The following is a 144179-nucleotide window of genomic DNA, read 5'->3' on the forward strand; positions in this document are numbered from 1 at the left end:
ACGGGAGTTTCAGGGCCGAGGGGGAAACCACCGTGGAGGCGCTGAGCGAAAGCGCTCGGTCCGCCTCGCGGGCTGGCTCCTACCGGCGCCCTTCCCCGCCCCGCACGATGTGGGGTGGCGCCGGCCGCGGTACCGCTGGGACGCGCTGGGGTCCCCGGCCTGCGAGCCCGCCCCTAACACCGGCCGTCGGGCGCCTCGCGCTGGGGCAGTCACGCGCGGCTCCCGCTCGCGGTGACGTCACCGCTCCGCTCCCGCTTCGGGCGGCGGTGTCAGCCCCCGGGCTGTGCCGGTGCTGCTCCGCGCGGTGCGGGGCCACTTGGCACCGCCTCCTGCCCTCCCTCTCTGCCGGCCGGCCTCCTCCTCTCCCCTCCCCTCCCCTCCCTTCCCTTCCCTCCTGCCGTTCCCGCCTGCCTGCAGCGTTGCCCCATGTTCGCGCTGGAGAAGCCGGCGGGGCAGCCGGCGACGGGTAGAAGTGGTGGGTTTGCGAACATGGCGTCCGTGGGGGATTTTAACGTGCTCAGCTCCAGCATCCCGGCCACCAAGGTGGAGCTCTCCGTGTCCTGCAGGTACGGCGGCGGCTCAGGGGAGCGCTGCCCGCTCGCCCCGGGGCGTCGGAGGGAGAGCAGACAGGCGAGGGGCCGGGCCCGCCTGTGTCGGGTCTGGGGACCCCCGCCCGGGGGTTGTCGGTGGTGTGGGGCAGCGTCCAGGCGCGGGGTTGCCCTCCACAACCCGGCGCTGTCCGGGGCGCTCCACCCAGCCCCGGGGAGCGCTGCCCAGCGCGGGGAAGTTGTAAATACCCCGCCTCGGGAAGAGCCTGGGAGCAGTTTGGGGTCCGCTGCCCGCCCGCTACCTCGCACCGGCCGGGGTGCCGCCGGGGGAGGAGCGGCTGCGGTCTAGCCCCTGCTGCCGGCATGGGAGGAAGCTGGCAGAGGGCGCAGGAGCCGCCCTGCCGTGCGCCGAGCCTCATCCAGCGGGTATTTAACTTCTGGAGCTGTCCCAAGTGCCGCGGTGGGGACGGAGAAAACTCCCATCCGGAGCAATCGTTTCGCAGCGTGTTTAAGGCACTCTCTTGCAAAACTATTACGAAACCGGGCGTGTTACTCGTCACGTTTTATAGCAACTCTGCTGCCGATAAATTACAAAAATGCCAGCCCGTAACACCACATCTAGCGTATGCAGATTTGTTCCCGGACATTCTTTTGGCTGTGGTTTGTTTATCGGCATTCTCCCTTGAAGCACAGGGAGTTTCCTATCAGAGGTCTGAAAGTGGATTTATTTGTGGTCTTTTATATTCATGTTCTCGTTCACATTTCGCAGCTTCCTTCGATATTCCCTAGAAGTTGCAGAACAGTTCCATTCGCTGGCAGAGCTGGCAGCTTCTAGTGGATAATTTGAACTGTTAGTGTTGTTTCTTGTTGGGAAATGAGGCAAAGTTTGTGCTACAGTCCGTTGCTCTATTTTCTGATGGAGCTGCTAGGGAGCTGCTGCTGTTAACACCGCTTCTATGAGGAGAGAGCCAAAGTGCTCTGAACCTAGATTCAGACCACTTCCTCTTTTTCCTTAGTAAATAAAGTATGATTTGATGTTTTGTGAAGAGTGCATTTGAAAGAAGGCTGAGACAATGAGGAGTAAGATTGAATTTGAAATACTGAACTAGTCACCAGGCTGACATATGAATGCCCTGATGTATTTACTGTCTGTCTCTGCAAAGTTCACTGGCAACAACCTCAGAAAACCCTGATCCCCTGAAGAGTGAGCTGCTACATGTAAAAGCAGTCTTGGGCTTCTAGTATTACTGCTGGGTTCCTTAAGTAACCTGTCACAATTACAAATACCGGAACATTCATGCTGGATTTAACCCTGTTACCTTATAATGAGTTTCTTTTATTCCAGGTTTTGTTTATATATACCTGTAATGTTTTCTTTAAATCCTTGTTCTGTAGTGATTTAAGAATCCATCAGATAGTTACAAGGAAATGTAGGTATATGACATAGTCAGTGAATTCTGACCTTAGTTACCTTTCTGGTAACTAATTTCAGTATATAGCTTCAATATTTATTTCTTCGTAGGTATCTTTAAAAGCCATGTCTGTTTAGTTAAAACTGCTTTCTTTTTCCTTGTTTAAAAAAATGGGCTGCCTTCCCAACATGTCTTGGTGTCAAATATAGAGGATGGGGATTTCTATGGTGATTCCTTTCTTCTTAATGTGCTGGGATGGCAGCTTTGGATTACAAAATCATGCTTCAAAATCGAGTATAAAATGAGTGACATTGGGACAGAGATTAATGATTAACACATTTGCGATTCATCTATAAACATTCATTGGCTCAGGCTCTCAAAAAGTAGTGTTAAATGAAATTGTGAAATAGAGAGTAAGATGCAAAGTTCAGAGAATGCTGAAAATTTCTTTAATAATTAGCAGTTGTGTATTCCTTAACATCTGAAGAGAAATGCTTTTAAAATAGTTTGGGTCATTGTTGTGGTTTAAGCCCAGGCCGTAAATCAGAACCACGAAGTCCACTTGCCCCCCCCCACCTTTCTTCCCTCCGCTCCTGGAGGGACGGGGAGGAGAATCAAAAGAATGCAGCTCCCACGGGTTGAGATAAGAACAGTTTAATAACTAAGGTATAACACAAACCACTACTGCTACCACCAATAATAATAATGATAAAGGAAATAACAGGCAAGAGAATACAACCGTGCTCGCCAGCCGGTACCTCACCCCCACCCTGCCATGATCCAGCCCTTCCGGGTTCCCAGTTCTACATCCTGGGCATGACGTGCTGTGGTATGGAATACCTCTTTGGCTAGTTTGGGTCAGGTGTCCTGTCCCTGCTTCCTCCCAGCTTCTCCTCCTCCCTGGCAGAGCATGAGACTCACAAAGTCCTTGGTCAGTCTAAACATCGGTGTTACCAGCTCTGTTCCCAGGCTGAAAGTCAAAAACGCAGTGCTGCAACAGCTACTAAGAAGGAGAAAAAATGACTGCTACTGCTGAACCCAGGACAGTCATGATGTTAATTTTCTCTTGGTAGCTGGAGTTATACAACCAATTTGGTCACTTGTTTCCATCAACAGTTATCAGCTGATAACTGTTCTTTCTTCACAGATTTTCATTTTTTGCTTGTTTTCTTTATAGGAAGTCTAGGAATTTCTTCCATTTGTACTGGTGGTGTAACTTGCTGGACAGTGAAGCAGTGCAAGCTGTTTGTGTCACAAAATAAACTTGTTACTCTAGACAGTTTTCTTCTCTCTGGTTATTTATTTATTTTCCCTCTTTCTTTCCTTCTTATTAAGGAAACAGCTTCTGTTCACTTAAGCTTTTAATTCTGTATAGTTTATCTGTCAGCACTTCCCAAGTTAATTTGCCCTGCAAGCTGGTACTGTCAGTGTTACCAAGTTCACCAGGTTCCAGTACCATGCAGATGACATTGCACTACTTCTTATTCTGCAAGCCAGGCTGTTCTACCTTCAGGGGCACATGAGGTAACCTTCAGGAGGAATGCATCTTATGGGATGAGAAATTGTCTATGAAAATTATGAAATATTTTGGGTATCAGGTGGTGTTCTTTCTGGGGTATGACTAAAACCTTTTCATATGATTCCCATGGCTGATAAAATGCCAGCATTTGGCTGTAGTTTTACAAATGTTGGAAGAAGAAGAAATTAATTCTTTTTAGTTATTACTAGTCAATGCCTATCGAATAAAATGTTGACGATTCTTTGCTGACTCTTGGAAGATGTAGATTTCCAACCTTCTGAGTTGTTTGGTTGTTTTGTTTTGTTTTTTTTTAAATCAAGAATCTGTATTCTTTGGCTCAAGCCAGATGCAATGTGGCAGAACAACATAAATGTGTCGTCAGAGGGAATCCTCTGGTGTTGGTAATAATCTGCTATTGCCTGGATCAGTTGTTCTAGTAGCCATCTCCCTCTGCGCCCTGTAGCTCCTTTCATCACATGCCTGAAGGGCATCCATGGTCTGATGAAAATTTCACTGTCACCTGCTCTGTGATCTTTGGTTGTTGCCACCTGGCATAATTTTACACGATTGTCATGAGATGAAGAATCAAGACCTTGGCTCTCCAATTAGTGTGGAAGAGAGAATATAGGCTGCGCTTTATCTTTTACTCCACTACTGTTTTCCAGCCCAAAGATTCCCCTTCCTCTAAAGAGGTGTTTGCACTGCATGCTTTGTGTAGGCCTGTGCCTAGACTTGAATCTTGACTTTAGCTGTGTAAACTTGTGGTCTCATGTGAGCCTGAGGTAAGCTTTAGGCCATGCGTCTGTCACCCTTACCTCCCCCCTGTGGTGATGTTCTTCATCAATTCCAATCTAGTTAAATCTCAAAAAGCTTCATATTCTATTCTCATCTTCCCTACTATCAGTGCAGTTATGATGTAGTTGACTGAACTAGCATACTTAATGTTGGGAACATGGGTAGATGATGGTTGTAACATATCTTAAAGTTTGTGCTGTATGTGAACATACGCAGTTTTTCACTATTTATTGTGATGTATATCACAGTGATTTCTGCTCCTCATGGTAGCTCTGTGGACCCAGGGTTTTTCTTGTTGGCTTCTGATTGAGCCTCAGCCTTTATGAAACCTTATCTTACAAAAATGGCCAAGAGTTTCATTAAGCCTTGTGTTAATGTTTATTTACTTACTGAATTAGGAGTTATCCGAATTATCTTCTTGAGACTAATTTTTAATATCTATATGGAAGTGAACCTGTAGCTTGGTCATTTTATGACTTCTAGTAGTGTACTGAAAGTGTATGACTTCTAGTGGTTATCTGAAAGATAGTAAAAGGGTTATACTTTGTTATGGCAGTATTGCTCTGCAAGGCTATATACTAAGTCGAGCAGTCTGTCCTCAGTGTTCTGGGTTTATGCTGGATAGGCTCTACACTGGCTGTGTTCCCATACCAGGCATAGTGTGTGTAAAGGCCGCATAAACTCCTTATCATGATTAATTCAAGAGAAATGCAACTGGTTGCCCATGCCTGGTTTGCATCAGTTCTGTGCCACTTTACAATTTTTACAGAAATGTAATATTAATTAATAGGCTGAATGGAACTAAGCAACTCCTATTCTGAGTAATGAAGATAATTTAATTTCAAGTTTCTTGCACAGAGGAACAAAAATTACTATTTCACATATTTTGCCTTTTCTTTTGTTTGGCAGCCTGAATATCTTAACCAGCCACTTTCTAGTGGTTGCAGCACCCAAAAGTATGTTTAATTGTATGTTTGATTGTCCTAGGCATTGATTTCTGTTAAGATCACTTCTCTCCAGACGGTGTAGTTGCCTCCTCAATTTTGGAAATAGCAATCATTTGTTAGAAATTCCTGTCACAGAAAGATGCATTGCTAAAAGAGATATCCATAACAGATTATTTGGTGTTGTAGCTCTGTGTAATACAAAATACAGAATATAAAATTCATCCTGATTGTAAATCTGGTTTTCATTTTCCTGCTTTCTTTGTGTACGTGTGTCCAGGTTGGATTAAGTGTCTGTGGAGTGGCTATGTGTGACGAGCAACAGAAAGTTAATCTTGTGTGGTTTTGCTTTGAAATGAAACTGCCTGGACAACCAGCTGGCTCCAGCTGGGAAAAATTAGTGTATTGGGGAAAAAAAAATAAATGGGTGACAGTGTCCATCAACGTAGTAATGGAAATGCATTCCTGATAGCTTACATGGTTTGGCTTTCACCTGTGTGTCTGTGTTGTTTGAACTTTAAGCATGCAACTATGTGACTTCTAGAGTTTAAGGCAGATCTGTTGCCCTGTGAATTCAGTGTTGTGATTCCCAGGCCCCAGGTTTCACACTAACTCTGCAAGTCTCAAGACTTGCCCAGTTTTGTCTAAAATTGTCTTTGCCTATATGGAGCTTAGCTACAAACCCAAACCCAGTGTTTTTTCTAATGACCAGGTGGCTACTGCTTAGTTAGTTTCTCTTTGGCTTGTTTTTGTGTGGTATAAACATACTTCTTTCTACAGGTAGTAGTAATAAGTTGTTATTCTGTGTATATTGATGTATTTGTGACTCTCAAAGGACAGTGTAATGCAGAGGAGCGCTGGCATGGTGTGATAGCAGAGGTCTTGGAAGTGGGGACACAGGACACAGAGTAGTAGAGCAAAAGCTGAAAAGAGGGGGCTCAGGATACCACTGGGGACCCCAGTGGTGTAAAGAGGTCACCAGTGGTTGGTAAAAAGTGCAGGCTGGGAGCTGGGCAAACCTGTTTTTCGGAATAATGAGGTGCTGAAAGAGCAGGTCTCAAGCAGATGTAATACACACCATACACAGTAAATTTGGATGTAAAATGGAGTTGCAGACCAATGAAGCAAGAGCGAGGTGTAAGAGCATGTTGGAAAAGTAAGCCAGATAGGGATTCTCAGAGTGGGGAGGAGGGAGCCATCAATATCAAACTCCTCCTGAGACCACCTGCTCCACTCCTGCCACCACTAAACTTCATGCTTCTCCCCAGACAAGACGTGGGACAGTGATGGCTCACTGTAACACCTTCCCACAGCTGACGCCAACAATCTTAGCCCCAGAAGGGTGCTATAAAGGAAACCCTGCCAGCAGGAAAAGAGAGAAGTACTAAGAAGTGTGAAGCAACTTTAAATGTATTATTATGAACGCTTTCTGTAGTAGTATTATTTTCCTCATTCTCTTTCTTTGCTATGTGAGCAGTGCTTCACCCACTAACAAGAATATCTTGCCCACATTTTCATAATCCAGTACTTTCTGTCTGTTTCCACAGCATTCCTGGAAAATACTGCTATGTTTAAGTAAAGAAGCTTGGGACTTCCTTTGTTTTTTATTTTTTACCCCCAGGAGTAGTCAGCAGTTTTAATAGAGGTTTCAACCTGAAGCTTTGTGTACATCTAGGCAGAGAAGACTGTGGGTTGTCATAAACTCATGGAAGCACTGCTGGTCTAACCTTTCACGTTGCTTCTCCCTTTCTTTTTCCCTTAAGAGAATGGCTTCTGAACCAGTATCTGTTTAAATTGACAACAAAAGTTACTGGGAGGCTAAAAATTACTTCTTGGTCTCCTTGTGAACAAGCAGAGCCAATTACTTTTCCACAGGTTATGAAGAGGTATTGTAGATGTTTAAGCTTGCATATCAGAGGTATGTTTGCTTTCTCCCCAGGTCTTCTAGTGCCGCAAAGAGCAGAGGCAACGTAAAACCAGAAGGAAGAGGTCATCCTAATTGCCTGTTGATCAGGAGAGCCACTGTTTTCTCACCTGTGAGCCTTTCCCAAGAGAGCCAGTTATTTTGACAGGAAGATAAAATTCTGAGAAATTGTCTAATCTTCTTTTTGGTCCAGGGCATTTTGAATCTAGAGATCTGAAGGCTGATAGCTTGCTTTTTATTGTGTTCTGAGAGAATACAGAAAAAGAGAGTTAAATAGCTAGGGAAAGGTGGCTACTTAAGCTAGCACCACAACAGGAAAGTTGTTTGTGCAATTACTCTGCAAGAAGTCAAGTGGATTCTTCACTCAAGTAGGTTGTTTGGATCATACATCGTCTTACATAGGACTGCCCATTGCAAGTCCAGTAATATCAGTTGAGGCTGAGGGACAGTGTTTGCTAGGACGTCATACAGATATGTTAAAACCAGTAGTAGAATGGATACCATTCTGCACAGTAAAAAATGGTTTTTATTTTTTTTTCCCCTCTGGTTCTTCTTTGAAAAAGGCATGTGGGCCCAACATTAAGTGCGGGAAACAGAAATGCATTTGTTTAATGAACTGTTTGATGAATTAGGGGCAGTTGTTCTTCCCATGGAATGACACAAGTATACTGTGAGAAAAGTCATGTACGCTTATATGAGAATCTGATATCTGAAAATGTATATTTTCTAAAAATTAAGAATAATTGTGCATGGGTAACTAACTTCTGTGTTTGCAAACTGCCGAGGGCTTTATTTCACAACCAAGGAATCTTTGCCTGCACTTTAATGTAATCTAAAGATGAGAAACATAAACCCTTAACAGCTGGAGAGATTGTGACAAATTCATCTGAAGCAAACTGTATTTTTAGCATAAAGGATTTCAGAGCTGTTGAAAGCAATGTATAAATAAGTATTTTTCCAGTCATATGAACACAGTTGGGGATTTTTTTGTGTACTTCTGTTCTTTAGTGCCATAATTCTGTCATTTCTGAAGGGGGGATTGGATTTACTTCTGCTTAGCAGTTGGATTTAACAAAGGGTTAAATTTAAACCCTGCAGAGCAGGAAGTTCAAATACTGATCATTAAAATAAAGTCAAATTTGAAGCAAAGTATATGTGAACAAGGTGAGTAAGTGTTATTTTTTAACGTAGGCCAATCTTTGTCAATGTACGTATAGTCCATAGAGTATGTGGGACTGTACAAACCAACATAGTGTTTAAAAGACATTTGGGCAATGTTGTTAATTGCCCAAAATTAACAACAAATTGTTAATTTGTTAATTTTGTTAATTGTTAAAAAATTATAACATGCTTTAACACTTGCCCAGCCCTGAAGTAGTCAAGCAGGTGGACTAGATGTCAGTTGTAGGTTCCTTACAATACAAAAACTCTCCTTTATTCTCAAACAATTTTTCAAGCAAAGCACCACACCAAGTAAAGCACAGAAACTGTTATTTTGACAAACCTTCATGGACCTGATGAAACTGTGAACAAAGTGATTCTTCAAGGCATAGCTAAATAGATTTTAACTTTTCTTATGTACTGATTACTTTTATTTTTTTCCTGGAAAAATTTATCTCATGATACAGAAAAAAACCCCTTTATCCCAGCATTTGTAATCAGTCTTGTGCTTTCCAGTTTAGACAAGTAGGTGTTATTGCTGTGGTTCCTATTTATTTTTTCCCTTAATCATCTGTTCTATTGCAACCATTTTGGAAGGTCCACTCCAGAACGGGCAGGTTTGGAATGAATTCCTTCAGAATCTGTGCTGGTAGAATACTGCTTTCTGCACAGATGTTCCTAGACTTCTTTGCTGTACATATTGGACATGTGTGTGTTTCTCCAGGTGAAAGCATATTTCTCCTTTTTTTTTCCCTTCCTCATACTCAATAGCAATTCCTCCTCTTTTCTTTTTGCATTCTTTATTTGAAAGGCTGAATGTGCCTAGAAAAAATATACTCCCCATGTTCTTTGATTAGGAGGAGGAAATAGTTTTGGATATTTCTGATTTCTGAGTTTCTGAGCTTTCCTAGAACTGCTTCCCGAGATAAAATAGTGTACTACCAAAGAGAATGCTTTTCTCAGGTAAAGGGAAAGAAATGCACCTTGTATCACTCAATCTGTGCAGGAAGTGCCATTGACTATTAAGGGGATTAAAGGCAACATGAAGTTCCAGAAATGCATCCAGTCTTCTTTCTTCTTTTGCTTTTAGCATTTCTCTTGGTTGTATATTGGCATCTGCTTATATGCCATGCAGTTTTCATGTATTTAAAGGAGCACTTTGATTGTTTTCCCCCTAAAATCATAGAATCATAGAATAGTTAGGGTTGGAAAGGACCTTAAGATCATCCGGTTCCAATCCCCTGCCATGGGCAGGAACACCTCACACTAAACCATGTCACCCAAGGCTCTGTCCAACCTGGCCTTGAACACCGCCAGGGATGAAGCATTCACAGCTTCCTTGGGCAACCCATTCCAGTGCCTCAACCACCCTCACAGTAAAGAATTTCTTCCTTAGATCCAATCTAAACTTCCCCTGTTTCAGTTTGAACCCGTTACCCCTTGTCCTGTCACTACAGTCCCTGATGAAGAGTCCATCCCCAGCATCCTTGTAGGCCCCCTTCAGATACTGGAAGGCTGCTATGAGGTCTCCACGCAGCCTTCTCTTCTCCAGGCTGAACAGCCCCAGCTTTCTCAGCCTTTCTTCATACGGGAGGTGCTCCAGTCCCCTGATCATCCTCATGGCCCTCCTCTGGACTTGTTCCAGCAGTTCCATGTCCTTTTTATGTTGAGGACACCAGAACTGCACACAATACTCCCAAGTGAGGTCTCACGAGAGCAGAGTAGAGGGGCAGGATCACCTCCTTCGACCTGCTGGTCACGCTGCTTTTGATGCAGCCCAGGATACGGTTGGCTTTCTGGGCTGTGAGTGCACACTGAAGCCGGCTCATGTTCATTTTCTCATCGACCAACACCCCCGAGTCCTTCTCCACAGGGCTGCTCTCAATCTCTTCTCTGCCCAACCTGTAGCTGTGCCTGGGATTGCTCCAACCCAGGTGTAGGACCTTGCACTTGGCATGGTTAAACTTCATAAGGTTGGCATCAGCCCACCTCACAAGCGTGTCAAGGTCCCTCTGGATGGCATCCCTTCCCTCCAGCGTATCAACCAAACCACTCAGCTTGGTGTCATCGGCAAACTTGCTGAGGGTGCACTCAATCCCACTGTCCATGTCACCGACAAAGATGTTGAACAAGACCGGTCCCAACACCGATCCCTGAGGGACACCACTTGTTACCGGTCTGCAGCCGGACATCGAGCCATTGACCACAACTCTTTGCATGTGGCCATCCAGGCAGTTCTTTATCCACCGAGTGGTCCACCCATCAAATTGATGTCTCTCCAATTTAGAGACAAGGATGTCGTTTGGGACAGTGTCAAACGCTTTGCACAAGTCCAGGTAGATGACGTCAGCTGCTCTACCTGTCTCCATCAGTTCCGTAGCCCCATCATAGAAGCCCACCAAATTGGTCAGGCAGGATTTCCCCTTAGTGAAGCCATGCTGGCTGTCACCAAGCACCTTGTTGGTTTCCATGTGCCTTAGCATGCCTTCCAGGAGAATCTGCTCCAAGATTTTGCCAGGCACAGAGGTGAGTCTGACTGGTGAAATGAAAATGTACAGAGGAAATTGAGCAGCTGCTGGAGCTGTTAAGTGATCTAGTGGTCAAACCTGACTTCCCCGCCACGTGTTATCGCTGTTCTTTACATTCCTTCTGAAACTGGCTGCATTGCTTGAATAGCTTGTTAAATTCTTATGTTACCATTTTGGCTGGTTATTAATGATTTGAAAGATCAGGCATGTCTGCAAACCTTGCTGAAGATGTTTTTTATTTATGGTGAAATGTGTGAAGGGCCGAATGGAGGATATTGAAAGCTGTCTTAGTTCAAAACACTTGCTGACCTGAACTGCAATGTTAACCTTTGGTATTTCAGTCCTTCCAGGGATACTGACTGTGTAGAAATACTCTGAATTCAAGAAGTCCTTGAGCAGCTAATGATTGATGAGCAGGAACATCTCAGGAAGTGTTAGAGATAATAACTTTGCTCTCATTCTGTTCCCATAGTGCCTGCTTTTTGCAGCTGCTGGAATAAGAGCATCGGGATAGACTGAGCTGCTGGTATGGGCAGTCTTCATGGTGTTATGTATATGGGAAAATAGATGAAGAAAAAAAGAAACGGAGTAAGAGTAGGAAATATTAAAAATACCTCAAGGCACCCTAACTCAGTGTAAGAGTCATTAAAATGGTTTAATCTTAATCTGCAGTCACAAATGCTAACATACCAATTATAAGGTCATTGTAGAGTATTTATGGAGAGGAATTTAAATTGCTTGGAATCCTAATAGTGAGCATGGGAGGCCTATCCTGAAACCTAATGTGCTGTCTCTTTCTCATAACCCGTGTCTAGGCTTTTATTTTCCCCAGCTGAATTGCTATAAAACCAATTCTAGTTACCATAAATTAACGGCATATCTAGATATGTATAATTAAACAGGAATGGGAGGCAATTTTCATTTTGGATTGGTAGTTCTGATATTGTAGAACTTGCTGTACAGTCTTTTAAAGTAGGTTGTAGTGGTCGTTGTCAAGTACAGACTTGGAATCATTGGTTTTCCTGCGTTTGTTAATATTTCCATTTGTATATTTTTGGATAAGGTCGAATACATATATGAAATATAGAATCCATATATGAAAATCCCACTTCTGAATGGATTAGAGAAGTTCTGAAGAAGCAGCATGTGCAGATGTCAGGTTCATTCACAAATACTAATTTTAATCCTAGTGCCTTCTTAGACTAAATAAAACGGATGCACCCAACATTCTTTTAAAGCTATCTTTTATTCATATTGCTTGTTCTGAAATGTGGACTTGGCAGTATGTAAATTGGGAATACAATATTTTTTCCGTGTTGAAGCTTAAGTGGAACACTTAGAACACCTCTATCGAACAGTGTATTAATACACTTTTTCACCACTCTTCAGCAGCACAAAAATAATGTGATTTAGATCTGAGAATAATAAATGGTGATCTTTGAAGAAGCTATACTACTTCCTAAAAACAGTAAGCTGTAAGTGATGTAAACTAGTTATTTAATCCTTCCGCTTGCTCTAGGGTAGAATCAAAGAACTTATTAGTACTTGTAGCTACCTAACATATTCTTAAAGACTGTCAGTGGTGGAGATTTCATGTCATGTCTGGCCACCTCTAACAATGAAAGGTGGTAAAACAATGGAATCAAGTTCAACTTCTGCACTTGCAGAGCAGAAGATTCAGTTTGTGGTTAAACCTGTTCCTGCTTGCTCTGTCTGCATGGAGATCAGCTTCAATTTGCAGTAATGTTTTCTTCATAGATATATTCTATAGACTTCTTATTACTTCTGCTTCCGCTGGACTCTAGTGGCTCCATGTCTGTCTTTAGATTGCAAGAAATTGGTTTGCTCAAAATGTTATTGCTTGAATTGAGTGTTTGCTAGTATTATGAAGACCAGAAAAATTACTCTATAGCTTTTTTGTTTATGTATTCCAGTATGCCTTTTTCCCAAAAGCACAAGATTCCTGTCTTGCATTCAATTTTTGGTCTGCTGGTCTAGAACAATTTTTGATGTAACTGCTGTATATCTAGGTACATGCAGCTAAACTGCATTTTTGCTGTGGATTGAGTTTAATACCTAACTTCAACTACCTGAGTTGTCCCTGTTTGATGGCTTCCTGTTTTCAGACCATTTTTCCAGTTTGTCCAGATAATCTTTTTATTATTATTTATTTTTAATTTTCAATAATGAAATGTTGGTAACTATTCTAAGAACAGTTTTCTGGTCAGTCCTAGTTCTCTAGACTTAGTGTTAATTTGAGCCTCCTCCTCTGTGAATGATTCTCAGTTATCTAAAGTGTGCCTACAATATTGGGACCACTACACTGCATAACAAAGAAATCAATTTTACTGCTTATTCCTAGGTATTTTGTAGATATTTGGAAAATTCCTAGTTTTGGTGTGTTCTGTGTATGCTTTCATTTTCTTTACCTTACTCATCCATGTCAGATTCTTACAGATATTTCCTGATGGCTCTGAGATCTCATAGCCATTCTTTTAAGTAAAGTCTAAAGTTTTTGGGTTCAGCTAGCAAGTTCATCTCTGCTAGATGTTTGGGATTTTAAGGTATTTCTGTTCCTGATGTCTTACATACATTTCATATCCTTGTCATGTGTTGCTTCTCACTTCATGGTATTGGAGTGTATGAACCACAGTTTGCTCAAATCCAAAATGTATAATAAAATTAAATGTAAGACTACTCAAGTGTTAATGCTGACTGACTTCTAGTAAATCTTACATATTGGAAGGGTATAAAACTAAGCTGACTATCAAACTGTTAAAAACATATATGAATTGGTGTCTGATTTGTGTCTTCCACCATTTTTTATAAATAAGATTATTTTATCTCTTTTTTTTTTTTTAACAGAAATCTTTTGGACAGAGATACATTTTCTAAATCTGATCCAAGTAAGTATACAGCATTTTATTTCTTTTCATCACATCTTCCACATGTGCAAACACTGGATTAAAAGCTACGTAAGTGATTTCCTTCAGTCTCAGTTAGGTTTACATTGTCTTTGTGACAATTATTTAAAGTAATTAAGTTACACCTAAGTAAGATATGCTTATGGATTGTTATATGAATTCCAATTTCAAAAAGTCTGTATTCAGTGTTGCTTTCTTGAGCTACATGGTTCCTTATTTAGAAGTCAACCTACATTTTCCTAAAATTAATAAATGCAGAAAAGTATTTTTTTTTTAGTCTGTTGTTCTAGATCTCTTTCAAAGCTGGCAAGCAAACTCCTAAGCAAACTAGAAGCACTTGTTGCTGCTAATGCATATAGCGTCCACTAGTCCTAGAGTCAAATGCTGAAAAATAAAATTAAGTTAAATTGTTTCTGAGAAATATGACCTTACCTGATCAATAATCATATCATGGTTTATGACTTAATGTTTTCAGTTATGTCAGGTAGTGATACCCACTTTCCCTGTAAGTTTTGTTAATATATGACTGGATCCAACAAAAATTCTCATGACTATGAATTTATATATGGCAGGACTTCTGTTTTAAAATCCATTACTATCTTCCTGTAACAGAAACTTTATGGTACGTTCATCAAAGAACTGAGACCACAAAAAAATTCCTTTTTTTCTGATAGTGTTTAATCAAAGTACTGCTGTAGTGTTGAATGACTAGTCCTTAGATTATGGTGTCTTATCATAGCATAGAATGGTTTGGGTTGGAAGGGAGCTTAAAGATCATCCAGTTCCAACCCCCTGCCATGGGCAGGGACACCTTCTGCTAAACCAGGTTGCTCCAAACACTTTCCAGCCTGGCCTTGAACACTGCCAAGGATGGGTCATTTTATCACCCCATATCTATTTTAATGTGTAAGGGATTTTTGAAGCCTGGGATTTTCTTCTTTGGAATATGACGTATTGTGCTTACTGACATTGGCCATAACTTGAGATACATGTCCAGACACTTGACAGAAGTATATGTGTCCTGGTGAGATACTCTTGAGTCATGTGAATGTGTTTGTCCATTTTTAACCCAAGGTGGTTTTGAGAGAGATTCCACAATGATGGAAAAGCTTCTACTTTCTGGGGGAAAGCTGCATGAAGTTAGATGTACCTTTGACATTCCTAGCCTACAATACCTTTTATTTTTAAAAAAGAGACATTAGCAGTACCTTGCCCCTGGTGTAGGGAGATCATGCAGAAGCAGTTCTGAGTGTTTTGCATATTACTACATGTTCTTTAATTGGCTAATAAAAACTCACTTGTTCAGGTTAAGCAATTTTGAAGAGTGGTCAGTGACCTATTGCTGCTGATAGAATTCAGAGATCTCTTTATAGAATGAAGGCACCTTTACGAAAGTGATGAGATGTCTAGTTTTTAAGCTCAGATATTATTAGGGACAAGTGCTTCAAGTTTTTACGAGACAGATAGCTGTGTCAGGCATAAATTGCAGAGTTTGAGTAGCAGGGGACTGCAGTGTGACCTGTGTGGCAGGAGGCCATGAACCACCATGTGCTGTCACAGCAGGTTCCAGTCAGTTCTAAAAGCCATGTGAGTAAATTGCCTGCCAGAACTTCTGCCAGCCAGGGAAGCACACAGGGCCCCTGCTCAAACCTATTTGAGAAGAAAAGCAGCAGCTATGAGCTAGAGCTGAAGATACTACTGCAGCCATACTTCCAGAGATAACACTGCTGGCCATGCGTTCTTGAATGGAGACACTCCGTGTAAAAGTCAGTGCACCTCTGAAGGGTCTGTGACCTGCGGGCAGCCCAACACAGAGCAGGTGGCCAAAACAAGTGATTGTGGCTGGTTGCGTGACCTATGCTGGGGAAGGAATGCAGGAAAACCTAAAGAATTCCTAATATCTGTCTTTAAAATATTTCTGAGAAGCAAGCTGGTGGTGCTTTTTAATGGATTCAGAGTATATGGAAATATTTTTTAGAGTGTCATAACCTTGCCTGTCAGTTCAAAACACACTGCTTTCCTGTTTCCAGTAAATAGCTTACTTAAAGCACTTAAATTGCTGGGGTGCTTTAGAGATCTGGTCTCAAGTTGTGAGTAGCCACTTATGCTGCCAATCAGGCCTATCTGTACAGGTGAGCAGTAGAGAAACATGGAATACAGTGATACTATCCTTGGCAAAGAGAGAAGGAAGAAGCCTGTGCTCTGGAAGTGCTCATACTGTATTTGCGCTAGAGAAATTACTTGGCAAAACAGCTTTGGTTGTGGGAACACTCCAAACAGTGTACACTTAGTTTTAGTATTCTGTAGGGTTTTTTTATTAGCCAGTTTAGTTTGTTTGCTCCTAGTGTCCTTTGGTTGAGCACAGCAATAATGGATAAAGGCCATTCTTAGACTAGTCTGTATACGGTAACTTTATCCTGTTAGCTAAGACAGGTGTCAAAACCAGCATCATACCTTCACTGAACTTACAACCATTAGATCTTGTACAAGGTAGAATCACATAGCATCACTGTATGCTGAGGTCTCATTGGATTTGACTAGGCCAATTCTAATATGCTTTTCAAACTCCAATGCAGTTATCTAGAGAGAATATTGATAATGAAAATCTGATTTCATCCTCTTGGTCTTTTTCTCAGAGAGGGACACGCATATAGTTGACTCCCTTGTCAACATAAACAGTCTTCTGAAATTAAAAAGGAACTTGTGATTTTTCCAGTTTTCTTGGGAAGTTTGCTTAGCTGTGTTTTGATACTGTAATTGCTACTCAGTATTTATTCCAATTCTGACCACTTCCCTGCAATCTGGAATATACATGCCAAGAGAAAGCTGGCACTTTGCCTCCCTCGAGGCAAGTTACAGAAATAAGTAGAGATATTAGCTATAGATGGGACAGACTTGGATAGCCCTGTTCATGAAGTATTTTAAGCAGTACTGAAGTCTCTTACTTACAGTGCTTTCTCTTCAGTGGAGTCAAAGCAAGTCATACCGATTTACTGCAGCTCATATATATTGATTTACTGCAGCATTAAGGCCATTCTGTTCTTCCATTTTGGAGACCATTTCTTTTTCGAGGAATATTTTTGAGACAATTTTTTTTCCCCTCTTTGAGAGAATGAGCTAAAGCAGTGCTTTCCTCATGAGGCAGGGATAAGACCTGCAAAGGAGATACAGATTAGTGAATTTGGTATGTTTCTTTGTCTAATGAGAGCTGGGCAAAATTATTTTCTTTCCATGCACTGGCTGGGCAAACTGAACCACTGTGCAGCTGTGGTCAGGATAGAATGTCCTAATGTGGAGTCCTGTGACTCCTCATTATCTTAAGAGTCTGATACGAAATAATGGAGAGGTAAAAACTCTTCCCCTGGAGGCTGTCCCCATAGAAGATAGTTTCAATGAGGAGAATCTCATGACAGCTGGGACAAAGGGATCTTCAGGAAGCTCTGCCTAGAAAGTATAGAAGCTGAGGAGCGAAGAGTAATGGGAAGCCCCTGTTACAACTGGTTGTAGAATCATGGAAAAATTTAGGTAGCATGGAGAAAAGACCAACCTCGTTGTGGCTCATAATTCTTTGGAAGGGAGTAGATGTGTTGTTATGTTTGGGAAAACTCAAGTGGGCAGTTTGGGTGTTACAGTAGTTGCCAGACTAAGGAATAAGCATGTGTGCATTGAACAGGAAAATGCCAGAGTGCAGGATAAGGGCAGCTCAAACTATCTGGGAAAATAAGAAGGTGCAGACTATAATATTTTGGGAACTATCTACAACTGAGTGATAACTGTTGACACTTCCACCCTCTTCTTCATTGCAAGATTTCCTTAAATTTACCTTGAATTTGACACCATGGTATCAGGTATCAAGAATTAGAAAATGTTAAGATTTCTGACCATAGGTATGGCTGTAGAGACAGGACACCTGACCCTTGGAAGAGCTGATTCTGTGTTAGCAGGAAGGGTATTTCCAGAGAATCTTTTTTTGTGGGTTTTTTTTTGCCTTTTTTTAATCTGTAGGAATTTCCTTTAACATTTCCTTCTTCTCCCAGGGTTACTTTGACACAGATCTTACTAGATACAAAGGTCAGTCAGAAGTTCAGTAACCTTCAGACACTTCTGTAGCCCATTTCATGGCTTCCATTTCACTGTTTTCTTACATTTTCTCATTTACTTTCATTCTTCATGTAATATAGTTCAGCAGTCTGCTCCAGACTGTGCTGTAAAAATAGGCTTGTTGGTTTGGAATCATCCTACTTGTCCAAGACTTCATTTAGAGTAAAAGGAGAAGGACAAATGTCTATTTCAAAAGAATGATTTTGAATTTTTTTGTAAACTTTTTTTCTTGTACAGAAGTATCTTCTTTGAGAAAAAGTTGAATTGTGTTAACTTTTATGTAAGCTATTGAACTTGGTTTTTTTTCTACTTTGCTACTGCCTAATGGGATTTTTGTTGTTGTTGTTTGGGTGGGGTTTTTTGTTTGTATGTGGACCAAATACCTTTCAAATAAGAAGAAAATGTAATTTGAAGCTTGACTTCATTTCTGCTTTGCTTTTCATTTTTGCTTCTGCTTTCATTTCATGTCTGTTGATGATTCTGATTTTATTGAAGACAAAACCAGGCTTCTATCTTTAGTGTTCAAGGCTGCAACCCAAAACAATATTATTTTTAACCTCTTGTTGAAAAATAATGATGGGCACAGAAGAAGATTTTGTCAGGAAAAAAGTGTTCAAATATTTGTATTTCTGTTGCTTAGAGAAGGGCTGTAGTGGAGTTTCAGGTAAAAGTTGTTTTACAGTTGTCAGCTACAACTAGTCCAAGACTGTAGGAAAAAAAAAAAAAAGAGTTTATGATACAACTTCAGTGCAAATTACTTGTACTTATAATAGTATCTAAAAGACCTGCTTACAATCGCTATACCTCCATCACCAGTCCCTGTGTTGGATGCTGCAGATTAATGTGTAGTGGGTTCTGTAGTGGAAAACCAGATCTATAAGGAGAATGATGCCTGTGGGAGTATGCTGCTTGGTCCTTCAAAAAAAGCCTAGGTCAACAAACTTAATTCTGTGTTTTATTAGGTTTTAGTTGTGGTGGTTTTTTAGGTTTTTTGTTTTGTTTTTTAAAGATGCATATGCAAGATACTTATATATATGAATAATTTGAATCAGAATTAAGCAAGAAAACATGAGAACTTATTTTTTTCCTTCTTCCAGTTTTGTTTCCCCTTTCTCTTTTTCTGGTAGGGTCCTCGTTTGGTTTTATTTTAATTCTCCTATCTCTTGAAAGAAACATAATTTAGGGTAATTTTGCATTAGATTAACCAGGGTAGCCAGACCATCCACATTTAATGAAGAACTGCTTTTATCCAATTTTACTGCTAACGTTTGTCAAGTGATTTGCTGGAGGTAAGGCATAAGTTTTGCTTCCCATTTCAGAACCACCCTCTTTATTAGGTCAGTGCTGCAACAATAGACAATACTGAAGACTGAGGGAAAACAAATTACTATTGTATTGTTCTAGTTAATAATTTCAACAACACAAGACACTACAACATTGGTTCAATTAAAATATGTCAAATGCTGAGAATGACCCAACTTTTTTTTTTTATTATTTTTCTTTTCACAGTCTGTGTTTTGTACACACAAGCCATTGGAAACAAAGAATGGAGAGAGGTAAGATGTGTAAACCTTTCGAGTATCCTTAAGGCTGGTTGTTTGCCTTAGCAACAGAGGGCATGTCATAGCCTCTTTAATAAAGAGTCTTTAAAACCTAATCACATTAATCTCAAGTTCCATATCTGTATCACGTATTTCCATCAAAAGGGAAAACAAAATTAGGGAAAATACGTGATTTTTGTTATTCTTGTTTTATAGTCTCCTTGAGATAAGTGAAATCAAATTTAGCTATCAGTGTGGACAAGGTCTGTGGATATCAAGAGAGGAAAACACTCAATCAATACAAATCCTATGGAAGGATTCAGCTGTGGTGATGATTGGTGTCAGCAAAACTAGCTTCTAGTTATGGTAGAGATCTACTTTTCCCATGTAGTGTTAGGGAGAAGTTAAGTGCTGCTGAGTAGTGTATACATCAGGCAACAAGGGAGGGAGGGGATTATGCGTAGGTTGGACTACGTCGTCTTAACCTTTAAACACTGGACAGATGTTTTAAGAAACAAAATCAAGTACCTCTAAATTAATTATATACACGAGTTCAATATTTGTAGCCTGGAACTGTCTCCCTGTACTTAGTCATCTAATTTTTTTCCATTAATATTATTCTTTGAAAGAGTTGACAGTGTTGGGGGAAGGGTGCTCATCTGTCTACTGATAAAATCTGCTATTTAGCTGCCTTACAGAGAGAATTGATGGAACTGTTCTTCACTATAAGTGGTCCACTGTGTGGTCATTTGTTGTAAGAATAGAGCCAGGAGAGGAATGAACTATCTTCCTATTTTTCCCTGTAAAAGAGAGGAGAACTGATGTTTGTGGTTTTAGAATTGATACATTATTACTACTATTTAAACATTCCAGTGGAGGGGCTGGGGGCACAGAAACTAGACCTCTTCCCTCATATTAGGTAGTTGCCTGGAGAAACTTATTTTCCGCTTTGCTGGAAAATGGTGGATGCAGATTTCAGTCTTTATGAGATGAGAGAATTGAATTGGTCTCCTGCTTGGAGAAAAACTCGTGTAGCTGAGCAGTACATGAAACATTGTACCTATTAAATTTGCTGGGTTTAGTGAAATTGCTGCTCTCTGTTCTGAACTGTGTACTAGACATCCTCTTAGTGTACCTACTGGATCACATTCCTCTGTTAAAGAAATGTCAGTTTGAGGACCCTAAGTTGGAATTCATTAATCAATTACATTGGCAGAAGTTGTGAACATACAGAGAGTTCTAAATGTTCTGGATAGATAATTCTAAAAACTTGGAGTCTTCAGGCATGAAGACCATTGGTGTGGTTTGGCAGTCAAGCCTTGATCGTTACTAAAGCATTCATGTCCTCTTTTGGCCTAGGGTCAAGAGGATTCTGTCAGAAATTCTGGCTTTTATTGTTGTCTAAGGTTCATCTGTAGTTTTGTGGAATTTTCATGCTTCTCTGTCGTAACTGTTAAAAGAAGTATTAACCATTTTTAATATACTTGTCCTGATGGAAAAATTGTAATATTATCACCCTAGAAACTGTTCCGTGTGCTCATTTTGAGGTGATTTAGGAAATTGTCAGTGGAAAGGTTCCATCTGCTCATGATTTTAACAAGTCCAAGTTTGTAACAGTTGCAGTGTGTCACCTCTTTAGCTTTAGCTTTGCATTGTCTTTTGCCGTTTCATTTCCTTGACCAGAACAAAACCACCTGAATAGGGCAGTGTGCAACATTATTGCTTGGATTCCATCTTGACGCTGTTTAGAGTTTCTTGGCTGCACGATGCACTTGGGCATGTGGTTATAGCATTATTATATGATAGTTTAGGAACCACAGGGTTTAAGTCAGACTTTTGACATGGCAGTTGCTAGAAAATCTGAGGCTTGGTGGGTTTTTTTTCTGTTTGCTTTTGTTTTCTCTTTTAAGACATGATTATCTCTATATTGTCTATCAGGAGGAGGTCTAGGTACAGGTATTTACTGCTCAGTTGACTGTTTGAACTATTTATAGTTAAGGGAAAAAGATGACATCCTGAGGGCAGTTAATCAGACCTAATTTAGATGTCTGCTTTATATCAGATGAATCATTCTTTAGAAATGCCTCCAAGTAATGATCAAAAGCGTACACTTTGAACTATATCAGACGTAAAGTTCGTTGAGTAGAATCCGATTCCTACTAGCTGTTATGACAGCTAAAATTCAGAGATTGGCATGATGGAGGGACTGAGTCAGGATTGCATTTTACATGTTGTGGTGTATTATATTTTTACCAGTGGTAAAAAATAAGGTGGTAGGTAGAAGATTAATTGATATATACATTATATGGGTAATCTTGTATAAAATATCTTTATTTTAATGCTTTTTTGCCTGCAATGGTGAATGCACTAATACTGTGTTTTTTCAATAAAAATCTGTATATGTGTCCATTTTGTTGCATTTAAGCACTTATCTAATATTTTACTAGCTTATATAGGTGGATTTGACCTGGATCTGTTTGTAGAAGACAAAACTGAGACAAATAACAAGCCCCTGATAGTGTATGTAGATGTTAATGATGTTCAGTCATAGCAACACACTTTATGTTGTTCATCCTTTTTTGCATATTTCTCTTCCTTCTTTTGCCTAATTATTTTCTTTTGAACACTGCAGAAAATACCTGGGGATCATAAACACAGTAAATCATTTCATAATCTCCATAGTTTTCCTAACACTCCATTGTAGCATTGTGCTTTTTTTTCTTCCCTTCAGCTAAGCTATTCAGATGGATAGCTATTCAGATGGATTCAATACAATAGTTAAATCTTTCATTTAATGAAGGGTGGATGGTTTCTGGGCACTGGCTGTTTACCTATGGTACAGATTCTAGTGGTTTTACCCAATGTTATTCTTGAGCACCAAATCCTAAACAAAGAATTAAAATATTTTGTTCTCAGTTTAAATAGGGTGTTGTTTTTCAAAACAGTTGGCCTGGTGCACTTATAGTGTGATCATCAGGTATTTCACTTAATATAGTTGGCAACAAATGCATTATCAGAATCGGAGCTTTGGTTTTAAAATATTTAGTTCTCCTTACTTTGTGAGGACACATTTGAAATATGGCTCAGTGTAACTTGGTGTTATCTACAGAAGCCTTAAATGATATATGGAAAGTCTGAATTTCTTCATTTCAAAGAGGATGTTCATTCTGAAACCAAAAGCAAGCATTTCAAAGGTGAATGTTAAATAAGTAGTTGGCATTGGAAAATAACCAACTGCAGTTTTATTGGCAGTACGCAGCAATGGGTAACTGTTAAGGAACTGCCTATGAAGCGAGGCTCTGAGCCTCTAGTCCATCTACTGTAGCAGTGCATTGGTTGCAAATTACATTTGTGTACCTATCTGGAATTCAGACATGACTTCATGAGCTGCCAAATGTAATTTTATGTCCTCAGTAAACTTCCATTGCGTCTTCTAAAATAATTGTTCGTGGCTTCCCATTCTTCAAGCGTTCCTGTTCATTGATTCTGTTAACTTTTTTTTTAATCTGGAATAGATATGCTGAAGACCAAAAAGAAGCATCTTTTTGATTGTGTCATTAAACTGAGAGAGAAGGCAGGTAGGGAAATTGCACTGGGATCCCAAGATAGTGGAAGTGACCAGTTTATAAGAAAATCAGAAAATACTATCATGAACTAAACCTAGTCCCTGTGCAGTTTATCAACAGAAAGACTTCTGCCTTTACGGGCTCACACTGCTTATTCAGCCATCCTAACTGATCACAGAATCACAGAATCCCAAGGGTTGGAAGGGACCTCTAAAGATCATCTAGTCCAACCCCCCTGCAAGAGCAGGGTAACCTAGAGTACATCACACAGGAACTTGTCCAGCCGGGCCTTGAATATCTCCAACGTAGGAGACTCCACAACCCCCCTGGGCACTGATGTATTAAGTTAGCTGCTACATTTTTTCCTCATATGCATATAAGTGTTTCGTTCATCCACATGGAATTTCATCTGCCATTTTATTGTCTGATCACTCAGTATGACTAATGCTGCTCTGCCAAGTCTTCATAGTTGCCTTTTATATATTTATCCTGTTTAATTCTGTAAAAATCTATTTGTTTTGTAGCTTTTTATTTTATTTTTTTTTTAGGGAAGTAATACTAATAACTGTACTTGGCACTGGTGAGGCTGCATCTTGAATCCTGTGGTCAGTTCTGGGCTCCTCACTACAAGAGATGCTGAGCTGCTGGAGCGAGTCCGGAAAAGGATTGATTCTGTTACTCTCCTAACTGATGTCTCTAAAGTTATTTGCTTGTTGGCCATATTAAGATTTTAGCTTCACACAACTGTTAGTGGGGAAACTAGGCCATGTGGAGAACTATTTAATTAGCAGCTGAGTTATTAGTTATAAGTGACTGGATTATAGAAATAACCTATTCTACTTAAAAAGGCTGTAGGTAATTGGGAAAACAGATTTTAAAAGGTGATGCTTCATTTAGCTGAAAAGTGTAGACTGGTGGTTTTTAGAGGCCAGCATTTTAATGTCATCTGTAAGATAAATTCTAATAGTGATTTTTTCAGTTAAATAATTAGTTATATTTAATGCAAAGGAATGATTTGTCTAGCCATTGGAAAAAAGTAAAGAGACCAAAAACCAAGCCTCAATTAAAAGTAATTTAAAATAATATAAGGAAAAGTTAGCAGTGCCACTGAATCTCCTGAGTTTTGTAACAGTTTCAGTCTAACTGATGACCGATAAAGGTAGCAATGTAACAGGCATTCTGTTAGGCCTTCTATGGCCTCAGTGGAATTAAATCATCACCATATTGCACATTTATCTTCTTTTACTGATACAATTCTGCCATGCATTTTAAATCAAATCTGAAAGATTTCCCAAGTGTAGCATGGTTATTGTGTAAAGTGAAATACTGTTTACTGAAAAAAATGCAGATTTGATGGGAGGAAAAGTACTTACACATTTATGATACTTTACTGTTTTAAAAAATGAAAACTGACATTTAGCTGCCATTTTATAACTTTTTTTCCTTCTGAATTAACTTTTTTTTTCTAATTCATGCATCCTTCTAATTCATATAGTTCTGTTTTCTAATGGAACTATAAACCCCCAAGACAATGTAATCATGGAATAATTTAGATGAAAGGAATCTTTCCAGCCTCCTGGACAACATTTATCTGCTGTGTCTAGTTCATCAACTGATCCATGCAAAGCCATCTTCAAAGTTAGGCCAGATTGTTCGGGGCCTTTCCCAGCTAAGATTTGACATTCTCTGAAAGCAGAGACTGCACAGCTCTCTGGGTGACCCATTCCAGTGCTTAATCCCTAATTCTGGAAGAGTGTTTCCCTACGTTCCTTCATCATTTCCTTTGCTGCAACTTTTGACTATTGCATCTTGTCCTTTTGTTGTGATTTCTGTGAACAGTCTGGCTATGTCTTCTATCATGCTGTTTAGGTTGTAGAGAATGATAATGGAAACAGATCTTTCCTAAACCTTCTCTTCTCCAAGCTGAATACGCTGGGCTCCATTGTCTTTTCCTCAAGTTGTGTGCTCCAGCCTGCTGATATTTTATATATATATATATACATGTATATATATATATATATATTTTAAGTGTCTGTTTAACTGAACTGCTTCCAGTCTGTTGATTCATTTGCATTTAGAGCCCCAAACTGTACCCAGTTTTCCAGGTGGGGCCCCACAGATGTTGAATAGAGGGGGAATAATTGATCTGCAGGCTGTGCTGACCCTAATACAACTCAACATGTTGTTAAACATGCACCAGGACCTTTTTTTGCATGTCTCATACCCCACCATTCAGTCCCCAGTACCAGCACAGGACTTTGAATTTGTCTTTGTTGAACTTCATGAGAGAGTCTACAAGGCTGTATAAATAAGCTGGGGTTTTTGTCTGAGGGGAGTGTCTGTGTCCCCCTCCAGTCACAGTCATTTTACCATATGTAGTAACAAAAGGAAACAGAGCTTTCCTTTACCTTGCTATGTGCCTGCATCTTTTTCATGTGCTTGTAGAAATTGTCATGCTCCCAGTCCCTTAGTACCTTCCATGTGAGAGAAATGGAGAGTGTTTCTGAGTGTGCAAGCCAGCATCTGTGCTGCATTAGGGTCAGCATTGCTAGCAGATCAAGGAGAGGGTGATCCTTGCCTTCAGCAGCAGGGAGACCATAGCTGGAGTGCTGTGTCCAGTGCTGAGCTCCCCTCTATGAAAAAGATACAACCACTAGGACATTAAAGAAATGGGAACGTCTCTCATATGAGGAGGGGCAGAGAGAGCTGGGATTGTGCAGGCTGGAGAAGAGGAGGCTTGTATGTTATCCATGTTTATAAATACCGGATATGAGGCAGTAAAGAAGGCAGAGACAGACTATTCTCAGCTATATCCAGCGGAAGGACAGGAGTCAACGGGTACAAATTGAAATACAGAAAATTCTATTTAAACATTAGAAAAAACCTTTTCACTCTGAAGGTGATCTTGCACTGGAACAGGTTGCCCAGAGACATTGTGGAGTCTTTGCCCTTGGACATACTCAAAACCTGACTGGACAACCAGTTTTAGCTAATCCTGCTTTGAGCAGGAAGGTGCAACTGGAGAATCTCCCAAGATCCCTTCCAGCCTCAAGTATTCTCTGATTCTTGTCTGTTTTCCTTAGCCATTAACTTTATTTTCCTCTGACTGTCTTTTCCAAAGTCAGCTATATCCTCCTGTTGTGCAAATTGCCTTTACTGTTTCAAGAAGGATCATACTGTCACAAAATGATCTGTTTATGAATCTGTCAAGCCAGAGGTTTGTCAAGAGGTGCTAGTGGCCCTAAATGGACTTTTTTGGCAAGTTATCCTCTGAGCTCACTCAGTTATTTGGGGTTTGTGCATTTCAATTTAGGTAATGGCTTTGGCAGCAGAAAGTAAACTTTCTTAAGCTACAGCTCCCTGTGTTCTTTGTCTCCCTCTGTTTTCCATGTATGTAGAACTGTCTCACAAGATTGAAGATTCTCTTCTTCTCCTTCAAGCTTGTCCTAATTTGAGGATTTTAAGAACTTTAGTAACCTTTCTTTTTCCTGCCTGGTGACTCTCCGAGGGCAATTTGCTACTTGAATCTGCACAAGGCTGGGAGATATTTAAATTAAAAAAATCTGTATATATGTGTCTGATTCTGTTGGACATAGCATGAAAGACTAGAACTTGGTATGCGTTCTTCACTTACTTGCTGTGCTTCTGGTAGCTTTGCCAATTGCAATGCAGTCATCCTTGGATCTTCTTTGTTGAAGGCTTGGAGTCTTTTGCTTCTAGAGTAGGTCAGGATTTACTGGATTTCGGTACTAAGAATAAATCTTGTCTTTATGCAGCTTTGAGAGAATTTTGACAGTTTGCTGTAAAAGTGCAAATTGAAGAAACGGGACCCTTGAGGGAAAAAAATACAGGAGATATATTCCTGTTCAGAACTGCAAAATGGATGGTCCTTATGACCCCACTGTTTTCACTTCTCATCCCTGGTGTGATGAAATGCCGTTTACTGGCTTGTGTCAGAGAGCAGCTTCTTATTTTCAGTGCATACCTTCACACACTACTAAATGCTTAGATATTGCTGCATATTTCATTTTATCAGCCATTCCAGCTTTCATTTTTTCCTGGATTCAATGTTGATGAATGTTATAAAGCGTGCAGCTGACAGGGGAAGATTTTATTTATAAACACTGAGATTTATTTTACCTGGAAACTGATTTGAGATTTTGAATGTACATAAAATTTGAGCCCTACTATTCACAGAGGAAAGAAGGACCTTTTAGCCCAGGCAAATATTCCAGCCATACTTATTGTCTGAGAAATGCTTTCTACTACTACTATTGTTTCTCATTGATGAATATTTGGCCATTTTAGTCACCAATGTTGGTTCAAGAAAGTGTTTTTTACAGCAGTCTGCCTGTCAAATTTATCCCCGCGTTTCAGAGAATACCTTGAATCATTGCTCAAGAGACTGGCTTTTGTCATCTCAAACAAGCAGTGAGGATCACACTGTTCGTTCTGATCTGTTTCCAGGATCACATGCATCCTGTGCTACTCCTCCCTTAAGAGACTCCAGGATCTCATTTTGAATGTCTAGTATGTTCATCACTCTGGAGAGCTTCTGGAGATTTCTGCTGCCTGTGTCTGTATAATGCTTACCGCTTTCATAGTTACTGCTTTGGCTTAGGAGAGTTGAAGAAATAGAATCACAGAATAGTTAGGGTTGGAAAGGACCTTAAGATCATCTCGTTCCAATCCCCCTGCCATGGGCAGGGACACCTCACACTAAACCATGTCACCCAAGGCCTCATCCAACCTGGCCTTGAACACCGCCAGGGATGGAGCATTCACAACCTCCCTGGGCAACCCATTCCAGTGCCTCACCACCCTCACAGTAAAGAATTTCTTCCTTAGATCCAATCTAAACTTCCCCTGTTTCAGTTTGAACCCGTTACCCCTTGTCCTGTCACTACAGTCCCTAATGAAGAGCCCATCCCCAGCATCCTTGTAGGCCCCCTTCAGATACTGGAAGGCTGCTCTGAGGTCTCCACGCAGCCTTCTCTTCTCCAGGCTGAACAGCCCCAACTTTCTCAGCCTGTCTTCATACGGGAGGTGCTCCAGTCCCCTGATCATCCTCGTGGCCCTCCTCTGGACTTGTTCCAACAGTTCCATGTCCTTTTTATGTTGAGGACACCAGAACCGCACACAAAACTCCAAGTGAGGTCTCTCGAGAGCAGAGTAGAGGGGCAGGATCACCTCCTTCGACCTGCTGGTCGCACTCCTTTTGATGCAGCCCAGGATACGGTTGGCTTTCTGGGCTGCGAGCGCACACTGAAGCTGGCTCATGTTCATTTTCTCATCTACCAACACCCCCAAGTCCTTTTCCGCAGGGCTGCTCTGAATCTCTTCTCTGCCCAACCTGTAGCTGTGCCTGGGATTGCTTCAACCCAGGTGTAGGACCTTGCACTTGGCATGGTTAAACTTCATCAGGTTGGCATCAGCCCACCTCACAAGCGTGTCGAGGTCCCTCTGGATGGCATCCCTTCCCTCCGGCGTATCAACCGAAGCGCACAGCTTGGTGTCATCGGCAAACTTGCTGAGGGCGCACTCAATCCCACTGTCCATGTCACTGACAAAGATGTTGAACAAGACCGGTCCCAACACCGATCCCTGAGAGACACCACTCATTACCGGTCTCCAGCCAGATGTTGAGCCATTGACCACAACTCTTTGCATGTGGCCATCCAGGCAGTTCTTTATCCACCGAGTGGTCCACCCATCAAATTGATGTCTCTCCAATTTAGCTAATGGTTGAGCTTGGTTTCTAAACAATTTGTGCCTTACAGCATACTCAGAAGCCTTCTTACAGGGAATATCAAGGTTCCCATGACACAAGGAAGTCATTCCACCTAGGTTTTAAGAAATTATGTAAAGTCTTGGCAAAGGTGTATGCTAACTTACACTATATGTTGAATATTCTTTGACTTTTTATTTTGAGATGGTATCGTTCATTGGGAAGATAGTTTTGCTTCTCTGTCTTTTATAGGAAGTGCTGAAATATGGAGATCTGTGAATAAGACTGTCCGAGTTGAACATCTCACAGCATAAAAAAAGTTGAAGGTACCTAACAGGATTCAAGCACACTCTGTTAAGACACAAATCACCACTGTGTCGTTCCTGAGGACTGTTCCTTTTCCTAAGACATTTATAGAACTGTGTCTTGAAGATGTATAAACTTTTGTTTAATGTTTTATTGTACCTGAGACCTTTGGGTGGATAGTTGCTTTTTGCGAATCGCTTATTCTCTTAGCTGTAGGCCCACTTCTCCAGATGACCTGTGTGAGTGAAGGTGTTTGCACTCAGTCCCCTGCCACTTGAACGCATGCGTGCATGGTCATTCAAAAGAGGAAAAAAAGAGTTGCTGACTGTAATGGAGTTTCTTTAAAGCACACAAATAATATGGCTGAAGTTCTTTGCTGGTTTATTTTAATAAGAATTAAGCAATGAAATGTCTTAATTTTGAGAGGAAGAGACTGGAGTATGCTCTGTCCTTTTATACCACATATATGTTAAGTATGCAGGGGCTGAGATAGGGCTGCTCCTCTTGGAAGCTGAGGGGCTCTGCACAGGTCATAGTGATTAGATTCACTTCCGTGATGCGAAAACCTTTTTAGGAAATGCATCTCGAAGGAAGTTGCAGTTAGCTTTATTCTTTCTTCATCCATGTTTATTGATTTAGCTAAGTCCTATCAATGAAGAAGTTGGCATTCTTTGAGTCATTCAGAAGTCTCTAGTCCAGTATTGCAGTTTTGAGGACTCCTTAATGATGATCTTTCAGCAGATTGTCAAGTAGGCTATATTCAAACACGTCTTGATACGTACAATGTGTAGGACAAAATGAAATGCCCATTTCAGTAACTGCTTTTTGTTTTGTTTCCCGAGTATCCTGAAAGAACAGCTAAAACAAGAACAAAATAATCACATTGATATTTTATGATCAGTCATTTCTATCTGTGATGTATAGGCACTGAAGTTTTTTGGTTCTGGTGGGTTGGGGTTTTATTCATTTATTTAATAAATACATTTTCATGTTGACAAGAGCTGAGGCTCTTCCTGTAAACACCAAGAAGGAAACGGCATTTTGCAGAAACATTAGAGAGAGGAGAGATGAAGAGAGAGCTGTACTGAGGTGCGGTAGGAGCTGGGTAATGCAAAAATTACACACTTCTAGTGGAAGGGCTATGTTTCCTAATGTGTAAAGCTGTCTGAAATAAGCAATATATGCAAACTTTTGCTTGCTGTTGTCTTTTTGTTTGTTTGTTTGTTTTGAGGACACGGTGGATGTTTGTGTTACTGAATTTCTTCCACTAAATTTTGTGGATTCTGCTTGGCTTTGGGACCTGATGTTTATAAATCTCAAGTGATACAATAGAAGGTGTGCACCACTCTATATTGAAATGCAGATTCTTCTGCCAGCCTGTCTTCATCCACAGATAACTGACCTGTTCATGTAAACAGAGTCATTTTCTTTCATGGCATCTGTTCCAAAGAATTTTTACAGGCTCTCTTGCATCTCACGTATTATTGGTATTGGCAGTCTACTTAATTATACTTCATTATAGTATGTGGCTTAAACTTACACTTTTCTTTTACAGTTTGGAAGAACAGAAGTAATTGATAATACTTTAAATCCAGATTTTGTAAGAAAATTTATAATGGACTACTTCTTTGAAGAAAGAGAGAATCTGCGATTTGATTTGTAAGTTAAAAATCTGGGACTCTAATGTTGCAGCCTGTGTAAACATAGTAAGTTTTGTGCACTATAAAATTAACTTGGAAGGAGATAGTATGTGTTCACATGGTATACATTAATAAACATGATTGATTTAGCATTGCTTCATCAGAAATAAATGTGTAACATAACAATGGCCGACTTTTAAGAAATTGACTGGTGTTAACTGAAGTACAATCCTACTCACAATTGTTACTTTTAGAAATAGTTAAAAAGCTAAGGATGTCAAAATGTTAAAATATTCTTGTAGCATAGCCAAAAACCAGGTATGCACATACTGTCCAGAAATATAATGTTGTACAGGTAGTACACAGCCAAAATTTTCTTTACTGAAATAAATGCTAGTATGCATCTAAGTATATTAAACTGTAAGATTTTAAAATGACAATTGAGATTCTAGTCACCAGGTCACCTTGCATGTCATCTATTACATTTCATTCTTATCAATTCAGTTTTTGTGATAATCAACCTTTTACTGAAGTGCTTTTGGCGTACTGAAATGCTTTTGAATGGCAGTATTTCCTGTATCATGGAAACAAACAAAAAATGTCTGATTTTTCTTTAGCTGTAAATGTCTTTTAATAGCAGGTCAGAATACTTCCTAAGTTAACAGAAGTGTTGGAGGGATGAGTGAGAAAAAAGTTCCATTGTGTTCAAAACACAAGTAGCAGCTAGCTGTTTCCATCTAGGCTTAAAGGGTTTCAAAGAGCGAAAGGAAACAATCAATGCCAAGCTAGATTACAGGGTGCTTCTAAATGGCCAGGTACAAATTCTGTTTTTGTCACCATGGAAGCCTGGTGCAGACTTTATTTTTTATTTCAAAAGTTGGGTTCAATGCCATTAAATATGATGAGTATAACTACTGCCTGCTATTTAAAATAACAGATAGTCCCTTTGTGAAATAAAGGATTCTCTTCCAAGTAGGTAAGGCGCTGCTGAAATAAAGATACAGTTGGGGCTGTGTGGGAATGTTGATTTAGCTGCCTCTTCCTCTGAACACAAATCTGTTCTGAACTTGAAACAGAGTATCTGCTTTTAATGTTATTTTTCAAAGAAAGAGATTCCACATGTGATTCTTTTTTTGCAACAGAAAGTGTATCTCTTGATAAACTGAAAAGAACAAGTCAAACTATAGTTAGAAGCAATTCAGTTTATTGTCAGTTATTTCTATTTAACTAGTGAAATGACGGAAGAGCTACCTAACAAAATAATTCACAAGTTTGTTTTTAAAGATTGTTTTTTAATGTTTGTTCTGTTCTTTGGCAGATTTCATTGTTCAAACAAGAATATCAAAATAATTTCTCTTAGAAGGCTGCACTTTGTTGAAAACTCTTTCATTTGAAATAGCTAGTGAACCTAATCCTATAATCTGTGATGATTCAGTTTGCCATTCTTACTGGTGAGACTTCCATTCATGTATCCATGTAAATTCCACACACTGAAAGAGGTGAAAGAATTGTTTGGGTTCTGTTTTCTTACATTTATCTCAGATCTGTCATCTGCAACTCTGATATCACCTTTTTTTTTTTTTCTTTTTAAGCTATGATGTTGACTCAAAGAGCCCGAACCTATCAAAACATGTAAGTTTTTCCTCACTGTTATGCTTTCTCCTGCTGAAATGCTTACGCTTTCCTAACTATGTTTATTTCCTTTTGACTGTAAGTAATACCAGGTGAATGGAGACAAATGCAGTTATTGTTCTGTGTTACAATGTTAACGGGACATTTGTCCTGGAGAGGGCATATTTAAGCACCCATGCATACCTTTTCAGATATGTGATATACTGCATTTTGTTGTTACTTCTCTGGGACCTAAAAAGTGTAAACATGTTTTGATTTTGTCCTTAATAATATTGGTAGAAAGCTTTTATACTCATTTTACACTTCATCCTGAAGTGGAAAGGATTAAATAGCAACTTTAAAATTTAGAGATATGATAATAGAGTTCAGAGGCTTCTGAGTGACTTGTTTTAAATAAGTACAGGATAGCTTTGATAAGTGAACCTTTCAGAACCTGGAGCAAAGGAGAATAATAGAAGCAATGTTGTGTGTGTTTCACAGTGAAAATAAAACACTTTCAGCTATTGATCTCCAGTTAGATCCCCTGTATAATGATTTAAAGATCCTGGCAAACTATTTTTCATCTCTGTCATCTTGGAAAGATGGTCTGAATAATTGCAGTGCTAGCTGTGAAGATGCAGAAAAGGGAAGTCTTCTGTCTACTGTCTTCAGTAAGGATAAAGGCTTATCCTGGGCTTCTGCTCAAGATTGTTTGCACTTCTGTGGTACCTAGTTTATCTGAATTCTTTTTTTCCCCTGAAACATACTTCTTTGTACAAAAAACCTTGTAATTAAGCTTTAAGAAAAAGATAAGACACAATATAAGTTAGTCACTAAGGAAGTGCAAACAAAGATGCATACAAATATACAGCCTAGATTTCATTGTTTGATTACAGGAACTGAAACTCAGCTTTGAATATCTTGTTGAGCCCATGGAAAACCAGAACAAAACAATGAGAAAACAAATCACTGTTCTTCTGAAGACTGTTCAAGTAGCTCCTGAATTATATATGTGCCTGCAATGCTCCAATTAGTATAGGCTAAGCATATTTGGATGCATTAGGTCCTGTTTTTTAAACAGAGCCAATTTCCTGGAATCTTCAGTTGTGGAGGGAAACTTTATTCTTTACACATTAACATTAATATCAGAAATACCTATTTTCCTCCATTGTCTTCCAGAGGAAATCTGTATAAGTTGGTGTAGACTTGTGCTGAAGGCATCCAAACTATGCGCATAGAATATATGCATGCAAAGAAGATGGCGGCTCTGAGAATGCTATGAAAGAGGGTAGCTAGAAATGTGTTTCTTAACCACAGCTGATAATTTCTATCATTTCTGAAGTGCTCAAGGTTGGTCTGGATTGTTCCTTTTGCTGCCAGGTTCCTGTGTATCTTTCCAGTAGCTCTTAACGATTTATTCAGTGAGTAGGTAGGAAGTGAGCAGAGCTTTGCTCATATCCATGCACTGACAGCTTTGTATCTGAAGCATGTCAATAGTATTTGCATAGCTAGACTGCTCATGTGTTGTAGCCACCTTGTGTGGAGTAAAATCTTCCTTGTTCTAAAAACCTGTTGACCCGTTCCTTTGGGCACTGTCATTTCCTAGTTGAACAGTTTGGGGGAATGAAAAAATCAACCCGAAGAATTTAAATTTCAGCAACTCGGTTTTGCTTCATTTGCTTCTCATTTTGCCAAGTTTTATAATGGATGTATAAAATAACCAGACCGGGCAGTGCTGCTGTCTGTAGTTTTTCAGCTGATTTAGACAGATTTTTAGCTGTCTCTAATAATGTTTATAAAACTGACTACCTGAAATCAGGCTTTTATGTTCATGCTAACTTATTGATTTAAGGAAAGAACGGAGTAATGGACAATTGTTGTTAATAACAGACTGTGGAATTAATAGGAATGAATCATTCAAACTCCACCAAAAAAAAAAAAGGGGGGGGAAGAAAATTGTGGTTTCGGTGTAGAAAATGGTGTTATTTTAGAATATGTCATGCCCTATGGTTTTAAAAATGAATGAGGAGATGAGTCTTTTCAGATTAATTTTTTAGCCATTTTAAAAAACTTATAGAAGCAGTGTTGTGGTGTCAGATCAATTAAAGGATATAGTTAAAAAAAGTATTTTTTTGCAGTTATTTTCTGTGGTGGGATTAGTTCTCAGAACCAATTAATTATATGGACCGATAACTAACGCAGCTCGGAGATAGCAATGAGTGACCTAGGCTGAGAGAAGAGTAAGAACTATTTCTGCAAATACTCCCTACTGTACACAGTATCATGAACTTATGGTTTCTGCATAGGAATCATAGTGTCTCGATCATTACTGTTTATGAGCAAATCTTACAAGCTGCCGTTACCACTACTGCCAGTGATGCTGGGAAGAACAGAGCTAGCAAGCTATTTTCACTTGAAACATGAGGAGTGGATCTGCAGCATAAAATCATTGTATACAACAGTTTGAAAATCCGCTCATATTTTTATACTACTTATGTCACAGGGAAACATATTATGAAAATTTTTAGTGGTAAAGTATGAAACAGGAAAATAAAGTTTGTCATTAAGGCAGTGTTTGTGTATGACTGGCAATCCAGGATGCTCATATGGATCCTGCACAGCCTTGAATGTTGCTAATATAATGAACTTCCAAGAAATTCATAGAATCAGTGTAGAATATCTTCATAAAAGAGAAATCTATTAAAAAGCTCCAGTTAAAGAAGGTAAAGAAATAGTCATGTTTCTAATCCTTTTAATTTGTTTCCATCTCAGTTTAATTTTTGTCAATGAAACAGACAGGAAAAAAACCTGTAAGTGGAGTGTATTAGAGTTACTTCTGTAAGTGTAAACCAATGTTACGTGAATTATATAATAGTGAGTCTTTTTTTATGATTCATTATTGCATATTTATGATAAAGATGTGATGTTCAGCAGTGTGTTCTGCAGTAATGAACAGCCCAGATAAATGAGAAACCAAATTTGTTTCAATGTGAAATATGAATTCTGAGTTTTATGTTACTGCTTTTCAGGATTTTTTGGGACAAATGTTTTGTACATTGGGAGAAATAGTTGGATCACAGGGGAGCAGACTGGAAAAATCAATTGTGTAAGTATGTCATTCTTGAACATTGGATGAATACGTACTGTTTCATGGGGTGAGTTGCAGGGCTTTTGTGCCGTGAAGTGTCTGGATACTTGGAATCAACAGACATGGCTTCTAAGAGAGAATAAACTGTTGGGTGCAATAGAAGTCCTTTATAGACTAAGGTAATTTATGTTTCAATCTGGACAATTAGCAGAAAAATTGACTCACCCAAAATTTTTGTCAGCTTCATTACAACTTGCATTAGGAATAGTTTGAGCAAATAAAAATGTTTTTTCTTTTTAGTTCACGAATTGCCATGTCATAAATCTTTACTGCCTTTTGTTCAAGTGTTAAGGAAAAAAAACACCTCAGTGTTTCAAGTCCAAACATTCCTACTTGTATTTCTATTGTTCCCACTAATCCAATTCCCAAACAATGAAGTGATGTAGAGCATCAAATATTTTCTATTTATCTTACTAAATTTATCAAAAACTTTCTTAGAATCAATAGATTTTTCTCCCACTGAGAGGTTTTTGATGTTTACAAGCTATTGTTCATAGGGATGTGTGCATATTTAAAATAAGAATTGTTTGAACAATCTTCTTTTTCTATTCCTCAATGTTTGAATAATTGAAAATATTATACAATTTTTATCTAAATGTATACTACAGATTCACCTATTACATTAAAAGCAGATGTTTAAAGGCTCAGCTGGACATTTTGTGTAATGGTAACAACTTTTGACTTGGAATTTTTGTCATTTTACTAACAACATGTAAAAACTCAATACTTTAACCCAATTAAATTCTTTAATTTTTATAAATCCTGTGCAAGTGTTAGGTTGGAAAAACATCTAAAATTTCCTGTTTCCATGCCAAAAGTAATTTCAGGTTGTCTCTAGAACACATTCTGGATGAAATAGTTCAGAACACACCATTTAAATTGATAAACTGAAAGGGAATTTACATAGTTTTCCTTGAAACTAAGGATCCTTATGAAATAAAAACTTCATTTTAAAGTAAAAGAAATATTTCCCTTAAACTATGGCAAACTTTAATTGTATTTTAAGTTTAGAAAATATTTTAATGTGATTTAATCTGCTTGAATTTGAGACTTGCACATACCTGAAACAAATTCTTTTGTATCATAACTATCAGGGGTTGGCTAGCACTGCTTTGTGAGGAGGCATTCCTGTAATTATGCCCTTCCAGTCCATTAGCCTTGACTAAATTCTGTCTGTAAATGTCTTACTTCCACTCATTTGGGTTTTGTACAAAGGCACATTTCAGCTCTTCAGCAGGACTCGTTTATCATACAGTTCATGCTGAAAATAAGAGTAACATGACAAAAAAAGTCTTTGCAAAACCTTTTCAGATGGTCTTTTATCAAAATAAGCCTTTGATTTAGTTCCCCTAATTTACAGGCAACAGCAGATGATCCATATTGATCTGTAACAATTCTAAGCTGTTAGCTCTCTTGCTGAATTCCATGAGTGCTTGTGGTGGGTTGACCCTGGCTAGGCACTGGGATCCCTCCAGAGCCGCTCTATCACTTCACCTCCTCAACTGGACAGGGGAGAGAAACCGTAACAAAAGGGTCATGGGTTGAGCTAAGGACAGGGAGAGATCATTCAGCAATTGTTGAGTAGAGTAATGAGAAATAAAATCAAATCTTAAAAACAACTTCCCCCTGCTCCTCCCTTCTTCCTGGGCTTAACTTCTGATTTCTCTATGTCCCCCCCACAGGGGGACGGGGAATGGGGGCTGTGGTCAGTTCATCACACGTCTCTGCCGCTCCTTCCTCCCTGGGAGGGAGGACTCCTCACACTCTTCCCTACTGCAGTATGGGGTCACCCCAATAGGAGACAGTCCTCCACAGACTTCTCCAATGTGAGTCCTCACAGGCTGCAGTTTTTCAGCCTGAACTACTCCAGTGTGGGTCCCTTCCATGGGTGCAGCCCTTCAGAAGCAGACTGCTCCAGTGTGGGTCCCCTGTGGGGTCACAAGTAGTGCAGCAAACCTGCTCCAGTGTGGGCTCCTCTCTCCATGGGGCCACAGGTCCTGCAAGAGCTCTAGTGTGGGCTTCCCACAGGGTCACAGCCTCCTTTAGGCATCCCCCTACTCCTGTGTGGGATCCTCCCTGGGCTGCAGGTGGAGATCTGCTCCGCCATGGACCTCCAATGGCTGCAGGTGGAGATCTGCTCCGCCATGGACCTCCATGGGCTGCAGGGGCACAGCAGCCTCATCATGGGGTGTACCACGGGCTGCAGAGGAATCTCTGCTCCTGTGCCTAGAGCACCTCCTCCCCTCCTGCACTGACGTGGGTGTCTGCAGGGATGTTTCTCTCATATATTCTCACTCCTCTCACCAGCTACAATTGCTCCTACCCAGTAACTTTTTCTCCTTCCTAACTTTGTTAACCCAGTGTGTACCATCATCGCTGATGGGCTCAGCCTTGGCCTGGGGCAGGTCCATCTTGAAGCCAGCTGCATTGGTTCGATGGGACAGTGGCGAAGCTTCTAGCAGCTTCTCACAGACACAACCCTTCCAACCCTTCTGCTTCCAAAACCTTGCCATGCAAAACCAGTACACTGCTGTCATTATTACTGCTGCAGCGTACTTTAACAATATAATTCATATTCTCTTTATATTAATAATTGAGATTGGTAATAAAAGCATTTTTGCTGAATTTGTGGGAGTTCCAAATATAGTTCAATCACCTGATCACTGTATTTACAGACTTGGTCTTCATGACAATTCCTTACCAATCCTCCCCGCCCCCTCCACAACCTTTCCTGCCCTCCTCACCCTCCTTTCCCAAGGACTAAACAGGTACCTTTTGGGGCTTACATAATAATACATAAGCAGTTCTATTAATATCACTACATGCTCCCTTCTCTACAGTGGTGGGACTGTGCACCCTGGGAACTGCTTCATTTTAAGGGTATTTCACTCTGTGGATGAGTCAGGTTTCAGTATCCGCAGCGTAATTCAGCAAAACTCATAGAAACACACTATTTAAACTTAAAAACACATCTATGCACATTTTAACGTATCTTAGAAGTAATGCTACTTCACTGTATCACTTCCTTTAATAACCTGAAAAGCTACCCAAAAAAGGTACTTTAAAATTCTGTTATTTTCCTGGTGTCATCAAGGTTTGCAGATGAATTTTAACTTTTAAAATGTCCTTCAATTTCAGTAGCTAATGACAAGTTGTCTGCAATAAATATTGTATAAACCTCAACACTAAGAAAAGGTAACACTCCCCCCCCCCCAAAAAAAAAATCCAACCCCAAACCCTCAAATCAACCCCCTAAAACCCTAAGATTGATCGCATCAGTTTTGTGAGTGGACGGCTACTGTGGAACTGCTAATTTTAATCTAGCTCCTGCAAAAATCCCCACACAAACAAACAATGAAGAATCAGCTGATCAGATTTCTCATACAAAATGGTTAACTTCTGAAAATAGTGTCGTTATTAGACAAGAGTGTTTTGCAATTCTCCTCTTAATCCCATTCTAGATATTAAACTTTTAAAAGCCTGTCCAGGAAATAGCCTTGAGGACAAGTATAGTTAAGTGATATAATAGAAGAGGTGTGTTAGATTGTGTGACTAAAAAACTTTTCTGCAAACAAAGAAGACAGGCACAATGGCAGGTGGGGCACCCCAAATAGTAGCTAGCTACTTCCAGACCCATCCCAGGAGAGCCATCAACTCATTGATGTCCCATCTCCACACCCACAGAGGTAGAAAGCAGCTGGGACTCCAGTAACCTAATCAGAGAAGCAGCCCCTGCCCAAGCACCATAGGATGTGACACACTCTGTACTGTTTCTGGACATGTTTTTAGTTTCTTGATGGTGAGCAGGTTGGTTGCATAGTTTGTCTATTGAGCACACAAACACTTATCCTATTGACTGGCACAAGAGGTTGGCCCTATTTTGTTTACTTCTACTAAAACAAAAGTTCACTAACTTTTCACTGTCTAGGCCTAACATAGGCTGACCACCACAGTGGATTGCACTGTTCCAACTACATTGACTGTTTTGATTAGTTATTAGTTGTCAGCTGACTCTGCTGAAAGCCTGTAGTAAATTGCTCAGAGAAAGGTGCATACTTTAAAGACACCCATATTACAGAATCTTAGAATCATAGAATGATTTGGGTTGGAAAAGACATTAAGATCATCTTGTTCCAACCCCCTTGCCATGGGCAGGGACACCTCACACTAAACCATGTCACCCAAGGCTCTGTCCAACCTGGCCTTGAACACCACCAGGGATGGAGCATTCACAACTTCCCTGGGCAACCCATTCCAGTGCCTCACCACCCTCTCAGTAAAGAACTTTCTCCTTATATCCAACCTAAATCTCCCTTGTTTCAGTTTAAACCCATTACCCTTTATCCTATTGCTGCAGTCCCTGATGTAGAGTCCCTCTCCGGCATCCTCATAGGCGCCCTTCAGATACTGGAAGGCTGCTATGAGGTCTTCACGCAGCCTTCTCTCCTCCGAGCTGAATTTTCTGAACAGCCCCAACTTTCTTAGTCTGTCATATTTAGTAAGACAAATCTTGCTGATTTCTTGAAGCTCTTTTATAGTTTTTTTATTTCTGAAAAGTGGTAAATTGTTCAGCACACTACACTTCTTTTTTTTCTGAGAAAGTTCCTGAAATCTGTTTAAAACATACAGATTAAACATCATCCATTCAGCAGTTTGTTACCACTTGGTACAGGTTAAGTGAACTCTGACATGAGTAACAGGAAGGAAAAGATATCAGTGAAGATTCTATGGAAAAAAAGGTCTTATAATTATTTCACAGTTGTGTGGGCCTGTGTAATACATTTTTCTCTTGGGTAAACAAGCACTGTTGAGGTCTCGCTTCTGATCCTCTGTTGTATGGCAGTTACTAAATGGACCCAAATCAGTTGTCCACCTGAAAGACTTTGAAATATAACTTCCTTTTGGTATATGTGGTGTGGGTGGATATTAGTTAATGAGAAAGTGTTCATGACTTTTTATCAGCTCTTCCCAGTGTTCAGATTTTGTCATTGGTGCTTTTGACAGTGATGTGGCTAGACAGCTCTCCCTGTTTGATTGTTCACTCTGAGGTCTGGATACCTTGGTGACTAGGAGACATTTGTTGTCTTACTTTATTCATTAAATGGTAGCATTGCTTTTCAGCATTGTTTGCTTATTGGCATGTGTTTAATGTCTCTTAATAGTCATATAGCATTAATTCAATTGACAGTATTGCATGTCTTCTGTTCCTAAGGATATTTCTTACTTTGAATTTACCCTTCTTTTTACAAAGTCAATCGCATGATTTACAAAGACAATCGCATGATTTGGATGTTCTTTATGATCTGTGACTAGAGTTCAGAGAGCTTTTTCTCTTCACAGCATTTCTGAAGTTCATTATCATTCTGCCTTTTCTATTCTCAGTAAGTGGATGTACAAAGAAGAGAATGCCCAGTGCTGTTTTAGTTCCAATCAGCTACTCTACTGAAGTAGCACTTTTGGTACTTAAGCAGCTTGAGAAGCTTGTATTCCATTCTCTTGATTGGCATTCAAGAAAGCTGTGACATTTCTTGGAAATGAAAATTATAAATACTCAAAGCTTGAACTTCAGATCTATCTACTTTGGACATTTACAAAAGACTCAGGAGATTCAAGACTCCATGGCTGCCATGAGCTGGCCAACTCTAAGTCAGATTGTATATCACTAGGTAAAATTCCCTTAGGATACTCTTGTTCTTCAATAAAACAAAGGTAAATCGTCTCAAGCCTAGAGGGTTGACAGACAGTGGTCTGTCAGGCAGACTGAAAAATACGTTGCTGCTAACCTTCATGGTGAGTACAAAAGTGAAGATATACATGCACATTTTTCTTCTTTGCCTTCATGACAGGCATGACTTGAAGTTTCGTTGGTCTTGCAAGCACCAGCAGATTGCTCATCTGAGGCATGAACCTAATATTATTTGGTCTTGGCAGTTATGCAGATGTCCCGTGAGCATCCCTTCCTGTTTCTGGTGCTATTAAGGGCTTTAAATTCAATGCAGTCTGCCATAGAAGACTCTTGTTCCCAGAATGGAAGTGTGCTGGCCTGTTATCCTTGTGACTATGAGCGGTTTTGTTCAAGAACATACTTTAGTGTTGCACTGGCCAGGTACAAAGATGAACATTTGCTTGGGATTATTTCACTTGGAAAGTAAATCCGATCATACAAAGCTGGTGAAATGGAGAACCTGACATTTTAACAGTAATGTTTACTCCCTTTTTCCTGTTGGGTTACTAGATTCATTAAATGGCTTCGCAAGACAAACTCCATGTGTAAGATTTACTCAGACTGGCCTTGTGTGCCTCAGTTGTTAGCACAAAAGGACAAGGTACAGATGTATCTACTTCCAGAAATTACACAGCTTCATTTTTCTCTGAACAGAGCATTACCTTCCCAGGCATTATTCAGAATTAGATATTTTCGTGTTCTGTCTTCCTAGAGAGAAGATGCTAGCCACGTTTATAACTGAGCAATGCTTCTTTGAGGATCTACTAAGTGCATTCCTGTAGGGATTCCCTTTAATGATGAGGCAGAGACATTGCAAAGCTTAATGAGTGTTCCATGCTAGTTATTCACATCTGAGTGCTATTGCCTGCTAATGAGGTTGTACTGGAGCCAGCTGGCCTATTTTGGAAAGTTCATTCTCCTGTCATCTTTCTGTGAACATAATTGATAGAAAAACATCTGAACCCTGGAACTGGGACTTCCTATATATTTGTCCTATCCTCTTATGTGTGGTTGTGACTGCCAGAGAGCTAGGTCTTGTAAATTCAGGGATAAGACTAAATGTTTTAATGTTCAGAAAGGTGTTCCTTCCTCTGCCTCATTGCCATTTCAGCTTGCAAAATTGGAGTCTCTGTTTAACCTCTCAGGTTTGAATTCCCGGATAAATTGTCATCTTTCTCCAACTTTATCACCAGTTCCTTTCCATTCTTGTTAAAGCCCAAATGGTCTTCCGAGTGTCTTTTCAAACTTCTCTAGGTGCTGCAGGTGTGGAGTCTAAGTCATGGAATCATTTGCTCTAAGACAATTACTCCTCAAGACTGTGTCTTATCTAGAGACATGCATATATTGATGAGGACCTTTCACTTGATGGTTTTCTGTTTGATTCCTCTAATAGTCAAATTACTTGCTCCTCCAAATACTGTCCAAAAAGAGATGATCGTTGTAGGACACCTGCAGGTTCTAGCTCTCAAACCAGTAGGACCCACTGAAACATAGATCTTCCTCACATTTTACCTTCTTTTATTCAGTTTGCACCCTATTCACACTTAGACTGGCACATTTTCTATATCTGAGTGTCAGATAGCTAGCACTGGGTATTGGAGTTGACAGTGGTTATGCAATACAGATTGCCTCATTATTACCCCACAAACCCTCAGGGTTTCCACAGAAATTTAACCTGAAAAACTGGTTGCCTAAACATAAATTATGTATTGTCACTTCAGTGCTATAGAACAAATTTCATGGCAGCTCAGTACCAGTTATTCATGAAAGTGAAAGAAGACGGGCAGTGGCACTGCATTCTTGATTTAAACAGGTGGAACTCTTACACGCTCATCTTCAAGGTAATATTAGTCAGTATTTCTGTGGCAATGGGAGGGACTGGTCTGTATTGCTGAATCTCTAAGCACTGTATTTTCAGTCAGTGAAAAGACCAGTTTAAAATTATATTGTTATTCTCAGAAGGCATTACTGCTATTTAAAGGTCTTGCCATTTGGCTGATCTGTGACCACTGAAGTTTTTTTCAGGGTGCTGACTTTGTACTTGAGAATTTTTTCCTTAATGAATGGTTTGCAAGGGAATTCATAATAGAACAAACTCTTTAGTGTCTGAAAATGGTCCAGCACTTTTTTTATGCTTATAGTCTCAAGACAAGCATTCAAAGATCATACTTAATAGTGTCACAAACTGTAGAGGTCATTTGATAAGAGTTTTCAGTTCCTGAATAATGAGAACTTTCTGTTCTGTAGAGGAATTCTGTGCTAACCTCAATTAAGCATTTCACCTCTGTGCCAGCCATCATGGCAATATTATCCTTCCTTTATAAGGCATGTGTCCTTAAGAACCTTGGAGTTACATGAAGCCAAAGCTTGCCTTAGGTGCTTTTAGATATTACTATATTGTGTGTACTTTTCACATCTACTCAACAACCAAGAATTCCTTTTTCTTTTTTTTTGCCTACCCATACCCACCTAAACATCTTCAGGGGATTGCCTCTCCAGTTTCCTCAGTCCTTCAGAGTGATAATTGCAGACATATGTATCTCTTGGGGTTGGGCAATATTACCAATTAAGTGGTTTCCATACTGCTGTTACTACAACATTTCAGAAGTTTTTGAAGCTTCAAGAAGTGCTGTTCAAAAGAAAAAATGCAGCTTTTTTGTCTTTTGAAAATCTGAGATTTCAGTTTCAATATCCCATTGTTACAGAGGCTAAAATGGGTAATTTTCACTCTTGAGCTGTAGAAGAGTGGCAGATATAAAACCTTATGACTTGAAGAAGCTGATAAAACTGTGAATTGTACCTTGTAACATTTGGAATGTCCAGATTATTTTTCCTGTTATTTGAAGAAAGTTCTCTGATTTGGTCTTAAAGTATTGTACTCTATGTCATATCGCAATAAATGGAAGAATGCCATAAGTTTTGTGTGTATATGAATAGTCATTTAAAATTTCACAACAAACCTTGAATAGTTTCCCTATCCACTGTTTTCCTTGTGAAATTCAGGCTTACCATGCAGCACTGAGGAGGTCCAGGAGAGCAGTCATGTGCATCTCTGATGACTGGCAAATGATTGCAGCGGTAAAGGAGCAGCATTCCTTTGTGCGTTCCTTAAAGACTTTTTTAAGATTTTTATCAACTTCTAAACAGGAGTTTCAGTGAGCTTGCAGAAATTTGCATCAGGATTTGCTCCTATGTTCATAATTTCTAAACTTTTATCTGCTTCTAAGAATTATTTTCCCACCAGTTCTTTATTATACCAGTTCTTGGTAAATCTAGCTAAGTTTCACTTAATGAGAGTTGTAGAGCATTGTACAAAATTTCAAAAGGATTAAGGAAACTAACAAGCAAAATAAGAACAAAAGTAAATGTTTATATTAATGTCTTGTCTTAACAGAAGAACAGGAGTGCCCTCTAGTTCTTTTAGAAAAAAAAGAAATACAATCTTAAAATATAATTTTACTTTAATGTCTTCTTGGAAAGTATTTTTATTCAAATCATTAGTTATGTTCAAGATCTAAACTAGAACTCTGAACTAAAAATGAGCCTAAGAAATAGCATTAGTTTTGGAAAAGATCTACAAGTAATCCCCAAAGTGTGTGTTAACGGACACACTAACAGACGTTCAGATATTGCAAACTACAATACAGCGTCATGCAAAAACTTGCATCTCAATATGTGCGTTTCCCACTGCCACTCCCTTCCCTCCTCAAAAAAATGCTGCTGGCACTGAATGCTGTCAGATTATGTGTGTCTTTTCTGTTCCTGTATATTTCTTTATGGTAAGGATCTGCTTTGTGCTTTCTGGTGTTGCAGCAGCATGATTTTAATGGCTGTCTAGGTGAATTATAATTTATGCTGCAACTACGCATCTGATATGGTGAGGTTATTATGTGTCTTCATAAACATTTCGGACTGTTGTATAGTTTTAAATATTTTTTAGGTATTTTGTTTAAAGAAAATTTGCAAAAGGATGCTTTTCACAAATCAGTAAGTTGTAGAGTCATCTTTAAATAAAGTATCAGTGGGAGGGCAAAAAAATAAGATTCTGGTATTGTCATTTCATCCCATTAAGCTTTTTATGCTATTTCCTTTAAAAGTTAAACTGATTTGTTTCTTGCTAGTTAGAATAAATACACAATTCATGTACCAATTCACTTAGGATAAATCAACTTTTTTACACAGAAGTGTCAAAAAGGGAAATTGTACAGCATGTCAGCAGTTTTGTGACTTGAAAGCTTCCCTTGTGTTTATCTGTGTCAGCTGTAACTTTCATAAATGATATCAAGGAACTGAGGTGATGTAGTTGTATTTTCTTGCAGAGGAATTCCTGGGAAGAAATGTGGGACAGTCATAGTAACAGCGGAGGAGCTAGGCTGTTGCCGAGTAAGTGTGTATTCATTGCTTTTTGAAAAATTAAATAATGATTTTGTGATTTACACAGCACCAGATTCTCAAGGGTATGATGTAGAAATTTACATTTTGTGACATATGGAATTTAGAGTACCTTTTTCCTATGAGTTACTCTTAATTTCAGATAGAAGCAGCAGAAAAAAGAATCATCAAGCTTTTTATTCTTAGATGAATCTTTAATCTTTATTTCCCCAAGTAATCAATCATATTTTAATCTCTTATTTTTATTATTTTTAACAAAGATCTATTTGTGTCAGCCATGGATTTATAGTTCCATTATGGAAGTGAACATTACATGAACATTGAAGTAAAATTTGGGACTTTTAACCTTATAATTAAAAGGCAGTGGGGATTTTGGCTGGTGAAGGGGAAAGACCTGGTGATGATTTTTTTTCCTGATATTCTGGGTTTATCCTCCAAGATGAGCATTTTTATCCCAGTTGTAACAAACTATTTAAAACCCACAAATATGTCATAAAATCCATAATCAGAACAGGTTTGGGGTTTTTTTTCTTTCCCTTTTAATGAAGACAAATGCTGGGTGCCTTTCCAAGGCCCACATGTTCTTCCAGGTTCACCCCACTCAGATTTTACATACATGATGACTAGTTCAAAATCACTGAAGGGAACTTGTGAAGAATTTGGAACTCAGTCTCTCTCTTGCACTCTCTTTTGCATTGCTTGTCATGCTCTTTCATGTGCACACCCTCTCACACAATCTATCACCATCTCTTGTATACTTTCACTGAGATATTTTCCTACCTAGGTTTATTCATTATTTGGAATAATTCTCATTTGATCTTCTGAGGTTTTTTACCAAACATTTATAGCTCATATTCAGAATAGCAAAGATTTTTAGAATCACTGAATTGCTGAAACTGGAAGAGACTTTGGCAGATTGCTTAGTCCAACCTTCCTGCTCTTCGTAGAGCAGGTTACTTGGCGCTCTGTGCAGTTGGGTTTTGAATGCATCCAAGCAGACTCCATAGCCTTTCTGTTTCAGTGTTTTGCCACAGCCACAGCAAAAAATTTTTTTCTTGTATCGAAATGGAATTTGCTGTGCTTCAATTTGCACTTATTAACACTTGTTCTTCCACTTCATATCACCAAGCAGAGTCTGTTTACTCCTTTCCATCAGCTGTTTATACAGATTATAAGATCCGTCCTCTTTTTCAGGCTAAATAATTCCAGGTCTCAGCTTCTCACCATATGAAAGGTGGTCCAGCCTCTTGAGAGTGGCCTCACCAGTGCTGTGTCACTTCCTTCAGCTTTCTGTCAGCACTCTTCCCAATACAGTCCAGGAGGCCATTTGCCACCTTTGTTGCCAAAGACACATTGGTCAACTTGGTGCCCACCAAGACCTGGTAGTCCTTTCCTGAAAAGCTGCTTTCCAGCTGTTTGTCCCACAATCTGCACTGGGGTTATTCCTCTCGAAGTGCAGTACTTGGCATTTCCCTCTGTGGAACTCTGTGAGGTTCATGTATGTTTGTTTTTCTAGCCAAGGCATAGAAGGCTGTGAGAAACATGTACTTTTCCATGTACTTTGTCACCTAGTCCCTTGCTGCACTCAGTGCTAGTCCCACATTTTCCCTAGTCTTCCTCTTGCTGCTATTACACCTGTAGACCAGTCTTCCAGCAGACCCTGCTCCAGTTGGCAGGTAAGCCTGGAGATTTATCTTTGCATTTATAATCCTCACCTTCTTGACTCTACTGAAACAGATGAACTATGTGCAACTATCACTTAGCCTGCCCACAGCAAAGAAACTTTTCTCCTTGTTTGTCATCAGAAGGGGTGTATTTTGTATGTTCCAGGCTCATTTTCTGGAAGCTTCTAGACTCTTAATAGCAAGCCACTAAGCCACTTGCTTTACAGACAGCAGGAGCAGACAACTGCAGGTTCCAGTTATTGAAGAGATGAGGTTTACTCATGTCTCACTGGAGTTTTTAACATTAATTCTATTATGCCTTCCTTGCCTGTGCATGTATTTCCTTGAGACTGCAATTTTGCATGTCAGAAAATAATGGAAAAGTCCTGAGGCGTTTAGCACAGAAATTTACCTGTCCTTTGCAGCCGCTACAAAAGAATTCTTGGTTCCAGCAGCTCAAACTGCACTAAAAGGATGTGACAGGAATGCAAATATGTAGAGGGCATCTAGAAGACAGATACCCTCATTATTTTTTTTCTATTTACATGATTATTACTGAATTTTACTTTTCTATTTTAGTGTCATAAACTGCATGCTGTATGTAATTTTTCTATATTACCCCCTTCAGGATTCAGTTTTAATGCAGTTTTGTGCGAACAAACTAGACAAGAAGGACTTTTTTGGCAAATCTGATCCTTTCCTCGTATTTCATCGAAGCAATGAAGATGGCAGGTAGATGCCTGTTAAGTATTTCTGATGCTAAACAGTAGGCAATTTACTTATTTGCAGATGGTAATATAGTTTTAATTTTTTATGTGTCAAATCAAGCTGTTTCTTTTATCATGTTTCTTGGATTTAAGTATATAAAGTTACGCAGTACAGGAATAAAACTACTGTAACAAATCGTTCAAATATTGTGGCTCAGGGTTTTAAGAGTTAAATGTGTGATAAATATAGAGCACTATGAAAATTCATTGTAAGAAAAATAGTAAAATATTATTAATTTTGCTAAGAAAAGTATGCCTTTATGTTAAATAGAATTCTGAAAGAAAATTGTAGCTGCAGAATATGTTAATCCTTAGAAATTGTTTTAGATAAAAAAATACCGCAGATTTGGAAATATGTTTTATCTTTTGTCAGACTTCTAGGAAATAGACTTTGAAAATACCTTAAATAGATATTTATTTGGTTGGTTTTGATTTTTTTTTTTGTATCAAGTAAGTGGCTGTTTGCTACATTTATGCTTTAATTTGTTAAAGCAGATTAATCTCTCCTGTTCTGCTGCTAAGACTTGACATGCTAACTTCAAGTCAACATACTACTTATGTGGGAGGTGTACTGACAGTTTTTCTTGAAAGCTGATAGTCGTCACATATGACTTCATATGAAACCATAGGCTAGACATATATGATATTACTTGTTTGAGTAGCTTAACTGGAACAGGTGTTAACATAAACCTGTGTATGGGTCTGTGTGTCTCTTCCCTGCTGTTTTCCTCTTTGAGGCAGATTATAGAAACAACTTCCTTAATAAGCACTGAATATCTTAAATTGCAAGCCTGGAGGAATTAGGGCTCTTTCATGAGTTGCGTTAAGGTCATTAGTAGAATTTCTCTGGGCATTCACTGAGAGTGCTGGTATATGCAGTTTCTCTTGGCCTTGAGTGCCATGCTTCTCCACTTCCTTCCAAGAGGTGAGTGTTGAGCCACTGGGTCTTTATTGGTCTCCTGAATCCAGCAGTGGTCAGAAGGATGCTCGCTTTTCTGTCTCAGCTTCAGGCATGCCTTCTGAGCCACAGCCAGGATAAAAACAGGCCTTTGGAACATAAAGAAGATATTCCCTTACAGGACAACTTTAGTCACATCTGTATGTAGAATTTCAGTAGCGATTTCACCAGTGACCTTGCCTCCTGTTTTCTTTTGAGCAATTCAGACCCCAAGGCAAGAATTTAAAACATGTATTTTAATTTTGCATTACTTAGAGAAAGCCAAATACATTAAAACAGTTAATTGTATTTTGGCTGAGAGAAGGTGATCATAGGGTCTTATGGAGCCTTATAGGTTTTACCTGAGACAGCCCTGGTTAAAAAATCATAGATATAAAATGGGGAACAAGAATCAGAAAGCTGTGACACCCTTGGCTCCTTTTCTTAATCTGTACCAGACCGCTTTCTTTCTGGATCTGTGACTGATTCCTGGCTGTACAAGGCCTGTTTAAATAAGTAGGATGGAGGCTGCTTTTGCGTGAAATAACTCACTGAATACTTGTAAATCTTGCTGAAGTTTTGGGTAAAAGAATTTCAGGTTTAAAGTTGTTGAGCACCCTAGTGTGTAATCTCTCTCGGCCCCATCTGTCCTCCTCAGTTCTTCCTCCTCTCTGATGCCACTGCATTTCTTTTTTAGTTATCTTAAATTCTATTTGGACATTGTGCGAATGAATAGAGATTCCGGGTCTGATGACACAAAAGAAAAAGTAAATAAATTTAAATTATTTTTTTTTATTACAGTTTTACAATCTGCCACAAAACTGAAGTCATAAAAAATACATTAAATCCAGTGTGGCAGGCATTCAAGATTTCTGTCAGAGCACTGTGTAATGGAGACTATGACCGGTAAGCTATAGGTTAAACTTTCTCAGCATACACAGTTCTTCCCCCCCAACTCATGTGTTTTTTTCTATGTGAGTTTTTCTATGCAGTTCAGTTCCTGATGCTGTTAAGGTTATTTAATCACGGTTTTGAAAGGATAATATGTTTTCAAAGCCATTCATCACATTACAGAATTTAATAAAATAAAGCCAATGTAGTAACTCTGTAGGAAATGTTAGTGGTGATTTCTGGAAAAAAAATGCTTTGCTCTCTATGGTGTGATTAAGAGTTAGAAAGAAAAGACTAATTTGAAGAATGGCCACTGTTCCTAGTGTGCACAGTATTTTTAATAATGTTTCAATGAAAAATAATGATGATCTGTCTTCCTTTTGTGACATTGTAATGTTAAGAGGATGATGATAAATGAAAGCGTTTAAAATATATAATGTAAGTAGATGGGAAATGCAGAAGGTAATTGTCATCTTCAGATTTGAGGTTTTCTGTGATCCCATGCAAAACGGTCCACTTTTGGATGGTTATAAGCATAATAATACCATGTTTTTAATCAATCCTTCCCCAATAGTAACAAGCAAAATAGTTAAATTGAGGAATGATGGATATTTTTAGACTCCTTAAAACATGGGCATGCTAACTTATAGCAATATCAGCAAGAAAAGTGTTTAGCTTCCTATTGATGACTTCTTGCTCTGTTGTCACCATTCATATTTTTGAAATACATTTAGATATTGGTGTTATTATTAAGTATCCAGTTAAATTTCTGGTGGTTTATCTATCTCTGCTACTTCAGTTCTGGAGTACTGGAATTATTTTAAGTAAGACTCTGAGGAAGTATGAATTTATCACTTAGTCACAATGCTTTTAGCAGTCTCGAGTGTAATATTTAGTTTAAAATAATGAAGAAAATGTTTGAAGACTAGAATAAAAATATGCGTAATACATAAGCTGAATGTAGTAGACAGATAGGTGTGCTAAGGTTCAATTCACCTTTATGCAGACTGTGTGAAAGATACAAGAGATGTAAAATGCACTTGTCTGGGTACTTCAGAGGTAAAAGGTATGTTATCTTATTGATTAAAATGCAAAAAGGTTCAGTATTGCATTCTGTTAAACATGAACTAATGTTTCAAGCAGCAGAAGCATTTGTTGAAATATATTACTGCATGTAGGGAATTTAAGTAAGACTTTGCTTAAATTGGTAATTTTCCTGTGAGTGTGTCTTTAATCTGTAATTTAAGTAGTTGCTTCTCTACCTCAATTTTTATTTTCAGCTTCCATATACATGATTGCCATTCCTTCATGTGCACTTTATGTTACTGTAGTACAACATGATTTTACCATGTCATAACTCCATAGCATTATTTTATCAAGCTTATTATTCCGTGAAACATGCACTAAAGTTATTTTAATTGGTTACCATGAAAACCAGGTCTTCCAGGGAAGCATTCCTTGAACTTGTAATTTGCTAGCTAATGCCAGAGGATAAACAAATCAATTCTTGAATCAACTGACAATCTCAGTAGTCAATATGAAGAAGCAAGACAGTAGAAACTGCTTATATACACTAGGCTAAGTAGAGTGCTTTCACAGTCATAAAGCTCTGTCTTTATAAATGGCTTATTAAAAAGTCAAAAGCTAGTTGACTTGTGATTTTTTTTTTCCCCCCTGGGAAAGTGGTATTAAATTATCATTTTGGGGGGAATGGACCTTTTTAGAGTTTTCTACCAGATCTTTGCTTTATTTTATGTATGATCATAGAATTATAGACTGGTTTAGTTTGGAAGGGATCAACTTAAATCCAATCAGTTTCTTCTTCCAGATTAGTGAACAATTCTCATTAGTCAGAATCAAACCTAAACTAGTCACTGTCAAGTTATATCCTCTGTGAAACCATGTCCTTCCTCATTTGTAGCAACATTTGGGCATCTTGGACACTGCCATCGCATTTTCTGTCTGTGTTACAGAGAAAATATCTGTTCCAAGATGGATACCAAAGGAAAAGAGCTTTTGTCACAGCCAGCTTCTTTCATTTCTGGGAAACTCATCTGTCACTTAATACATCACATTTTACCTTTCTTAAACATAAACAGTCCCTGCTGCTCTTCAGTCATAGAAAATGATCAAATTTTGATAGGAACCAGTATTTCTTGGGAAGGAATAAGAGTTTGTGTTCCATTATTCTTGAAAATAAAGCCAGAAGTAAAAATGGCTGCATATGGTGTTTCTGAGAAATTCAAGTTCTGACCGTTTACTCTCATCTCTAATACTGGAATGCCTGAGACATGACTACTACGTGAGTCTCCTTAACAATTCTCATTCACATTACAGAATTTAGATGTCAAACATATATGGAATGTCACAGGTCTGGAATAGGTCTTCTTTTCTCATGAGAATACTTAATCATAGAAGCATAGAACAGTTTGGGTTGGAAGGGACCTTCAAAGATCATCTGGATCCAGCACCCTGCCATGGGCAGGGACATCTTCCACTAGACCAGGTTGCTCCAAGCCCCTTCCAGCCTGGCCTTGAACACTGCCAGAAATGGAGCATTCACCACTTCTTTGGGCAACCCATTCCAGTGCCTCATCACCCTTACAGTAAAGAACTTCCTTGTATCCAACCTGAGCTTCCCCTCTTTTTAAGTTTGAACCCATTACCCCTTGTCCTGTCACTACAGTCCCTGATGAAGAATCCCTCTCCAGCATCCTTGTAGGCTCCCTTCAGATAATGGAAGGCTGCTGTAAGGTTACCACACAGCCTTCTCTTCCCCAAGCTGAATAGCCCCAACACCAAACACAATTAAAACTGGCAATGCAGAATAGCCTGGATAGAAAAAATAATTTTGATTAAATTGATAATGGGCTCTCAAATAGCACGCACAGTTATTTTCTGCATAAAGGTTTTAAGACACAAATATCCAAACCCAAACGTTCTCTAACCTTGATTTTTTTAAAAGTTAAAGATTTTTTTAAACCATGTCATTTAAGATAAAATAATTGTGTAGAAATGGTAAAATACCAGTATTTGAAGATTTGAAAGGCCTTTTAATACCTTGCATGTCATGCAGAATTGGTAAACTCAAGGTCTGTGAGCAATGCCTTTAGTATGAAATAAATTTCAGGAAAGAGGAGCTATTCAAGGAAGAATTGCTTCTATGAAGTTACATATTTGAAGATTCTTCAAATTAAATACAGTTTCCTTTGAAGGGTCAAATACTTGTTGGGATAGAGAAGGTTTGGGGCTGGTCTTGACTTCATTCCAAAGAATAATCAGGTTTCATTCTAAGGTGACGTAACCCCAGACTGAAATTCTAGAAGAGGGGTAAAAGGTAGCAAATGGTGTGGTCAGAGCCATTAAATTTGAGTTGAAAAGAGAAACATCCAGGCAAAGCAAATCCTTTGCCTCTTCTGGAATATCATAAAAAATGAAAGCCTAGGCGTGAATTTGTTGGTGCACATGCTATCAACTGTTGATCAACTTTTTCCCAAAACTGTCCCTTCCTTGTAAAGAAAATTATTCAACACATATTCAAATGTATTTCATAGGAAGAATGAAGAGCAGCTTCCGTGGAAGCAAATTATAATGTCATTGCTTGGATTCCTGTCTCATCTATTAATACCACAGACCTAATCACTTCATGTGAAACTGTTCTGAAGAATAGAAGTAAGCAAGCTGTTGCTTAAAATACAGAAAGTCTGGAGGTGTTATTTTTCTATCCCATGTTCAGTTCACTTTAGGCCAGATAGGATTCATTAGTACTAATTGCTGAATTTATATATACTCTTTCTCTAGTAAAGGGAGATAAATAAAACTATAAACTGTCTCCATCCTGATATGCTTCCTGTTTCATTACTGATGCTGATGATAATATGCTTTATAGTATTTGCATTTTAAGAAATCTGCTCTTCAAGTAAGTATGTAAAATAAGATTGATCCTTTACATGGGAAATATTTGCTTTCCACATTTTGTGTGTTTCCAGTCATCCCTGAAGCAAAAATAGTTAGAGCTGTCCTTAGAGGTTCACTTCACTCGTAAGGGAAGAGTTCATCTCCACATTCATTTTCCATTTGCAGATTGCCCACCAGTTCCTTACTCATTAAAAGGAGGATGAGTATTCACACACTGTCCAGGGCAATCTGGCAGTTTGGGAAGAACTGGTACCCAGTGTCTGTTGTGTTCTCCCCACATCCCACAGGCTGCTTGTCCCATTTCATTCCAAGGAACCAGAGTCATGGTTATGTCGTATAATCTGATGGTTAACTAATGTAGTCCAATGAAAGAACCAAACAACTATCCTGTTGGCTTTATAGGAATTAAAAAAAGAAAATTATGCTGCACTTTTGTGTCCTCTTTGGTCAACTGGCCAAGCAGCCTTCTCCTCTATTGGGAGCTAGAGGGGATTTTAAGAGGGGAAGAGCGCAGTCTGTAAAGAACTATGAATTCTTTCATCTGCACGCACAGACAGACAAGGCCTTCACAAAATTTTGGGTGGATCTCACCAGCTTTCATTTTCCGTCACTGCACAGTGTTTAGACAAGGTTAATACTGTCTACAAGATTGAAGTTTTATTGTGTTCTGGAGTAGTTACTTTCATTTAGGAAACAAAATATATAGATTAGAATTTCTTTTTGCTTTAAATGTGCTTTACTTTGTATTTACTTTGTACTGTAAACATTACTTTTCATCTGTACTTTGCTGCTTAATGATTTTGTGTTATAAAAGCCCTCTCAATCTCTGCACACTTCTCAAATATGGATATATTACTTTTTTTGTAAGATGTTATTACCCCACAGTAGATAACCCCTTTTCCAGGCATGTACCGAAGAAACCTTCACAATAAGTTCTAGATTGTTACTGTTCTTAAAAACATTGATAACACTTTAGGTTTAAAGAATCATTTATTAAAACAAAAACAAATCCCACAGAAAGTTCAGAGTTTTGGGAGGTAAAAATATATTGGTTAAACTCAAATTGTTCCTTTAGCTTCCGCTGTATTTTAATTTATGAAGATACGTTGGGTAACCTGAGTGTCTTGCTATTTTCTACCCCATGAGAAATGACTAGAAAATTATGCTTTCTGGATTTGGCACAATTGTTACACCCATATGCTATTAAAGTACAAGTATTAAAGGTAATCCTGGTACATTTTAATTGGTTGTGTTTTCTATTTTTCTAGGACAATTAAAGTAGAAGTGTATGATTGGGATAGAGATGGAAGGTAAGACATTAATTCTATTGTTAAACTGTAGGGTTAGCCATGCTTAATAAATAGGTTAGCCTGTATAAATTTATACATTTATGCACATGTTTTAAAATGTATAAATACACAGTGGCCAGAACAGGACTAGAGAATGTATTTATCAATATTTAGAGGTACAGATACTGGATAAAAAGTTTTACTGTGCTACAGTTCTGTTTTGCTTTGCAGTTGTGGTAAGCCTGTTTCAAACGTGGTATGTGTATCTTCGTACATGGAATAAGCAAGATTAAATGCTTTGTGATCTGTAAAATCAGTTTTGTGAATCTCATGTTATCAGTTAATGTATGCATATGAAGGGAGGCATAATATATTTTGTAATCTATTTTCTTTTGTTTAAACCACTGCTTCATAAAGCGTTGCTTTTCAAGTATGATAAAACGCATAAGCCTGCAATTGCTCTTTCATGGTTGCTTAGATATTGCAATGTGGAAACTACCTATTAATTATCATAATTTCCGATTGGGTTTGAATGTTCATTTCCATGCCTGTCTTCATCAAAATGTGGTTCTAAACTCTTGAGTTGAAAGACCTGGGTTTTAAATCACTCCATTGATAGAAAAAGGATGGTATTGGCATTTCTGTTGCTAAATTCAAGAAGGCACTCTGTTATTATTCAAGCTGGATATCTGTACTGAGTGTGCCTTTTTTTCTGAAGAAATTAGGCTTTCAAATTGCCTTTACTTTGGCAAACTAGATAGAATTATTTTTTTATCAGACTGGATGGATACCATTTAAAAATGTTTGAGCTTGTCTCTTAATACTTTGGTTAGAAACTTTACTCATAAATCATGGTACTAGAACTTGTATGCAATAAAAGAATATATTGATTTCTATTTATCTTTCAGTTGGCCTGTCTTAAATATTTCCTATTAATCTTAATTTACATCTTTTACTATATGGATATGCATTTCTGTTTGTATTTTTCAGAGTATATTATTTATTATGCAGTAATGTCTTTAATATTGCTAATGCAATTTGCTTCTAGTGTTACAGCTAATGATACTGTGCTTCTGTGGCCCAACAGATCTTGTAATCATAATAGGCAAATTTATCGTGCTGCCATACATTTCCTTGCTGACAAGGTCAAAAACCAGTTTCAGCCTTCTCAGCTTACACCTTTGTCTTCTTGGTTCCATCATGAAGCCTGTTGGTTTATAAGCATTCTTCTCACATTTATACCTTCTATAAATACCTCTAATGCAGGTTCATCGTTCTTGATTAGATATTCCCTGGAGAGACAAAATAACATATTTGGCGATTAAAAATACAAGGATTTAAGTTAACCAAGCCATATTAGCAAAAAATCACTTCATCACTGTAATGATGAATTTCTATTAATATCCTTTATTCCTCACTTAGATTTGCCAAATCCTTAAAAAATGTGATATATTTATACTTTTATGTATAAACTGCAATATTTTTAATAATGTAACAATAACAATTGAATTATATTACCAATTTAATAAAAAGCAAAGATTATTTATTATTAAGGTATCAAATTCCATGTGCTGTCCCATTCAATCCAAAATCACAATCTGAGGTATGATTAAAAAGAAAATGAAGAAATCTGACAAATAGTATTATGTAGCTGCAATTCTGAGTGAAATCTTCAACATACTGTGCAATTTAGGCAATCATTAGCCTCTACACTCTCTTTCATTTGAAATATGATATGCTTTTGCTTACCTCCCACTTTGAATACCAACAATATCAATATCTAAAAAACCCAAAAAGTGAAGGATACTTATACACATGTACTCCTTCTTACTCTAACTGTGCGACTTTTTTTGCCTTTTTCTTTCTACCTATTTGCATTTAGAAGCAGGCAGGACACTGACATCTTACATGTTCAGTTCCTCAGAAAGATGAGACAGCGCTCGTCTCATGTAACTTCAGACAATGTAAAAATCAGACAACTAGATTGGACTAATCATTTAAGCTACTTCAGTAGCTTACAGGGAAAAATGGTCTGATTGAATCCATCCTAACTGGAATAATTTGCCAGTTCATGGGGCCTCTGACTTACTAGTGATCGTAGCAAAGAACCTAAGTGCCTAATTTAACTTTGACATTGCCAAATGTATCTGAAGTGAATCCCTCTCAAGAATTAGTCTATCAATTTTTTGTACAGTGCTGTTGTTACTTAGTTTATGTTAATTTTCATTTTTGATGGACTGTTTATAAGCTGTTGTTGCACTAATCGCCTTATTATGCTGAATTTGTTTGCTTCAGAGATGTGCAGAGTGAGCAGAAACAACCTTTGAAGGGTCATCAGAGAGCCTGGTAGATAGCAAAGCACTTTATGCTGAGTATTGCAGGTTATTCTGCAGTCAGTAAGGCAGCATTACTGTGCATATACTTGATTTCTGAATCTTGACTTGACTCTGACCTCAAGACCTGACTTGCAGGGTTTTTTTGCTTTTTCCCTATTCTATGGTATCTGTGCTTTGAAAAAGTGATTACAGGGTGCTTTGTGTTGAGCTTCTTACTGTCATGTTCGTGAATTACATTGTTAAGAGTAATTGTATATTCCTAGCTCTCATTTATTCAAACATCACTTAAACTTTCTTGAGTAATAGTAATATAGGGCCTTTGTAACATTAACACAATTAGTAAACATTCCTTTGTCTCAAAACAGTTTTGGCACAAAAATTGTCAAAATGTGAACCACTTGTTCTAGATGATTCCTTTTATTGCTTCTAAGAGCTGTGACAAATCCAAAATATTTGATACCATAAGAAATCACAGAAGTTGTTTTTGTTACTTTGGACAAGTCCACTTGTGTGAAACAGAGAGACTTTTTTTGTGGAGTGTCCTTATCAGGGAAGTACACACAGACAAGTTTTGCAGAAGGAAAGAATAGGATGATGTGCAGCTTTGCATCGGCACATCAACAATACTCTGATGTTTTTATTTCTCTCCGAAGGCTTATTCACTTAATTTCAGAGAAATTGCTACTTACATACATGGTGCAAAAGCCATTTTGCAGACTTGATGTTTATAATCTGTTACACGGAAGTGTGTTTTTCCTGAATTTTAAAACTGTAAATATTGCCATGCTAACCTGGGGCCATCGAAACATTCATCTGAGAATCTAAACACTGCAGGAAGGACTGTAAATCTCAGATTCTAGGCTTTCTCACCTTATTTCTTGTTCTCCGTCTTCATCTTCCTTCTCCAGCTAGATAGCTAATTTTTAAATTATTGCACTTTTCCCCTACTCATTGACGTATTTCTGGTGATTATTTGCCTTTCCTCCATTGTTGGTTTTTTTTTTAACTTTAGATGATTAAAAAAAATATATCTTAATGCAATTCCTAAAGTGATTTTCAGCACTTCAAAGCACAGTCTCAAATCTGAAGATTTAGGGAGATGGGGATCAAGATTATGCTAAGAGTCTCTGATTCAGTATTCTGATATGTCACTCGTCTTCCAGTCTAGGAATATTTGGTGTTAGGAAGGCAAAGAGAACATTTCCTTTGGATTCTCAGTCCAGAGACTAATAAGGATATCCATTTGGGAAAGTGTGATTATGAGTATCAGGAGGGGTCAATGCCTTTTTCTCTTAATGGCAAAGGCAAATGCTGTCTAACAGACACCCATCTTTCAGCACCAACCTAGTGCAGGGGCATACATCCATCTGAATACTGAGTGTTAAGATCCAGGTTGATGATCTTTGAAGTGCAGAGAACTCTCAGACTCGTTATGTATGCCCATATCTTTTTACTGTGGTTACTCAGAGGAATTATGTCTTTCTAGCTCAGTTCTTGTCAGTCTGTGCACATTGCTGCAAAGAAAGCACGCTTTTCAGTGTCTCTTAGAATTAAAGAAACAACCACTTTTAAGCAGTATGGTGGATTTTTTCCCCAGAGTTAGCCCTGTCTGGAATTACTTATGTTTCTTCTGTTTGCTACAGGATGTTTGAAGGTAGTCATTGAGCTATTGTTTGAATTTCTGCCTTTGAAATGTACAAGCTGGCTTGAAAATTTAAAGTATGAACTGTTACAAAAGGGAAAGATTCCTCTTTAACCAAGGTGAATTTTTCTCCAGTGCCATGGTTACTCAAAGTTAAATACCTCTTACATGCTACAGCCTATATGGAACTCAAATTCCATAGCTTGTATGGATGACTTCCTCTGTTCCCCTGGTTAAATAGTCATTGCAGTCTGGAAAGCATTTAATCAAAGGAGATGATACCTCCAAAACTGGGTTCTTAAAGAGAGTCTTAGTCTGTCTTGGAAGCAATTTCCTTATCTTCAGACTAGAAGGGGAGTGTTTCATGAAAGATGGTCCCTTCTGAATCTGAGTAATCAGAAACGTCTTCACCATACGGTATTTCCCAGGTTTTCTTACAGAATGCTTTGCAAGTGCCTTATTTCATGTGCATTGGTATGATGACTAGACCGTTGAATTGTTTGGTTTGCATGTTTTGTGAGTTCATGCTCGTGTCGTGAAATGGTATTTATATTTGGAGTTTGTTTTTTTTTTCATAAAATTTCATTATGAATAAATGAAGAAAAAATTTCATGTTGCTGTGGATTGTTTCCATTTTTCCTCTTCTTACAACATTCAGATTTATTTAAATTTGCTTTTAATATTTATAGCTTAATTAGAAGAGTTCTGTATTTCTTAAAAACAAATTTTCCAAGTAACAAAGTCATAAGATGGGGTTGGGGTGAATGAGAGTTGGAGCAGCAGTGAGGAAAGTTCATCTGGAAGAGTGGAGAATGAGAACAGGTCTTGTGACTGCTGGGAGTTGTGTAGCCGTCTGCTAGGCACTTACCCCTGCAGTTGCTTCCATTCCAGGTACCTGTCTGAGGTAAGAGTTCAGTCACTTCTGGCAGCCCTGTGGTTTCTGTGCCTCGACTTCCTGACCTCTTACTCAGCCACCTTACTCAGCAATGCTTCATCCACTTCACTTCCCCAGCCATCCTGCTCACGGTGGCTCTTTTGCAGCATGACATCCGCTTATTAAGAGTTGACAAAGGAGTTTTCAAAATACAGGTGACATCACAGAGGTGTTGAATGTATTCTTTGAGAAGGAATAGAATTTAAAAAGGAGAAGCTTAGTAACCACTGCTTTAGTGTTAGTTTAAGATCTGCTTTCCAATGGTGTCTAATGCTGTAAGTTGACTAGCCTCAGTGGATTGATTTTCTCTTCCCAGATCTTCCCAGATCTTTCTCTTTGCAAAGGGTCTTCCTCTTAAAAGTACTGTTGAGTGTCACATTGCACAAGTTGGTAGGGATGGTCTTTCCTGGTTCAAGTTACTCCTTTCACACTCATAATACCTCTCTTTCTCTTACATAGTCTTAACTGCGGTGCCAGTGGTCATCCAGTGAGAAAATGGTGATAGTTTTTGATAGCCTGCTTTGGTTTTCAGATTCCATAAGGTTATATTGGGGCCAGGTGACTAATTTACAACCTAGTCCTCATTGTGCAGCTAAGTTAAGCAGATGCCATCAGAAAGTTTAAGCTTTTCATCTCTAAAATTTTTATTACTAATAGAGTGAACACACAACAGAGACAGAAATAAAGATTTTTAAGCAAATTGTATCTTTTGCCATTGCTCCTTTCTTGGGTGCCAGTTCATATTGGCTGTCCTCTTTTTTGTAAATAGCTGTAATACATGATTTTTGCAGTGCATTTGACTTGAAAACTTTTTCTTTATACAGCCATGATTTCATCGGAGAATTCACAACAAGTTACAGAGAATTGTCGAGGGGGCAATCTCAGTTCAACGTCTATGAGGTAAGTACTGTGAGCATCGGGAAATAAATGAGAACATTCCCAATTATTTTCGGGGCAAATTGATTAAATTTGCACAGTACTTGTAAAAATCAAACTTTGGAATGTTTTCACATTTCCCTTTTATAAACAATTAACAGAGAATCTAAAAGTGTTGCTTCATAAAAAGATTTAGAGACAAGTAGGTATGTGTGCATATGTGTGTATGCATGCTGGGCTGTGGTAGGGCAAGAAGAGCACTTCAAGCAGCTGGGTTGGTATGCTTGGAGTAAATACTGGGTTACCCCCACTTGTGTATGAACAATTTGTCATTTATTTCTTTTGCCAACTGTTACATGAGTTGTACGTTGTTTTATCCTATCTGAGGACTGTCTGGCGATTCCTACAGCAAATGCAGAGTCACAATGCCTTTCACCTTAAGTGCAGACGTTAGAATCTTTAGAGTTTTGATGCAGGGCTTACAAGTGACAAAGAATTTATCGTATTTATTGGCAGGGTTTTTCTTGTGGTCAGTTACCACCTTTGTATCGCACTTCTGGTTTAGGATTCATACATCTGCCAGCTACGGGGATTGACAGGAAGTTGTCAATTCAGTAGTAGAGTTTTGCTATTCAGGCTTGTTTATTTTGGGTCTAATAAATCCCCAGTTTAAGACTCGTTTCTTAATTTAGTTTGAGATAATTGGGATTTTCCAAAAAGTAAACTTTCCAAGATCAAACCTTATTGAGCATCAAAATGTGCTGTAATTTACTCTCAGAAGCAATCACTGAGTTTGCGGAAACAAAAATTAAGATGCATAAACTTGAAGTGTCATAAATGGACTCATTTTTGGCATCTTTCTTTTTTTGGACAGAGCCCTTTAAAAAATATACCAGATCTGGGCACAAAAAAATTGACTGGCAAAAAAACCCATTAAGACTCCTGCATTAAAAACTTCATTTTTAAATTAATATTCCAGAGGAATCTTAGTCTAGACTGAGAAGTATATAATGAAATTTCAAAATGTGTTAAATAAGAAGAGGTAGTGGGAGGAAGAGAATTAAAATTTATTTTGTTACTGAGAAGTTTCGGTTTACATTCTGCAGTGTTAAACTCCAGTTTTTTATAGATCTGAGAAATTTCATTTTCATTTTGAGTCCCCGTTAATCTTATGCATAACTTAGATCACTTCAGCATTGTCTTCAGTAGGTAACAGTGTGTAGTACCTTAACTTCAAATACTGTGAATGTGCTCCCCACCTTGGAGCAGTACAGGTGAGTTGGAGTTATGCTGCATCTGAGCTAGTAAGTTCTGCCTAGGTTGTCTTACTAATGATCAGTTCTGGTGCTGACATGACATGGTTATCCTTCATTTAGGACCAGAGATAGGAAGTCTGCTCTCTGCTGTGTACACATACTGGCACATACTGTGTCAAGTGTCTGCGCTCTATTGCTTTGTGTTGTTGGAGTTGTCTCCAGAATTCCTGTAAAAGGAACTGTTTTCTTTCCCGTGGTAAAACAATGTGCATTGTTTCAAGTTCCTCCTCTTGTCTGTGTGTGTATGTGTGTAAAACCCTGTGTTTCCCTTTACTGTTTCTTTTTCCCCCAGCAGTAGCCTAGTGCTTAGCACACAACTAGTGCTTAGTACCTAAGCATCTAATTCGTTGTTCTGATGATAGACATTCTTGGTGCATTTACACAAAACCCCTCAGCTGTCTCATGATACTGATGTAGTGGTGGTGTTTGGGAGCAGTGGTCTGCTTAATTAGAGCAGTATCACAGTATAGCTCCTGCAAGGACTCATGAACAGCAGTTTTCACATGGAAGTAATGTGTGTATTTCAGGCACCTTTCTATTCTCCTGTGTGAAAATACATGTTATTGCATTTGCACATCTCCAGCCATGTGTTAAAGGTTTTAGCACCCTCCATCTCACACATGCTCATAGACAAAGTGTATGAATTGTGCCACATACTTTCAGTTTCTCTAAGGTGAAGTGCTGTACCTGTAGGTTTTGCTCTGTAGGGCTTTTATAGCCTCACTTACTGAGATTTGCAAAGAGTCGTCTTTATTTTTAACTTCACTGTTTTGTTGTCTCTCTCATTTCTGTTCTATTTTTTGCCATCTTTCATTTCTGGATATGAGCATTCATACAACACAAGAAAACTACTGTGTAGGCAAGGTACAGTCTGTGCTGTATTTATTGTCCTAAGGTGTTTATATACTGTGGACAGGGGAACTTCAGAAGAGTCCGAACATGGAGTTCACATTCAGTACTTCAGATCACAGAGTCATGAACCCGAAGAACTGTGTGTTATACAGAGACTATTTTGGTGTGCATTTTTGTCTTTTACAATTTCCAGACAGTATCTCTGTCTGATAACTCTTGACAGATCCTTTGATGAAATCTTTTGTCCCTGTCAGAGTTTATAATAGTATATAATAAATATATGTGTTCAAATAGTATTGAACACAGGAATGGTCCAGTTTTGAGTTTAGATGTGTTTTCTTTTCTTTCACTTTGAAGAGTCTACAGTCTCCTCTAATGAACTTACAAGATGTTTGTATCAGTTGAGTAATGAACATAACCCAGGAAAACACAGCATCTGCCAGGATGCCTGAGAGAAAGATAGGAAAGGTAACAGTGTATCCTAGTAGAAATTGCCTTCATTTTGCCTTTATTGAAGCCTCGTTCTTTTGGGTTTAGACCCTGACTCTTATCCTCATGCAACAGATTGCTGTCATCACAACACAGTACAAATGCCCATTCCTTCCTAGGTCTGATTACCCGAAGTATTATTCTAATTAAAAGCAGCCTTCTCTTGAAAAGTGTCATCATACACAGAGCAATCGTGCTCTCTAGGAGTTCTGATAGCATAAAATGAGTCCTCTTATTGCATCAGCAGTTTCAACCCTTGGCTTATATAATGCAGACCAAATATAGTACTTGAAGAAAAAAATAAGGCACCTAATATTTTTTCCCCCTGTTGTTTGGGATGTCTCTAAAAGTGTTTCTTCTTTCCTGTATTCCTTCCCAACTTCTACCTGGGACACTGAGTGGGATATTTTTCATGATATTTCTTTAGTGTCTCTATCCTTGATCTCCAGTGTCACCAGGAGTCAAGATTTTGATCATATCCCTCTCACCCCTACCTTCCCTAGAGGAAAGTAATATCTAAGGCTCTCAAACATGAGCAATGGTCATATGTGCCATCCGAAAAAAACAGGAAAAATCAGCTTTTTCCACCAAATCTGCCTTTAACATAGTCTTGTTAGTATGACCACCTCCTCTTTCAAATTAGCAGCTAATTTGCCTTCAAATTATGCGTGATGACTTGTGGATTCATATGGGCTGTAGCTGCTTTTGGGGCAGTTGCATGACTAGCTGTCTTGACGACTGCGCTTCTGTTCCCTCTTTGTCCATTCTGGTAGGAGAGCCTGTTCCTGAATTTAGACTCATAAATGTGTCCAGGTTGGTGAAACTCCTGACCTGCCTGGCTGCAAGATCTTCATTGGTGCAATCGTAATCCCATGATTGGAACTTCTTTCAAGTTCTGCTTCTCCCAAGGGTGATTCAGATGTAATACAAATCCAGCTAATTAGTCGTGGTCATAATGGTAGACAGTCTAATTTCAAGACCTCTTATGTCCCTCAAAGTAAATACTTAAGACTTTCTTCTGGTGTATGAATATGCTTTTTGAAGTATTTAGGTCAGCTTCTCTATTTGCACCATGAGTTCCAATGTCACCCATTTTGCATGCACAGTGTCTCTCTGAACTGAACTATGTTTTTTATTCCTCATGGAATGATATTCTTGCTAATAATGAGAAGGCAGGCCTTTGTGGCTGTAGCCTGGGGTTTTTTTTCCTGTATGGTGTACAGATCTTTGTTAGTCCTTAAGCTATCCTTTAATTGGTCTTGGACTACTGCCATTTAACTTCAGTATTTTGTAGGATTTCATGTTCCTAATAAAGGTGATCACATGTAGGATGGTTTAGGCAAGCACTAATGCAAGGTAGGGTGCTCCAATTATGTACTGCATTATATTTAAAAAATGATCAGAGGTGCTACTGTGCAGAGCAGGACAAAGACAACTGAAAGCCATGGGGATTTTTCATATTTAGATCCAAGATCAACCCAGCATTACTGTGGTTTCCTATGGATAGTGTCACAACACAGATTACTGTATGCAGTGAAAATGTCCTCTCCTGTTGTATCACTGACATGACTTCTGCCCTACCAGGAATATTCTGTCATAACATCTTGATTAATTTTGCAGTTTCTTGAATATAGTATCAGTATCTCGCTCCCATGAATAGCGTCTATTTCTTGAGCATCTTATGTTTGCCTCCCCACACTGCAGTCCTCTGTACTTTGGTACTGCTTCTACTTGATCTGTCTTTGCAATATCAGAACAAAAGAGACTGGAAAATTCTTTCTTAAATTGTTTTGCATTTACAAACTGACCCAAGGCAGGTGGAGAAATCTGTAGGAATCCCATATTTTCAGATTAGAAACATTGCTATAACAAGCTCTTTTCAAGTGACCTTTTTTTAAAAGGTAAGAGTTCATGTAGCTTCCTAGGTTACTGCAGGGGTGTGAGACTCCAGTTTATTTATAGTTACCTGAAATTTGAGAAAACAAACCAAACAAAATATATTAAAAAAAAACCCCCACCAAACAACACACAAACCCCACATCAATATTATAGTAATTGTAGTACCTGGAATTACATGAGGGAGATCAGCTGTCATTTAATTCATCTTTGATCAAGTAGATGCCTTGTTTCCCATGATATTTCACTCCAAGCTCTAGTGCCTTTCCTAGCAATTCCTCAGCAGCCAATTACCAAGTTACTTGAAGCAGAAAGTTCAGATGAATCTCCTTTTTGGCATTTACTGACTGCTGGCAAGAAATATGCTGCTAACTCAGGCCTGACCACTGGGTTCTGGAGAGCTGTGAATGAAGGGCCACAGGGCAGGCAGGCAGTCTGTTACCTTCATATTCCTCTTCTGGGCAGTTGTCAGCAGGAGTCACTTTCTGGATAAGATTGTGGTTCAACAAGAGTTGCTGCATTGTTAATAAACCACAATTACACAGATTTAATCCGTTGCTTACCAGTCATACTGTTAATAAGAGAAACAGGTTATCTGGGTTTTTGTAAAGTATTAAAGGGTTTACGTATGCGTAAGGGAGTATAAGCTGTGATGAACACTTAATAGATAACTGTGTGGCATACTGGAAGGAAAGAAAGAATCACTGTCATTTAGCCTGTTTGGAAAGATCTCAAATGATAGTTACCTCTTTCTGCCTTAAATTTCACAGCTGTTCTGTGTTGCACAGGGAATATGATCTTTAAATGTAGCATCATTTTGCTTTGGGGGAGAGAATTTTTAGAGAGCATATATTACAATTTTTCCCATTTTCAGGCAAAATTCTTGAAATGTTTTATTGCAGTTAAGTGACAAAAATTTCAGTTGGGAATGTTTTCATTCCTTGTCATTCACAGAACATCTGTGAGTAGCTTACATCAAAACTCATCGGCAAGCCACAAGGATTTGAGTTTCCTGGTTATATAGCAGATCATGGATCAACATAATTAACAAAATAATGTTTTGCTTCCAAATTCCATGCAGTATTTTGAAAAATACTCCTGTACACCAGTAAAGTGGTGATCTGTGCTATTTTATTAAGTTACTGACTATCTTTCATTCAGGCACAGTATGATCTGTCCCCTCAATTGCTCTTTTCGTCAGCCAAATCCTGTTGCACTGAATACAGAAACTAGGAGCAGAACAACTCTCGTGTTTCTCAGATAATACTGAGAAGATGGAAACAGATTGACTGGAATGTCAAGAGGTACATTGTGAGATGGAGAAGTTGCGACACAGTACACTGAAACACTGGAATCAGGCATGCAGAAAAATGCAGAATCTTGTGAAAATTCAATGAAGTGTTTCACTGAGTACTCAGATTTAATGAACACTGTCACTTCTGTTTCACAGGTCCCCTATTTGTCAATAACAGCACTGTCTTACCTAGCAGATACCCTGAAGATAAATTCACTGGTTTTCAAATATGCCTGTATCCTAGCATTGGAGTGCATAAGTAAACAGGATGCTTAGTGAATTTAGAATCCACTAAAAATAGACTATTTTCTGCATCAAAAGTATCTTAACACTTATCTTTATGTTAACTCATAGATCGTACTGCTTCAATATATGTATCTGTGTTTCTAGGTAATAAATCCAAAGAAAAAAGGAAAAAAGAAAAAGTATGTTAATTCTGGAACAGTAAGTAAATGTATTTTATGTTACTGGATGCTTTTAACTTGAAATAGAGTATAATTGACTTGTAATTTAACAGAATTTGAACAGAAGCTTCTGTGAAGGCCACAACAATAAATTATTTACTGTTATACAGCATTCATTTCAGATTTTTTTAATTTAAGGGGTCTTAATAAAAGCTCTGACCAAGTGTGCAATGAATTCCAAAATAAGTTATATCAAAATGTCAGTCAAATTTCTGAAATTACTGGACTATTTATCTGAAACATAGATGGACTTTCAGAAGTCGATTTTTTTCTTAAATTCAGCTGCTGAGTTAGCATCAGTAAAAGCTAGTGTGCTTAGTTAGCATGGCTAAACCAAAATGAGTCAACATTTTTTATTACCAAGGAGTTTTTGTAGATTGATGTTAAAAGATCTGTTAGTTCAGTTTGGAATGAGAGTTTAATGTCCTGTTGTTCATATTCCATAGTCTGTTTTGTGAACCATTAGCAATATAAATAATTCCCAATTTCTCAGCTTCCGTGTTCTGGCATTCATGAAGTTCAAACTATCATTAAAAAAATGAAGATAAATGTTGAAGAATTGTATATTGCAAAACTAATGAAATGTAAAATAGGGTTTTTGAAACATCCAGCATGTGGGGGTTTTTCCACATGAACAGTTCCTCTGAAGTCAGTAGGGCTACTTTCACTCTGAACTCTAGCCTTGAAGGAATGTTTTGTCATTCTCAAAGCTTTTATAAGTCTGTTCTTCAGTAGGAAAATAAACACTTATTTTGTACCTCTGCTTTAATTGTAAAAAGTAAGCATAAGCAGCTTGTCCATGAACCTTTACCATTCAAGATCTGATTCATTAGGTAACCTTTTTTCTTATATATTCCTTTTACTACAATTTAATGTGTTTAAAGTTCTGTTGTGCTAAATCAGTGAGTCAGAAATTTATGAAAAATTACTATTTTAAATCAATACTAAAAGTAAGTGTACTCAGAATGGTATGAAATCTGGCTTAGGATACAGGAAAGCAAAAAATGCATTTACATGTTCAATTTCCCTGTTGAATTTGAAGTATTTTAACACCTTCACATGTATCTGCATTTGAAAGAACATATTTTAGTCACATTTGAACAGACAGAATGAACTGTGTCTTGTTAGCCTTTGTCTCAAATTACATGGAAATTTCCAATAAGCAGTAGTTAGCAATTTTCTTTGCTCTTCCCCTTTCTATCAGTGTTCTGTTGGTTTTGTAATTTCTTTTCTTTATCAAGTCCTTTCTGCATCCATTTGCCCTTACTTCTGTTAGTCCTTCAGGCTTCCCTTATGCTTCTCCAAATTGTCACTTTCCTATGTGTTTGCTTGCAGGTTTTTTTTCTCTCCCTGTCATTAATCCAAGATATTCCTTATCTTACAGTTTTCTAAACTTTCAAACCAGTCACCATCATTATCATTCTCCCTAATAGGAGCTGGCTTTTGGAGAACTTTTAAGTAAAGTGGATATCTATCATTGATTGCTCTCTCACTGCTGCTTTTAAGAACAGGGTACATACAGTAACCATATCAATTCATTATTACTTAAGGGGTCATTTTAAATTCAGACAGCCAAAATGACATACTAAGCAGAAATGTTTAGTTTGTACATGATTAGTTTTGAACAATGCCAAGTAGTGAAATGTGAAATTCACCATATAAAACTTGGAACATTGGTATTGTCTGTATGGAAGTAAACACTTTGGCCACTATGAAAGGGTTTTGTCTGTTTCCATTTTTTACCGTTTAAAATCAGATTCACTGAAAGCATTTGCTTTAACTAGTTAAGAACACGATAACCAACTGTAATAACAAATGAACCGTTAAAATGACTGTGTCCAGTGGGAAATCACATAAAAATTTCAATCCTATATGCAAGACTATGCTACTGATAGTCTGATGGAACTATATATATATATATATATATAACACTATATATGGTCATCTGTTCTCAGCTAGAAGGGTAATTCGATGGTTTTAAACTTTGCAAGTCACTAAGACTCACAGAGAACCTGTGACAAAGAAAGTAGGATGGAAGGCAAAATTGCTACCTGTAATCTCATTCTGAGTCCAAGTTTACAACATAGGATATTTTCAGGTTTTATATTTTGCTGTAATTGGAGGCAAATCAAATTTCATGACAAACTGCCACCCCCTTTTTATTCTGTGTATCATTGTCAGTGAATTTGCTGTGAGTAGTTACTTAGGCAGTTTCCATTGACTGCCTGATGCGCTTATATTGTGAGTTTTGTGTCACTTTGTGGATGAAACAAAACTAATTTGGATTAAATTCTTTGTTTTCATAAATGATGTGCAGTATATGAAGATCTTAAATACTGGATCTTTTCCATTTGAGTTTATACTTCTGGGACTCAAGTGCTGAAAATGCCAGTAACACATTTAGACCACTGCCCATGTGATCAGAAGATGTGCATGTGGTAACCTGCCCTGGAACGCAATCTTCTATCCCTTAAATGTGGCCTAAAAACGCCCCAAACAAACAATTGTAGTAGACTTCCAAATTTGTCTTTCAGGGACTGCCTATTGAAATGGTTTCTTTTTTTTTTTTTAATCTTCTTTTTTCCCTAATACTGTAGGAAATTTTGTTTTAAGGACAGAGCTCCAAAAACATTGTGCTTGTGTCTCTACTTGTTCAACTGGGAAATGACAGTTCATGTCTGACTCTCTTTTTATTTGCTTTCAGGTAACATTGCTTTCCTTCCTAATTGAAACAGAAGTTTCATTCCTTGACTATATTAAAGGCGGGTATGTGATTGGCAACAAACCTTTCTTGTTTTCACAATCTCAATGTAATTCACTAGCAATTTGTGTATGTACTTTGCATATAATGACTCTGAGTAGTATCTGTAAAGAGATGCGTTGTTTCCTCATTTTAGAGACTGTCCTTTGCCTACATAAAACCTGCAATTACTGATGTAAGTTAAGTCGTGGAACTTTGCTTAAATGTTGAAGTCGGTGTTGGTACTAAAACACTGAGATTGAGTAATGACTTCTGATCAGCCAGTGAAAGTTGGATTAGCTGAAAGGGAATTACCTAGATACTATAAAATTAGTAAAATGCTGGTTTATTTCTTGTGATTACACTGACCTTTGGTGTATTTAATATTGGCATTTATTTAGATCCTTCCCCTTTCAAAGGTATTTTTTCAATACTAATTATGTAAAATTTATAACACATTCAATTTATCATTTATTGTCATTTTCCCAAAAGGGAAGTAGAGACAGAAGCATCACAGGGCTTACCCTAGAACATGCCTAGGTTGAGTCTCAGGAATTCCTCAGGCTAACTTCCCTGCCAGAACATAGTTCTTCTCTGTGATAAATGAAAATACTTTGTTACATGTTCCTAGGCACTTAGTATGGATTTTTGAGGCATACCATCTGAATATACATCCCACATGTATTTTAAAACATTGATTACCTGTGAAGAAAAAAGTTACTTTTTTTGTGCCAGTCTTCAGCCAGGCTTCAGCTGAAATGAAAAAGAACTCTGTGTTGTATTTTGGCTGTAGCAATACAGGGCTTTGACTTTGTTCACAACAGTGGCAATCCTATGTTCCTGTTGTGGACTTAAACTAAAGCAGAAAATGGCCATCCATCCCATGTTTACCAGAAGTTTGCACTGAATGAAGTATATGTATGCACAAAGAAACAGTTTTACCTCTAGTGTTTTGTGAAGCATGTTGTACATGTTTGCTACAACCATCTTATCCCCCATTCATTCAGTATTCATCTCTACAAGAAGAATATGTATAAGGAACTGAAGAATGAAGTTTTGTATCTAAATTTGCAAAGAAAAATATATGGGGGGTGCATTCATAATCTTTTTAGAGTGGTTTAACACATTTCTCACTGAGATGTTACAATACAAGTTAATAAACCTAATTATCTACATTCTATAGACAAATAATAGAAATTTTGATTACAAATAATACTTTGTTGTTCTTACTGATATTTTGTATATATCTCTGTAACTGCAAGTCAAAGAAGACCTATGGTGATAATTACAGTTTAAGATTTTTTTCTGTTCTTTTATATAGAGTATAATTCAGCAGAATGCTCTGTGATTAAAAGTATGAGCAGAGCATTAGTACTTAATTATTTCATATAGAATCTTGTTTAGTGATTCATACCGTTATTTGTGTGCACATGCCAGTGAAAACTGTAGAAGTGCTTGTATAAAATGTTACCTTTCTGCAACCTATACAGTTTTATAAACATGACCAGGAGGCTGAGACTCAGACTCATTCTCTTGGCTTCTCTCTCCCTTCATTTATCTCATTTAATACTACTACATATCAGTTGCAGTCCAGTTGGCAGATTATGAAGGAAGGGGGAAGAGAAGATTTCATCATTAATCAGTCTGTTTTCCCATCATGTCCTCCAAAATTGTTTTTTTTTAATTCCCTGGTTTTCTTCCATTTAGTTAGGCAAGGGTAAGAAAACACTGATTCTGCAATATGCACAATATTGGATCTTCAGTAAATGGATGTTTATGAAATACTTCATGTTCAGAACTTTCATTGTAATTGATTTGAGGTGTCTTGAAGTAATACTGATGTAACGGAAATCTTGACAGCTTTAACTGCAATAAATTGGGATTACAGTCTTAATTTCATTTGTGGTTTGAGTCTGCATCTGTTTAATTGGGATATTCCATTATCAGTATCATCAATGTAACTTTTTTGTGGTTTTTTTTTTTAAAGGTCTGAAGAATTAAATAGAAGTCCATAAAGTTTGTCCACAAATTCTAATTCCATTTTACTACATAACACTGGATTTTATAGCAGTGTAGCAGGAAAGAGGTGGATGTCTTTTTTGCATCCACTTTACATCTTAAGAATCTTACATCTTACTAGCTGGCATTTGCTTACATCTTGATATTTAATCACATGTTTTGCCACACTGACCTTCCCACATTTAAAATAGGTACATTGTACTAAAAATTGACGTATTTTTCGAAGTCTGATTTCTCCTGGCACTTACCAATGAAAAACATATTACTATCAAAATACCTCCAAATACATGGATAAGCTCAGGAATGCAAGGTATAAAGCCTTGAAGAGGAGAGCAGTTAAAATTATCCTGGTTTACAGGAATTACTGTCAAACAGTTAGTTCATAGTCTGCTTGGGTTTGTTTGGAAGAGAAACCAGGAGGCAAAAAGTTGCAAGACTCAGGACAGAAAGGGTATTTCTGTGCAGAAGTTCCTAGCCTCTTTGACTTAGAATAGGGCGTGAACTACCAAATTACTCTAGGCATCTAGAGCATTGAAATTCAATAAGCTGAATCTTTGTGCAACTCAAAAATATTGTCATCTCTTCTGTCCCAGATTAGTGGAAGATAGGAAGAAATGTTTTCCTCCCATCCTGTTAAAAGCCTTTCCTTCATCCAGGTTTTTGGAAATGAACACTCACACATTGTTTAGATTCTGAGGGCTTTGGACATACATTTTAACTGAACTGTATTTAATCATTAATGGTCAAATGGAAATTTAGAACTCCTTTCATGACAGCTATTTCCATCCAACCACTACACCATATAATGTAGTGGCATGCATATTTGATGTTCAGAGCAGACCTGCTGTGAGATAAACTTATGAAGCAATGGCTGCCCTAACTAGACGTTTTGGAGGCTTTACCATCTATTTCTTGTATCCTTGAAGAATAATAAGGAGTAATAAGACTATACAAGAGCAAGGTCTTGTGGAGTCTTTGTCAGAAATATGTTCTCTAAGTTGATACAGCATTTGGCCGAACAAGAATCTGCAAAGGGGAAATCATAAGTGTCACTGGGGACTTAAATACCATGGAGAGGATGCAGCCTGTTGGTAGTGTTACTTACTCCATTAGCTCCACTGTAGAGTTCTGCGCAGTGAGTGGTCCTCAAACCTTCAACAGCTCCCCCCCGCTAACAGACCAGCTGGTTGTCACTCTGAAGCCACAGGAGGAAATACGTATTTCCTTCCAGTGTACTGTTTAAAAAAACCCTTAATTGTTACAAATGTTATGAAGACTAATCAAATGCTACATCCAGACTTAGTTTGTTCCCTTATATATATCAGTGATGATAGAGCTCTTATTAAAAGACAGTAGGTTTTGACTTGCTTTCCTAAAGCAATGCTCAAAATGGCTACTCTCTCATTGTGAGGTGAAGATTAGTGTTTCTTTTAGGATGCTTTCTCCACTTTTCATGGTAGTATAGGGTAAAATCACCTGTCCAGGTAGCAAATAGGCCATGGCTTTCTATACCAGCTAAATACTGGCAGAGCAGTAGTGATCTATCCAGCTGAATCCATAAGACACATTGCTTTGCTTGGATATTTTACTGTAGTTCTCCCTTGAGGTGGGACATGAAGCAGCTCAGCCTGCCTAGCCAGGTGTCAGTGTTTTAGCAGCTTTTGTGCAAAGCCTCATGACCTTGCAGGATCACTCATGTAGCAGGTGTCATGAGCTTTTAGTGTAGCTCCTTGGAGAACAACACAACTGGAAAAACAAGGACATAGCCTTAGACAAAGAATTGTCCTTATCAGAAACAGAAGTTGTGTTCTCTTGATGTGTTTTAAAATTTGCGTCATTAAGTCAGGCACCTAAATTCGTGTCAAGGGCTTCAATTTTATAAGCCTTTTTAAATTTTGAATGTTTTTATTCTGAATTAAGGAATTTTCAGCTGATGTCCCTTATACAAAATACATTAATCAAGACTACTATATAAAATTGGTAATTGTTGATGAAGGCTAATAATAACAGTAGCTTAAAAATATGTAGTTGATGCAACCTAAGAATGAGTGTATTAAAAAGAAATAAAACATGTAGTAGAAATAAAAGCAGGACAGTGGACTTTCAGCTGTATTAATTACATTTATTTTGGTTCTAGAATGATATGTGTTACCATGAAAACACTTCTTGAAATGTCATCCAGATTGATTTCCCAGTCATCCCATTTGGCTTCCAATGTAGTTGTGTTTGATGTTTTCATGACACACAGCTTTTAAATTAGCCTTTCTGATTAATTTTTTAGTTATGGCTGGTTAATTGTTTCAGTCTTGGTGAAATGGTAAAGAAATTAATAGTTTTTCTTAATAATCTTTAACACAAAACACATTCACAATATTACAGGTGCTTTTGAAAATATGTTTCTATTGGTGTTAATCTGAAGTTAAATTGTTTGAAAGACCCAGCTTTGCCTTCAAAAAAGGTTTAATTGCATTTTGAGAATTTTGACTACAAGGTTGACCTGTGTTTTGTACCTTTTCACAATTTATTATTCCTTTCCTCAGAGGACACTGGTGCCTTGTGTAACTTAGTATTCCATGTCTCTTTTCCATGAGATCATGTTCAGAGGGATGTTTCTGGTATGAAATCAGAATTGTTTAGGTTGGAAAAGGCCCTTAAGATGATCAAGTCCAACCACTAACCTAGCACTGCCAAGTCCACCACTAAACCATGTCCCTAAGGGCCATGTCTACATGTCTTTTAAATGCCTCCAGGAATGGTGACTCAGCCACTTCTCTGGGCAGCCTGTTCTAGTGCTTGACAACCCTTTCTGTGAAGAAACTTTTCCTAATATCCAACCTAAACTTGTGCAACTTAAGGCCATTTCCTCTTGTCCTATCGCTTGTTACTTGGAGAAGAGACTGACCCCCCACCTTGCTACAACTCCCTTTTAAGTAGTTGTAGAGAGCGATCAGGTCTTCCTTGAGCCTTCTTTTCTCCATACATATATTTGTGTGATACATGAAACAAAACGGTCATTGAAAACATAGGGCAATCATGGTTTGCAGGTTTGCCCCAACAGAGATTTGGGGCAACAGAGTTTTGTTCTGGCTTTCATGGTTCTCTGTAAGCCATAAATGACGTTCTCTGTGGTCATATGTCCATAATGCAGAGTGACAGCTTTATTAAGAGTGGCATCCGGTTTTTCTGAACTATATAGGCATTTAATGCCATTTTAGACTTCTCAAAATTTCTATGGTGTAGTAAATACACTGAGGTCTTTAAAATAGCATTAAGAAGCTATATTTAGGAAACTGAAATGTAATCTATGTACAGTCATCTATAAACTGTTGACATTAAGTAATTGGTTTAAGTTCTTGCATGTTTTCTGTAGCGGTATCATCAAAATGTACATGCAGATGGGAGCAAATTCTAGAGATGTAGACATCTGTTTTGATCTTATTTTATATCATGATCTTTATAGTTGTCAAACTTGCAGATACTGTGATATATATACCCTTCTGTTTGGACAAAAATCATCCAGATTATAGTGGGTTGTAAATGGGAAAGGGAGTCTTTCTAGTTTACCAGTTGGGTTTCTGTTATCTGGAGCAATATAATACAGATACACCACTTTGAGGAATACTTCAGAAACCGATGCTGTCAGTCATCTTGTAGTCACAGGACTTCTTTCTTTTTTGCTATTAGATATGGTTTTAATATTTTCGTTTGTTAGCCATGTTCATTTTATCTTTTTCTTCTTACTGATTGGATCAGAAGAGCTGGTGCAGGAAATGGGTTTACAAGCAAGTTTTGCTGTTCTTATGCTGAGAAAAAGCTGTTTGAGGGGTTTTTCTTTTCCTCATTGGAAAACTCTCAGCATGCTGAAGATTTTGTACCTGACATATAATGCTTGGAGAAGTCTTGTTTTACTCTTCAAAGATTGCACCACACCAAAGCCCTTAAAATGTAAGTGCAGCCATATTATAGCCCAAAAGCAGTTTTGCTTAGCAGTGCCGGCAGGGACTCTAAGCATAAGTATAGAAGTGGTATTGTATTAGGCTTAGTTTTTGTTGTTGTTTTTCCAAACCTCTTCTTACCTAATGAGGACAATTTGTCTGCACACTATAGTGATGGTGATAGAAAACTAGCTGATGTGCATTTGTTAGGATCTTTATTCTTACAACTAACTGACAGTGCAGAAAGATGTGATTAACAAGCCACAGGGCCTGACATTTGGGAATGGAGCAAATTAAATCTGACTTGTCATGCCATTAATAAGTTGTGGTGAAGCTGCATAAAGCATAATGCAGAAATATTGATGGTAAACTTCTCTTATAAAGCTTAGGTCTTCTCAGAGATTGCAGCAGCTTTCACCATTGTCCATGTTGAGGCTACAGCATTTTTAGAAGTATTCGAGGCTGACCATGTTAATACTGTGAGCATTAGTAGGCTTCTACTACTTTTTGGAGACAGTCCACCCATAACCTAGCTTAGTTTGTTTTAGCCTTGATCAGTATGACAAAATGATTCCATGTTAGGGTTTCTTTTCATACCCGTCTTTTTGTGAAACAAACAGTATTTTCTCTGGGCGCATCAGGTTATTTGAGCAGCAGAACCACTACTGCAGAGCCCGGTGTCAGATTGTTGATGTTTAATGTAAATGTGCATGAGTTAAATCTGTTCAGTAACTTTCAAAGAGCTTTAATTTTTGCTCATTAAGTTCATTGTTGCACACACTAAGAGGCAGAAATTTGAAGGAAGATGTAAAAGACTCAATCTGAGCAAATTCATACAAACTCTTTTTCATGATAGAATCTTACTAGCTGAGTGATTATCCCCAGAATGACAGTATTTTGTCCTGAAGGAAGCTGCAGAACAGAACTGCATTTAATTGTATTGCTGCTCTGTAGAAGTCCATTAATGATTTTTTTTTTTGACAATAAATCTATGCTAACAACTGATCCATCCACAATAATGGCTTTATTTAGCCACTGCTCCAGATACAGGTCTTTGTATGCTTGCTTCCAGATTTTACTTTTGTCTTCCAAGAATTACCTTGATACACTCGCTTGAAGTAATGGCTATGTTCACATGAAAAACAGTCCACTGCCAAAACTTGTGATATCCCATCCAAAGATTTTATGTATAGCATGATTTGAAACATGTTCTGATTGAAGACAGTTTTCTTAACACTGGAAGGAGCAGATTAGTAAAAACCTACTTCCCTTGTCAAAGTCTTCCATTACTAGGGCTAAAATGTGCACAAGGAGTATTCAGTATTTCTATTGAAACTGAATTAATAATGTTTATGGATGTTCACAATCTTATTAAGGATGTAGGATTTTTCACAAACAATGAAGAAAAAGGAAGGATGGAGTAAAGTAACAGTTTTCAGTGTGCTAATAAAGTGGTGTTGTATAGCTCTTGGCTGGAACCTTATAAAAGAGGTTTCTCAGTGTTCATTTCCTGTATTAGAAAGTCAGTGTCCTACAATTTGTCCACAAACAACTTTATAATCTCTTATTTATTTTTCCACATGACAGTACAACTGTTAATAAGATTTGTATTTGCTTTTTCTACAGAACCCAAATCAATTTCACAGTAGCTATTGATTTCACAGCCTCAAATGGTAAGAATAAAAAGAAATACCTTGTGTATGTATGTGTTGTGTTCAGTTTTAAGTGTACATGTGCGTGCATATGTATCTGTATCAGTATTCTGCTTAACTTCATTGTGTTATTGCTACATATAAAATAGAGTAAGTAAGAGCAGTCTGAAAATATTTGTGTCTTTTCTGATTTTTTTTTTCTGTATTACTTATTTGGAGAAAACTGGCTATTTTAGAAGACCCCATTGAGAGGGGCAAAGAAGGAGTTTCAGGTGGAATTATGGCTGAAGTGGGGTGAATCAAGATAAGTTTTGACCTTCCTCCAAAGCTGCTTTCAGAATGTGATAATACTTTTGTAGATTTCATCTTAAAAGTGTATATCATATTATAAAGACACAAATTAATGAATCTAGTCACAATTTCTTGCTGTCCTTTCCATGCTGAAAAGCTTTACAGATACTACTGTTAACCTATTAAAAATTATTCAGAACATTGCATTTTTACCTCATTCAACCACAGTTATGTATCTATGAAATAAGTTCATTTTCTTTTCATGATCTTTTCTTTTCAATCTCTGCTTTCTTACGTTTCTGTTATTTTTGAAAGAGAAAATTTTGAAGTGATTCAGTTTTAAAGTAAATCTGGTTCTTGCTCTGACAGGTAACCCTTCACAGCCTACTTCACTGCACTACATGAATCCCTATCAACTGAATGCCTATGGCATGGCACTGAAAGCAGTAGGAGAAATAATTCAGGACTACGACAGTGATAAAATGTTCCCAGCTCTAGGTTTTGGAGCGAGACTGCCTCCTGATGGAAGAGTATCACATGAATTTGCACTGGTAAGTAAATAAGTACCTATATACTGTTTGAATTTCTTTACTACGACAAAATTTGGGGTGTTAAGGTTGGAGTCTTAAGCAGTTACTGGACAAGTATCACAGTATCACAGTATCACAGTATGTTAGAGATTGGAAGGGACCTCGAAAGATCATCTAGTTCAATCCCCCTGCTGGAGCAGGAACACCTAGATAAGGTTACACAGGAATGTGTCCAGGCGCGTTTTGAATGTCTCCAGAGAAGGAGACTCCACAATCCCCCTGGGCAGCCTGTTCCATTGTTCCGTCACCCTCACTGAGAAGAAGTTTCTTCTCAAGTTTAAGTGGAACCTCTTGTGTTCCAGTTTGTACCCATTACCCCTTGTCCTATCATTGTTTGCCACTGAGAAGAGCCTGGCTCCATCCTCGTGACACTCCCCCTTTATATATTTATATACACTAATAAGGTCCCCCCGCAGTCTCCTCTTCTCCAAACTATAGAGACCCAGCTCCCTCAGCCTTTCCTCATAAGGGAGATGCTCCACTCCCTTAATCATCTTAGTTGCCCTGCGCTGGACTCTCTCCAGCAGGTCCCTGTCCTTCTTGAACTGAGGGACCCAGAACTAAGTAAAGAACAGAGAATGTGCTAATTCTTCTGTATAAGACTCTTCCAAAATTTTTCACCATAGTGAAGTCACTGAGAAAAATCCAGAGCCAAGAAGTCCCTGTAGGCCAAAAATAGTCATAAAGAAAAGTAATCATCTTTAACCTCAGCTGTAGCAGCATGAGAAACAGATGCTTGAAAGACTTCAGATTGAAGCTAATGTATTTTAGAAGCAAGCGAATCATGATCCAAGATAATCCTTCATTATTATTGTTGTTACTGTCTATAATTTTCTGGGATCTCTTTATCTTTTACAGGCTGCTAGTTTAGAGATAACTAAGTGGGCTATAAGCTGAGGTACAAGAACAAATCTGAGGTTGGTCCATGTGCCAATAATAAATTACAAAGCTAAATCTTAACAGGATTTTCCAGAAAGGTTAATGTGTTATAACTGATGCTTGTGATTAGTGTGGATGTTTATCTGCTTCAATATTGTATTCTTCTCTGAGTAGGATAAAGTTGCCAGAATTACAGCAAGTGTAGGTATATCGGGTAAGTTTTAATTAGATAGCAGCAAAGACATGGCAGAAGACTGGTGATTGTAGATGTGTATTTCTTCAGTCAGCTTGTGCTAGAAAACAATGGATAATAATTTTCCACATGGATAGTAATTTAAAACAGGTGTAATTGCAGATATTCATTTGACTCACAGACTTTGTCTGGACTTTTGTGTAGCAAGTTCAAATATATTGATACATATAATCTTAGGGCTATTAAAACAGCAGGCTTATTTCTGGCTACTTTGAGTCTTAAAACGTGTTTCTAAAATTAATTAATTCATGAGGCATTGTGGTACTTTTACAGAGGAAAAAGTCTTTTATTTCCTTCCTCCGTATATAAACATATATAGGTGTTTCACATTTAATGCTAAGCAGTGTTTTCAGTACTCTCTCTTAACATTCTATATCAATTCAATGGAAACCCCCCTTTGCTTTTCTAGATTCTCAGGAAGGTATACTGTACCTTAGAATAAGATACTGGAACATTAAGCCAATGAGGTATTGGCACCTGAAGGAGAGTAAGATGATTTGGAAGATTTTGAAGCCTTACATGGATCATTTGTATGGCCTAAGATAGGTTGTTAATCTGGGATTTAGTTTATATGTTTGTATTGTTATCTGTAAATAGGTATCCTCATTATAGAGTCATTATGGAGATAGGCAGCAAAATGCCTACCTCAAGAATTTACAGTTACAGCCATGTCAGTGGGTTTCCAAAGAATAAGTTCCTTTCTTCCTCTGTTTATACCAGCTTGAAAATCAATTTTCCAATGCAGAAACATTGATGTTTTTAAAGTAAGAAATCTTTGATCCTGAACTGCGTTTATAAACAATATGCCAGTTTTACATCTGCCCTGTAATTCATACCTTGAATGCGCACTGGGAAACGCTTGTTGCTGTTGCATGTAACAAAGACTGTTTAATTCCAGTTTAGATGGTACTTATGCCTAGGAACCAGTTCTAGTGATTCAGACTGCATATAACATGAGGCTGCTAGAACCTCCTTCCCTAGGCAGTTAACCCTCCCAGCCAGCCATGACACTGACATTAGCCATTTGTAGTAAAATCTCTGAATAGAACCTAGAATGCTTAGGTCATTGCCATTTAAAAATGTACTCTGGGTAGTGTTCTCTAACCTACATCATTTTTGCTTCATAATTACTTTTAGTGATTAATCATCTCTTATTTTCATTAGAATGGAAACCCTCAAAATCCATACTGCCATGGAATTGATGGTGTAATGGAGGCATATTACAGGAGTCTAAAATCTGTACAGCTTTATGGACCAACAAACTTTGCCCCTGTAATAAATCATGTAGCCAGGTAAGCATCACAACAGTGACTTTGCAGAAACTTTTTATTGTCATTGTAACTATCACATATAAAAGGCTAACGGTTATGTGATGCTCAGCATTTAAAAAGGTATTTACAGTTGTTTTGTTTATTCAGTCTAACACAATTAACTTGTATCTTTGAGTAGCTTTGAAGACCATGTGCTACTATTTTGAAGAATTTCATCACTGATTAAAAATAAATACAAGTGATCCAGTTGATCCATCCCATGTTAAAATCGAAATGAAAGACAGTATTTTGAGATGACTCTGCCATGTTCCATTTTTGCCTCTTGGAGCACAGAGTTTTTGCTTCACAGAAAAGTAAAAAATTTTAAAATGCATATTTTTAGGCATGTGTAGTTTCCCTAATCTCAGATGGCCAAATCATCAACAAAATTAATTGTTAATTCTACAGGCCAATGAAAATTAATCTGCAGATCCTATGGTGCGAAGAATTCTCTGTGCACCCCAGCATGGCCAGATAGCTGATTTCAGTTATATGTCATTAGGATTAGTTGTTCCATCTTTGAATCACACCATTCAAATTATGTGGATGTATATTCCATTGCTTGTCTTTAGCAGCTAGCTCTCTCCTTTTAATCTTTCCTTTGACAGGATTTCTCCACTAGCAGTTTTCAGACTGTGAAGAAATATGCCAAAAGTTATGGCAGCTCGATTCCATATATGTGGCATTGAGTGTCGGCATTGACAGCGTTAACTAGAAATCTAACCCACTGACTTTTCTGGCTCTTTCTTCCTCTTTAGAACGCGTCATATCAGCTGAGCTGGTTTAGAATTTCACAATTAACCCCAAACCACCTGTTCGTTGCTAAAATTGAAAATCTTGATCTAGTACCATCGAAGCATTGACATAGATTGACTTTCTTTTCTCACCAGTTGTTTCTCAGGAATATTTGTCAACTCTGGCAGAATTGCAGAAGCGTGTCACCTACATATGTAGTTCTTATACTAAACGTTTGTCTGCATATCAAGTTGTTGCAAACTTTGGAAACTTATCCTGGTAGCAAGTCACACTACATTATAGTGGGAAAGCGAAGTATCTTCATGATGATCTTCATGATCATTCTTAATACAATCTGTGTACCAGTCCAGTTCTCAGTAATGTCATTTTCCTTCAAGGTGTAGTTTCTTGGCTATTTTATTGACTCTCATGAACTAGAAATCATGACTTAGTCTGAACTTACTCTTTGAACCTACCTTCAGCTTCAAAGAAATTTCTTCTTCCTGCATCCCTTGTATTTAAGAATATGCCTCTAATGATATCTCTGGAAAAAATGTCAGATATTACTATCCTGTTGTGATCTCAGAACACTTCAGAATTTCTTTAAGCAGATAATATTATCCTTTCCCTGGCTAGGAAGTTACCTAAACTACATCAGATTCAACCTAGTGTCTTCTGTGATCTCTTCTCTGCATAGATCTTTCTCGCAAAAGACTTCAGAATATTTTATTCTGTGGAAAATTTGAAATAACCAAATTTCTTTTCGATTTCTTCAGTGTAGGTATGTAGATAGTATTAAGTGCTCAGAAAGGATAATGAATTTTTATTTTACTCTCATCATTCCTTGTCACTGCAGTCATCATTGGAAGCATTGTGGAAAAAATGAGATAAAAGGAGTGTCTGCCTGGTAGCGAAAATGTATTCCACAGTAGGTCTTGCTAATCCAGATACTTAACGATCAGTTCCTGCTATTAGCATGCAAATAGATAATGTTCAACAGGTTTATTGTCTGTGTGGTTTCTCCACCCATTTGTGTTTTGGGGAGGGAGGGAGAAAAATATGTCCTTCTGTGAATTGTAGATTCCATTTCACGCAGATTCCTCCAAACTCATGTAAATATTGTGGTTACCACATCATTTATTGGCAGTACTCGCTTGGAAATGCATTGTGTAACATCAAAGTTAGAATTTTCTTAAGCACATGCAGTCATCATGAGCATCATTAGAAAATATCATGTCCAGTGACCTAGGCCTTTCATGTTCAGTGACCAATAAGGCAGTGAGTTCTTTGACACTCCTCTTCTGAACTTGGACATATATTCTGCAGTATTCATAAGGAGACAAACTTTTAGATTTTGTATTGCTCTCCATACTACTTGTTGCTACTTTTATTGCAAGGTTCTAGTGTCTGACTCCGTCAGAGCCCTAAGAGCCTTCCTGGAAGTAGGAACTGTACTGGCTGCTGCCAAGTGAAGCAATGAGTGGAGCAGCTTGCTCCACACAACAAAAAAGTTCTTCTCTAACTGTATAGGACACTTTGACCCTTGGGAGTCGAAGATACATGAACTTTAATTTCTGGTGTGAAGGCCAAAGAGTTCAGTGGGGCTGCTACAGACTCTCTTTTCAGGACTTTCCGAATCTTTAAAAGCTGCTCTTCTTCAAAGATCAGTTGCTTCTTGTGTCCTTTGGCCGAAGTGGGACTGGAAGGCACTGGGAATGTTTTGTATTTTTGTACAGCACAGGGAGAAGCTTGAGTCTTGAAAGGATGTCTGTGGGTAGTGCAAAGATACTGGTATCTAAGCCAGGGTTGCGGGGTGCATGTTCAGCCATTTTACAACTGTGCACATAAATGTGAACTATGTATCCGCAAGCATGGTCAACAGTAAATAACCTGGTTTTCTGCAACAACAACAACAAAAAAAGAAATATTTATGCAGTGTGCTGATTCCTGATAAATTTTATTTTTGCTGTAAAACCAACCATTCATTATTAATGTATGCCTTTCATACCAAGCTGTGTTCCCCAGAGATAGTAACTATTAAATAACTTAGACTTTCTAATGACTCATGATTCTATAAAGGACATTCTGTCCATGCTTTTCTTGGTAGTGATACAGTTCCCACTTTTCACTGATACAACACATGCAGATTATCAATTTCAATATTGTATTAGTTACATTTTTCTAATGTTCTCATTTAAAATGGAATGTCCATCTTAATCATGAATGTCTTCACTTTTGAAAATCTACTGTATCATGGGGTTTCTTGTTAGTCCTTAGTAGTCAAATTTTTAAAATACAGCTATTTTTCATATTATTTCCTTTGCATAAAGGGGTTTTTTACTATTATAATGTTGTTTTTCTTCTCTTAGATATGCTGCTTCAGTAAAAGATGGCTCCCAGTATTTTGTTCTTCTCATTATTACAGATGGAGTTATTTCTGATATGGCTCAGACAAAAGAATCCATAGTGCATGTAAGTTCTGCTGAAAGTGTTGACATTTTAAAGAATTATTTTGCTATGAATTATTATTTCAGACAATAAACTAAATAATACTTCAGGCACTACCTTTGTTCCATAAATAAGTATTTTTTTCCAAACACCAGGTGTTTGTTATGCATGAAGACATAAAGAAAGCAAAACTTGAATCTCAGCTTTGTTAGATAGTATTCTATGGGAAATTATACTCTTCTCTCCAGTACTGTATGTTCATCTGCTTCTTGCCCTTCCTTCCTCATGCAAACCCCACCATGCAGGTTTTTATAGTGAATTGTTCTTTATCTTTCTAGTAATTGCAGACAGCTTTGATCCCCCTCCCTTGTAAAAACTGCCTCTGACTTTCTGACCCCAAATGGTAAACATACCACTAATATGATTTCCTTCTAAATAGTCCCCTAGAATTTTCTTAATTCTTAATTGTTTCTCAGTTTCTGCATTATTTTCAATATTTGTCTCTTCAAAACTGCTACGGATGTAATTATGTAAGTATTACTCTGTATTATGAACAGGTTCCATTTTGCTTTTGTCGCTGGGAAATGTCAGATGGAAGTACACACAGAAACTTCAAAACAGGGTTTGAAAAGATCTATACCATTTGGTACACACCACAGTGGACCTAGTTAAAAATGAAGTAGTTGGTGAAAAGCCTTCGTTAAAATAATGAAGCATCATGTCAAAATAAGTAGTGTAGAATTAGGTGGCATATTTTTGAAGGCCCACTTTCATACCTCCTGTAGAGATTCAATACATTCCAGTTTGTAAAGTGCACATGAAAATATTACTGAAATGTTCTGTCTTCCACTGGCAAGCAAGATGCCCTCAGGTTCCTGCCAGCAGCACACAGGCAGAGTCTACGTGTTAATAAGGACTCTGGCAGCCCAACTGGGAAGTATTTACACCCAAAGCTATTACTGTGTTTGAAAGTACCAGTTTACTTTTCTCCTCTTCCAGCTTCCAGTATTAAAATAGGATAAACTGACTTTCACTGTTGAAGGAGATAAGCTTTGAAGTTCATCTTCTTGTCTAGCCTAGACGTTTAGAACATAGCTTCTTTTAGATGAGCTTCTGTTAGGTGACAAAAGGGCTCTGTGGTGAAAAAAGTGCAGCTGTTAATTTAACTCCCCCCTCAATTTGAAGTCTGTTAAGTAAGAGACCAGCAAGTCAGGTTGCTGGTATCTTGTAAGGTTAAGTAATTTGCCACTAAGACATACAGAAAAAACATGTTTCCAGTAATAGTTCATTTCCAGGAATAATACCTATTCGTCTGCAACTGTCTGGAAATACAGCAGATGTGTTGTTAGCTTGGAATGAGTTGAAGTTTGGGAATATTTGCTGTCTTTTCTTTTTATGAAGATGCATTCATCTTTCTGTGTATTTCCTGAAGTGTGAGCACAGTATACCATGACAGAACTAATTAAATGTTATTCAATAGCAGTTTTTTCAGTCTTAATAATATCCAAAATAATAAAAAGGGCAATGATGTTCAATGCAGCCTGATACGTATAAAACTCAGGAAGAATATATTTCATTTTTTAACACTAATTGTGCTTTTAGGCATCTATCTCATTACATATATGTCAGACACATTCTGTTTTACCAAACTGTTTAAAGGTTATGCTGTCATTTGGGAAATGCCAACACTTATATGCAAAAGTTTAACTCTTTGTCTTTATGCTGTCCTTGACATTTACTGTTTCATATACATTATATCACATAATACTATGTCTGTGTGAGAAGGAATCTCTTTAAAGAATGTTTTCTTTACAATCAAGGAACAAGATTCTAGAAAATACTTGAAAATCAGAAGGTGTTCTGGTCCAAGAAATGCCTTCATATCTTGAAAACATTCTGTACTCACTATTACTGACTTATGCAGGGCACTGTAATTCAGTTACAGTTACACTGTATTTATGCCCCTTAATCAGAGAATCACAGACTGGCTGAGGTTAGAAGGGACCTCTGGATGACATCTTGTCCAGCCACATGCTCAACCAGGGTCACCTAGATCTGTTTGCCCAGGACTATGGCCAGACAGCTTTCACTGTTATCTTCGGTAGCATATGAGTATTTCACTAACAAAGGTTTATTCATTTTTTCTTTACTCTGTTACAAAATTTTAGCTGGAAGATTGACTATATACTAACAATTTGTGATGAATTTGCAGTCAATGTATATAATGTATAATGTAGGGTGGTGTGAGGCATTAAATAATGATTTATAGATTAGTGTATTTGCATTGTTTTAAATAGCATGTTTACAGTAATTAACTGCAAATCTTCTGCTTAAAGTTAGTTTTATATGAAGTATTGTGACGGATGAGAAATAGGAAATGGTGATGATGTATCTAAAATAAGGATATCTTTTAAATGAGGAAGAAAAACACTTTTTACATTCCAAAATAAAAATACAATACTGTGTTGTAAAACCACCTGATTTCAGAGAAGCAGAGTTTAATTTATCAGACAGGATACCTCTATGATTTTTGGCCGGAGTATACTCCTGTTTAAAATGCCTGTAGACATTTCACCATTCATCAGATTATCTCAATAAAAAACGGTTGTCATCCCCGACATTTGGCAGATGTTTTTTTTCTTTTGTTACCCTCCTCAATAGAGGCAGTTTCAGATTACTTCTGGCAACTGTCAGGTATCTAGTGCTACTGTCAGGGCAGGAGAATCCAATATTTATAATACTGTTTTCGTAATTTCAAAGGTTTTACAGAGAGTGTGTTCAGGAAAAGCCAGATGTCATCTTTTCTTTGTTCCATTGAATGAAAAAGATGAAGTAAAATTACAAATCTGACCATAATCCAGTTCAATATCTTGTTTAATTTGTGGCACAAATGACTGACTTGACTAAAATTTTATTCATGAAGGAAATATAAGATACGTATTGCTCAAATAGGTGATTTATTCTCTTGAGAAAAATTGGCATAAGATCTATGTAAAAGATAGTTTCACATAGTTCCAAGAACCTACATAATATCAAGGAGAAGCAAGGAACATTTAAATAAATGTCAAACTGTCATTAGGTACATATTTACAATTATTGTCAGCTAACAGAATTTTCTAAGATAGATTTGTTATCTTTGTAGTCATATCAGTATTAAATCCTAATGCAGTTTGTTGTGTTTAATTATAATCCCATATGATTCAAAGACTTCAGAAGGAAAAATAAATGAAAATGGTCATCTGCCTTTCTCTCTTCATCCCAGACGTTTTGTACCACTGCAGCAGGCAGTTCACACCACTCAACTTTCTAGGTGGAAAAAAACATGGTTTTTAAAACATTACTTCCACATGTTTTTATTCAGAGTCCTCAGATCTCACATGTTTTTGCAGAGGTTATGTAACACGTTAAACCTCTTTTTCTGCTTCTTTTGAAGGCTTCAAGGCTTCCAATGTCAATAATTATAGTTGGGGTAGGACCAGCAGAGTTTGATGGTAAGTGTTCCAGTGTTTTTCCTAGATTTTTTTAGATTTGTTTACATTTTGGTAATATGTGGCTTTTCAAACAAATGTTGTTCTTTAAAAGAGCATAATATGGAACCAGCAGTAAGCACTGTTGACATTTCCAGCTGGACTGATTGATATCTCAGTGTGATTGCAAGCTACCATGTGGAGCTATGTAGCCCCTCAGGCTCTCTGTTCAAGTCGCAGAACCATATGGGGGCTCAGCATTTACAATGCTCCAAAAGATGAGTGGAAAAAAACCCCACAGTAAACTAAGTATGTTCAAGTAATGTTGAATTTCTTCAATGCGGATACAATATATAATATTATACAGATATAATATAATACGGATATAATAGTTGCCTCATGAAGTGTCAGTTCACTGGAAATATTGATCATTTGTTCTTACCGCAGTAATCGAATACTGCAAGAAATAAATGCATTTGAGAAGGTGATCAGGGTTAAACTGAGTTTCACTAGATACTGGGAGTGAATCTTACTGTGTAGCAGCATTGAGAGAATATTACAGCAGGAGAGAAATTACCAGTATTATTTGCGTACTCTTTGATGTGATATTCTGGAACATCATTCCCTATTGCAATAACTAAGCTGCTTCCATTATTTGAAATTATTTATTAAGCGCCATCACGTATATCACTGCATTATGAAGTATAGACATTCCCTGTATATCTGTTCTCAAAGTCCTGCTTACTCTCTTTTTAATTCTAGTACTTCTGGTTAGACAATATGCTTTCTTTTATACATGAAACATACTTAGTACCACCATAAATGTATAATGTAAATAGTCACTGATGACTGTACATTTTAATTCTTGTACAAATATTCTAAGAGTATGAAAAAAAGATGAGAAAATGACATAAAAAAATTATTGGGTGTTGACTTTCTTACACGTTTTGGCAAGTGGTGTGTTAGTGATCTAAGTATCGTGTTCCCTGAAGAGGTTGTCTAGGTGGATGCATACACTTCAGATGATTGTATGCCACTATCCATGAGAAAAGACAGTTTATCTTCATAAATGCATATGAAGGAAATGTGCAAACTTCAATTTTACCCCTGCGAATTCCAACTTTAGTTGTGCATTACTTACTTTTCTCTCACCCCTCTTTTGCCTTTTCCCTCTCTCCCAGTTTGTCCAGTCACTGGGTTTTTCCTGACTCCCCTTAATTCAGTCAGGACATGTAGATTCTGCCTTGTTTTTACTTCTGGAGGTTGTTGTTGCAGAGTTCTTGGGGTGTCACCTCTATCACTTTTCTTAAGGCAGGGTTCTGTTTGTACTGCAGGATACAATTTACATCTTTTGGACCCCCACTCCTTGAGTATGCTGCCTCAGTGAAAATCACGGGTTAGATTTATTCCCAACCTGTAGTCCCTCAGTGCCTAAGAGGGAAGAGAGATGACTTTTCCATCTAAAGAAATTCCTTCCTAAAAAACCAACAGACTCTCTGTCTGATGTGGGTGCTGAGGAAGTATGTGTGTAGGAGGGTATATGTTCCAGACACAATTCAGATGCCAATCAGGCTTCAGTTCTGCTGTAGAGAAACTAAGGTACTCCTCTCCTGATATCACTGCCTTTATTTGTCCTAGCCCCTGAGGGCTACCAGAGAGGTTTCTAAAAGTCTGGAGCTCAGGCAGATGGCACATACATCTGGCACAGCTTTACTTAAAGATGTGAGGATGACTACAGGAGGTCAGGTCAGGGGTCCGTTTTTGCCCAGTGTTCTGTATCTGACATGGCCATGGGTGGTTATCTGGAGAACATTAAGAACAGAATAAGCGAACAGGATGCTTCCCTGAATGCAGTTCTTAGATTTGAATTTCCTGAGGAGGATGTGCTTTATATCTATTTTGGAAATTTCCAGTGGGTCTCTCCTTTAAATACGTGCTCAGTCTCCTGGTTTGACACACGTAAATTTTTTTGCATCAACAGCATAAACTGGCAATGTGCTTTACAGACCTGCTAGCTTTTTCTTTCAACAAACATGCTCTTTTGTTTGGCTTGAACTTTTCTCCTGGTAGCATCATTTATGCTTTGTACTTCTTGCGTAAGAAGAACTAGGTTTTGAAACGCAGCTTTCATTGAACTCAGCCCAGTTTGTAAGCCCCTGAGAAGCTCAGTGACGCAGATTTTCATAGCATATGCTGAAAGAAAGATTGTAGGATTGCAGATCCAACGTCCAAGCAAAAATCTATGATGCCAAGCCCATCCCTTTCAACACTGACAGCAGATACACCTTTCTACCTAGAATGGCTTCTGGGTATCTGGCCAATTTTAAGAGTTCTCCTGGATCCTGCTCAGAAAGATACGAGAAGAGTTGCCCAGTAAATTTAGTACTTTTTTTTTAAGAACTCCTCATTCCTATGCAGTAACAGTCATTACTTTTCCCGTATGAATGTGAGTTATTACCTGTTTGTGCTGTATCCTATGATACCTTCTGTAAGACTAACAGCTGAAGATGAATTCTTCTCCATCTATGAACATATAAATATAGCCTTACTAAAACAGATACACCCACTGTTTTGAGAGCTGGAAAGGTAAGGACTTTATCGTGGTCTGGGTTTTTTTCTGAAAGTGACAAAAAAGGCAAAAAAAAATTATATTTTCAGTATGAAGAAGTGCAAAATAACTACAAAGCATTATGTATTTTATGATGCAAATGATCTTAAAGAGCTACCTAAATAACAGTTGTTGGGTTTGTTGCCCTAAAGCATAAATTGACTAAAGTTTTTCTCAGTAAGATTGTTTTTGTTCTGTAGCTGAACTCATAGATGAATTCATTTTGTTTGTTCTTTTTTTTAAGCCATGGAAGAACTGGATGGTGATGTAGTGAGGATTTCTTCGAGAGGAAAGTTTGCAGAAAGAGACATTGTGCAGGTGGGAGAGAAAATGTACTCTAATAGTTGGAATTTACGGATCTGTTTGTCAGCTCCCAAAGCTACTGGGTTTTCATTCAAAGAGCATAAATAGAGTTCTTTAAATGTTATAAACAAGATTCATGAAAAGGCCTTGCATCAGAAGTATTCTGATTTCTGCTGAGAAATGAAAAATAATATGCAACGAATACCCTTTTGTATTCTTCAGAATTCACTGAATATCAGAAATGCAATAAAACATCTATTTACTGTTAACATATTGCAATCTGAACTTGCCCCAAGTCATTGTCCCAAAGCAATACCATTTTTGTGCTCTTTTTCTGTCTAAGTGCTAACAAATACATTATAGGCTAGCTAAATAAATAAAAAGGAATAATGTCAGATCCTTTCAGTTTGGTATGACCTGTATTTTATATCTGGCAGGATAAAACTGATTTGCTTTAATGAAATTAACTACTCAAATACAAAAAGTTTATCTATTTTGCGTATTAGTTAAAATTAGCTAGTGAAATCAATGTTAATTATAACAGTATTGTGAAATATTCCAGGAAAATTTGTAAAACCAAAAACATTGCCTGCTAGCACTGCATTACTGTCTCTGCTATATTTACTATTACAAATTCTTCCTCAGTTTATTTCATTTCTGCTCCCTTTCTGTCCTTTTTCTGTTGAAGATGTTTTAGGAAAATAGTTACTCGTAGTAATGTATCTGTTGTGTCTCTTGAAAATTTTGTATATTGTTATTATATGTAAAATACAATATAAAATATGCTATATATACATTATTCATTTAAACAGGTAATATATTTGGGTACTTTTGAAAACATATTTCTGTATATTTTATATAGAATATATAAACTTATAAAAATAAAAATATAATAGAAAATATGTGTGTATATATATAAAATGTGGAACATATATGTATATATATAATGTGTGTACTCTGTCTCTCTAGATAAAACTTCTTAGTTTTGTGTTGTAAGTTGCATTCTGTGGCTGCACAATGACCTGTGTGGACCTCTCTTTTGTTTTGTAGTTTGTGCCATTCCGAGATTACATTGACCGCAGTGGAAACCACGTGCTAAGCATGGCAAGACTTGCTAAAGATGTTTTAGCTGAGATCCCAGAGCAGTTTCTGTCCTACATGAGAGTCAGAGGAATAAAGCCATCACCTGCACCACCACCTTATACACCACCAATTCATGTGTTGCAGACTCAGATTTGACTGCTCCAAAGTGCTTAGCATTCCTCATAAGTCAAGAGTCTCTGGATGCAACAGTAGCTTCTGATAACTTTTTGGAGCTGGAAAGATTCTCTTCACATACCAAAATTCTGTTATGGTTGCATAAGCAACTGGAAAGCTTTTAAATGATAGGAGCAAAATGCTGATGTTCTCTCTAGGTCTTACTTTGTTTTATTTTATTTTTTACAAAAAAACCCCTACTTTTTGATGTATTTATTGGAGGGGAAAGCACAAGTCAGGATTTCAACTCAGAAGATACTGTCCTCTCTGAATACTGTGTATATAAATGTATAGGAATGCTATTCCTCTATATCAATGTTTACATGTTACTATTTTTAAATTTCTGTACTTTTATAACTATTCTTAAGAATAAAAGTTTGGAATATTGATTCACGTGTCTTCTAGCTTGCAATAGTTTGTCACAAGATAACAAGAGAAGCAATATCTCTTTGAATGTTTGTCCAGACAAATACAAACGAAAGCTAAGGACAGATAAGTTTGTGTTTTCCAACACCTGAATTGCTTCAATCAGTGCTTAGTAATCCATTCATCTCCCAATTTGAGAATAAACTAAAAAGTGAATAACATAATTGCATATAACTTCTGACTAACTCCAAACTTTGAGGGGGAGGTATGTGTATTTTTTCAGAGATTCTCCAATTTCTAAGTTTATCTCAGCTTAGTCTTTTATTAAACTAGTTACTGAAGCAAATTGGAAGAGTTACTTGCTATAAGTAATTAAAGAAAATTACCTCAAATCAGAACTATCAGAGTATTATAGTTGACTCACTGAGCTCATTAAATCTTATCATGCATCCCTTAAAGCACTGGAAATTCTACATCAGAAAAGTCTTCTAGAATGATTACAGGAGATGTTTTATAATGGACTGCTTTAAACTTAATTTAAATTTTAACTTTTTTGTCTAGATCGCCCATTCAAAGTGATGCTGACTCTTAATATTGGGGTTTAATACTGTCATTTAATCACATTGCCATTCAGGATGCATGAATGATGGTGTTAATAAACTGGTTTAAAGATTGCACAACCATGTTACTTTGTGCACTATTTTGTGTACTGAACTACCCAAAATTTTTATGATATGCCTGTTCATATATAATTATAAAATGGTTTTGCATGTATAGTTTTTACAAAATGCACAGTTTTGTGAGTTTGTGTCAAATACATTTTATTTAGAACTAATGGCCTTAAATTTCACAAAACTCCTGAAATGATTGTGAATTGCCTTCAAATACTGTTAAAATGGACCGTTTTAATTTTTTTTGTCACAGTTGTAGCTGTCTTGTAATGTAACTTTTCTCCTTTGCATATAACCTGTTTCCTACTTCTGTTTCTTACTCCTATATGTTGTAATGTACAGTATAAAACCGAGGTGCATTTTTTAAGCATGAGAAGTTTTTTGCCAGGAAGCGTATCTTCAATATTAATGGCATATAACTATGTAAATGCAGACTCTTCCATTTCTAAATATATTTAACTTCCTTTAACTATCTCATGTGGGAAATTACTTTTTCCAGATAATTATTCTGTTAGTAAAGAAAAAAGAAAAAAAAAGGTTTTTTTAAATAAATCTTGTTTTATTTTTATTTCAAAGCAGTTTTTACATAAATATGGACTTTAATTTTCTCACCAAAATATGTATTTCTTAGTGGATTAATGTTGCATGAATGAAATTTGATACTTGGCAACTGCAAATTTTGATGAAAGTGCATCATAAAGAATAACTTTAAATCTACTGAATAGTGGTGGTGTTCTATCTTCTGCATTTATTTTTCATATTTACTGTGTTGGCATTTTAGAAATAACTGAAATATTAGATTTCTGTTGTTTCATTTGGTTGGACAAATTTTATGCTGACTTTTGTATTGGTTTCTAGTGGCCCATGTATTTAGCAGGTTTTCATTCTAAGGCCAGAACTACAAATGTCTTTTATTCAGCTTACAGTAATTTATTAGCTCTCATTTAACCAGCACCTTTTATTAATCCAAAGATCAGTCTCAAAGCTGATTTGACAACTGATTTGAGAAGTGAAGGAATTTTAAAAATTGGTATTATTTAATCAATTTTGTCTTTATTTATTTTATTTTAATTATTTAATCTATTTTGTCTGTCCAGCCTACTCTGCACTGCTGTTTTTCCTTCTGTTTGGTATTGGGGCTGTTCAGCCTGGAGAAGAGAAGGCTGCATGGAGACCTCATAACAGCCTTCCAGTATCTGAAGGGGGCCTACAAGGATGCTGGGGAGGGACTGTTCGTCAGGGACTGTAGTGATAGGACAAGGGGTAAGGGGTTTAAACTGAAACAGAGGAAGTTCAGGTTGGATATAAGGAAGAAGTACTTTATTGTGAGAGTGGTGAGGCACTGGAATGGGTTGCCCAAATAAGTGGTAAATGCTCCATCCCAGGCAGTGTTCAAGGCCAGGCTGAACAGAGCCTTGGGTGACATGCTGTAGTGTGAGGTATCCCTGTGCATGGCAGGGAGGTTGGAACTAAAGGAACTAACGTCCTTTCCAACCCAAACCAGTCTATGATCCTATGGTTGGATTCTAAATCTAACCTATTTAATGGAAAGATATGAATGTGTTCAGTGGACCACTATTCTCATGGGAAAAAGAGAATTCTTCCTGACCCGTGACATTCCATATATGTTTGACATCTAAATTCTGTAATGTGAATGAGAATTGTTAAGGAGACTCACGTAGTAGTCATGTCTCAGGCATTCCAGTATGAGAGATGAGAGTAAATGGTCAGAACTTGAATTTCTCAAAAACACCATATGCAGCCATTTTTACTTCTGGCTTTATTTTCAAGAATAATGGAACACAAACCTCTTATTCCTTCCCAAGAAATACTGGTTCCTATCAAAATTTGATCATTTTCTATGACTGAAGAGCAGCAGGGAGTGTTTATGTTAAAGAAAGGTAAAATGTGATGTATTAAGTGACAGACGAGTTGCCCACGAATGGAAGATGTTGGCTGTGACGAAAGCTCTTTTCCTTTGGTATCCATCTTGGAGCAGATGTTTCTCTGTAGCACAGACAGAAAATGCAATGGCAGTGTCCAAGGTGCTCGAATGTTCCTACAAATGAGGAAGGACATGGTTTCACAGAGAATATAACTTGACAGTGACTAGTTTAGGTTTGATTCTGACTAATGAGAATTGTTCGCTAATCTGGAAGAAGAAACTGGTTTGATCTAAGTTGAAAGATAATATTTTGTCATTCTAGGCAAAGATGGCGACTTATACAGCAGAATTGAGATGGATTTGAAATTGACTCTCCTCTGTACACAAAAAGGGTTGCAAAGTGGGGTCTCCCATGGAGGTATCTGAAGGAGAGGAATGGAGTGCAGAAGAGCAGGTATTCTCTGAAAAGACACATTCTGAAAAGCTGGAAATTCTCACCTAAGTAGGGACAAATGAAATTCACTCCAGAATACTTGTTCAAATGGCTGAAACAACCAGAATGGTAAATGATTATCATCTTTGCGAACTACTAAAAGGGGACACAGTGACAAATTATGCCAATGCAGTGGGAAACCAGGGAGCATAGTAAGAAGCTATTATGACTGTATCAGAAGTTCTTTAAACAGAAAAATCAACAAGAATAGAAAAGGAGAGTATGTTGCTATGGGTAAATGTAAGAGATAGCACAGCTATGTATGAAAAAGGACAGAAAACCACAAAGCAGATTATAGAATCAACTAGGTTGGGAAAGACCTTCAAGATCAAGTCCATCCATTACCCCAGGACTGCCAAGTCCACCACTAAACGATGAAACTATTAAACCATTGTGACTGCTAAAGCCTCGTAAAACCCATGCTATAAAGGGAAGGAAAGGTGAGTCTGTTATTTAACAAAAGAATGAGCAAACAGTAAATCTAGGGGAAAATTAAATGCTCGATGCCTTTTTCCTTCGCACTTTACAGAAAAGGGATAATCATTGAATTAAATAGTCAATTAAAGAATAAACCTAGGCCTAGGTTTACATCTGTGACTATTTTTTTTTCATAATACATGCTTTTGAAACAATTATGGTAAAAAGCAAGATAATGAGCTTCAAGATAAAAGAGAGAAACAGCTGCTTTAAAAGCATTTTAAAAGCAAAGCAGGAGTTAGTGGCCTCATTTGAAGTGTTACGAAATACTAGAAAACTGGTTAGACTGTTCAGAAAAATGCTTTCAGTGTTTCATTATCAAGCTGGAAAAATAACAGCAATTGATGTTCCATAGGGATCTCTCTTGCTTTTGGTATTATTCGGTCATTTCCATTGATGATGCAATATACAAAAGATGGTAATTAAATTAGTGCATTATAGCAACTGGAGATAACTGCTTCTGAAGATGGAAAATTTAAATAACTTTTATGAATTAGAGAAAATACCTGAAAGAGGAACAAATTAAATCAGGGCAAATAAGTAAGAGTACTTCAGTAACAAAAAAATATTACATGGTTGTGGTAGTTTCTGGCTGCACAGCAGTTCTGCAGTATAGTGTCTGAGGTTCTAGTGGATCGCAAAATGGCATTGAGGGGAAGGTGTCAAAGTTTTTAATATAGGCCACCTGAAATAATCCTTTCATTGTTCTCGAAATAATAAGGCCTTAGCTAGTGTACCAGGTCATTTTGAGACTTCAAATAGCACGTGAGTCAACAGGAAGAAAGGACAGAGGACTGTAGGGATGCTGTTTCAGGGAGGCTGGAACAAATTGGGCAGATGTTTAGGGAAGGCGGCCATGGGGCTGGCTTCCCTGCCAGATGTTGTCTCTAACTCTTTCTGATGACCACAGTGAGCTACTACAGCAGGAGTCACTGTGTGAGATCAGACAAGGCCCTGCTGATGTGAAGGCAGGGGGGAAATAGGTTGATGCCATCGTGGCAGAAATACTTTCAAAGGCCTGACCATGCCCATTCACATTGTAAGGTTGTTGTTCCATACTGCTCACTGTTTCCATAGAAAATACACTCTTAACTTTCTTTCAAACTGCTTTATGGCAATAGTGCAAATTTTCTTCAGTGCTCCATGGTGCGTTATTTCTTCTTTGCCACTGAACTGATATGGTATGATTTCAGGTTTTATTTCAGGCCAGCACTGTGCATTTACTTTCATTACCATTAGAGTGCAAGTGACTGCAGATGACGGGTATTTTCAAGTTGGCCGGCTAAACAAAGGGTATAAAGTACCACATTCCTGAATGTGTGCCTACAGCCAAACATTTTACAATAATCAATTCCATCATTAGGATTCTTGTTTGATGATTTTATTTTGCAAACAAAGGCATTGAAGTGACTGAGGGTTCTTACAGCTATTCCAAGCTACAGAAGGTGTACAACTGCTGTGCCTCTGACACGCAGCATGGTTCTAGCACCATGTGTGCCATGGGTGGTTGGACAGCCTTCCCATGTTGTAGTGGGCTGCGGCTCCGCACTGAGCCATTCCATCACTTCTGCATTGGTCCATTCCCCAGGGAGCAATATCTCTGCCCAGCCTCAAGAGGAACATGATTGTCGTAATTGAACTGGGTGGCCCGTGCTGCAGCCTGTAGTTGGGTTTGCTTCGGGCTGGTCATGAAATCAAAGCAATTGACTGCACATGCCAAGTGATCAGCACTGAATGCTGTGTCTTCAGCTAAGTGGACCATCAGGATGCAAGCACCAGCCAAAGGGAATTCAGGAGGAAGTGAATTGGCCAGTTTCCCTGAGCACAGGAGTGCTGCATAGGGGAGAACTTCTCTGTGGAGAAGGGGGGAGTGAATAATCTCCTCACAATGTCATTAAATACTTCCACTGGCATTGGCAGCGCCCAAAAGAACAGGAGCGAGCACACAGCCTTGGCTGCTTGCTTTCTGTGAGCAGGGGGGACAGAAAATATCGATAGGTTGTCAAACCTGGAGGAAAGGAGCCCAGCATGATTCTCTCGTGTCTGTTTCTGGCAAATACTCTCATTAGTGCAATTAACAAAAGGATTAGAGTCTATGTATATAAAACCAATGAATGTATTAGCTTGCCAGGGTCACAGGCTTGGAGGCCTGATGAGAATTCAAAATTGGTTTTGATTAATTGGAGGACAGGTCAGGAATCGGTGAGATAAACTGCTGCGAAAAATAAAGAGTGGAAAATACTGCATTCAGGAGGGAAATAAATAAGCACAAATGAAATGAAAATGAAAAATACCTGGCTAAGCAGCACTTCTGGACTTAATAACGTGCAGATTGCGGCTGGGCTCCAAACAGAATATGAATCACATTGTGATGCTGCTGCATAAAAAACAAAGATCACTCTGGAAGATGTTAAACAGCACTTGTGTTCTTATTTGGAGGGAGACAATCATTGCTGCAGGCACAGCCGTGCTGAAGCCTTATCTTGGAACTGTGTCTGGACCTTGGGGCCACTCTTTAAGTGAAGTGAACAATTTTGAAAGAGCCCAGGAGAGAAAAAAATGCAGAGGGGTTTTAACCTGTGAGGAAAAAAAAATGAAGCACTTGGGTATGTTTTGTATGCAAAAGACCAGAGAGAGTATGCTAACTCTGTGTCTGTGCAAAGGGGTGCTGTAATGAGCTATTCTCAAAGGTCAGCGACGAAGGGTGATGTTATCATCTTTGGCAGGAAGGAAAGCTTATATGAGCTGATAGGCAAACCTCCCTAACTAACTGGAGGCCCCTTCTAGTGCATCTCAGTGAAATTACATCATCTTTGTCTTAGAAATTGTTCAGGACAGCTGATAAGGATGATCCAGTTGTGTGGCCTCCCTCCGAGCAGGGAAATAATGCATTAAACAGTTAAACATCCTCCCAAAGACCTGTTTGTCAGTGCTGCAAATGTAATCAGCCTAAATAAGATAGAGGCAAGGATAATACACTGGGAGAGCTGGACTGGAGTGGGTGGGTAGGGAGGCTCTGAGAGGACTCTGGTAAGATTTGTCTGGAATATGAGTTTGCTTCCAGTCAGCCATTTTCGAAGTGATGGACTCATAGAATCATAGAATGATAGAATGTTTTGGGTTGGAAAGGACGTTAAGATCATGTAATTCAAGCTCCCTGCTATGGACAGGGACAGCACACACTAAACAATGTTACCCAAGACTCCATCTGACTCCATCCATCTCCATCTGTGGGCTGGTGAAGGGAGAGGCTCTTCAGAGATTTCTGCTATGTGGACAGATGAGATGACCAGCCCCTGTTTGTGAGCAAAGGCTACGAGGGGGGAAAGGTGTCACGGTGGTCACACCAGAATGGTGAACATCAGGTTGAGAGCAAGACATGCCAAGTGAGTTGGTACAAGAGGACAGCATGATGAGAGTCACTGTCTGCACAGCTGAGGTTTCTAAGCACAACTGAGATAAGGTGTTGGCACAGCAGTAAATCTGGCTTGTTTCCAAGAGAAAATGAGTTTATGAAGAGCCAACACTAGGTTATTGCCTGCAATATCTGGGAATTCTGCAGTGTTCAGTTTGCCTCACTCGCCTTCAGCACGAGATATCTCCCCTCCACCAGACTGTTCATGGAGGCTCACGGAGCAGGGGCGATTCAGAAGGCAAGCATATGGATAGCTTGCTGCTGTCACCAGTGCCTCCAGCTGGATGCGAAAGGACCACAGAGTTCAAGGAGTCTCAGGAATGAGCTTGAAGCAATGGAGCCAGAAGGATCTCCGTGTCCAGTGTGGGCTACAACAGGGTGCTGGGTACTTTAGGAATCCAAATCACTGGCATCCCACACTGGGCATGGAAGTCTCTGTGTATGTTAGCTCCTGATGTCAGTGGCCCTTAAATTCCATTGATAATTAAGTAGTCAATTCCACAATCATAATATCTTGGCTCAATGTACTCAGTCAGCTCTGCCATTTAGTAAATGAACACCACACGTGATTGTGGCTGATGCTTGATAGCCTAGGAGCTAGAACTCATGTTTTAAGCATGTAGGATTGTAAACAAAAAAGAACTCAACAGAAATATTCCCTACAATTCCTTTACAGGGAAGGACTGTTGGATCCTCAGGATTGATCGCACCAGGCTGTACAGAAACACTCTGTTTCTCCAGTAACAAGAGCTGCTATTTTCCTCATATCTCTAGTTCTCTCACTTGTAAGAGAGGATGAAGTCTCTTGATAAAAGAATTGAAGAAACATTTAAGGGATGTTGGAATAGAAGTATAATTGGATTAACATTATCAGATGCCCTTAAATCTGTGCTTGCATGTTGTTCGTGTAAGAATTCAGAGACAAAGGCCTCCGTGGTGAGGAGGGAGGCATTTTACAATGCAAGCTGTCGTTTAATAGTGCTCTCCCCCACTGACCTTCTGTTGAGCTAATGGTTTGCTCCTCCAGCTGGTGTTGCAGACGCTTCTGTTACAACTATGACAAGTATTTGATAAAAGAAACCCCACTGCTTTTGAACCTGAGTCATCCTCACTTTCTCTTATCTAGACGTTAAAACTTGTTACCCGTCTCTAACTCAGACCTATACAAATCTCCTCTACAAGTGCCACTTTGGTAGCCCTTCAAAATGCTTAGAATGAAACTCCTTTTAGCATTTCACTGTGATTCAATCGGTACAACTCAGACTATGAAGAAATTACTTCCACTAATGAAATTAGCCATTTGCCCCATGCTAAATTCCCTCCAGCATAAGAAGAGGTGTTACAGCAAGTAAAGCCTTAAGAAGAAAAGCCCCAAACCCACAAATCAATTGCAGACACGCTGCAATTGCTTTTGAAGTAGCTTTTCTCATCTTGCTAGGCCTCTTGGAGGAATACAAATGGGAAGAAGGTGATGCCATCGCGAGTGTGGAAAACCACTGAATCGCAGCGTTTCATTACTTGAGAGGTGCTGTCGGCAGCACTGCAGCATTTCCCACTGACCTGGAAGAATTAGAAAGAAAAGAAATACACATTTCAGCACATACCCATGGCATCAGTGAGGGTTTTTTCCTGGCACTGTTAGATACCTCACACTACAGAAAGATTTTAAATACTTGTTCATATGTGCACAGTGTCATTAGCAATAGATCCGCCTATTACCTGCCATTGCAAGAAGTACCAGACTTCCAAAACCTCTTTTTAACAATGGTAAAAACAGCTGAAATGTTGCTTTATTTAAAACGTGTTAGTCTGAGATAGGAAATGAAAACCAAGATACTGAACTCTGTGGGCAGGGGCTCCCTTCTGTCCCTCACTTTCCTCCCTTCTCTTCCATCTCCAAACCTGTTCCACAAAGGTGAGGTTCTTCCCCCCTGCCCTGCACGGGCATTTACCCCACACCACACCAGACAGGGGTCCCACACAGACACCCCTCACACCAGTGCCTGGGGCTGATAGGAAGAAAGCACGAGATGAATGTTGAACTCCTGGTGCTGCAGAAGCACTGCACGGGGTCAGGGGCACGGGGCAGGAGCTGCTCTCCATCGCTTGCCGCACACAGCCCAAGCAGGGATGGGCAGTGAGGTGCTAAACGAGCTCGGACACCCAGCCCAGCACCATGCTGCACCCAGCAGAGCCACCAAGTCATGTCCCAGAAGCTGGATGGCAAGGTGAGAATAGCATTTCCCTCCTGCTACACATGCCCTGGGCACCCCACGCCAGTGGGGCCCTGGCAGCGGTTGCACCCCCAGCTCTGCTGTGGGAAGGCTCAGGTCTGAGGAAACTTGGATGAGCATCACAGCAAGTAAGATAAAAGCCAACCATTTAGGATCATTTCCTTGCGGAAGAGTGCCCTGTAAGGCCAGCTGGGAGCAGCAGGGACATCGGTGATTCAAGAAAGCTCTGGGAAGCAAAGGGAAAATATCCACCATCACCAGCAAGCACTCCTTGGTGATAAATGCGGCACTTAGGGCTTGGTTTTGTATTGTGGGTGGAAGCTAAATGAGAGTGACTAGCTGCGATTACCCGAGAATGAAGTAGTCCTTGAGGTTTGTTAAGAGAGAAAATGGAGTGAGGGAAAAGGTAATGGAAAGTTTATTTCTCCAGGAATGTGGGCAGCTGAGGGCAGTGACACTCGAAACCAGTGCGACTTCATTGCATCAAAGACATCAGAGCTGGGGCCCTGTGGCACCATCTGCCCCAGCTCCAGGGGCGCCAATGGGAACCACAGGCCACAAGCCTGGCTATCCTCTGCAGCAGTGCTAGGCTATGGAGAGCTCAGGGAGGACTGAGGCATGGAAAGAGATTGCTGCAAGGAGCCTGGCAGGCACCTTGAATGTGTCTGGCAGCTGAGAGACGATGGAGAGCTGACGGGGTGATAGGGGAGAGGGATGTGAGCAGCAGTTGAGAAAGCTGCTGAAGAGACCACAGTAAGAGAACCATTCGTGATGTTTGTATCATCAGAAAGCAGAGTCTCCTTTGCAATGCTGCTGCTGGAGCTGACACCCAGCCAAGAGCCCCACAGCCTCCTGTTGCAGAGCCACCAGGGCGATGGCTGCTCCTGTCCAGGCTGGGGCATCTTTGCCTTTATGCTCCTTCAGGACATCTCCCAGCAGAGGATGTCCTCCTCAATGGACATGCTTCTTCCTTCATGTCTCTGGAGACAGCAGATGGTCATAGACAGGAGTTTAGGATATCCCTGGTAATGGTCCTTTAGTTTTCCATCATGTGCAGAAGTTGAAGTTACTGCTGCAGACACCAAAGACAGAGCCAAAGGGTACTGAACCCCCTTCCTTGATGAAGCTGTAAACGTGAGAGGGTTAGGGGAAGGTGAAACCAGTTCAGTGCCAGCCCGTGCCAGGGGCAGCTGGCAGCAGTGTTGGTGCTTGAGCTGATTCACTTCCTGCAGGGCTGGAGGCAGTGAGCCCCAGACGTCATGCACATCCCTGGAGCAAAGGGGCACCAAACCCCATCATGCTGGTGACCCCTGAGAGCCTGCACATGGCCTGCAGCTCTTGCCCATGTGCTGAACACCAGCTCTGTCCAGGCGTAAAGGGGGCTGAATGAGTTCTCACTGATCAGTGCAGTGCAGGAGTTGTTTCATAGCCAGCTGCAGGTACATCTATGTATGAAATACATAAGCAGATGTGCCAAGCTCTATGTTCGTGGTAAAATCTGTAGGTAACATTTCCAGCTTGAAAGCAGTGCTCTGTGGTGCAGGCCAGGGCTTTCCAAGGGCCGATGTGCCTCTGCACTCCGGCTTCGGTGCTGTGAGGATGCTCAGGCCATGCTGGACACACACTCAGGCAACAGAGGGTCCTCAGGGAGGCCCAGCTGAGTCAGTAGGAGCTGCTGAAATATGTGCTTTTACCACAATGGGCAGGTTTTATTGCAAAATAGAACCGTGATGCTATATTCCCAATGTGACAGGACAAGGCCTGCCTGCCTGCTGTGTTCAGCTCATCAGGCCTGAGAAGCTGGCGAGCCACTCCAGTTACTGTTCCCTTCTTGTTGTTATTGTATTATAGAGCATCTAAATTGTGATTACTGTAAAGAAAACTAAATGATCCTGTCCTCCAGGCACCTCATTACAGCTCCCGCTAGAAACAAGCCAGTGACAGGTGGAGGAAGCTCCAGACATCTCGATTGCTTTCACTAGTTGCTGGATCACAGAGCTGGGGGATGCGCTGCTTCACCTTCCCCACTAGCTCATGCCTGTGCTCATTGTTTCCAGGCAGGCCTCACAGGGATGAAGGAGGAGGGAAACGTCCCTGCATGCTTTGGAAACTCCCACCTGCTTGTTTTGTGTGCTGTGTTTAACTTCAAACCAGAGCTCCAGTGAGACTCGGAGCAGTGGCACCTCCCTCTGCTGTGATTTACATCCCTCCACCCTTATGCGTCACCCAGCACCTTCTCCCACGCGCAGGGCTGGAGCATGGGGACATCTCTGTGACAGCCCCCCCTCTGTGCATCTCCCCACATGCAGGCACTCCACGGAGCAAGCCCCAGCGGGGGCTTGGTGGGCAGTGGGTGAGGGGAGTGGGGCCGATGGGGACCCCATCCTGGACTCCTATCCGGCTGGTCCAGCCTTGTGCTGCTGCCTCTGCCCCAGCCTGATGGATTGATTCAATAGCTCCTTCCTGGGTCTGGGGTGGTTTTATAGCAATTGGGTCACTACATATATATATCTCAAAAGTCACTATGTACAAAATCTGTCCATTGCATAGACAGTCTGTTCTGGGAAGAAGTAATAGCCTTCTTTACTTCACCCAGAGCAGGCAGCTGTAACTAAAGCCAGACTCAGCAGGAGCACGAATGACAAGCGGCTGTTCAAAGCCACAAAGGGAGGCACTATTTTGGAGAAAACATTTCTTTCCTCCATTATTTCTATCTGTCAGAGGCAGGAAAGCTGATGTCAGAATACCTGCGAGCTGGGCGGCTGGGACTGCCCCATCAGCCAGGGGAATGGGGCAGGTCTGCTTCAGACATAGGGTGCAGATAGCTCAGGAAATAAGGGGATAAAGGGGTACAAGCACTGACCTCTCAGATTTTGGTTTAAAGCCCCTCCTGAGAAGGGTCTCTGAGTTCCTAGACCCCCGGCCCCAGCTCTGCCTCCTGGGAGCAAGATATCTGCACTGAAGCAGCCAAACAGGAGCTTTCACTGGATGGGATAAGACGTGGCACAGTATTGAATGAGTCAGGCATGAGGCTATTTCTGATTTACGCCTGCGTGGCTACTGACAAACTTTCAGTTAAACCCAAGCACAACCTGAAGGAAATGAAAGCAGAATCAGAGCCTTTTCAGGGCACTTTTCTCACAAGGACATCACTGTTTTCCCAGCTGCCAGTGGGAAGCAGGAGGAGAAGCAAGAATAACCCCCAGTCCTGACATGTCAAAGGGGAGAAGCAGATTTCACAATGATCAAAGACAGGAAATTGGTAAAATCCAACAAGGCAAATCGTACCTGCTGCCAGAAAGCACTGGGGCTGGCATTTGCCCTCACAATGAAACTGAAAAGAAAACCCCAAACACCCCAAAAGGAAGGGATTAATCAAATAGATGCTTCCAGTTAGGAGGCTTCCCATAGTAACTATAACCATGGGAAGCTGTCCTGTGCTGAACCATCTTCGGTGGGATTGCGCCTGAAGACGACAACATTTTCTTGTCTCCTCTCCACCATTCATTTTCAGATTGCTGTAGGATCACTGCTTTGGTATTTGTTCTTTATTATTTGAACAGGTGGGCTCGGCCAACTTTGTCACAAAGGTCTGTGCAAAAAGGCAGCGAGGCCAAGATGTTACACATATGTCTGAGAAAACTTCCTTCTGGCTTGTTCCCTCATGGTGCTGCTCCATGCCTGGACTCCTAAAGGTGTGTGGTGGGGCCTTTGGAATCCTCATACACCAAATCTACCTCTGCCCTGATCCCATGTACGTGCACATGGGCATGCTCACTGAGGTGAATAGTGAGATAAATATACCTGGGAGCCTCTTCCCACAATCATGAGCAGTGATTCCTGTGTTCCTGAGCAGGAGATGGGAGAGGAAGGCAGCCTGTGCCAAGTGACCTCCGGGCTGTGCACCCTGGGTGAGGTGCTCCAAGGCATTTCAGCAGCAGCAACTGTGCTGTTCACTGCCCATGACAGGAGTCTCTGCCTGGAGCCTCGACTGACACCTGGTTGTCACTGGAGGATGCAGGAGTCAATTGCACAGACGGCCCTGGCCTGCAAGTAGCCTCTCCAAGGAAGCCTCCAGGTTCAAATTCAATAGAAGCACTTGGCACTGTACTAGTGCTCTGTGCACCTAATGAAAATCCATCCTCAAGTGTTGACTGTGATGCAAGCAAAGGTTGTCTTGAAGGGGTTCAGCTCTTGTCATGGGCTCCAGTGGAAGAAGCAGGACAGAGCGAAGGTGTTAGCACTTCTGTGTATGGGCACATCTTGCACATGAGCACATTCCTCTGTCTTGCGCTTGGAGGAGGGCAAGAGGCCTTGCAAACACAGTCACACCTCCAAAGGGACCCAAATACTCCATCACTCTTTTCCCAGATCAGAAGGCAGCCCCACAGCCAGCAGACAGGACATCTAGGGACCAGCTGCTGGAGCAGTGGTGGGTACATGGTCGGAGGGTGGTGGGTGCCATGGCAGGGCTATGGGAGATAGAGGAACAAGCACAGCACAAGGAGAGTGGTGCAGCCCCATCACTGCAGTTGTTGGTGGGCACTATAACACCGGTGACACTGTATCCCACAGAGACCAACACTGGTGATGTGACCCCAGCCTGTGGAAGAGCAAGTGGTTAAGGGGTGCTCCCTTATGGGAGAGGGGAACCAGTGGAGTCATTCGTGTCTAATTCTTTGTAGCAATAAGGAAAGGAATTGAGCACAGCCCCAGTTCCCAAAAGAAATAGCAATGACACAGAAAGCTGTGAAGCGAATATTAAAGGGAGAAAACTGATGAGTTGCTGCTGACCTAAAACCAGTGGGGGGGGGGAAGCTGCTGTAAAATTGGGTCCTTCTTATGGTGCCTGGTGTCTGGCCAGGGATGTGCTCCTGCTGCAAGAGCAGGAGACAACCAGCTGAGAAGCAGATGGCTTGGGAAGAGCAGAGAGATGTTCAAGGGGATTTTAAGTTTCAATTAACCATATATTTTATATTTCTTTTTTCTCTCTCTCTCAGCATATTCACACTCTGCTAAAATCAGTACTAGCCTCAAAGAAAAGAAACCTCCATGTATTAATTACATATATTGGTTTATATATCCATCTACAAAAATAAATAGGGGTAAGCTGTTCTAGTAAGTGCATTTTCAATTGTCCAGGGTTGGTAGAGGGTTCAGTAAGTCAGTGGTTGGTGTTTATATCGACCATGTCAGTGCCAGTTACCTTTTTTAACCAGATCTGAAAGGAAGATTGTGTACAAAGCATTTTCCCTGGCAGCGTTGCTTACTCCTGCCTAGGAGGTACAGGGCTGAGCTCCCATGCACAAGTTGAGGCATTTTCTTAATTGAGAATAAATAAAAGAAGATAAAAGTGCCTTCTTTCATCTGATTAAGTACGTAACAAAATTACAGCCTCTCCTTAAGCACCATCACTGATTAAACATTTGGACGCAGAACAAACAGGCTGAAGAAAATGTGAATATATAAACAAAGGACTCATCTGTTTAGTAGCTACATCTGGCTACATCTACTAAGTAGCCAAAAAACTATCACTACTTGGGAAGACTCTGCATCTTCACAGCCATGAGGTGGGATTGCCAACAGCAACGTCCTTGTGCCCTTCACCACAGGGATGATTTGCCAGGGCCAAGTCTGGTTTTGCAACGTTTGGAGTTCACACGACAGCATTGAAACTCACTTGGATTTCAGTCAGAAAAGAGACCTTCACTACTAATTTCCCTGATACCGTAGTGTCTGTTTGTGGCAAGTGCAGTGGGATTTCCAGCGTGCCGGAGAGAAGCCCTAAACCTTAGAAACTGGTGATCTCTCTAGTACTTACCCACCCACAGCACACTGCGCTGCCATTCACCCAGAACTGATAAATAAGCAAGCCCTTTGCCCTGTTCCTGATAGTGCTGTTTCATTTCCCAGCTCTGGTTCCCATCCCTGCCCTGCTTTTGGGTCCTGCTGTCCCATTTTTAAGCACAAGAGGTGGCAGATGTTACTGTCACCAGTAGTCACCATCCTGACTGAGCTTATCAGCTATTGCAGCACCAAGAGGCTCAGCACTGATGGGCTGGATCCCAATCTGTGCCAGCAGTGCAGGAATCACATTGAACAGTGATGAAAGTGAAGGCAGCCACGGCAGCCTCCTGGCCAGAGTGGTGCAGAACAAAACCTCCTACAACTACGATTACACAATGAATGCAAGACATGCCGTGTGTTTCCAGCTGCTGGGAAAATAGTCTTCCTTTCAGTTACTAAGAGTATGTTTTTGTTCATTCTTTTCATGTCTGAGCTTAAATAGGAAAACCCTTGGAGGTGTGGGATAACTGAACAGACACAAACCTTAGACAATGGCTCTGCTTAATTTATTCCAAAGCATATCTGCAAGGACATTAGCCAGGACAGATCAGTAAGGAAAACTGTATTTTTCACCTGGGCAACAGCTAATGTCCCCCAGAGAAGATATTGTCTTGTTCTTCTCTGGATATTGCATCTCTTAATTAGTGTAATCGATTTAGTCTGCTCTGTTTGATTTTTCACTCATAGAGACTGTGAAGCATCTGCTCTTAAACTTGGACTTGCAGTTGTCTCCTCCAGGGAGCAGTGAGGCCCCCGTGCCACAGCGGCTCCTCTTCAGAAGAGATGGGAGCAGCAAGGGCAGCACCATACCTCACTGCCTGCCTCCTCTGGGCTGACTTCCCTGTTCAAAGGGCAATGGGGCAATCCCTGCTGGGAGCAGGCCGCTCCAGGGTTCAGGCATGGCTGTTGAAGATGTTACTGATAACAATCACATCCCTCACATGTCTGTGGCTGCTCTTTGTATCTCAAAGCTTCCACTTCATCCTCAGTGAAGCACTGGAGGAAATGTTGCTGCTATGTCCACTTGGGTCTACCCCTTTGTGGCATGTCTCTTCCTGGTGTGGGGAGTCAGAGCCCTTTCTGTTTGAGGGTACAAGGACAAAGTCTTGTTCAAGTAACTCTGCAAGAGCTTTCTGTATGAACAAAGTCTGCCTTGTCCATACAACTTCAATTCCTATAAAATAGTTGTTAAAAGGAAATATGTGTCCTTTGAGTGTCCTTTTCCTTTGCTGTCCACGTTGCCTTCACCTCTTGTACACGTCCCTCTCGTGCTTCATTCTGCTGTCATGACCTGTTTCAGCTTACAGCTCTGCCATCCCTTCATGTCTCTCTCTTTTGTTCCGAGTCAGGATCTCCCTTTTGAGGCTCGTGTGAGAACCTGGACATTGAGCTTGTCTCAAGCACCATTTGCATCTGACCATGGGAGACATAAACAAAGCAAATAACAAGGATGTTGGCTATCGATACTGCACAGGTAGGATTGTTCCCACCACTTTGTTTGAAGCTGATAAGCCTCCAGAGGAACGTGAAAGTGGTTTTGACATGGTTGCAGAGACAATAGTTGCATCAGTTATTTAGAAAGTGACTGGAAAAAAACTAAGAAAGGGAACTGCTCTGGCAGCAGCACCTCAAACATTTCAGCTGCCTTTACTTCAGCTTTGTTCCTGGTTTGGTATTTTTTAAATGCTATACAAATGGCCTTTTGTTCTTTCACCTTTCTGTTCCATCCTTGTCAGGTTTACTCAGATTACAAGTCAAAACAAGCTTTTTCTTCTGTTCTGTGGCATGGGTTTACTGCCAGAGAAGAATAGGCCTTCCCCTTGGTTATAAATGCTGTAATAGACAACAGCCAGCCAGCAATAAACCATGTTGAGTTTCTAACAGTTTTCTGGAGGTGCAAGAGCTCATGGCTCTGTCTGGAGATCCAGGAGCTGGCCAGGAGTGGAGAGATTGCAGATGAGACACTGCACTTTGTTGTGTTGGTTTTGGCCATCACCATATATTTTGGGTGACAGCTGGTTCTTGGCTCATTTGCTGCTGAGCCTTGTGGGCCAGGCCAGGTTTAATCATACTGGCAGCTAGGAAGGACTTGGAAGCTATCTGTTCTTCACCAGTGATGTTAGGCACTGAAAGGGCACCTTGCTCTGCTTGGCTGCCTTGGAAGTGGTGTCTATGCAGTGGTGTGAGCCCTTCCCCAGCTTCCGGCTGCAGAGACCACCATATGGACAGCAGCTCCTGGCAGATGTTTGCCAGTACCCTGGCTGGAGCAAGGTGCCTTTTCTTGTCTTCTTTCCACCAGCAGAATCATCTGCTGGGAGCTGCTCTAAGCAACAGTGATGTCATTTTTAAAAGCAAAAGAGGCTTTATGATCATAGAATCATAAAAACATAGATTGATTTGAGTTGGAAGGGACCTTAAAGTTCATCCAGTTCCAACCCCCCCTGCCACAGGCAGGAACACTTTCCACTAGACCAGGTTGCTCCAAGCCCTGTCCAACCTGGCCTTGAACACTGCCTGGGATGGGGCAGCCACAGATTCTCTGAGCAACTCCTGCCAGGGCCTCACCACCCTCACAGGGAAGAACTTCTTCCTAATGCTTAAACTAAATCTGCCTTCTTTCAGCTTGAAGCCATTACCCCTTGTCCTATCTCTACATGTCCTGCATGATCTGCATTTCTCTTTAGTATAGGTCAGAGAACTTCTCATAGAAGTGCCTAAGACAATCTCACAGGTGAAGTCTGACTTGCGCTGTATTATTCTTCACATGAAGAGGAGGTGCTCCATCACTCTTCCCAAGTATAACAATGGTCTCCTGAAATCCTGACACCCAGTGTTACACGTGTTTTCAGCTCAGGGTCAGAGCTTTCCAAATGCTGGTCCAGCTTCTGACAGTGCGTGGAGCCATTTGCTATTCTGCTTTCCTGTCTGTGCCTTGCACAGAGCAGATCTTTAGGTTTGAAGAGGAGTCCTTTGGTGGAGTGCATGAGAAATGTCCATCAGCCAGGTTTTCTACAGGTTCATGTGTCTTCTCCTCCAAAGCACATTCCCTGCCAAAGACATTGCCAAGCAAACAGCACAGAAGAAAGTCTGGGAGTAGATTCTTTCCTCAGCCTCGTAAAGTGCAATGCTACTGCTCTGACACATTCAGGGGATATGATAGAGTGTTCAGGGGATGTGGCAGAGTGTGGGAGCAGACCCTCCTGCTCCACACAAAATCTGACTCCTGCAGACATAAGGTGCATCAGTGGTTTGTCCCTGCTTGCATGGGGCCAGTGGTGGCAGCCTGTGCCTGTGCCACAGTGGGACTAGGAGTTGACAGCAAATGCCTTCATATCCTGAGCTGCATCGGTTTGTGGCTGAATGAGGGTGCTTGCAGTCAGGAGAATTAAAAAATGCACAACCTGGGAAGCAGGATAAAGAGATGCTGGCAATGTGGGCTTGATCCAGTCCTGGTATAAGCAGCATGGGTCTTGTTGGCATGTGTGTGACATAATGAAAGAGCCAGTCTGATTCATATTGCACTTAAAGCTGTGAAAAAAGAGGACTGAAAGAGCCTCCTGAGGCTACCAGGGTGGTGACTCTATGCCTTTGCTGCAGCCATTCCCAACAGAGGTTTGCCTAACCTGTCAGGAGTAACCGAGTACCAATTAAAGTCCAGTTCTACTCCATGCAGTTTCTTTCACACTGCAGGGAAAGAAAGGCACCAAGCTCAGCCTGTGTCTTCCCTGGCCAGCACAACCATGGTCTCACTCCTTGTGTTGCTCCCCACTTCTCTGACATGAGCACACCAAATACTGGTTTGCTCTTTATCGATGTGGCAAACACATATCCACTGAGCAGGCAGGGCACGAACTTGCCACAGTCCAGGCTCTTACCTGCCTCTCTGCCCAGGGTGTTGGGTGGCTCCTGAATTTGGGCTGCACACAGGGCAAACAGGGCCACATGTCTTTTAGTATCTGGACATGCAAATGGACCTTCAACAGCAACTATCTGATCCACGTGTGTCTGCAGACATCACACACTCCCTAAAGCCCCTGGAGCTGCTGAAGCACAAGGTACCAGCTCTAGCTTATCCACATGTTGTGGTTTAAGCCCAGCCAGTAACCAAGAACCACGCAGCCGCTCACTCACTCCCCCCATTCCTCCCCCTGCTCCCGGAGGGATGGGGAGGAGAATTGAAAGAATGCAACTCCCACGGGCTTCGATAAGAACAGTTTAATAACTAAGGTATAACACAAATCACTACTGCTACCACCAGTAATAATAATGATAAGGGAAATAACAAGGGGAGAGAATACAACCGCTCACCACCCACCGACCGATACCCAGCCCTAACCAAGCAGTGATCTAACCCTTCCGGGTAGCTGCCACCAGTTTATATATTGGGCATGACGTGCCGTGGTATGGAATACCTCTTTGGCTAGTTTGGGTCAGGTGTACTGCCTCTGCTTCCTCCCAGCTTCCCCTCCTCCCTGGCAGAGCACGAGACTCAGAAAGTCCTTGATCAGAGTAAACATTACTGAGCAGCAACTGAAAACACCGGTGTTATCAGCACTGTTCCCAGGCTGAAAGTCAAAACCACAGCACTGCACCAGTTACCAAACAGAACAGAGAAAAGCAGGAACTCGGAATCAGGCTTACAGGTCTAGGAGGGAGATAGCTGGTCTTCCCCTTAGCATGGCCCACATCACAGTACTTCCCTGTGGATGTCCCTGTGCTAATTGCTGTTTCAACTATAAGAAAACATTTCCAAAGTATGCAAAGTCGGAAAAAAAAAAAAAAAGCAAAAAACACCCCCTAAACCCCAGTAAAAACGGTAAAGGAGAATTCCCGCATAAATTTAAAGACCGGAAAAGAAATTCCAGTATTTCACACCCCTGGAAGCAGACATCTGATCTTCAATAGACACAGAATATTTTATCATCCCAGCCCAGACATTTTACTGGTGAACTACACTGCAGAAAGTCCTTATTTTGCTGCTAGCTTTAATTTATCTGGGATCAGCTTCCAGTCACTAGAGTGCCATTTTAATGTCATTGAACAAATTGATATTACACGCCTTCTAGATTACCGTACCTTAGGCTTTCCTCTGGATCTCAAAAACTTCAATGCCAAAATATAATTTGCTCTCATTAGCAATACCTTGGGACTGCTATGTGAAGGCACCAGGAAGGTTGGACTTATTAGGCTTTCACTAAGCAGAAAAGAGGATGCAGCAGTAAGCACAAAGCAATAAGTGTTAGAAAGAAGATAAATCAGGTGCTTCTCTGAGCCTTCTCGCCAAAGAACAGGACAATATGGGAAAAGAGCTCAGTGTGACCCCTCTCCAAATTAAAACTGATAGCAGCAAATGAGCCATACAGGCTAGATAATAAATCTTTGCTGCTCACTGTTCCAAAGTGCTATTGAGACTCTGCCTGCAGCCTAGGAGCTGCAGGGTGATGCCTGCTTGCCTCCTCACCACCTCATGTGGCTCCACTGCAGGAGCAGGTAATGGTCCCTTGGGCTCCATCAGTTCCCACTGGCAACAAGCATGGGGGTCTTTTGGTGTGAGAAATCATGGCAGTCAGGTGAAGTTCCCAACGACTGGAAGAAGGGAAATATAACCCCCATTTTCAAGAAGGGGAAAATGGATGACCCGGGGAATTACAGACCAGTCAGTCTCATCTCTGTGTCTGGCAAAATCTTGGAGCAGATTCTCCTGGAAGGCATGCTAGGGCACATGGAAAACAAGGAGGTGGTTGGTGACAGCCAGCATGGCTTCACTAAGGGCAAATCCTGCCTGACCAATTCGGTGGCCTTCTATGATGGGGCTACAGAACTGATGGACATGGGTAGAGCAGTTGACGTCATCTACCTGGACTTGTGCAAAGCATTTGACACTGTCCCACGCGACATCCTTGTCTCTGAATTGGAGAGACATTAATTTGATGGATGGGCCACTCGGTGGATAAAGAACTGGCTGGATGGCCGCACGCAAAGAGTTGTGGTCAGTGGCTCAATGTCCAGCTGGAGACCGGTAACGAGTGGTGTCCCTCAGGGATCGGTGTTGGGACCGGTCTTGTTCAACATCTTTGTCAGTGACATGGACAGTGGGATTGAGTGCGCCCTCAGCAAGTTTGCCAATGACACCAAGCTGTGTGGTTCGGTTGATACGCTGGAGGGAAGGGATGCCATCCAGAGGGACCTCGACACGCTTGTGAGGTGGGCTGATGCCAACCTGATGAAGTTTAACCATGCCAAGTGCAAGGTCCTACACCTGGGTGGGAACAATCCCAGGCACAGCTACAGGTTGGGCAGAGAAGAGATTCAGAGCAGCCCTGCAGAGAAGGACTTGGAGGTGTTGGTCGATGAAAAAATGAACATGAGCCGGCTCCAGTGTGCGCTCGCAGCCCAGAAAGCCAACTGTATCCTGGGCTGCATCAAGAGGAGTGTGACCAGCAGGTTGAAGGAGGTGATCCTGCCCCTCTACTCTGCTCTCGAGAGACCTCACTTGGAGTATTGTGTGCAGTTCTGGTGTCCTCAACATAAAAAGGACATGGAACTGTTGGAACAAGTCCAGAGGAGGGCCACGAGGATGATCAGGGGACTGGAGCACCTCCCGTATGAAGAGAGGCTGAGAAAGTTGGGGCTGTTCAGCCTGGAGAAGAGAAGGCTGCGTGGAGACCTCATAGCAGCCTTCCAGTATCTGAAGGGAGCCTACAAGGATGCTGGGGAGGGACTGTTCGTCAGGGACTGTAGTGACAGGACAAGGGGTAATGGGTTCAAACTTAAACAGGGGAAGTTTAGATTGGATATAAGGAAGAAATTCTTTACTGAGAGGGTGGTGAGGCACTGGAATGGGTTGCCCAGGGAGGTTGTGAATGCTCCATCCCTGGCGGTGTTCAAGGCCAGGCTGGACAGAGCCTTGGGTGGCATGGTTTAGTGTGAGGTGTCCCTGCCCATGGCAGGATGGTTGGACCTGGATGATCTTAAGTTCCTTTCCAACCCTAACTATTCTATGATTTTGATTCTGCATCCTGCCAGGCTCCAAGTGTTGTGCTAAATGGTCTATTCCCATCGTTTGTGCCACCAGTCAACTCTGAACACAGTTTTCATGCTTGTGGTCAGCATGACTTTTCCTTTATCTCTCAAGCCTGTCTTTAAATTACTGATTGAATATGTTCTGATTCTGCCTTCTGTGATCCCAAAGCCCTGTCCAGTTTCTGTCTGATTGTAATGGACCAAGGAGCACATACCACTTCTCAGTAATAGCTGTTAAGCTGTTTTCTAAAGATCTTGGGTCAGACACCACATTTTTTTTCACTCTCTCAGCTTTCAGTACTATCATGTCAAGCTAATCTCACCAACAGCCCAGCATCCAGGGAGAAAAGAGCTCAGAGCTGCTGGAGGGCTACCAAAGCCCTTAACTCACATTCTTCTGAACAAAGATGAAATCCAACAGACAGTGGAAGAAAATCATGCTATAGGAGAGAGTTTGTATGAAGAGGGTGTTCTGATGTATTGGTTCACTGCCTCTTTAAACGTAAGTTGTTGGCTGGGATATTCAGATCATGAGCACTTTTAAAAGATCATTAATACCAGCCCAAGTGTTCATAAGGCTCAAACCTTCAGGGAAAGAAAGCTGCTGGGAGAGCTCTGAATACCACGACTGGGAGCCTGCGTTGGCTCCCACCTGAGCAGCCTCTATTTTCAAGGCAGTCAACTGGTTTTCTGGACTTTCCAGTCCTCCAAAGATCAATTTCTTTGACAAAGCAATTTGCATGTCTGCAGCATGGTAGAAATCAATGACTGCTAATAACAGGAGCAAGGGGGCACTTCTGGGCTCTACAGCAGCAGACAGGCTGCAAATTAGCACAACAGTGCCAGAATTATCCATTTACAAAGCCTTTAAATATTGACAGGTTTTCATCAAAGTCTATTTGCTGCATCAAGAGGGTATGGTTCTTTTTTGATCAATTTTGTTCGCTCTTTTCCCAAGGAAGGTTATCTTATAAGTCATACAATACTTCTGAAGACAGGAAAAAATACACACAGAGGCAGAAGGCACTGCAACTGAAGCCAGCTATGGAGGAATCAAAGGATTCATCTGCCTTAATGTTAGATGTCTGTGGTGCAAATATCTATAGATGAGCCCATCACCCTGAGCTCACTTTCTAGTGAAGAGTGAGAAATTGGCTCTAACAGGGTACTGCTTAGCTGGCAGCTAGGCTGCCTGTTTCAGGCAGCTGCATTAGGATGAAGTGAGCTTTCACATAGGCTGTGCCTGTTTCTCTCTAGTGACTATGAAGGAAGACCAGCTCAGACGTGGGTATCTGCACATGCAGATGGTGGTTGCCCTTTGACACCTCCAGGACTTTCACCCCTGTTGATTCAGCTTGTGCATTCTCTTTCATCCCCAGTTTTAGTTTATAAATGGTAACTCCTAAACCCATCATCCTGATAATGCAGGCTTGAACCTTCCCTGCAGGTGCCTGAGGATTTGGGCTGTGTTGCAGGGTGAAAAGCCCCGGACAAAATGAGATGCTGCCTTTGCCTGCAATGCTGGAGCTTTTAATAGCACCGCTCACTGGGCTTTTCATCTTCCTGAAGGCAGTGGTGTTATAGAATCATAGAACCATTTGATTGGAAAAGACCCTTAAGATCACCAAGTCCAACCACTAACCTAGCACTGCCATGTCCACTACTAAACCATGTCCCTAAGGAATATGTCTACATGACTTTTAAATATCTCCAAGGATGGTGACTCAACCACTTCCCTGGGCAGCCTGTTCTAGTGCTTGACAACCCTTTCTGTGAAGAAATCTTTCCTAACATTCAACCTGAATCTGTCATCATGCAACTTGAGGCCATTTCTTCTTGGTCTGTAGCTTATTCGTTGGAGAATAGACTGACTCCCACTTTGCTACAACCCCCTTTCAGGTAGTTGTAGAGAGAGATAAGGTCTTCCTTGAGCATTCTTTTCGCCAAGCTAAACAACCCCTGTTCCCTTGTAGGAGCCCAGAACTGAGCACAGTATTCAAGGTGCTGTCTCATCAGAGCAAAGTACAATGGGATGATCACTTCCCTAGTCCTCCTGGCCACACTACTGCTGATGCAAAGAGCACTGTGGGAATCTGAAGGTAGTAAGCACTGAAAAAGAGTAAGAACTTTTTAATAGCTTAACAGAACTCTCCCAGTTGTTCAAACACCATTTTCTTTGTATTACCAACTCCTTCACTCTCTAGTCTTGCAGAAAAATTACTTGTATGGTCTGATTTTACATGTACACACCTAAGAATACACAAATGCCTTGTGAAAATCAATTAGAAATCTCCAAAGGACAATGAAGAACTAACAACAGAACCAACAGGAAGTCTTATAACCTTGTGCGTGACGTTAAAAAAAGATGCTTGCTTGGTAATGAAGCAGAAGTGGGCTTCTTTCCTTTTCAGGCCAGCTTTAAAGACAACCTAATTGATTTAGTTATGTTTAATCAATTGTAACAAAGTGAGGTCACAAAATTAAGCAAGAAAATATGCTGTGTTGAAGGTTTTAATAGGATATAATTGTTTAATACAGGAGGCAGAAGTTTGCATTATTCCTCCAATATATTTCCTTTTAGTCCTTGCTGCCTGACAATGAATCCAGAATGTTTCATCTTTTTCTTATGAACTTTGTTTCCCTCATATGATACTTTAATTTACTCAATGTTTCACAGGGTTTCCTTGCACCTGGACTTCCCTGTTTTTCTGTGCTTTGGTGTTATTTTTCAGCCCCAAAAGCTCTGCTTTTTGATTAACAAGTCTCTGTAGAAGATACTGTGTCTTTCTCTGCTGCAGAAGGGCCCCAGGGATTTAGCATTGCCTGAGGGCAGTCACATTTCTGGGCAAGTGAACGTTACTCCTCCTTCTCTTCTACATCCACAAGCAAAACCACTGATCTCCAGCCCTGATCATGCAAGCACAGGATGTATGTCATTACGAAACACAAAGCCTAAAATCTGCTGAGCGGGTTGTACGGTTTGACTTTACAGTTTGTCCCTGACCATGGCAGGGGGGTTGGAACTAGATGATCTTAAGGTCCTTTCCAACCCTAACTATTCTATTATTCTATGACTTCTATAAATCTGTAAGAAAGGGGCCTATGAAAATGTTAATAAACTTAAAAGCACTGGGAGGCAATTTGGCATACTTAAAGTAGAAAACAGCAGCGCTGCCACATAAGCATCAGAACAGATAACGTAAGATACTTTGCCATGGTTACAAATACAAGGACAATAAATATGTCTGATCCTTTTCCAAGAGAACAGAATAACTGAAAAGGTACCTGCTTGTAAAACCAATTTTAATGTATAAAGGGGCCTGAGAAAAGGATTCTGATTATTTCACTGTCAAGCAGAGGAGGAAAAACCATTTCTAGATTCAAGAGGTATTGGAAGTGCAACCAGGAATGAAATAATAGCTCTTTTTGAGCTTTTCAGGAGTGAGACCAACCCAATAAAACTGATAATGCCGTCTCCAGCTCCAGCATCCAGCAGGCCAGAGAACGTCTGTCCTTGCTGATAGCTGGAAGAGGCACCAAGGACAAAAGAAATGGATTAAGTAGATGAAGCAAAATGAGAAAATTTTTTACTCTGATCTCAAATCTGCATTTCATATCACTGGCAAACTCCCTTGACACCATCCAGGAGCAGCTTCACTGCCTGTGACCCAGGAATAGTAACTTTGGTCACCTAATTCCTTCCTGCCTGGGAGTAGGAGAAACACCCAGAGGCAGTGCAGGCACTGCTGGGAGCTGGTTTCTCCTGAGAAGGAGCAGCAGCAGGAATTTCCCTCCAAAGAGACTGAACTTAATTCCTGTCAAGAGATGCTTACAACAAGGTTATCTCTGGAGGTATATAATTTCCTTTCCAGTTTCTTTTGGCTACATGGAGAGGAGATTGCTGTAACTGTGTAGTGTTGTGCTGACGCACTTACCAGTATAGATCTACTTGCAGGAATCTGTCATACCTACAGATAAACCCTGCTGCCACATCCTGTTTTCAATCATCTGTCCCCAGTTTCAGTCAGAAATAAATCCAAGAATCTCTCTTTCCCTGCATGCTCCCTTGTTCCTCATGTGTAACGGGCTGTAATTCTCCCCAAGGTATCCAGTCTTGTGTGCCCCAGCACATTAGGGACATTTTAATACCCTTACCTCTAAAGAAGGATCAGAATAGCCTCTCCAGCCTGTTTAGCTTAGCTCTTTGTGACATGGCCAGACCTAACACTTAGTGTCCCATTCAGGTGAATGGGGTAGACACTACCTCAGGCTGGTGAACACCCCAGGCTGATGAACACCCCAGGCTGATGCTTCTGGCTGTCTACAGAGTCAAGGAGGACAGTGGCATGTTTTTCAGAGAGCTCCATATTTGCCTTGATGACAAGAAGATCAAGAAACATAGTTTATCTTATGCAAAAGAAGCGGGAAGACATTCCCCAAGCCACTGCATGCCTGACACCTGGTTTTATCAGGGGAAAAAAAATGGCTTTCCATGCCCAGATTCCACAGTTGAGCACGATGGGACAGGCCCTCTTGTTGAATTAGTTGCAGTGGTTGAAGTGATTAAAAATTGCAGCCATGATGGGGATAGCTCATGGTAACCTCTAGGCCTGAGCATTTAAGCAGCTGCATCCTTCCAACAGCCTCATGGTGCTGGAGCCTCCTCAGTTACCCTTGACGCTAGTGTCATGCTGTGTGACAGCTGTGGCTGCCTCAGCTGAGTGAGCCCAACCAGAGCTACATCTGCCCTGACACTCTCAGGGGTGCACTGAAGAGTTGCACGAGCACTGGCTCTCCCCTACCTTGCTGCAGGTGGCAGGGAGCAGGGATGCATCATGGGGTGGCTGAGCATCAGTGAAAGCCATTTGGCCCGAGGGCTGAAAATAAAATAAACGTGGTGATACTTCCCAACTTCCCAGTGCAAAGGCAGCACAAGAATAGGTTTTTAAGGAGTCCTGCTGCTAGCCTTCATTTTAACTCAACAGGCTGATTTCCATGTACTAGGGAGCCCTTCCTCAACAGCACAGGACAGTTTGGAGAATGAACCCTGAATCCAGCAGCCAATTACCACAAATGTTAACCTTTTCATACTTAAAAGGTGGGCTGAAACTCTATTTTTCTTTAGTAAATATGTTTCCCATTAAAATGCACCTCTTGCACAGCAAATCTGGGGTGAGGGTCATCATCTCTCTCATGACACAAAGAACATTGCCAGGATTTTTTTACTAAGTGCCAGGTATCATCGTATGTGGAAACATGAGCAAATAATTCAGTGTTTGGAAGCAGTTCAGAACACTGCCACAATCAGATAGATAGCATCAATATTGGCTGTTCAGTGCCAGAGACACGGTGATTCTGTGAGTGCTTGGAGCAGCAGGGGTGAGAAATGCTGCGAGCTCAGCCTTTGAGCAACTCCTCTGCGAGGAAAAACGCAAGCTGACTCCGCTCTGCTTTTCTGTTAGCCACTGGTCTTAAATGTCTCACATATCTGACCCCATTTACATAGGCATCTATCCCAGGAATAATTCCCCAACAGTGAGTGCAAGATTGTGTTTTCTGAGGTCAGGAGAAGCAAGATAGTAATTAGAGACAGAATTGCTTTTAATGCATTTTTCACCTACAGAGTCCCATTAAAGTGTTCTTTGCAGAAGAACAGAAGGGAACCATGCTTTAATATTAGGCAAAGAAAGGTTTACAAGAAACACTTTCTTTCTCCTTTATTATATCCAAGTTCCCTGACAGTGATCATGGATTAATTTTCACATTGAGTAGTCTGATTTTTTGGGGAGCAGTCTTTGCTCGTTGCATCCGAGTAATGAAAGTTGGAAAACACGGAGAGTGTTCATGATAATTAAGATCAATCCAAGGACATTGTTCAGTACCCTCCAGCTAGGGTTAAAAATACTTGTGTGTCTCTCCAAAAATCAGCTGGAAAGAAAAGGCCAAAGTGTTAGGACCTGTAAGAGCAGGATGCATGTAACCTGTGTTGTCCTCCATTGTTTTATCGATGTTGTGTGACAATTATCTGAATTAATTCCTGTATGTCCCACAAGAGCTTTTGGCTCAGTGTCACCTACTGCTTGTATTTTGCTTGTCCGATTCCTTAGCGTGTCCAGGAGCAAAACTGATCATGCCACCTGCAACCGTGATCCTGCTCATCCTCACACCACAGAGGGAAAGCAGCTCCCCTGGCTGCTGGAGCAGGGGGTGGGAGAGCTCATGGATGCCGGCTGTGGCCGAGACCTGGGCAGGGGGATCCCTGTGGGTGCACATGCAGAGAGAGCACAAGCAGGGAACCAGCACTGGCTGCTTTGAAGTTGATCCCGCATCAGCTGGTGAAGACATCAAAGAGCTGCCACCAGCCCTTGTTGATCTCTTGATAATACCCATTCCGCAGGGCAGAGGAGAGGTGAGGTGCCTGGAGAGAGGTGCCTGGAGAGGAGAGATGCCTGGAGCTGAATTTGGGTTGTCACAGGCTCATTAGCAGGGAACCACCTTTCCCGCACTTGCCTGGGGCAGGCTGGGGCATGCAGCAGGGTGGAATGTTGGTCTGACCCATTCCCACTGCCCTCCTCACGCAGCAGTGGTCCTGCTTCCCTGCAGCTTTCCTGGTCAAAACACTAAGGCTGTCGCTTGCTCTGCTTGGTACAGTGAAACCCTGCAGCCTGTTCTGCAGGATGGCCACATACCTGAGGTCATGCCCTATCTATTTGTGTTGCTGACTGGATCTATCTGGACATAGGACTTCCTTTTTGTTGGACTGAATTCAAAATTCCAGGTCACTTTCACGGTCTGCCCACATAACACTAATTTCAACTCCCTTCCTTCAGCAGCACCTCCGCCTCCATCAGATTTTGAAAACCTAATATATGAACTCTTTATTGACCCAAGTTGTGGGTGAAAATGCTGATGGGAGACCCCAGTTGCAGCATGACTCCTCTGAGACTGAAACTTTCTTCTCCAGGCCTGTATGTGTTCTTGGGATTGCCCCTACCCAGGTTGTAGGACCCTGCACTGGGCCTTGTTGCACCTCGTGAGGTTTGCACTGGCTCACTTCTCAAGCGTGTCAAGGTCCCTCTGGATGGCATCCAGTGTGTCAACCACACCACATAGCTTGGTGTTGTCAGCAAACTTGCTGAGAGTGCACTTAATCCCACTGTCTGTATCACCAACAAAGATGTTCAACAGTGCTGGTCCTAATACCAACTGTGAGGAACACCATCGCTGGTCTGCACTTGGACATTGAGCTGTTGACTGCAACATTATGAATGCGACCATCCAGCCAATTCCTTATCCACTGAGTGGTATATCCATCAGATCCATGCCTCTAAAGTTTACAGACAAGGAAGTATTGTGGGACAGTGTAAAATGCTTTGCAGAAGTCCAGTCCAAGCTCTTCTCGTGGTCTGAGTATCCAAACTCCTAGATGTGGCACAGTCCCTTTGGTGATTTGCCTGATTTGACTGGCCCTTTCAAGCACCTTGCCTTTGACTGGTGGCTTGTGCTCACCCTCAACTTTTCCTAGGTATTATCCATCAATCTTACTAATGAAAATCTCATGTGAGATGTTATTGAAGCCATCAATGCAAATTATTAGCATATGACAATTCTACAGTGAATACTCCTTGTATATTTGTTATTTTTGAAGGACTTACAAATAGGACATTTGTTTGTTTAGGTACTTTTTCTGAGAATCAGAATTAAGTTGAATGATGTTCATTTACCAGAGTCTCCTTCTGCCTCTCTGTAACAAGAGAGACAATTTTCTTTTATGGACCTTTTTGGTTCCTCACTTCTCCTCTGAAATTGCACAGCAAGTTCTTGAAGTCTCCTTGGAGAGCATCCAACTTTCAAATCTAATCAGACTCCAATAATTTCAAAGTATTTTATGTATTGCTGCACTTTCTAACATCTGTCATTATCCTGCTCTTTCCTTTTAGCCTGAATTTGTACCATTTCCCCTGTGTTACATTGACTGCATGATCACTACTGATGCCTTTAGGAAAACTGAGTCAGAAAAAGCATTCTGAAGTTCAGCCTGCTCAGTATCACTTGCTGTTGCTTTCCTTCTGCAGTGAGTAGTGGACCAATGTGTCCTCTGATATTTCTCTTTCCACTAATGCCTCCATAGACTGTGGGCTTTTGCTATTCTTTATTTCTTTTTCATTTGGATTTGATTTTCTCCCCTCCAGCACATGCTGTCCTTTGATATTCATCCTTACTCGCTTGACCTCATGCCCATTTCCTCTGTCCTTCTTTCTTGTATTAGTTTACTGAAGAGCTGGAATTTATTCGACCTGGTCTCCTGCTGCAATCTCTTGCTGCCTACATGCTGGTAGAGTTTCCAGTTGTATCATAACAGCATTTTCTACAGGGGACTGGCAATTCTCCTGAACTATTTCTTCTTTTTAAACTATTTTTGCACAAACTATTATCTATTATCTTTCTTTGGTTACTGACGCCTGTTCCTGTAAGCCAATTGACTTATTTCTGTTTTGTTTAGTTGTCCTGCTTTCTATTTCTGAGTTGTTACACTTAATAATCTATCCCCTAGTAGTTAATATCAGCCTATCATCAGCTGCATAGCAATGGTGCTTTAAGAGCTCTAGGAGGGAAGCACCAACATAATAAAAGAAGCCATGAAAACAACCATATTAATTTGAAGCATAATAAAAGCAGCCACAGAAATAGCCATATTAATTTGAATTATGAAAAAGGAACCTAAGAGGTTGCAAAAGGACCTGGACTGTTAACTGACCTCCCATATGTACTGTGGCTCTGTGTGATGCTTCACAATGTACTTTCTCTTCTTGACATTTCACTGGCACAGCAGGAGGTAAATTAAAACTTAAACTACCTGCACAAGAGATACATTCAGATAATTAGTGGTAACAACTTCAGCTTTAGCTTCTAGTAATATTAAGAGGAAAAAAGGCATCTAGACTATCTCCAAGAGCTGGGCTTCCCAGCAGCCATGCAGAATGCTTTTAGCAATCAAACTTGTCTGTGGTTTGCTATTGAAAGCAGTGGAGCAAAGTCCCTTCATGCAGTAATCCCCACCTCCACCCTGGCAGCAGCACAAGCTGCTTGCTGGTAGCAGACAACACACCAAGAGCCACTGCTCAGTGCATGACCCATGGTTAAAGCTGGACTGTCCTCAACAGAAGAGTGATGGAGCAGCTGCTCAAAGCGGCTATGGAAGCACTGTTTATGGAGGTCCTCAGGATTCAGGTAGACAAAGCCTGGCTGTGTCTTGTCCCACTTGTTCTTGAGGCTGGGCTGAATGCCTCCAGAAATCCTTTCTAACCAGGATGTCTGTGAAGCTCCTAAGCCAGTTCCCCACCCTCCCTGAGCCAGCACAAGACTGGAATTCAAGCAGAGAGAGAAGCCGGTGGCTGCCTCCCTCTGGAAACACTAGCAGCTGTTCAAGATGTGGTTGCCCTCGGGGATAATTCATGCTTCCAAAATTGGTGTGAGGAAATGTCCCCGGAAATGGGACACGGTACGAACTGCCGTAGATCAGGACTTAGCAGAAAGGTGATATATGCAGGTAAGGTGGTACCAGAAGGCACAGGATTGTACCTGGTCACTGAGAAACATCTTTGTGAGACCACGATCTGCTCTGGGCTCCTCCCTTGCTGTTGCAGGGCACAGAGGATGCTTGAGCCTCTGAGACAACCTCACAGACTAGCACAGCACTCTTTCAGTCCCTTCTTTCTTCATGTCTTTCCTGCCATTGTCCCTCTTCCCTGGAGATGCTCTGTCCTTGACAGACTGTGAGGTTGAGCATGTGTCCCAGGCTCTCTGAAAACAAGGCAAAGACTGGCCCTTCTCCTTTTCTTACCTGTATTATCACCATCCAAAGATATTCTTCAATTGCCACTGACAGTTTAGCCCTTTCCCAGCTAAGCCAATTCCCGTTTCAAATAGCACCACAACAATGCAGACAGAAAGGCCGATAGGAAGAGCTCTGTCATTAACAGTCCAAATATTAAATGGCATCAAAGCACTGCAGATAAAATTATTTCAAGGACTAATTACTATACTAACCCTTCTGGCTTTAATTCTAGACCTGAAATATCGCAGCGTTAATAAAATAGGATTCATAATACATGAGACAAGTGGGACAAGATTCAATTTGTAATGATAATTTGAAATATTTTAATAGGATTTCACCACCAACATGAAGATTAGCAGCTTAATAATTGGTGGAAATGAAGAAATAAAATTGAGGCAACATACACAAAGCTTTCCTAAAACACCCAGAAGACAGTGCAGGATGCTGATCTCCCTTTTCAGAGTAAAATGTACTCCAACTCCCAGCACTGTGGCTGTCGCTGCAAGAGCTCAGTGCCTGAATTTCACAGTGGAGAGGGATTTTAGACTTAAACTCTTCAAAAGCTGCCTACTGAAGCACTTCATGCAGCAGCAGATGCTTGAAACCAGTGTCTGAAGGAGCTGCTTGGGTGCCGGACTGAAAACCTTAGAGGAGATGGGAAGTAATTCTCTATAAGCACATCCTGTGTTCAACGAATGAGCAGCAGAAATTATCACATCAACAAATTGAACTTGCAAGAACAGAGTCTTGAAAAGCCTTCAGTTTAAGGAGTAACTTCAAAAGTTGCATGTGAGGAATAAGCTGGGCCTGGCCATTACTTCCTATCCTCTACAAGAGTCCTGTGTGTCACGGAGCCCATGCTGGTGCTGTGTCTGCTCGCAGGGTGAGATCCATTTCCATGCCCTGCCAATGTGCAGATGCAAAGAGGGATGAGGATTTATCCTTCTCCATTTAGCCAAATCAGGACACCTGACTGCTGCCTAGCAAAGAGGCATGAGCACCAGCTTTGCCCTGGCAAGCCACTCTCTTAAGGTGGGCAGCTAGGGACAGTGGTACTGCAGAGATCTACAGTGGTGGGAACACAAACATGGTCATAGGCACTGACAGCCACTCAATTCTAGTTAAACTGTATTTTCTGATCTCATCCCTACACATCTGTTCATGGACTAATGAAAGACAGCAAAAAAGAGAGTGCAACCCTATTTTGTGCCATATTTACCAATGAAAGAGCATGGGAGCTTTTTGTCTATTTTTCATTACTGAAAAAAGGCAGGCTGAATCTATCACAGGTGCAGCAAAAGTACATGGCATGTCTTTACTGCTGTAAAAGGACATTATTTTGTCAGGGTGTGCTGGGATAGTTAATTTTCTCCACAGTAGCTAGTATGGGGCTTTGGTCTGGATTTATGCTGGAAACAGTGCTGATAACACAGGGATGTTTTAGCTAATGCTGAGCAGTGTTTACGCAGAGCCAAGGGCTTTTCTGCTCCTCACAGCACCCCACCAGCGAGCAGGCTGGGGGTGCACAAGGAGCTGGGAGGGGACACAGCCGGGACAGCTGACCCCAAGTGACCGCAGGGATATCCCACACCATGTGGAGTCATGCTCAGCATGTAAAGGTGGGGAAGAAGAAGGAAAGAGGGACACTGGGAGTGATGGGTTTTGTCCTCCCAAGCAACTATTACGTGTGATGAAGCCCTGCTGTCCTGGAGATGGCTGAACACCTGCCTGTGATGGAAAGTGAATGAATTCCTTGATTTGTTTTGCTTCTGCAGCTTTTGCTTTAGCTGTTAGACTGCTTTTACCTCAACCCAAGTTTTCTCACTTTTACTCTCTAATTCCCTCCTGCATCCCACTGGGGGGGAGTGTGGGGTTTAGTTGCCAGCTGGAGTTAAACCGCGACACAGAGGGAAAACAAGCATTTGAAGGAATCTCCCAACTTGATGTACTTTGCCAGCCTACAGGAAAACAATACTGCAGTTCAGTTGGTGATACCATACAGGCTTTTAGGAGAGAAAAGGCAAAAAACCTCTGAAAACAACTGTTAAGAACTTAGGGAAGAAAGTTGATAGGAAGCTATGTTACATATGTGTCTGGTACCACTAAGTTCGGTAAATTTAGGGAAGGGGGAGAATATTTCATATTTCTGCTTTGGTATTTTCTAAAAGTGACTGTAACAAAATTACAGCCTTGCTGAAATGCATCCACCTTCCTTCAGTTGTGGCTTTTCAAACTACATGATGTGAGAGACACCCAGCATAATTTGTGCAAAACACCCAATGTGAAGCTATATTTTGGTACCCTGAAGTTAGAAAATAACCTTACCTAAAACACCATAATCTTTTATTAGTTTTCTAGATATTATGGATGCTAAGTAAGAGCCTATTCTATGCAGCTGGAAGACAAGGAACACCAAAAAGCCTGCTCCACTTATGAGAAGCAGGAGGAAAGAGTGGGTCAGGCGAGATGGGGTTTGAGGGGTTGCTTGTGCTCAGTACACATTTTCAGTCCATCGGTTCTGTGATTGAATAAGGAGCTTTGCGTCTGCAGCCAGCAAAAGCTTGGCAGTGGGTGCATGACAGGCCACCACCTCCTGCAGATGCCCAAACACATCCCTTGTGCTGGGGAATGAGTGGAAAGCCCACAGGTACCCACAATGGGCTGCTGGGGCTTGGCATTCACAACAAAGCCCTTCTGAAGGATGAGACTGTGATTTCATTTGTAAGCCTAATCAGATAGTAAAATAAAACCAGAGAATCAGCATAATTAATTCAAATCTATGTCTGGCAAACAGATTCTCCATATGAGCCATCTTTCAAGTCAGCATAAATTAAAGGTTAAGCTGGCCTGCCCTGTTGTAATCAAAGCAACCCATGGGCAGCCTAATTTTAATTACAGCTCCTGGGGACTATTTAGGTGTTACTTGGAGCTACTACTCCACTGCTTTCTGCAGAGGACTGTTGATCGATGGGAAACTGAACATGAGCCAGCTTCAGTGTGCGCTCACAGCCCAGAAAGCCAACCGTATCCTGGGCTGCATCAAGAGGAGTGTGACCAGCAGGTCAAAGGAGGTGATCCTGCCCCTCTACTCTGCTCTCGTGAGACCTCACTTGGAGTATTGTGTGCAGTTGTGGTGTCCTCAACATAAAAAGGACATGGAACTGTTGGAACAAGTCCAGAGGAGGGCCACAAGGATGATCAGGGGACTGGAGCACCTCCCGTATGAAGACAGGCTGAGAAAGTTGGGGCTGTTCAGCCTGGAGAAGAGAAGGCTGCGTGGAGACCTCATAGCAGCCTTCCAGTGTCTGAAGGGGGCCTACAAGGATGCTGGGGATGGACTCTTCATCAGGGACTGTAGTGACAGGACAAGGGGTAACGGGTTCAAACTGAAACAGGGGAAGTTTAGATTGGATGTAAGGAAGAAATTCTTTACTGAGAGGGTGGTGAGGCACTGGAATGGGTTGCCCAGGGAGGTTGTGAATGCTCCATCCCTGGCGGTGTTCAAGGCCAGGCTGGACAGAGCCTTGGGTGACATGGTTTAGTGTGTGGTGTCCCTGCTCATGACAGGAGGTTGGAACTGGATGATCTTAAGGTCCTTTCCAACCCAAACCACTCTATGATTCTATGATTCTACTTTGGATGCTGCCTCAGCTTCATAAAGAAGGTTGTTAAAGCTGTCAGTCACAGATCATGAAAGTTCATAAGTGCAGAAAGAATTGATAGATACCGCTTTGTCCCTAACCAGAGTATAAGGAGGATTAAATAAAAAGCAATGTAAATAGCCATCTTGGATCTGTAAAGCATTTTAGATTTCTTCTGCCTGAAAGCTGCTACATAAATGCAAGTGATTATTCTTGATTTGGTTGAATGAAAAGGAAGAATGCTTGAAAATGAGGCACTAAAAATATTGCATTTCAGATGTGGAGGTTAAATGACAAGAGTAAGGCTTCCTTCCCCCTCCTTGTCCTGATTTCCAGGCTCAGGGACAGCAAGTGGCCTACTGCATAATTGCAGGGGCTACCCTGGAGGTATGAGGACTGCCCTCCTCCTCACAGCCTAAGCTTCATGCTGGATCACTTAGACACCTAAACAAAGTCAGTCATCTCTCGTGAGCTAGTGAGTGAAGTTCTGCCTCTACCACTGAGAAAGATGGGAGAGCAGGTCAGCCCATCTGTTTATTGACTGTTCAGCCACCTCTGCGTGGGGCAGCTGGCACCCAGGCGGGATGAAGGAGAGACCCAGACAATCACATTAAGAAGATGCCTAAATTGTAGGTGTCTAAACTTGCTGAGATGAGCCCTGCCCTATGTGCCAAGCACCCACAAGGCAGTACAGAAATCCCCTGCTGGGGATGGGAGTGGGGCTGGCCCTACAGCAGTGGGACAAGAGGGCTATTGCAGCCCTTCCCCATGCCTAGCCCTGTGTAGCTGAATGTGGACTTTTTTTCCCCAGGCCCTTCAAAGGCTGTCTAAACAAAAACCTGAGACTGTTGCGTTGTTGCTGAAGGGAAATATTTCCATAGGAGCAAGGGCTGCAATACACAATGGGGGTGTGTGTGTGTGTGTGTGTGTGCATAATCTGCCCCTCTGTGCAATTTAAAGTCAATTATTAATGGAAAATAGGAATCTGTCAATGTATATGATATGCAATATGTATGAAGAGCTGTAAACATACAGGATGGAGAATGGTTAATGTTTGTGATTCTCTAAGAAGACGATTGCCTGGTGCTCCTGTTTGACATTTCTGTGGTTTTGCACAGCCCTCCAAAGGGAGCAGTTGTTTATTCTCTGTGCTTCAAGGAAAGGAAAGAAACATTTTTCTGATACTTTCTGCTCACTGGGTTTCCTCACGAATTTCAGACACTCAATAATTTCAGGTTAATAGGAAGTGATAACTCAGAGCCCAAGTCATTCCTCTTGCAAATACTAATGTTAATCTATAAATAAAACATACATTGTAAAGAAACAGCTCCTGCTTGGCAGGGGGTAGCAGCCACTCTGCTCTTAAATCTTTAAAGCTGGGATGTGGTGCAGCATGAAACCCTTCAGGGTGACCGGCATGGGAAGCATGCTGTGCACCAGCTGTCCCCATGCCAGCCTGGGGAGAGGGCTCCACTGCCCCATGTCCATGTACCACCAAGGGACAGGGAGAGACACCATCCCTCCTCACTGTTTTTCTGGTTATCCACTGTCCCCATGGTACCTAGAAGCAGCTGGTTAACCATGGAGGGTGGCTTCCTGTGGACATGGGTCAGCCAGGCTATTGCAGAGCATTGCAGGCTCTGATCCCAGAGCCAAGAGAGCAGCTCACAGTGTTCACTGAACACCCTGACCTGGCTGTCCGGACAGGATGAGGTATCACTGTTGTAGTTGTTTACCACAGCCCAGCAGCTGGGCACTGACTGGTTCCAGCCCCATGGGCACAACTGTGTGTCCCCAGCCAATGATGCTCACTGCCCAGCTGCCAAGGTGGGCAGACGGTGCAGGGGGAGATACCAAAGTTGTTTTTCTCCACCTCCCTGCTGTCTTATTTCAGTGCTGGTCTGTGACTGGCTGTTCTGGCAGAGAAGGAGGGTGCTGGCAGTGGGTGAAGACAGGGATGCTGCCATCAGAAGAGAGGAACTGGGGTTTTCAGATTACACATTTTTCCCAGTGCCGAGTAGCAGAGCCATTCAGACACCCAGCCACCAACGTGCAAAGTGGCTCATGGCTGGCATTTTGCCTCTTCAGGCTGCCTTTAAAAGATTTACCAAAACTAAGAAAACGTAGGCAGCAAAATGTAAGGCACATGATAAATTGATGAGAACTAGTTCTGAGACAGAGCAAAGCGATAAATGTTTAAAGAATACATGGGCATTACTAAATGAAGCTTTCTTCTTTTTCTTACCACGAAACAGAAATTTGCATTACTGCCTTTTCCCTCCTGGCCAATGAAATGCTGAGGGGTGAAATAAGCAGTTTCAGCTCCAAAAACAGACCCTAGGTAACATGTACTGCTATTGAGGAGAAAATAGCATCCCAGAGCTTTAGCTGCTCAGGCCATGAGTCACCCTTATATAAGTGCTGTCACTGGTACAGAGAGGCAAAGAGCTGGCTTTGGACCCGAGTGTTACACTGCAGGTAAGCATTGTCCCATTAATAAAATATTTGGAGCTATTCTGACACATGGCCTTGCAGAGACTATGGGAAAGTTATTTGTGATGAGTATTGAAACAGTCCCTTGGGAGCAGTTTCCCTGTGGGAGGCAGAGGAAGTTGCGGAGTGCGCACAGTGTTGAAGAGGTGTGTTGTGGAGCTTTCCCACTCACAAGGTTTTCTTGTCCCAAGGCTGCCCTTTATAGGCTTCAAGAAATTGCTCACAGAGAGGAATGGCTGCCACTCAGGGGGATGAAGAGGGACAAGGAAAACTTCCTGGTGAAGCAGCAATCAAGCATCCAAAGGGAAATTATTGTCTTCATGCAAGACTGCTTTTCTCCTTGCTCATTTTATTGCTTTATGGAAACATCTGTCAGGCAATAATCTTTGATTTTCATGTTTTCACTGCTGCAGAAGGAAAGTAGAGCTTCATGACACTGAGACCGAGTCTCTCTTCTCATAATCTTTTTGCTTAATATTTAAGCTGCTTGGGGCAGGGATTGCCTTTCCATTGTGTCTGCAGAGCGCCTTCCCCAGCAGGGATCCATTCCGTGCCTCGGCTGCCAGGGGCTATCATAATGAAAATAATTAATCATAATAATAAAATGTTTCTTCCTCTCTTGCTCTATAGGTTCGCTATTGACCTGCCTGAAAGTGCAGCAAAAGAACAGCAGCAGTGAACAGGGTGGACACCTGACTGCTGTTGTGCAACTAAGCAGTGATTGAAGGGGTTTATTTTAGGAGTCACATTGCATCCTTTGTGGGACATTATTGAGATCTCACTTTGAAAAGGAAATCATCACCTGTTGCCTCACTGGCTAGCAAGAGAAGACTTGGTACTAAGACCCATTACTGAAATGAACAGAATTGAATAATAACATGAGTTCAGTCTTAGCCCCTAATCTGTATTAATTAACTTGAGACATGTTTGGAAACCTGGTTTCCAAAATCATTTGGGCAACACCTCTATGATACAAGCATCATATGTGGGCCAAGATCTGGAGCTTAGCACTGGCAGTGATGTTTCTAAAGCAATTTTTGTTGCTTGTCTGCTCATGCTGTGGAAATGCTTCCCTTCATGACACAGCTCCTCCTCACCCACTGGTGCCCCAGTGGTGCTGTCAGTCACCTGCAGTAAGTCACAGGAGGGCATCAGAAAATGAGCAATAAAACAAATGCTCTCTGGTGCCCACAAAGGCTGGGCATGGTGATGAACATCTGGAGGAACCATAGCCTGGTACATCTAGATTATGAAACACACCGACATGGGAGGCTGACTCATCTATGTGATGCTGAAGCAGCCTCCCTTCCATCTCCCCACCTGGGGATACCTGTCCTGCAGTGATTTCATCACCTCTTGCTGCGGTGTGGAGGGACAGCCCACGTGAGCCCTGGGGTCAGAAAGCCCCAGGCAGATGCAGAGTTGCCAGCAGTGTAGAGCTGACAGCCACCCACAGTCTTGGTGCACACTCAGCTGAGCCCTGTTACTGAACAATCCCATACGAATTTCACATCAAGGAAGGGTATACACAGGCCAATCTCTGCTCAGCACTTTCACTGTCATTGGCATGTTTTGTTCTATAACTTGAAGAGGGAGGGCAACACTATGCCCGTTTTTCTTTCATAGTTTGCAACTTTGGATCATGCATGTCCTGCATCAGCTGCTGGTTTCCACCATGGCAGCAGCGTTCTTCTGAGATGGGAACAGCGACTTTCTCATTGTAGAGAGAGACATACAAGTGTAGATACAGCACCCACTCTGACACTGATTCTTACCTACTAATCTAAAAATAAACCTGACTGTATAGACCCTCAGTTCCTCTTTGTAACATGGGAGATGTGCACACACAATAGCTTCGACCGTGTGTCTCATGGAATCCCGCAGGAATCCTGCCTAGGCTAGCACTATTCAGTATCTTTATTAACAACCTGGAAAATGGAAAACAATACCTGAAACATTGGATGTGTTCCTAGGGAAGTCTGTAGTTAGCCCCGGTCTAGTGAGCAGAGGTGAATCGTACAGAGTTTGCCACACGTTCTGACAGCCTGAATTCACTTCATAGACTGTCACCATTTACGCCCAGATGAATTCCAAGTTCCGTGCTTTTGAAAGGCCATGGGCTAATTACAAATCTGTTTCTAAAATTAGCTTAGAAAAAAAAAAAAAAAGAAAAAGAAAAAAAGAAAAAAGGTGTATTAATGAGAGCTGAAAGAAGTTCAGTTTCAAAAATTATGTAAGGTTAAGGGAGAACATGCTCTTCATCTGTGTAGACTTAAAGACTCTCTTGTCAGCTCCTTGATATTGCCCTAAAGCAAAATCTATCAGAGCACCTGCTGGAAGTGATGGAAGGAAAAACGCAGAGCATCTGCACATAGCTGTCATCTTCAGAGTGAGAGAAGACTGGCTTGGGTCAAATCCCTGGAAGCACAGGCGGCTGTTCCCAAAATTAGGCCTGTAAACAGAGGGTGTTGGACACAGGAGGAATTTTCCCCAGCTCAACAAAACCAACGATCAGAGAGAAAGGGCCAAGGACCAGTGACATTCCTGAAGCAAAGTGATCATCAGCCTCTCACCTCTACCTTGTTCTTGGTTTCATCATCAAAAATTTCTTCTGAAAGCATTACCATGGGCTAAGGCAATGTAACTCTTTAGGTGAAAATAATTGGCCACTGGAAGCACTACCTAGGAACACAGTAACATCCCTGTCTGCCCCGTCCACAGAGATCTGTAAATCAAAAATGAGCACCTGTCTAGATGATATCTTCTAGTGCAATGAAGGACACAGTGTGGGTGCAGGAACACTTTGCTGAAACTCCATGGCTGCGTGTGAAGAGAAGGATGTGATTTCCCTGGGACGAAGAGCTAAAAATTGAGCAGAGCAACATGGATAGTGCTTGAGGGAAAGAATGGAACTCAGTGTCCAATCAGCTCGTTGTGCGTCACTTCTTCTGTCTGCTCTTCCAGAAACAGGTCAGCCTCCAGGTAAAAAGCGAGCCATAAGTCCTCTGAACTGGTCAGTCCACTGACAGAGCAGCCGAGGACATGACTGGGAACTTTCAAGGCTTCTGAGAGGCACAGGAGAGAAACTTCACGGATTAAAATCCTTGTGTGGGCAATAACTGCATTCGCAAAGCCATTTCAATGAGAAGAACTAAAGTCAGAGGACAGTTTTCAAATGTTATTTAAGCATCTGAAGAGGCAGTGAGACTTTCCATGTTACTTTTTTAAAACCCTATCTAGATTCCTGCACTCCCACAGTTTCCCCAGTACAGCTGCTCGTGGAGAGCCAAAGCAAGTAAGCCACCAGACGTGGCTGAGCCTGATGCTAACGGATGCACAGTTTGAGCCCTCTTACTATATGGACTAAATAGAACTGAAAGTAGTTTGGGCATTACAGATAAGAAAGCTACTGTCAGAAAGGGACTTGACTTGAATCACCACAGGAGGAAAGTTAAGATGTGATTCCCAAACACAAGGGATAGAAGGCAGCAGCGGTGCTGATGTGCATCTAAGGAAAACAGACAGAACCCAGGGTGAACACACAGCTAGGTCCAGGAGCCATAAGCAAGACAGCATTCATAATAAGACCCAAATGTATTCAGCACAAGGGGCAAATTCTTCTATCTGCAATCAAAACAATTCACTTTATGAAAGGGTGACACTCCTACCGTTAAAAAAAATAAAAGCACAAAGATAACAGCAGGACAAAGTTCTCATGAGGAACATTATCTCAATAAGCTTGCAAAGCAATGTTCACCATGAGATTGGTTTGTGACACAGGAAATAAGTGGACTAATATTGTGTTTCAAAACTGATTCTGGAAATGAGGACACGGTAATCGTAGCAAACACATATAAAAACAATTAGTGACTGCCTAATGCTAAGGCAGAGAATTCAGCTTGCTTTATACAGTGGGCACATCAGAAGCTGATCTACCAAAAAGATATTAGCATGTAGGTATAAGAGCCATTACATTTGAGTGGAATTTTAAATAGCAAGAGAATTCTTCTGTGCTCTGGGGTTGGGAAGAGCCTACTAATGGTGATACACAAATGGGTACATCTACTGAGTAGAAGGCAAAAGACATTCTTACAAAATGAATTAAGGTACTTAATGAGCTGAGATACATTAGGGATATAGAACATCGCATTGATATTAATTCCATGAAAATATACATCATGTGAAATCCCATAGCACTGAGAAATAGAACAAAAAGCATGACTGGATGGGAAAGTTAGTTTTTACTGAGCAACTTCTGCTAAATGATATGCTCACCAAAATAAATCCAAATACATTCCTAAGTAGGAGGTTTAAATGTGAGCACAGCCCCAGAAGGACAACCATGTCTCTTTGAAAAAGGTAATTTTGACCCTAAGGCAAAGGTTATGCGAAGTGGAACACCCTCGGTTCCCTGCTCAGAAGGCAGATGTCTGGTATTGCCCCAGCACTCAGCCCAGCTTCTTCAACCCCCACCTGTGAGGTCCTAGAGGAAAGTGGGAGGCAGGAGCTCATCTGTTAACTTATGTACTGCAAAAATTGCTGGCATATTTCAGGAAAGCACTTTCAGCCTAGAAGACTGACTGTACATAGGTGACCAAAAGAGAAAATAAGAAGATACACATACATGTATTTTTTCAGTAGCAACATTTCACATGATGTAATTCAGTGCTATATACAGAGCAAAGCAATGGAAGTGTATTTCACAGCTTCAAGTTAGTGGCCTGAAGGTGATCAGTTATGAAGAGTATTTTTATGCATTGCTGATACTGATTGAAATTGTGTCAACTAGTAATGAGGTCACCTAACATCACAGTGGTCCCTCCTGTCCCTAAATTTATAGTATTATTGCACCCAGTTCTCAAATTCATTAAATCCCTCTTCCCTTGACAATGGCTGGAGGTAGTGAGAAGTGTTGATGCTTCAGCACTTAAAGCACAGTGATACTGGTAACTGAGCAGCACACAATAAATCACTCCAAGACAAGGAATATGTCAAGCTATCCACAGCTTGAGTGTGCCTTATCCCTTAGACGTGTCCAGGCTTCAGAATGGATTGCCAAACAGTTTTGAAGAAAAATTAATGCAACACTTAGCTTGATTTAAAGAAAAGTCCATGTGATGAATCACTATTTTTCATCATTCTGACTCATGCCTTGTGTCAGGGTCCAGAGAGAAAAGCCACATGCCATGTGAGATGATGAGAGAAAAGCTTCATGCCATGTCACAATAGAACAGGACCTCATATTGTAAAAGGTACATTCAGTTGTGCCTGATGATTCTGGGCTCCACTCTTGGCTTGCAAAGTGAGCAACAGAGTGACTCGCTGTGGTCCATTTCACCTCCCTTGCCTGTAACACTCATATCAGCCTCCCTTTGTAAGGCTTTTCTCAATGCATTAACGAGCAAACTCCATACAAGTTGATCACAGATCACCTCCACTGCATTACCTGTGATTCTTCTTCAGCAGCTTTTTGGTACATTTTTTTTTTCACCATAGCCTCACCATCTTGTTCAGTCTTCGAATCTTATTTTTCTCTCTTTTCATCAGAACAGTGCATTTAGGCTGTTCTCACTTTGCATGATGAAATGTTTTGCTGGGCAAACTGTATAATAAAGCAATTCTGAATGGTGCTCTGTAGTAGGAGATTAGTACTATGAAATCCCTTATTAAAATTAATATCTATACAAACATTTTTCTGTCAGGATGTTTGAATTAAAATGTGTGAATTACTGTTCAGGAAAAGAAAACATTAGTCGTTTGAAGAAATTACCAAAAAATTGTCCTACTATTTTTGTACTGTAGGAAGTCTTCTGATTTTGACATTATTTTCATTCCAAATTAGAATGAGGAATCAAAGCATTGAACATTCCTGGGCTTAATTTTTTTATGTCGGCCAGGACAAAATGTTTTCAGTTATAGAATCATAGAATCACAGAATGGTTAGGGTTGGAAAGGACCTTAAGATCATCTAGTTCCAATCTCCCTGCCATGGACACGGACACCAGGCATTGATCTCTGGCTTTCCCAGTGGGTGTCATATTAGATCAATCATATTTTGGGTCTCTTCTTACTCCTTTCTGGCACTAGCATGCCACGGGTTTACCTCTCTTAAGTCCTATTTTAAGATTTTCCCAATTGCTGGTACACTGCAGTTGAAGAGGAATGAATCAAGAATATTTCAGGTTAACCAACCAAGGGATTTTGCTTTCCAGTGGAATGTCACAGGGGGAAAAATCACGTGGAAAAATTCAGTTTCTGTGGAACACTTTTGTGACCCATTCTCTATTAGAACATGATTTCTACATTTTCCCATTGTTTAAGAGTTTCTGTCTATTAGCTGTAACTCTTGATCACAACACAAGCGTCCTGTCGAGAACATCCAGAGCTCCATGGAGCAGCCCATCATCTCCAGCATCTGTGCCAGCCTGCCCTGCCCCTCACCCCCCAAGAGTGAGGCTTTTTTCATACTTGGTTATCTCCACTCTTTCACATTCCAGTCCCTTCCTCAACTACTTTGCTATCAAGTTAATTAACAGTTAAGGCATTAGCACTGCCTACATTATCATGAAAGCCCTCAGGGCTGGAAGTAATTAGCTCAATGCAAAACTACTACAGATACCACAAAGTGAAGGCAGAGGCAGACCAGCTCCAAGACAGGAAATAATAATAATGCAAAGCAAGTTCCATCCTTCCTCCTTTCCTATGGTGTTTACTAATTTGTCTTTACGTGCACTTTTTCTTTTCTTCCAAATAATGATCTTCCTGAGGGAACACAACTGATTTAAGTTTCATATTCTGCCTCAATTCATATTCAGTTCATATTTTTATATCCTGCTTCATATTCATATTTGCAAGAACAAGAACTCCAAGTCAGCCTCCTCAGCTTTTCCTTCTGAGGTCTGGCAAAAAAATGATTTTATTTCCAGAAGTGCTGAGCCCCCAGTGCTCCAGCTGAAGTCAGCAGAAGATACGAGATACTTTACAGTTCTGAAAACCACATCATTTATTTACTGACATCTTAAAGATTTAAGAGACAATGTTGGTTTCCTGTTTTTTCTTGACCTTAAATGATAGAGCTGCAAAACTCTTTGGAGTTGGTTCCCTCAGCAGTTTTCCTCAATAGTTCTTAAAAGTTCCCCAAATGTTTAAGCACAAGCAGAGCCTCCCTGAACTTGCTGCTCAATGCCCTTTCTTAAAATGCTCTTGCCACCCACTCACTTGCTACACCTGGCTGAGGCCTGGTGTGATTCTCTAATCTGTTTCCCCTGAGGGTACTCCTACCTTGGAGGCCTAAAGGATTTCTTTAAACTGGTTTTAAAGCACATTTTTATGTGCTTAAAAATCCATAGGGAAATACCTTGATTTCCTGTAAATTTTAGATTCTCAAAGAGTCATTTTCATCATTGACTCTTCCATGGTAGGCAACTAGTATCTTAGAATTACAGAATCGTAGAACCAGCTAGTTTGGAAAAGACCTTTAAGATCATCGAGTCCAACCTTTACCCCAGGACTGCCCTACTCTGGACCTGCTCCAGCAACTCAATATCTTTTTTGTAGTGAAGGGCTTACTAAGCTGCACATTGATATGAAAAATGCAGGGTTTTTTTCCCACAGGAAAATATACCTGTTGTGATTTCTTGATTCTGGTTTACATTTATGTGGCACATGTAGAACTCTTGGCAAGGTCTCTCTCTCACATCCTCATCCTTCGTCTGTGGCTGAGGCTCTTTCTGCCCCTGCTTTCCTGGACCAGCACCAGCTTCATCCCCAGCTCCCTTCCCATCTGCTTTTCAAAGGCTGGGACAGCAGCACTGTCACAGTGTGGGTAAAGGGGATAGAATTGCTGTGAGTGGACCAGACCCCACAACCCCATCCATCTGTCCTCTTGTGCAAGCCAGTCATGGGTGGCAGCACAGGTCAGCATCTCAGCTCCAGCCTCATTTATTAGCAAATTTCTCTTCCCTAGGGTTCACATCCTACATAGGAATGCCTATACCACCTCTGTGGCTACTGGCTTTGCCTCACAAAGGGCTCAGGCACCTGGGTTTTCATTAGGATAAGAAACTGCCTTGTTTCAGTCTGCCAGTGGAGAGATTTTCTTTCATTGGGAGCATGAGAGCTAGGACGAGGAGAGCTGCTCTTCCTGACACACAGAGAAGCTGAGTGTTATGCAGCTGACTCATGGCAGTGGTGCCTGCTCCTTGGTGAGACGCAGCAGCAGAGGCATGGAGAGAAGGCTGCCAAGGAAGGGAGGCGTGCTGTGCAGCATCCTGAAACTGGGAAAACTGTCTTGTCAATGATGATTAAAAACTGGATTGCAGCAAAAGCTCAGTTGTACTGTGTATAATGCTTATCTTGGGGAATAAAAGGTAGGGGTGGACCAAACTTCCAGATCTCATTTAAAGCACGAATAAATTTTCTAGACTTCTGTTGCACTGGAGTCTCCTTATACATGAACCTCAGGCTTTCATTCCTCTGTTGTTTCTGAAATTCAGATACATATCCAGCAACAAGGGATAAAATGCAGCTAAATCCATGCTTGTGAATTGTATCAGCATTTGACGGCAAAATAAGACAAAACTGGAGGTTTTTTGTCTTCACCACTGCAGCAATCCGAACTCTTTCCACTACAACAGATCTCTTTTTCTTCGCACTGCCATCACCACTTTGTCCAGAGAACAGTGGGATAACAGGGAAACCAAGGAGCCTGAGTGATAGAAAAGAAAAGAAAAGAAGGCTCGAGTACTCACACCATCCTGCAGTTTCCCTCCAAAGCCCTCCACTATCTCAGCACCAACACAAATGTATTAAGCAGAGTGGGCAATGAGATATAAATGAATACAAATGAATACTTGTATTTGCTCCCCTGATTGTCACAGCATGCAAAACTAGTTTGGATCTAATTCACCAGCTCTTGCTCTCTTGCCTTCAGTCCCTCCTGTTCCTAGTTTATAGAAACAAATGCATCAGCTTATTTTTCCTCATGGCTAAGTTTTCTGAAAGCCTGATGGGCATAATAAGCATGAGAGAATATTTATCTGGTGCTGGAATCACAGCTTATGTGCTGGTGGCTTTTCTCATACATTGCAAATCACTTCTTTGGTACAACTTTTGGGGTCTGGTGTTATTGCAGGCACACTGAAGATTTCAATCCAGCCTTTTGAAGGTCTAGAATTCTTATGGGCTTATTTAGTGTAATAGGACTTGTTAATATTAAAAACATCAGTGCATACCTATAGAGAAAAGGATCTAAGAAATTATCTTCCTTTTCCGGCTTTCGTCTTGGATATACCTCCAATTATTCCCTAGTGCATTATTAATATGCTGATTGTTGTTATCCTCACCATTACTATTAGTGGTCAAGATCCCTCTGCATAGTGTGTAATTTAACCACTGTAGGACCTGCAGACTGGGGGGAAAAAAAGGTATTTTTTTCTGATGCTTCAGAAAACCAGAGGGAATGCCAGCATTACCTCCCTCCTGCAAACCTGCAGGCTGGCTTCAGACTTTCACAGGTACCACATGCATTCAGCATCCCATGGGATACACCTTCAGTCAGAAATTAACTATCTATGGCAGCCTTTGCCCCAGGACTGTGGGTCGTGAGCCCTAAGGGGGATGGAGAAGAGTTACCAGATAGAGCCCAGAGAGGATCCCAGGATTTTGTACTGCAGGTCAGTGAGAAAAGGAGTAGTAATAACATAGGGAAAAAATGCACTAACTCACTGATTTGCATTACCCAGTCCTTAATAGGTGCAAGAGCTTAGATGTGAGAAAGTGGAGAAATGTGCAGGCAGCGCTGGATGCCTTCCTAGAGCAGTTGAGCTACTGCTGACCCCAGGAGGTACCTGAAGGCACAGAATAATTGCACCGTGGATTTATGTTCCAGTTTAGTTGGCCAGAGCACTAGATTGTAATCCTCTAGTTACTGAAGAATAATTAAACGAAGTAATACAGCCCATCTTTACTAATATTTAATTGCATAAATACTTCCTCGATGTAGTAAGCCTCTGTTTATTAAAGCACTCATTCTTTTCCATCAGGCTATTTGTGTAATTTTATGTGTTTTTCATTTTGCCAGCAATTTTACCCTCTGTAAAAACATACAGGATTTGTTCAGCAAATTAATACTTCTGTATTTGTTGCTGATTATTATTTTGCTTACAATAAATGAGGGTCTCCCCCAGCAATATTATCCAAGCAAATTTCTCACTGACTGAACAAGAAAATCTGGAAGGTCTGATGCCGTCTTGAAACAAAAAGAAAATATAAAGTTAATTTCAACAAAATTATAGCTGTTTCACCACCTACTTTAAGTGAGTGTTTCCCAGTGATGGCACTGGGCAGCATTGGTACGATGCAGGCCACTGCCCTGACAACACAATGTGCCCAGTGATTTCAGTACAGGGACTGCAGACCAGAAGTCAAGCAGATCTCACAACTGGTTTTTGCCAGTCATTAATGTCTTCCTTTTGTGAACAAACCTTTTCCCTGCAAAGGCAACTGAGGAGCCAGCTGAACACAGATTCATGTATATAAATGTTGACGCGGGTTACTGTGCTTCTCCTCCCCTGTGCCTTTGTCACCATAAAAGAGGATGGACTATTTTGTGTGTTATTATGGATTCTACACTGTAAAACTTCTTCAAAAGCCTCCGTGACAAACTCCTCCAGTGTCCCAGGGAGCAAAGAAAACCACTCGGGAGTAGAAGCCTAAAAAATTTAACCCCAAGGGGTCTTCAAAGCATTTCACACTCGCCTGACAAACGACCTGACATTAAATTGCCAATTACGGCAGTGACTATGTCCTACTGGGAAATCTCCAACTCAGTCCCAGTCTCTGATGCAAACCCCATGCATTCTGCATCCTAAGCTGCTGATTTTTGTCCCTGAGTGGAAGCTTCTGTGGGAACCTCTCAAGAATGGGCTCTTTCACCATTTTGCAAAACACCCTTTCATTATAGGATTTGAGGTGTTGTGTGTGCACCCTGGTTACCAACACTTGTAACCTGTGACATATACCAAGAGTGCATACTGCTTCTTCAGACCAATGAGTCTGGTACATAACTAAGATAGGACTTATAGGCAGCTCAGGAGCAAGTGTTATGCCATGACAAGGTGCAGCACCAACACTGGCAGAAGAGGTGAACAAAAACACATTGCACCCTATGGCTTCAGCTCCTCAGTGTCTAACACAAACTTGGGCCTATCTCCCTGTTTTGCCTCAAAGTAGCATATAGAATAGGCAGTAGATGATATAAAGACCCCCCCTTGCATAAGTTTGCATGAATGGGCTCTATAAGTACCTGTGAACATTCATGGAGAAATAGGAACAAGAGAAGAGCGGACAAGGAAGAGAAATCTGTGGAGGTTTCCCAAGAACCTGGCTCTGGAGACTGGCAGACCCATTGAATCCACAAAACCAGTGAACTGAAAATACTCAGTGCAACGAGGTCACCACCAGCACATGCTGGAATCAGCAGTGGACTGTGTCCCTTGGTCTGCACTCAGGAGGCTGGTGGATGCTTAACGTGGACAAAACCCACAGGGCCACATATACACATGATGAGGAAAAGGGCCCATCAAGGGGATTCACCAAGAGCAGCCCAGAAGCTGGCAGTGCCTCTGTGTGACCCTCTGCTCCTGGGGATATGTCTGGGTTCATCTTTGAATTTCACCACGTCTCCTGTTGCTGCCCATAGGGATGTGGATGTGCTAATGGCAACACCTCCATGGCCAAAGAGGACCCTAAGAAACACTGGTTGTGGTCTACATCCCCCACAATGTAAGGGGAAAAGGGATATAAGATAACTTTTATCTTGTTTAAAGGTAAAATTCTGAAAATATTTAATTGCTATGGTGTGGCCTACTTGCCCACATAAAGCTAATTGCATTGTGCACAAAGGCATATGCTGCCTCCGCTAACACATCAGCTGCGGAAAGAATAACTGGATCCACTTTGGTGGGGAAGGGAAAAAGCACGTTACTCTTCAAATTAAGAAAACATTGCATTATTTATTAAGGTCAAGCTCAAGACTCCCGAGACAGCTGCAGAATAGCTGCTTGTCGCCTGTCAGTGCAAAAATCCATCCTTTAAAGTTAATTACAGGGAAAGCAAGACATTTATTTAGGAAGTCAACATGTTTCTGATACGCTAAATGTGCTGAAGTGGTTGGAAGTTTGCATTTTCTGTTCTACAATTATACTGTAAAATGACTGGAAGAAAAGTAATTTTTTCAAGAGCTCAGATGGGGAGAGATGCAAGTTTCTGAGAAAACTGGATTCCCCATGCAGAAAACCCCATAGCGATAGTCTCTCTTGACTCAGTAAGAGCTGACGGCAAGCTGTGCATTCCTCTTCTAACCCGTCTTGACTGAGTGTTTAGTACAGTGTTTAGTTGCGGGTCAGATACTGCAGGCCACTCTCTTCATTGATCAGTATCAGACTTCTATTTTAAATCCATCTTGACAAGTTTCCTTCAGCTTGTGGGATATATTTAGCACACAGATTTATTTTTGGGAACAGCCCTTTATACTTCCGCAGAGACAGACATTGGTCCTTTGGTATTAAATTCTGAACTTGGGGGTTTGGGATGAAATAGATGGGGAAATTACAAATATTTACATAACTCTGAGTTTTTAGGAAGCCTCTTGCTATAATTTTTGCATCAAGGGAAATCCGTATTTTCACAGGATGATGTACAAGAGGCCCTCAAGGCCCTCAGCTCTGGCAATGCACGTAGTGTTTTCAGTAGCGTTTTCAGTGTAGTGTTTTCAGTAGCGATAGCTATTGCTACTAGCCTTTTGAATGACATATTTTCCCTAATACAGACTAAGCATAAGCATGGATTTTTAACCAAGTGCTCAAAATTGCCTTTAAAAACCCTGTGGTTTGTAGATAGAATGATGAAGGGAATAAATCTTATTCTGAACAGAAGTAGTGATAGAGAATATCTTTTGTAAAAAAAGAAAAAGAAAGAAGTAGTGATAGAGAATATCTTTTGGACATGTGGCATGTCCAACCTGAGTCCATGTCCAGTGCTGGGCACTACATATACATCTGTGCTTCAGTCCTGCCGTGGCACTTGCAGGCCTACAAGATGGTGCTGGGTTCTCTAGGTTCTCAGTGAAGTAGACAGATGTGAGCTGGTCTTCTCCTCATCCATGTCCCCAAAGAGAACATGGCTGTGCTGGTGCCACTGTGGTCTGTGCCCAGGAGATGACCATGAGATGCCACCTCAAGGAGGACCACTATTAATGAGGGGGGAACAGCGGAACTGCTGTTACCAGTTTAACCATGCTGTACCCTTCAGAGAGCAAGGTGACGTGACCAACACACTGTCAGTCGCTTGTTCTTTTACCTTCTCCCCAGAAGTGAATATTTCAGTTTGTTAGTTTAGTTGGTCAAATTGTATATTTTCCACTTACTTGTATTTATGGTATTTATTACTGTTCTTTACATATGCACTAAATTTATCTGAAGAGGCAAACAGGTTAAAGAAGCATGCTGTGAATTTATAATGGCCAGCAGTGTGCTCAGCATGGTCTTTTCCACCTTATGGCAGCCTCTGAAGAATTGTGTTTGGTTGTGTGATAAGCTTTATCCTTCCTGCGCAGAGCCCGGTTGTCCAAATGACTGATTCTTTAGGTCAATAGTGGAAACTTAACACTAAAAAAAAAAAAAAAAAAAATCACTTCAAGACAACCCAAGATTGAAATCTTTAAAAGTTTGCATCACATTCAGAAAGTTTCTCCCAGGGCAGCTGGGACAGTTTTGCCTGGTTTCAGCTCCCTAAGGAATTCATGAGAGCAGTGAGCAGCTTGGCAGGTGGAGCAGAGCCCAGCTTTTCTCTCTCCAGAGCACTCCTTGCTTTCGATGGCAGCAGCTTTGCAGAGGCGTGCTGGGTCCAGGAGTGCCCCCCTCCATCATGGACATGGGCAGCTGTTTGTCCATTCACAAAGGTGCTGCTCAGCACAGGAGACAACAGGTAGAGAATTCAGGAGAAAAGTGAAGCCCAGGAAGAAGGGAGGGGTGGGGGGACAGTGGTGTTAAGATTCATTTTTATTTCCCATTATCATACTCTGATTTTATTGGTATTAAACTAATTTCCTCAGGTTGAGTCTGTTTTGCCCATGACAGTAACGGGTGGATGATCTCTCCCTGTCCTTATCTCTACCCCAGACACTTTTGCTGTGTTTTCTCCACCTGTCCACTTGAGGAGGGGCACCTGGC

At 40.4% G+C, this 144179-nt stretch overlaps 1 protein-coding gene across 1 annotated transcript; it reads left to right on the forward strand.

Moving 5' to 3' along the window:
* Positions 1–426: 426 nt before the first annotated feature.
* CPNE8 (copine 8) lies at positions 427–91547 on the forward strand (the record flags this gene model as incomplete). Its single annotated transcript, XM_080622798.1, has 20 exons — positions 427–566; positions 13697–13737; positions 19366–19412; positions 30553–30656; positions 32230–32269; positions 35278–35354; positions 45441–45504; positions 47806–47909; positions 49683–49787; positions 54959–55000; positions 60716–60791; positions 67005–67058; positions 69783–69844; positions 77399–77445; positions 78085–78266; positions 80602–80729; positions 83852–83954; positions 87364–87421; positions 90250–90323; positions 91359–91547. 20 exons carry the CDS (start codon positions 427–429, stop codon positions 91545–91547), a joined length of 1737 nt encoding a protein of 578 aa, XP_080478924.1.
* Between the last annotated feature and the right edge of the window lie 52632 nt (positions 91548–144179).

This window comes from Psittacula echo (assembly GCF_963264785.1).
Source record: "Psittacula echo genome assembly, chromosome: 1".
Lineage (NCBI taxonomy): Eukaryota > Metazoa > Chordata > Aves > Psittaciformes > Psittacidae > Psittacula > Psittacula echo.